Source organism: Peromyscus californicus, unplaced genomic scaffold (genome assembly GCF_007827085.1).
Source record: "Peromyscus californicus insignis strain IS unplaced genomic scaffold, ASM782708v3 Scaffold_6__1_contigs__length_162567912, whole genome shotgun sequence".
NCBI classification, from domain to species: domain Eukaryota; kingdom Metazoa; phylum Chordata; class Mammalia; order Rodentia; family Cricetidae; genus Peromyscus; species Peromyscus californicus.
This window is the reverse complement of record NW_026294584.1, coordinates 101,109,689-101,213,155: the sequence shown is the minus strand read 5'-3', so window position 1 is coordinate 101,213,155 and position 103,467 is coordinate 101,109,689. Positions and strand designations below refer to the sequence as shown.

Sequence of the window (103,467 nt, the reverse complement as noted above, 5' to 3'; positions counted from 1 at the left end):
CCCAGTGGTGGTATGCAGGAAGTATCTTAGTATCTTTACTCCTAGGATGTTCTCCCTGAAATGAAAAGTGGCGCTGGTTACTGGCGCTGGTTACCTCGTGGAAAGGTCACAGTCATGACAGAACCCAGTATCAGTTTCAGAGCTTTATTAGGAGGAAGAGGAGTCAGGGGAAACAAGAGAACCAGGCCTGGGAAGGAGCATGTGCAGAGAGAGGGAAAGATGGTGGTGGTGGTGGTGGGGAAACAGAAGACAGAGAGAGGGGGTGGGGTCTGCATCCGGCTTTTTAAGGGTTCCTGGTGAACATGCACAGGTGGGCTTACAGAGCTACACCATGCATGTGCTGATTGCGTGACCACACTGCGCACATAGTCGCCAGCGTACACTGATAACATAAGATGCAAGACCCTTTGCTTAACTCCTGAACTGCATATGTGTGGTCATGCAGCTGGAGCGCAGCAGAATCCTAACACTCCCAAAGTAGAGAAACATACACCCTATACTGTTTGGTGGGATAACTGATCACCCCTAGGATCTGCTGAAAGCTAATCGTTTTGGGGATTTTACGCTTTGCATGTTAAAATTTGAAGAATCATTCTTAGTTTATGGGCCCACATCAAACCACATTTAATTGTGTCCTAGTTTGCCAACCTTACCAGGTTGAAAAGGAGATAACATAGCCAGGGCATGTAAAGAAGTGTGAATTAACCAAAGGTGATGGAAAATGTGTTGTCCCAAACTTGAAAATCCTGACAGGCAGGAGTGGCCTGTCAGGGAGTCAGGAAGGCTGTAAGCATGGGTCAGCACACATTTGTAGTAGTGGCCTTGCAGCCAGGTACCACCTCCTGGGTGTCAGGCACAGTGGCGTCCCACACAGGTGCTGCTACTTGAATCGCACATGACAAAAGGACTGAGCATCATGGCCAGGAGATGCACCACCGCTGCCACCTGCAGATTTCCAGGGCAGGTCCATGCAAGGGCAAACAAGCACCAACTTCTTTGGTCACCTCTGTCCAGGTTTTTGCCACAGATTGCAGATTCCATTCCAGCCAGCACTTACACTGGAACATCCCTCTTCAGTCTGAAGCCATCTCCCACCCTGTACCTTCCCAGCACCAATCCAATGCAAAGAGCTCTGAACCTTTGTAGTCCACAGAACTCATGTGCAAGTGAAAAAAAACAAAAAACAAAAAAAAAAAAACCCTACCAATCCCAGAATGCATGTGTGCTCACTGAGCTTGTTCAAATTACAGCCTGGCTGCCAGCAAGAGCTTCAGAACTTGAAGGACTGAAGAAAGAAGTCTTGACTCTGAGATGCATGATGACTACACCCTGAAGCTGGAGGATTTTCATTTCCTCACATCAGAGGACTGCCACAAGCCATCCTGCAGTGATAGCCTTGCACACTGGTGACCTTCACAGTTGTGTGGCCTGGATGGAACTGGATGGGGATAGGGTCAGTGTTTATGGCTAGGGTTAGAGTTAGGGTTATGTGACAACCTTTTCTGGAGGCACCTTGTATAGGTTCATGTCCCATCCTCTTTAAGTGTTCCTCTATGTTTCCTAAAAATGCGAAACACTCAGAGGTTGGCAATATGTCTTCTATTCTCTTGAAGTACTCATGGATAGGATAATTGTCCACTCTTAAGACAAACTTGGTCCTTGGTCTTAGTTAGGGTTCTATTTCTGTGAAGAGACATCATGACCACAGCAACTGTCATAACGAAAAACATTTAATTGGGGCTGGCTTACAGTTCAGAGGTTTAGTCCATTGTCATCATGACAGGAAGCATGGTGGCATGCAGGCAGACATGGTGCTGGAGAAGGAGCCAAGAGTTCTACATCTGGATTGGTAGGCAGCAGGGAGAGAGAATGAGCCACTGGCCTGGCTTGAGCATCTGGAACTTCAAAGCCCACCCCTTCTGACACAGTTCCCTCAACAAGGCCTCACCTCCAATAATGCCACTCCCTATGAGTCCATGGGGGCCATTTTCATTCAAACCACAGTCCTTCTTACTTATACTGTTTGATTCCTATATTCACCCACTGTTGTACATTGTCCCTGGTACTTTTGGGGGTTAGCTATAAATTAGGGTACCCTCAGCTCCAGTTTACACCAAAGTTATAAGAGAACAAAAATATAATGTATTTCTCACACTGATAGTATAACAGTGAATCTGTAATCCAACATGAGGCCTCTGATCACCATGTATGGCCCTAACTCACAGGCAAACTTGGTCACCCTATCAGAGGAGCAATTGGTTGGTTCCTACCCCGGAACATCTCCTTCCTCCATAGCAGAGGGTGCACTGGTGATTATGTGAACCTTCCTGTCCTTTGAGTTCTCCGATCATTTAGTGAACTGCTGGCCAGTCATTAAAGCCTTATAAAGACTCATTAACCTGGTAAGTTTTCCCCATGAACTCCAGCTCAACACAAATCTTACTATGTTTGTTCTCAAGTAACTCAGAATTCATTGTCTGTTATCCCATTCTCTCATTTCTAACTATTGGTTTAGTCCATTAACAAGAAATCAACTTACAGACCCATTAGATAATCCAGGGCTCCCAAAGACTCCCCTGCACTGTAAAGACCACCTCCCACCAAAAACATCTATAAAGCCATTGTGGTGACTTTGTAATGAGGTCCTGGATGAATCTACTTCTCTTATAAGTGTACTATGAGGACAGTTATATACAGTCTGGAGAGCTAGGAAAATGGTTAAGAATGAGGTTTAGGTGGGAGTTTATAGGGTTTGGGGTTTAGAGTTAGAGCTAGAGGGTTGGGACAGGGATATGGCTTGCATTCGATGTAAAAGGGTTAGGGTAAAACAGGGTTAGAAGATTAAGGCCTTAAGGTTAGGGTGATGGGCTGATGTTAGGATTAGGGTTAGGATTTAGGGCTTAAGAATTAGAGTTAACCTGGACAGTGGCGATGCACACCTTTAATCCCAACACTCAGAAAGGAGAGGCAGGTGAATCTCTATGTTCAAGGCCAGCCTGGTCTACAGAGCGAATTCCAGGACAGCCAGGACTACACAGAGAAACCTTGTGTGTGTGGAGGGATGATTTAGAGTTACAGGGTTAGGGTTAGGGTTAGGATTTGGGCAGTTAGGGTTAGTTAGGGTATTAAAGAAGTAGTGTTGTGGTTTGAAAGAAAATGGCTCCCAAAAGGAGTGGCACCATTAGGAGGTGTGGCTTTGTTGGAGTAGGAGTGGCCTTGTTGGAAAAAGTGTGTCACTGGAGGTGGGCTTTGATAACTCATATTTGCTCAAGCCACACCCATGGTTCAGACCACTTCCTGTTGCCTTTGGATCAAGATGTATAATTCTCATCTCGTTCTCCAGCAATGCGGTGATATATTGTGTACCCTAATAAAATTTTTCTGAAGATCAGAGAACAGAACAAGCCACTAGATTAGGCAGTGGTGGCACACACCTTTAATCCTAGCACTTGGGAGGCAGAGATCTGTCTGGATTTCTGTGAGTTCAAAGCCACCCTGGACTACATGAGATTGACTCAGTCTAGGAGAGAAACAGAGCCAGGCAGACCTCTGCCTCCCAAGTGCTAGGATTAAAGGTGTGTGCCACCACTCCTTGGCATCTATGTTTAATCTAATGGCTTGTTCTGTCCTCTGATCATCAGGCAAATTTTATTAGAGTACACAAAAGATCACCACACCAGCACCATATCTTCCTGCATTCCACCTTACTCTCAGTGGCTATGCTCCCCACCATGATGATAATGGACTAAACCTCGGAAACTGTAAGCCACCACCTCAGTTAAATGGTTGCCTTTATAAGAGTTGCCATAGTCATGGTGTCTCTTCACAGTGATAGAAACCCTAAGACAAATAGGGTTAGAATTAGCTATACCACACATACACAAAAACAAAAACAAAAAAACAAGGAATTGGCTCTAGATGCTATTACTGTGGTATACAAAGATGAATGTGGCATGCAACCTCATATTGTAAGAATGTCCATGAAGTGGTGGGACGGACTTGTTAGCTAATACTGAGGAGTAAGGAGTATTGACTGTCAATCTAACTAACTTCCCAAGTCTTGATGGACTTGACAGTTGGATGCAGTGCAGTAGTTTTGTGGAAACTGGTTCTACAGGGAGGTGTGTGTGTGTGTGTGTGTGTGTGTGTGTGTGTGTGTGTGTGTGTATACTTATGCAACTCCAACACTAATCTTAACCCTAACCCTTCACTAACACTCTCCTGAGCCAAACTTCAGCTTCTCTGCATGACCCCCTTACTCCTGGGGTCTCCACTGCAGCTGAGGCTATACTTTCCCTGGTGGCATCATCTGGCCATTCACAGTACCAAGTCTCAGCTGCTACTATGACCCCTCCATGACTTCCAAACCAGTACTACCTGGGTAACTCTTACACATCATCAACATCAGCTAACAGCTTGAGATGCAGCCTTGGTCCCTCTGGACCATAGCTTCTGTGTGCTGACCCTGAGGAAATACTCCCAGAAGACTTCACCTCAGTGATGCTGGTCTCTTCTTATTCACTGCTAATATCTCAGCTCCAGCTAACCAGTATAGATTGTCCCAGCAAAGTAAAGGCTTCTCTTTAGTGTTGCTGTTCTCTTGCCAATCACATCTGATTTTTAGCTCCAACTGAGTGTAAACTACAGGTTCTTAATACATAATATCACATAAACTACCACGATAGTCTTTGCTTCCCTGTGAAACTTAACAAGCCAGACCTCCATCATCTGCACTGCTCTCAGAAATATCTTCCAGTTCTCACAGAACAAACCAGTATGATCTAAGCATCCAACACTTTTTCCAGTCCAAAGTTCTAAAGTCCTGCACAGTTCTCCCCCAAAATTAACATTGTTAGGCTATCACGGCAGCATCCCACAAACCTGGCACCAATTTCTGTTCTTTTGGTATGATGAAACACCATGGCCAAAATTAACTTGGGCAGGAAAGGGTTTACCTCAGCTTGCATTTGTAGTCCATACAAAGGGAAGTCAGGATAAGAACTCCAGACAGGAACATGAAGGCAGGAACTGATGCAGAGGCTATGAAAGAATGCTGCTTTCTGGCTTATTCTTCATAGCTTGCAAGCCTGCTTCTTTATACAGCCAACAACCATTGCCCATGGTGACACCACTCAAAGTGGGTGGGGCCCTCTCACATAAATCATTAATCAAAAAAAATGCCCTCACAGACTTGCCTATGAGCCAGTCTGATGGACGCATTTTCGCCATTGAAATTCCCTCTTCCTAGATGATCCTAACTTTAAGTTGACAAAAAAAATCTAACTAGGACACTAACCCTAACCCCTAATCCCTCTTTCTTACCCCTGACCCTGTCCATGATTCAGACCTTAGCCCTTAACCTTAACACTTGCCCTAACCCTAACTGGCAGTTTGGTAACCCAGACTGCACACAATGGTTAGCACTAGGTCAAAGTGGAGTTAGGAATCTTTTCTCGGCTTGTCAGTCTGTCCTTCTTGTGGACTGGCTCATTTATTAGAACAGGGTAAGAACAGGGACACAAAAAGTGAATGAGGCAGGTAGGAAAAGAACCAGACTGTAGAAGGGCTTGAATGACACAGGACTTTTGGAAACCATAGGAGGTTTTATACATGAAAATGACTTGGTTTAGGGCACTCCTATTGGGAGCAGGGACTAGAAACAGGATGGGCTGATTCATGTAGTTGTCATGGAGTATGCAGCAGTCAGACTCTTAAACAGGGAGAGGGTTGAGCTGCAAAGCTACTATAGAATGACAGACGTCCTCATGCTCTTCATTTGTCCCAAGGCTGTTTCCCCAGTGGAAGGCCTCATCAGTTGCTTTTTGTCCCAGATATGCCTCATGTATTCCATATGGCTGGTTGTTCCCTGATAGGCCGAGAGAACCATGCTATGTACAAGCAACCCACATGCGCAGCCACAGGGAAGACAGCGCTCCACGCTGCCAGGCCTTAAGTCACAGCACTGTGGACATTCTACAGTGAGCTTAAAGGGGGCAAAGTGACCACAGAAACCACTGCCTGGAGGCTTTGGGACTTGCTAGGCTGAATTACAGACCTGGGAGTAGAGGCAGTCTTGTTTGTATACTTCAATCTTGGGGTGAATAGGCACAGCACATGTGCCTCCCACATTTGGATTCCCTTCTGCTATTTCTACTCCAGGGGGATATAACCAGCCCCTAGGCTTTTCTAGGGTCAGTGGGAGAGCATTTCAATGTGCTACTCCATCTCTGCCCTGTCTACCTGGGGCCACCAGCTGTGTCAAGTGAGTCGAGTAGGGTGTGTTGGGAGAGGTACTAAGTAACTGTTTTTTGCCCTGTAAGGACAATGCGGGCAAGCTGGAACTGAAGGTGTATTAATTTTGCCAAACTGTTGAGAAGGTGATATTCCAGTTTGGAAGATAAGTAGGGCTTGCCTGCCTGCCTGGGACACACCACCCACAGCACCTACAAACCAACAGCCATGGGGTTATTTTGTGCCTAGTGTCCACCTTTGCAGCCATGTCTAGAATACAAACTTTGATCACTGTGAGCTGGGGCTGTTGGCCTATAGTACCTGCATGGGAGCCCTGCAAGTTGAGGCTTCTATAGACTTCTCCTGGGCACCTTCCTGGTAGAGGAAGGCTCCCTATAATAAAGAGGAGTCACCCCAAGGGCTGGATGCAGGGGGCTGCTCTATGGGGCTCTTGTTGCTGAAGGTGGCGTTGAGCTCGCTGAGTGTTGGCCTTGAATTATAGACAATTTCTGGGTCTTGGTCTTGCCTTGACAACTGCCACATAAAGAAGGGGAACACGAGGCAACTGACACCAGACTCCCATAAAACCAAGGGAAAGGAGCCATTGGTCCCAAGTTGCTGAAGAGCTAAGGGCGACTGAAAGAGCAAAGGAGTAGTTCTAGAAGGGCCATGGGCAGTAGCAGGTGTCCACTCTGAGCATTTGCTCCAGATCACTGTGTTGAAGTGGGTGACCAACATTCTTATCCACCTATAAGGCATGAAGACCATGCTATCACATGCCAGCTGCTCCATCCACTCTGGGCTCTGGAATCATGCTCACCAGGTGAGCTCCACATGCCCCCATATTTAAAAATAAATAAAACAAAAACAAAAACAGGCCAGACACACTGAACAGCCTGCTCTTGGAACCAGAGTGCATTTGCAACAGGGTCACGATGACTGGGCTAAGCCCCTGCATCATCCAAATGTTAATGAAGCCAGCGGCTGGGAAAGGAGGAACTCCGGTGATGTGGTCCCACTGAAGATTCACCGGAAGTAGGATCTACGTGAGACGAGGTCCCTACTATCAGTTGCTGGTCATTGAGAGACAGTAAGTCTTCATGCACAGAGAGACTGTCCTGGGAACTAGGTACATTTGTTGTGACTTGACTCTGTCTGTGCCGTTCAGGAGACTGGATGCTTGCCTTCTTTCTCCTACCTGAGAGAAGACAGGTGGGTGAGTGATGGGCCCATGAATCACCCTAACCCATTGCTTGCCTGTGTGTTCCTCACCCTGCCCAGGAAGCAATGCAGTCTCTAGCACCTACTGTGTAGCTGGGTCTTTACATATCAACCCAGAGTAGCCAGCAGGCCTCCACCTCACAGAGAAGGAAATGTCTCACAGATGTTAAACAACTTGTTCCTTGAGACAAATGAAGCTTTGTCAGGGTATTGTGTGCCTTTGGAGCCGTGCATTGTGTTCAGAGGTCATGGTCAGAGCTCTCAGTGGTCATCCTTTCTGATCTCAGCCCTGCTGTTGCTGTTGGGCAGTGTACCCAGATGGAAGACTGCTTCCAGAATCTCTTTACTTTGTACGAGCTGGACAAGCGTAAGTGAGGTGGAGGGTAGAGGGCTCAAGTCTAGGCACTGTTTGTGGAGGCTGTTTCAGACCTGCTCTCAGAGCTTGTTGCTAGGGGAACAGTTGTGCTCACAACAGCAGGGCCAAGCAGCTCAAGTTCATCTCTATAGACCAGTGCTTCTCAACCTTCCTAATGCCTCGACCTTTTCACAGTTCGTGTTGTGGTGACCAACCCCCCAATTATAAAATTATTATTATTTTTTTTTTTTTTTTTTGGTCTTTCGAGACAGGGTTTCTCTGTGTAGATTTGCGCCTTTCCTGGAACTCACTTGGTAGTCCAGGCTGGCCTCGAACTCACAGAGATCTGCCTGGCTCTGCCTCCCAAGTGCTGGGATTAAAGGCATGCGCCACCACCGCCCGGCATAAAATTATTTTGTTGCTACTTCATTAACTGTAATTTTGCTACTGTTTTGAACCGTAATGTAAATATCTGTGTTTTCCAATGGTTTGGGGGGCTGTGCCCCAAATGTTGAGAACTACTGCTATAGATGGAAGCCTCCTCTGTAGGCCCAGCTGAAGTCTACCCACGGGAAGTCATTAAGGTAGAAGATGGGCCTTTTACCATCTTCATTAACTCCTGGACTCCAGGTAATATGAACCTGCTGCTTTCTGCAGAAGGTACAGGTCTTGCCCAGGGGGAGTATGGGACTTTTGTGACCGCAGCTCTATCTGAAATGTTCTTCCTCTTCCATAGCCCCAGCTGTATTTTGTAACATGTATCCAGGGTCTGCCTGACCTAGTGGCCTGCATTGCTCAGCTCTATTGTCAGTAATAATGGGGAGGGTACCAGGCCCGACTGAGAAGAGAGACACACATGATTTACTGCCACGCTGGAATCCAGATAAGGTACAACATGGCCTGTAGGACTCTAACATGCCACAGATGATAACAAAATAGTTCTCCCTCCAGGATCCAATTACTCATTGGGGTTTTCCCCTTCTTCTTTCATAAGATCTTGGGGTTTTGAGGAGAGTTCACTTGGAGGCAGCTTCCTGGGATGAGAGTCCGGAGACTGTTGAAAACACCCTCCTTCAGTCCATGTGTATGATTACAGTACAGAAAGATCACCCCTGCTTCTTTCCTTGCAGAAAAAAAAGTGTCCTAGACAGTCCTTTAGACAGGAGAACGTGAGGAAGGATGGTGTCCCCGTACCCTGTTCCGGGGCATGGCAGCATTGGCCTCTTCACAAAACAGAGAACTCAGCCAGGCACTGGCCAATGTCTATAATCCCAGCACTTGAGATGTAGAGGCATGAGGAGCAGGTGTACAAAGTCAGCCTCAGCTGTATAGCAAGTTCAAGTCCAGTCTAGGCTACTTGAAACCCTGACTAAAAAAAGATAAAATGGAAAACTTGGAGCAGGTCAGTAGACTGTCTACAACTATCCTGCTGTCATTTCTAAGGCTCACAGGGAATTGAGGTGGGGGCAGCCATTTCTACTAGATTACAAAAATCAGAAATAACTGTGAAGCTGTGTCCATAATACTCATTGAAATAAAAAAAAAATAAATGCACTTACAACATATGTCAGAACCACTAATCAACAAAAGAATATAAAAGATCGAACTTTGTGTCCCTTTAGACTTTATGTTCTAGACCTGTAACTCCTCTGAACCAGCTTTTCATACATGACCCTGAGAACCCCTCTGTTGATCGCTTCTAGGCCCCTTTGTTCTCACTATGTGAGATGAGGTCCTAGAGTCAAGGGGTGGTACCCTCCCTACAGCCCCGATGCTCACAACAGCAGCTCTCGTCTGTGGTGCTTCCCAGTCGTGGGAAAATGGTGCCACCTTGGACTGTGGCCATGTGTACCTATTCTCACATAAGGCTTTTCATTTCTCCTCAAGGATTGGCCTCCCTGGTTGCAGAAGACAAGATGTATCTAGGTGTCACTGGCAGGATCTTCTTCAGGCTCTTCTCTACTACTATGCAGGTCACTCAGGGTCCTGGCATACTTTGTCTGCCAGATTTCAAGCTTCTGCCTGGTTTCAGGGCTCTAGGGAGTAAAGGAGATGAGACTCTATTTCTCTACTTAGCTTGGAATCTTGAAACAGACGTATCGGAGGTTGGCACTGTGAGAGTTCGGCTGGCCTGAGCATCCTGCCAGGGCTGTGACTTGGAAAATAACTTCCCAACGATCAGTTAGTTGGCTAGAAATTAATGAAGGGGGAACTTTGTACATGTGGAAAGTACATACCTTTATAGTACCAGGGATAAGAAGCTACCTGGAAAAATACTCTCCATGAGGGAAGCTTGGGAAGAGACCCCTGTGGGATATGTGGGCTTGTATGGGCTATTGCACCAGGCTGTCTACTCATCCATCTGGATTTCAGAGGCCTAGCCACTACTATGGTCCTCCTCTGTAGATTCAAGTTTTTCTTGAGCTTGATGGGAGTGCATAAGCCCTAACCTGAACCTCTTGTCTTAGAAGGCAAACAGGCCACGGAAGTTCATCTGGACAGGCCAGCAGTGGAGTCCAGGGGTGAGCCTCACATTCTGGGCTGCATAGCTCACTCCCCTGGAGCCTTGTCTACAGCACCACTGACTCTGAACCTGAGGCAACCACACACAGGTTCTCTCTAGTCTCAGAAGGACAAGGGCTTGCCTGGGCGTGCAGGAGCAGCATCTCCACTTGTGGAGAAAGCAGCAGTCGGCCAAGTTGTCAGCACTTCCTGTTTTGTGGGACTGCTCCCATGCAGCCAGCTGCCCTCAGGACAGGGGCCAAGAAACTTTTGTTTACTGAATCTAGCTTTCTGTGAATTTTTTTTCTGCCAAACCTCACTGCTAGATAAATAGTTTGTGTGCTCTTCCTAAACAAAGTTTCTGCTTCTTTTAACCAACAAACACACGTTAATCTTCATAAACAGATTGTGAAGGGAAAGAAAAGAGGACTTGGGGAGACTGGTTAAGCAAGACCTATGCCTCTGATACTACTCACCTCCCCCAGGTAATTCGAGCAGCGTCTACAGCTAAAACGGAGTTAGAAGTTCCCTATGAGGTCCCAGGTCTCTGCCCTGAGACTGCCAGTGGTCCAGAGGCCAGTCCTAGGTAACAGTATTGAAGCTCCAAAAGCCCCTAATTACCTTCCAATCACCCATTTTATAGCCAAGAAACCAGGCCCAGAGCAAAGAGACTTGTCCAAAAGCATGCAGCCAGCACCCACCCACAGAGCCAGAGCCCAGGTATCCTGAGTTCCAGCCCTACATCTAACTCTTTCTACCAGACCCATCCTGAACCCTGCTTTCCTAATCCAGAAAGTATGACTCTGAATGCAAAACCAGCAGAGGGTGCTAAAAATGCCAAGAGGGCCAGAGCTCCCTCTGCCAGCAGTACCAGGAGGTTCGACTCAGAGAGGTTCTATCTTACCAGCTGCAGGCTTTGGAGCTGAAAGAGGGGCCACCTGAAGGTAAAGTGGTGGCTTCTTATACAGATCAAAGTCCTGGTGTCGCTGGCTCCAGCTCCACCTATCCCGATCCAACACAGGCTTCAACACGTTAGCAAACAGTGCACTTTCCTGCCATTCCTAAATAATAAGGGGAGCCCGTGAGTGGGGTGGGAAGCCATCCCTAAGAACCCCACCTCTCCCCACATGAGGCCCTGCTTCTCCATGAAGACCTCATTTGTCTCTTTGATTGATGAAAGTCTCAGATCCTGCTGGCAGCTTCCAGTGGCGCTCTGAAGACCCCACACTTGGAACCCACCAGTTGTGAGCCAGGCTTGGCGGGACTTCTTCTGGGCTTTCTTCTCTTCTTCCTTTGGGTCCTGAGGATCCACCATAGCTGAGAGGTAGTTCTGTGAATATGTGAATCGCTTCATTGGCTCCTAGAAGTGAGGAGACAAACGTCTGCTAAGAGCAGTATTGGATAAGGCTGGGTAGCCATCAAGCTTCCAAGCAGGTATCAGAAACATCTGGGGACATAATGACACAGGGTCTTGACACTATAATGCACTCACATTAACTAAACTCTAAGGCAGCCCTATGAGGGTCACATCATTGTCTCTGTCCTTGGACAGAGAAATCCATTTTCTACGTGTAATGAGTGCTAAAAGCCTAAACCAAGGATTTTCTTATGGCTAACAGTTATCTCCATAGAAACACAGAAGAACAGCTTCTGCACTGTTTTCAATCATATGTATCTGAACATGTGCTGAGCACCTCTGGCTCTCTAGAGCATAGTGAACTCACACTCTTCTCCCATCACCTGATCCTTTGTCCTCTGTTCCTAGATGATTGATGTCACCCAAGGCCCCTGATTACCTTTGGTCAGAGAAAGAAAAGCTCATATGTATGGTGGTTTGAGTGGCCCCCATAGGCTCATATATTTGAATGCTTAGTCATCAGGGAGTGGAACTATTTGAGAAGAATTAGGAGGTGTGGCCTTGTTGGAGGAGGTGTGCCACTGGGAGGTGGACTTGGAGGTTTCAAAAGCCCATACCAGGCTGAATGTCTCTTTCTCTCTGCCTGTTACTGCCTGGGGGTCAGGATGTAAAGCTCTCAGTTACTGTTCCAACACCATGCCTATCTCTTCCCTCCATGATGATCATGGACTAACTCTCACCCCCAATTAAATGCTTTGTTTTATAAGAGTTGCCTTGATCATAGTATCTCTTCACAGCAATACAACAGTCACCAAGAGGACATGTTAGTCAGCTTCCTTGTGACTCACTTTGGCCATCTCTTTAAACATCTCCTTCTTAGCAAGCTCTGTGGAATTCAGGCTCTGGATACTGTAGTTGTAGATGCCTTTGTTCTCAGGAATGGCAATTCTAATTGTCTTCACCGTTGATTTCGGAGGCTTTTTGGTGAACTGGTAGGCTTCTGTGATATTTTTCTGAAGAGAGAGATGGCAACTGTTACCCATACCAGGTCCTTCCTTGTGTGCAGTAGATGTTCTCTGGTACAGAGCCATGGTGCAGAAACTGATTAAAAATTCTCGAGTACCAATGGAGTTTATAATCACACAGCCATGACAAAAGGCCATCTAATCCAACATGTCAGGACCCAAAGTGGAATTCAGAGGAGTAAAATCTTGAGACTTCCCAAGGATGCTAACTACATCACATACTGAGCTACTATTCTTCCATCCACCTAGTAGTAAAGAATAAAAATGTGTTCAAATGGTCAGAAGTGTGAGACACTTTCATGGTGTGGATAGGGGACTATGTCCTCAGGCAGCAGGGATGTACATCATTAGCCGTGGCTGACTTTCAGTGCTATGATACATTAGGTATGGCAGGGGCCAGGCGGTCCTCTAGCAGGCATGGTAAGGAAGTGAGGACTGTTCCCTCCTCAGAAAGGCTGCTGAAGAAATAAGGTGACTTTATTTGTGGGCTTCCTAGGGAATTAAAAGCAAAGTAACTTGAACATGGTGTACACACCTGTGAAGTCGGCACTTGAAAGGCCAAGGCAGGAGGATCATGAGTTTGAGACCAGCCTCAGCTACAAAAAGAGAGCCTATCTAAAACAAAAACAAAAAAAGGTCTGGGTATGTAGCTCAGTGGTAGAGTCATTGCCTAGTCTGTGCAAGGCCCTGAGTTCAATCACCAGGAACTGAAGCATGAGCCTAATTAGTCTTGTCAATAAAAACAGGAGTCAGATATCAGGGTAAAAGCAGAAAGATCAGAGAAGCAGGGCAGCAGCCACTAGAGACTTCTTACCTCTAAAAATTCTCTGACCAAAAAGGGCCAAGATCCTGTCTCTGCCCCCTTTATCACTTCCTCTCTCTGCCCAGCCTCATCACTTCCTGTCTCCTGTCTGTACAGACCTACCTCCACCTTCTGATCTCCAGGCAAGCTTTATTTGTCAGAACACAAACAAAATATCACACAAGAAACTCCAAGAGAAAAAATGAAAAAGAGACAGAAAGAAACAGATGAGATTGGCTGAGCAATGGAAATAAAAGATAAAACAGAAAATAACATGGTTGGGACCTGAGAGGGGACAATGAAGAAAAGGCACCAGTCCACATTGTCACCTTGCCCTTTATTTGCCTACCGAATTTGGAAAAACAACTATCTTCTGCTTAAAAAAAAAATTAAGGTCCAGGTGATTACCTAAATATAAACTGATGGCTTGGCTAGAATCCCGAGGAGGATCACAAAGCTATCAGAAGGTTTGCAACTGTTTTACACACACACACACACACACACACACACACACACACACACACACACACACACACACACACACACACACACGGAAAGCAACCATTTCTGTGTTCCTCAATTTCCTGTTCTTTCCGGCCCTGAGCTGGAGGGTCACGGCCCTGGCAGGCAGATCCTCCTGTACTATTTCCATTACATTAAAGTCAAAGCTTTGGCCCAAAGAGCCACTTGGTGAAAGAAAGAAAGTCGTGGTCACCAGGTGGTCTGGGTATCTGGTATTCTCTGAGGCCTGAGAAGGAATCTGACTCACAGTCAAAGTAGCCTGTGAAACACATGAGGTAAGAGAAGAGGACACACACTGAACATCTGGAGGTGAAAATTGGGAGGCAATACAAAAAAAAAATCTTAAAAGAAGCAAGTAAAGATATCAAAATATATGAAACAGAAGCAAACATAAAGAAAAGCACTGAGTATAAAAATATTTGAAATAAAAATTGAGTGCTTGAAATACATTGCAGGAGTAATAATGCTTCCAAATGGATGTACTGGGGAGTCAGCTTGTGATGCACTTTCTGCAAGCATCTCTGAATATAAGAAATACATGAAAAAATTGGAGTAGAGAGTGAGGAGACAGAAGCAGCCACACTGAAATAGCAGGGTTTCCAACTGAGGGGAGAAGTAACACATCTTGAGGAAATAATGAACATCAGAAAGACCATAGAGATCCCACACCATTCTTAGTGAAAGTAAAGAAAACAAAGACGTCTTCCAGCCACTTCCTCAGAACTGAAGCATTCCCCAGTGAAGGAGACTCAAGAAAGTTACTAGATTCAAAAGACCTGGCCCCAACTACGTAAGCAGTGATAATTGTAAAGAGAAAAGGCTGGTGTTGTGGTTTGAATAGAAATGGCCCCCATAGACTCAGGGAGTGGCACATTATGAGGTGTGGCCTTGTTGGAATAGGTGTGGTCTTGCTGGAGGAAATGTGTCTCAGTTTACTTCCTGCTGCATACAGATCAAGATATGGAACACTCAGCTCCTTTTCCATCACAATGTCTGCCTGCACACTGCTATGTTTCCCACGAAGAGGATAACGGACTGAGCCTCTGAAACTGTAAGCCAGTCCCACTTGAATGTTTTCCTTATAAGAGTTGCTGTGGTCATGGTGTCTCTTCACAGCAATAGAAGCCCTAAGAGAGCTGGTTGGCCAAGTAGCCGAAAAGCAGTGCAGGGAGCTGCAGGAAGGCAACTTTTTGTGAGTCCTCACTCATGCTTGGGTGATCTCTCATTAACGCAGCATCACCCATGCCCTGTAAGTAACTCCAGCAAACCCATTGGTCCATCACGTTATACTTATAGAATCGTTTCTTTGACCTGCCATTGGTGCCTTATCCATGTTAATAAATGTTTATGGTTTCCCTTGGAAAAGTCAAAGTAAATGTTTTAAACATTCAGAGGGAAACAGTGGGCTACCTGTAAAAGAAGTCATGTCATACTGACATCACATTCTACAACAGAAGTACTGTGAATAGAATATATTTAAACACTTCAGTCTAGCCAGGGGTGGTGGCATGTGCATTTAGATTCCAGCACTGAGGAGGCAGAGGCAGGAAGATCTCTAAGTTTGAGGCCAGCCTGGTCTACAGAGAGAGTTCCAGGGCAGCCAGGGCTACACAGAGAAACCCTGTCTCAAAGAACCGGCGTAAAAAGAAAAAAAAAACCCTCAGGCTAGAATATCAGATCCAGGTAAAGGGTGCATTCAGTTGTGAGAACACAAAAATCCAGGGAAATTATCCCCCCAAAATCTAGAGACAAAGGAATTAGTACCTTTTAATATTAAACACACACAAATAAAATAATATCAATAACAGTGGAGCAGAGCTGGCTGCCCATACCTCAATTCCCTGTGAATCTTAGAAATGACAGCATGGATCTCAGTTTCTACTCTGGTACCTTCTAAACAACTGGTGCAATAAATAACAAATCAAGAAGATAAAAATAGACCTAAATTCATATATACTAAAAAAATTTAAGTCCAAAGAGACACCTAACAAAAAATAATCTCATGATCATAAATGATTTTTGTCAGGACTTCTCTTAGTAACTAACTGAAAAATCAGATTTCAAAGATTGACTGGGAGCATGGCTTATCAGGAGAGCAATTGCCAAGCATGTATGCTGCCCTGAATTCAGTCTCTAGCACTGAAAAAAACAACAATAATGCCAGGCATGATGGTGCACGCCTTTAATCCCAGCAGTCAGGAGACGGAGTTAGGTGGATCTCTGAGTTCGAGGCCAGCCTGGTCTACAGAATGAGTTCCAGGACAGCCAAGGCCACCCAGAGAAAACCTGTCTTGAAAAACCAAAAATAAGCATAAAAAAATAATTAGGTAACTCTGTCTTGAGATGCTTTTATCTACATTTAGGTATATCTCACTCTTTTCTGGGTGCTTACTAATACCCTTACTAAATATGTGTTAAAAATCCATTTTAATAAACTATGACTCTGCTTTTGAAAAAAATCACTAGGATTAGGGAACAAATTACCAAGCTGACATATCAGATACATGCACAGCAGTTGATAAGGATGCGCGATGTTTTCATAAACACTGGAACATGTCCCAAAGCCAAGAGACTGAGCGGGGAAGCAAGTCTCAACAGTGGAAATGACACAAAATATACTCACTGATATCAATGAAATTCAGGTAGAACCCAATAGCCAGAATGTACGGAGAAATGGAAATTACAAAACTATTTTGAGAGGCTGGAGAGATGGTTCAGAGGTCAAGAGCACTTGTTGCTCCTCCAGAGGACCTGGCTTTGATTCCCAGTACCCACACAACTATCTGTACTCCAGTTCCAGGGGATCCAGTGCCCTCTTCTGGCCTCCTCAGGCACCAGGTCACAAACACACATGTAGGCAAAACACACACACACACGTGAACTAAAACTAACTTATGTTCAGGGCTGGAGAGATGGCTCATCCATCATGAGCTCTTGCTGCTCTTCCAGAGCACCTGAGTCTGGTTTTAGTATCCAACTTCCTGGAACTCCACCATCAAGAGACCCGATGCCCTCTTCTTGCCTCCACAAGCACCCATACCCACACAGGGCATTCTCTCTCCCCCCGCTCCTCTGTGTCTCTGTCTCTGTCTCTCTCTCTCTCTCTCTCACAAACACACACAAATAAATAAAATAATAACAATACATTTTGTAAACCAGTAAAGCAGAGCTGGCAAGATAGCTCAATGGATAAAGTAACTTACTGCCAAGCCTAATGCTCTGAGTTGAATCCCTGGAACCCACAAGGTGGAAGGAGAAAATCAACTTCAAAAAGCTGTCCTCTGACTTTGATACAAGTACTATGCAAAGTGCATTCCCATGCAGGCATGCACACACACACACACACACACACACACACACACACACACACACACAAATGCACGCATGCACATATGCACAATAGATAGATAGATAGATAGATAGATAGATAGATAGATAGATAGATAGATAGACAGACAGATAGATAGACAGATAGATGCAAAAAAAACTCATGAAGAGTGCTTGGTGTCCAAATTACATAAAGATGATTTCATGATATATCAATCTTCTAAACGTCTACTTAAGAAGTTAAACCCAAATATTATAAAAATACAATCAGAAATCAAAGAAATATATAATATGGAAACCCCAGAAATCAAATTGCTGGCTTTTTTGAAGAGACTAATAATGGTATAGATGCAACTTCAATGATGATCCCAACCACCATAAACAGACTGGATCCAATGGCAACTTGGTCAGACTGATTTGATAGTACAAATCACTGGGGGTAACTATAGGCTAAGAACACTCATCATCCATGGCAGGAGGGGGGGCGCAGGAATGAACTTAGATCCCACCCTCATAGAGTAATGAGCCCCAGGTGAGTGTGGTGGCTCAACCTGTAATCTCAACATTCAATAGGCAGAGGCAGGAGTATTGCCCAAAAGTTCAAGACCAGCCTGAACTTAACAGTAAGTTTCAAGTCAGTCAGGATTGTATAGCAAGACTCTGTCTCAAAGGAAAATAAGTTCTAGATCAATTTAAGTTAAAACATGGTATTTGAATCAGGATTGTGGATGCAGTTCAATGGTAGAGCACTTGCCTATCATGTACAAGACCCTAGGACACCCCAACTTCAAAATAAATAAACAAACATCTCAAAGGAAAAAATAGATTATGATCTTGGAGTAGGGAAAGATTTCTGAAATAAAGCAAAAACAATATGAAAAAATACTAAATTTAAAGTAACTTCTGCTAAAGATGCCATTGAAAGGAAGAAAAAGAGCCAAATGTGGTAGTACAGGCCTCTAATTCCAGCACTTGGGAGGCAGAGGCAGGTGACTTTTTATGAGTTAGAAGCCAGCCTGGTCTACATAGTGAGCTCTAGGCTAGCCAGGGCTACATAGTTAACCCTGTCTCAAAAAATATTAAGTTCAAATTTTAAAAAGTAATGCTACTAGCTAGGCAGTGGTGGCACATGCCTTTAATCCCATCACTCAGAAGGCAGAGGCAGTCAGATCTCTGTGAGTTTAAGGCCAGCCTGGTCTACAGAGTAAGTTACAGGACATCCAAGGTTACACTGAGAAATCCTGTCTTGAACCCCACCCCCTAGAAAAAAATTAATGCTACTGGGTTGTTTCTAAGGATTTCAAAACAAAATGTTGCTTAAATACGGGCAAAATAATCAAGAAATGTATGAAGAAATATTAGGCTTCATCAATAAATAGTGCAAATTAAAACCTCTTTGAAAAACCGCTAAACATCAGAAATTAAACATCCCAAAGTCCAACTTGTAGCACATAGCATGAATGTACAAAATGTACAAGATAAGGATGCCTATATTGACATAATCATTTGGGAAAATAATATATGATGTAGGCAATAGAACTAGCACTCAGCAATTCTAATCCTAAGTATTATATCCTAGAAAGCAATGGCATAAACTTAGCAGATCATGTATTGGCATAGAGTTATAATACCTTTAAGCTGCAGAAGATAAGAAATGATACAAATGACCACCAGTGAGTACGATGAGTACCAATACAGCACAGAAGAGGGGAACTTGGGGGCCAGAAGTGGAGCATGGAGGCAGGGGGTGGGGAGGGCTTCACCAAGAGATCATGAGCAGACAGATGCAAATCACACTTTACGTGTTTGTATTTCCAAGACTCTGGGGCTGGCTTGGAGTGAGGCACCGCCCTTGGCCATCTAGGCCACTGATCTTCCACCACCTCACCAGCTTCTCCATCTTGTACTGTCTCCTCTCCATGTTTTCCCCTACATGCCAGCTTACTTTCTATGCTGCTTAGACAACTTATGATACCCATGCCTTTTAAGCGAGATGTTACACCTGTAACAGTTCTCCTAAAACCAACACTAGGACTGTGGGAAGTGCTCTGTGCCTAAGCTCACTCCTTCTCATGTTTAAGAACAGCCAAGGTGAGTGGGACTGAACCAAATGCTCTGGCATAATTCAGCCCTGCCTCTCATACTGCTGGCCTGTCCCCCCAGTGTCTTGAACCAGAAGAGCAAGCATAGGCCAGAGGCATCTGACCTGTATCTCTTACTGGGTACCAGAAGCCCCAGGGAATCTGGGAGCCTCAGCATTGAGGGGAGAAAGAAGGTTCACCTGAACAAGGCTATCCCTATAGCCTTGGTTCTTCAGCAGCATGTTGTTCCGCCACTGCAGATACTTCTCCTGGTGGGTCTGGATGTCCCCTGGGAGGGTAGAAGCCTGACGTTGGACATTCTCTTCATTGGGAGTGGGCTGGGGTAATGCGGCCAATGGCTTTCCTTCTGTGAGTTCTTCCTGGGAAACGGGTATCCCAAACTCTTGGCTCAGGTCTTTAACCATGGAGGAGGAAGGCAGCAGGCCTCTCATAATCACTTCCTTGAGTCTGGTGCTGTTGTGGCAGATGTCATGGATCCTGAAATGAAGAACAGCCAGCCATTCAGCCTCACCTGCATAATCATCCACATTTCACAGCAGACATGGAAGTTTGGGTTGGCCAGCGGTGCGGGTCAGAGCTGGTTTAATTAGCTAAGTTGGTCTCCTGACGTGTGCACCTTTCTCCTTTCCTCCAAGCCTACTAAATTTAGGGGCTGCCCACTGTATGCACTGAGTGTTTTTCTGTGACTGTGGCTTTATCCATGGTCTTCATCAGTCCCACACCCCACTAGGGAGCCACCCCAACGTGCTAGTTAGCCCTCGGCAGGTGGATCTCAGGGTCCTCCTGCACCAGAGAGGAAGATGCCATCACAGCTCACTCCTGCACAGAGCTGAGACCTGAGTAGCAGTACTACCTCTCCAGGCCCAGGACTTCCTGTTGGTAGCAGTGGGCTGTAGCAGGAATCTTAAAATTTCTTATTAATAAAATCAAACCTGAGGCCAGTTATTGGGGTGAACGCTGGAAGATCAGAGAGACAGAACAAGCCACAGCTAACCTCACCTGGCCAACTTCTCAGCTGATCTTGTTTCCCCAGACTGGAAGCCTCTGTGTCCTCATATCCGAATGGCTCTCAGCTGAACTGTGCTGCTCAAAACCTTAAAAGCTTAACCAGCCAAATGCTTCTAGTTTCTGGCCCTCACGCCTTATATACCTTTCTGCTTTCTACCACCACTCCCTGGGATTAAAGGCTCGCTTTCTGGGATTAAAGGCGTGAGTCACCATGCTTGGCTGTATCCTTGAACAGATGGATTTCTGCCTCTGGAATGCTAGGAGTAAAGGCCTGTGCTATCGCTGCCTATCCTCTATGTTTAATATTGTGGTTGTTCTGTCTCTGACCCCAGATAAGTTTATTAGGGTGCACAATATTTTGGGGAACATAATACCACCATAGTGGGCCACACCTATGTTGCCCTGCAGTGGACCTAGGATCCACACTGACACTGTCTGGGAACTTCTGTGTGCTACTCCATGCCCCCACTGTTTCCCAAGTCTGAAAGGAGGTCTGTGCCTGAATCTGTGGACCCGTCTCTTACTTAGCCTTTCTGGATCTCTGCTTCCTCAACCATCAGAAACAGAGCAGAGACACAGTCACTGTGGTTGCAGCACCGCATTCATCACTTTTCTTGTTGCTGTTGTCAAATGCTTAATAAGAAGCAACTTAAAAGCAGAGGATTCGGTTTGGCTTTCAGTTTGAGGGGATATAGTCCCTTATAGCTGAGAAGGCATGGATAGTAGGAGTGTAAGGTAGCTGGTCACGCTGCATTCACAGGCAGGACACAGAAGGAAATGAACGTTGGCATAAGCCTTCTCTCTCTCTCTCATTTTTATCCAGTCCACAACCCCAGCCCATGGGGTGGTACCACTCACATTCAGGGCAAGCCTTCCTTGCTCAGTTAATCATTTTTGGAAAGACTATCATGAACACACTGAAAGATGTTTCCCTGAGGATTCTAAACACCACTATGATGGAGGAATGTCTTTCTGTACACTGTGAATATGTGTTGCTCTGACTGGTTGATAAATAAAGCTGTTTGGCCTATGGCAAGGCAGCTTAGAGGCAGGCAGGAAATTCAAAAGGAGGAGACTCCCTCCTGCCATCCAGGGAGCAGCATGTAATGGTGCACAGGTAAAGACATGGAACACGTGGCAACATATAGATGAACAGAAATGGGCTGAGTTTAAGTGTAAGAGCTAGTCAGTAGTAAGCCTGAGCTAATGGCCAAGCAGTTTTAATGAATATAAGCCTCTGTGTGTTTACTTAGGTCTGAGCAGTTGCAGACTGGGCGGGACACAGGAAAACTTCAGCTACACCGCTACACTGACAATCAAAAGTAACTGTCACAAGTCTAACCTTGTAAACTTGACCGCTAAACACATCACTTAGAAATTATAACATTCTACTCCTTGATCCTAAAGTCTTATTTTTTATCTCATAATCTAAAATGCATCTAGTTCACCTCTGAAAGTCTCCATAGTGTTTAACAGTCCTAGAATTATTCAAAAGTCCAAAATCCAAAGCCTTTTCTGAGACATGAGGCAATCTCTTAACTGTGAGCTCATTAAAAATAAAGAAAACAAGTCACATGAGTCAAATATACAATGACCCAGAATAACATTCCCATCCCAAAAGGATGGGACCAGACCAAAGCAAGTCCAAACCCAGTAGGACAAACATCAAATCCTGAGGCTCCATTTCTAGCATCTGAAACTTAGGACAGAATTATCTGAGCTCCAAGCCCTCCAGCTCGGCCTCCAGCAGCACATTAGAGTTCATGGACAGATTCCATCAGAGCTCCAGTCCTCCAGCTTGGCCTCCAGCAGCATTCCAGCACATTAGAATTCTTGGACAGACTCCACTGTGCACTGATAGCTCTCCTTAGCTGATATCCTGTGGTCTTGACATCTCCAACATCCCAAGATCTCCACTGAAACTCAGCCCTTACTATCACAGCTTCATGCAGTGGCCTTTTAGGATCCCCCTGCAGGAACTCCAACCCTGCCACTATTGTCTGGCCTTGCTGGCCTTCACCAATCTTAGCACAAGCCTCCATGACTCCATTACTCTTGCATCTTTAGTGCCTGCCAATCCAGTACCATGTGGACAATGCTGCCAAGTTCTACTGTCAGTTCAAGATGTAGCCAGCCTGGACCACTTGGACCACAATGGCATCGGCCTCTATTTGCTGCCTCTGGTGGGCAACACTATCCCGAATAGCCCTTCAGTGGTATTCTCAGATTAGGCCTTCTTTCGAACGGCTTTACATTTCCATAAGACGGACCTTCTGCAGGTTGAGTCCAGCCCTTTGGTGCCTTTCCTATTGAGCACAGGGTTTCTCTGTAATGGAGCTAACCTTTAACAGTTACAGATGCTTTCTCAGCCACCCTGCCTGCCACTTCCTTCCCAGCCCAAACAGCACATTTTTATCTTTCTGCTTGACTTGTTGCTCTCTCTCAGTGTTGACCCAAATCAGAACAGAAAGCAGTAACTACCGCACAGCCTGGATGCTATCCTATCCTGGGTTGTCAAACAAAGTAGCCCATCCCTTTTTTCTATTCAATCTTACCAGAATACAGCCAGATTCTTTGCCTAAGTATAATATGAATGACCTCTAGGACATTAGAGTGCTCGTTTCTGTCTGGAACCTTACCAGCCAGGCCTCGAGCATCGACATTTCTCTCAGCTTTCTGGACTTCCAAATTCCTACCAGACTGGCTCATTAATCTGCTTTTGGCATTCTATGGTTCTCTGGCCCCCAGCTCCAAGCCCTTCCACGTTCTTCTCTTGAACCAGTTACAAGGACATGTGAACCACGGGTTCGTGTTTATCACAGCAACTCACTTCTTAGTATGGATTTTCTGTGTTAGTTACTTTCCTCATTGCTGTGATCAGCTCCTGGCAAGACTTAAGGGAGGAACTGTTCGTTTGGCTTACACTTTGCAGGGATACAGTCCACCATGGTGAGGAAACTGGCCACATCATGCCCACAGTCAGGAAGCAGAGAGTAAGAAATGTTGGTACGTTTCTCCTCTCTATCCAGTCTGAGCCCCCAGCCCATGAGGTGGTACAGTCCACATTCAGGATGTGTCTCCCATAATCAGTTAACCTATCTGGAAACACCTTAATAGACACACCCAGAGGTGTGTTTCCACAGTGATTCTAAAGTCCATCAAGTTGATAATTAACATCAACCATCATATGGTAAACACCTTTAATCCAGCACTTGCAAGGCGGAGACAAGCGGATCTCTATGAGTTCAAGGCCAGCCTGTTCTACAAAGTGAGTTCCAGGATGACAGCAAGGACCACACAGAGAGACCATGTCTCAAAAAAATTAACCATCACAAGCCATCTAATACAGAAAGTATTTTGTGAACAGTGGTTCCCTCCAATATAGTCCCCAATTATATTGCATCACTTACCAAAATGGACAGTCTAGGCTTTGCAGCTAACACCCAAATACTAGAGCATCACAGACCCTTCCCTGACTGTAGGAAGAAAGTAAAAGCCTTCTCTGCCCTGAATTCTAGTTTCATTGCTCTTCCTCCTGAACTTGTGCTCCCTGAACCCCGTATTCCCCTTCTTCTGCTTCACTGATTCAGCAGCACTAGCTGAGGTCAGATCTCCCATGCTTAGGAGAGGCTGTCAGGGTAAAGGCCAGCGGCTCTTCAAGGTCACTCTGTACTACCTCCCCTGATGCTCTGCTGCTCTGCTGGGCCCCAAGGGATGCACAAGGACTGCCTGCCCAGCACCCCTGCATCGCTGGACTGCCCACCCAGCACCCCTGCATCGCTGGACTGCCTACCCAGCCAGCACCCCTGCATCACTTGTTCCACATGCCCAGTTCCTTTTGAACTGGGATCTCACCAGGTTCCAGCACCTGTCAGTCAAAGTTGGTCTGCAGAGGGATGGTGAAACCCTCAGGACACCTGGAACAAAAGCAAAGCTGACAGGCAGGGAGGGCGTAGCAAAGGGGACATTTAACGCGAGAGCTGGCTCTTTGGCAACAGGCTTTCTCAGCAATAGAGAGGGAGTGTGGGACGGGGCTCAGGGCAGAAGCAAAGGGAAGTGCTGGGTCAAAGGAAAGGCTCCAGCCGATGTTGCAGTCCATATCCCCAGTTCTCACTGGAAATTATGTTTTGACCAGCTGCTCCCTCCTCAGATTCTTCCAGAATGTTCCCAGGGGAGCAGACAGAGCAGAGTTGCTCAGTCTAGTGGTAACTCCTCTTCCCGCTAACATGCTTTGCTATATCTCAAGAGAATCTGCATCTGTTTCTCCTGGAGCCTGGAAAATTCAGGGCATTCTTGTCTGCTGTCCCTATGGCCCACCTGGCCTCCAGATAGTGGGATGCCCCTCCTGTCCCATCCACACTCACCTGACCAGTGCCTGAAAAGCCATGCGTGGCACAGCCCCACGAACATAGAGCGCTGGGTACCGCAGGAGCAGCGACACAGGCCTGAACAAATGTACATGGTACAGAATGGTCTCCAGGTCAGCATACAGGCGATTGCGGAAGAGCAACCTGGAGTCATAGAGCACCTTGCATGGTACTTGATTAGAGGTAGTAACCCTAGAAAGAAGGAGGATCAGCATTGCCCATGGGTCCTGGGAACACTTGATGCCTTTGCTCTGACTAGCAGGTGTTTTCTCTTATTCTTATTTGTTTAAAAGCAACGAATAGAATGTAATGGTAGTAAACACACTTGGTAGACCCAGCCTGGGACTGTGAGAGCGGTGGTGGCTGAGGCTGGCTGCCCACATTCCTGCTCCTGTGTCTTCTCCCTGATCTTGGTACTCCAGCCGTAGCAACCTGGCAGAGTTCCTAAATACAGACCACCCTGTGAGTGCCCTGGGTGCTGCTCCTACTCCTTAAAACCTGGTGTGATCTGTGCCCAACCTCCTGTTCCCCCAGGAACCTCTCCTTGGTCACTATAGTTCCTCCTTTGTGAAGTGTTTGGGTCATTTGCCAAGCTTTCCACATAGATGTTTTTATTGCTGTCATACTGATTCATAGGACTTCTGTTTACAGTTTCTCTTGGCAGCCCAGCATGGCTTCATCATGATCCTTTCCTGTATCCCCTTCCTGAGTGCTGGGACCACAGGCCACATGCACACTATGCTCAACATGGGACTTCTTTATGCAGTCAGGATTGCAACTTTGTTCCATACACTGTAAATATTTTCAGTTTGTTGCTTTTATTTTCAAAAATTTATAATGTTTTGTTGAACAAAAATTACTCCTTTTAGTGTAGCAAAAAAAGTATCATTCTCTCTATTCTTTGTACCTTATTGAAGAAATTTTTCTCTAGTCTGATGTCATGAGTGTGTTTTCTTAATTGTCATTTAAATTTTCAAAAATTGATTTAACAAAAATATGAGCGTGGTGGTTCACATCTGCAACCCCAGAACTCAGAAAGTGCAGACTTGAAAACAGCCTAAGCTACTGAGTTTCAGGACAGCCCAGGTTCAAAGGGAAACTTTTTCTCTCAAAAAAAAATTCTTTTTTTAAAGATCAGATCATTATAGTCTAGCTAGCTGTGCTTAATCAATCACAGAAAAAGAGAACTACAGATCCCATCCAGCACCTGGAAACAAAAGCATACAGACTGAAAAGGGGGAGAAGTCACCCCTCTTAACATGATAGCCTATGCAGAAAATACCACAGAATGTACCAGAATAAAGATGAACAACTCTTTCATTCAATAAGTTGATTTATGAGCTTATGCAAATCAGTTGTGCTTCTGTAAGTGATCAAAGAATATTTGGCACCTGAAATTTAGTGTAGAATTTTCAAAATAACAAAAGTATAGGATGAACAAATTCATGGTTGCTGGGAATTAAGGACAGTTATAGAGGGTACACTTGATTACTATAGCAACAGGAGGAAATTCTCTGAGGTGGCAAATAATTCTGTGCCTTGATTATAGGGGTTGCATAACTCATATGTGACAGACTTCATGTGCAGCATGCTCACACGGCACTGTCAGAAACCTGTGTTAGCTTTCCTATCAGAGCGAAGTTTGTAAGGGTTACAGAGGGCCTCTTGGTCATATTTTTTAGTGTCTTGTTAATATATAATTACCTCAAAATGAAAAGTTTAAAACCTACATAGAGGGGCCAGAGAGCTGACTCAGTGGTTAAGAGTGCTTATTGATCTTGCAGAGGACCTGAGTTTGGGTCTCAGCATCCACACGGTGACTCTTAACCACCTGGAACTCCAGTTCTAAGGGATCCAGCACCCTCTTCTGTCTTCCATGGGCACTGCACACACAGGGTGCACAGACATGCATGCAGGTAAAACACTCATACACATAAAATGAAATAAAATAAATTTAATCAAAATATTAAGTCATTTTTTTAAAAAAACTATATAGTTTTTTTCTTGCTTGTTTTTGTTTTTGCTTTTCAAGACAGAGTCTCTCTGTGTAGCCATGGCTGTTCTGGAACTTGATCTGTAGACCAGGCTGGCCTCAAACTCACAGAGATGCACCTGCCTCTGCCTCCCAAGTGCTGGAATTAAAGGCATGCACCACCACTGACCAGCTTAGATTTTCTTTTTAAATAGCTGAGTTTGTTTTTATGAGTGGCTTGAAAGGAACTTACTTTCCTTTTCCTATGGAGAAAAAAAATTGTCCAAACACCATTTATTGAAAAATATCCTTTTCTACTATTTTTTCTACTATAGATACCTGTTTGTGCTTATCTGCTTTTTTTTTCCTTTTTGAAATAGAGTCTTACTCTGTTTTACATTACATGTCTTACTGCAGATCATACTACAGTCCACATTTTGATGATCAGTTGAAAGACATTTGATTTCTACTTTTTGACTATTATATACTATACATTCATTTACAGACTTTGGTGTGGATATAAGTTTTTGGTTGTCTTAGGTATACATCTAAAGAGAAGCAGAGAAGCCATGTGTTTCTCTGGTGTCTCTCAGCTTGTCAGCACATCAGGACAAGCCCCACAGTGGTAAGGTCCCCTCTTGGGTAGACAGAAACAACTTCTGGCCTCTTGATGTTAGTACATGAGGTCTGGGGTCATGAAATCTGCCCTCAATAGGAATTGAGAATCCTATTCCTCAAACAAGTAAAACCCAGCACACAAGGAACCCTCTCCAAGTGCCATGTTCTAAATCACCCCAATTTTTGTTTCATTTAAAAATGTTTACGCATTGCCACACCTTTAATCCCAGCACTTGGGAGGCAGAGGCAGGCAGATCTCTGTGAATCTGAGGCCAGCCTGGTCTACAGAGTGAGTTCCAGGACAGCTAGGGCTGTTACACAAAGAAACCCTGTCTTGAAAAAGAAAAAGAAAAAAAGTTTATGTATTATTGTGTGTGCACCATGGCATGGCATGGAGGTCAGAGAACAACTTCATAGAGTTAGTTCTTTCCTTTCGCCTGCATGTGAGTTCTGTGTTTAACTCAGGGCACTAGGATTACACAGAAAATACCTATATCTACTGAGCCAGCCCTAAATTTCCTTACTAGCCCAATCCTGAATTTCCCCTTTCCACTAAGACAGCTAGGTCTGCCTGTTGTCAGTATCTAGAGGACATTGAATTTGACCTTGACTTTGAAACACCTACTCCATTTGCCCTGTATCCAGAATGCCATGGCTTTACTTTGAAGGTGACAGAGTCTGCCTACCTGCTCTGGTAACTGTCCCACAGCCGCCTCAAGCCGTGTTCTGCCAAGCCTTCTAGAATAAAAAGATGGATCTTTCCATCCAGCAGATGGAAGCCAGTGAGCACATCTAGGTTCTGTTGCTTTTGGATCCTCACACGCACCCTGAAGGCCGACAGGATCTGCTGGATGTCCTGGGCAGGATAACTGTCCAGGTCCAGGGCTTTGGCATTGATCATGGTGATGTCCTGCAGCAGGTCCTGTAGGAGGACCAGCTTCTTGGTGTTGAACACAAAAATGATGCGGCCGAACTGGTTACCCATGAGGTCAAACTCAGGAGCTGTGAACCAAGCACTCAGGGGCACTGCGATGTCCACTCGGAGCTTGAGTAGAGAGTTGGCCTCCAGGTAGTTGCCCGTGGGTATTGAGCTGTGCTGGAGGACATCTGTGGGGGCCCGGAATCCTACAGACTTTTTCTTCCTCCTATCCTGGTTCCGGCTGGCAGACTTTGGCTCACAGTTATGGATGGGGACAACCACGTTCAAGAACTTATGACCAAGGAGGAGGTCAGCAAAGCTGACCCGGGCAACCCCATAAGGGTCCCATGTCTTATTCTGGGACTCAAAAGGGTTATTCTCTGTGTCTTTGGGAGAGATGAAAGCTTGGAGATTGAAGTACGAATCCACAGGGTCCTCTCCAAACAGGGCAGGTTTCCGGGAGTACTCCTCTGACTTTTGGTCCCTGTCATGGACTTCAACCACCATAGGGGGCCCTTCCAGGTATTCCCTCAGGTCACTGGGGTGCATGGCCCCAAGGAAGATGACATTGATATCCTGGAAAAATACATGAGTCCCATGGGGCTCCCTCTTGGTCTCATGAACTGGAGTATTGTGGAACTGGTATCTGCAGTACACAGGGGTGCACAGCTTCTACAAGAAAGCAGGGGAACAACACATTACACTCCACCTGTGTGCACAGCCTCTCCAAGAGAGCAGGGGAACAACAAGTTACACTCCACCTGTGTGCACAGCCTCTCCAAGAGAGCAGAGACAGCAGGTCACACTCCACCTGTGTGCAGGTAAATTGGAATTTTCAGCTTGACCCTAGCCAAAAACATTTTATAATAAAACAATGAAAAGTATTCTCCAAGGACTCAGACAAGACACAGTATCTTATAATATGGCATTCCAAAATGTCTACGACACGATCCAGAATTACATGACACACAAAAAGCCAGGAAAGAGAATATCAGCAGATACCAACTCTAAGATGACTCAGAGGTTGGAAATGTGAGGGTTTAAAGTGTGCTATTGTGGCCATATTACAAGAAGTAACAGCGGACTCTATTCAGAGTGTCTGCCAAGGTCACAAGTCTTGGCAGAAAGGACAACGAAGAACCAGCAGACACCAAACAAGAGATTAAAATCTCACTGGATAGTCCTGAAAACAAAATGGAGACAACAAAGGAAAAAGAGGTGAACTTAAAGAGAGAGCATAGAACTATGAAAGACTAACAAGGAAAAGGAAAGAATTCTGTGAGACAATTACAGTAATGTACTATTTGTACCATCAGAGTCCCAGGAAAAGAGAGCAGAAAGGACATACAAAAGCAATCAAAAGGAGTAATACTTGGAAATTGCTTCACTTTGGAAAAGACGTAATCTCAAGGCTCAAGACACTCAGTCCATCCAATCAGGCTTAACCCCAAAAGCTCACATCCAGACACGTCCTCACTGAACTGTTCTGTTTGGTTCTATTTTCAAAAAAGCAGGGGTGGGGGTGGGGGTGGGCAAGAAAATCTTAAAAGCAACCAGGAAATGATGACCTGTCACACCAGGAGAAGAGCAGTCACAGAGGCAAGAAGAGAGGTACAATGCTAAAAGAAGACCTCATCAATTTAGAATACCAAACCAGTGAAGATGCGTGCCAGGGATGAAGTGAAACGGATACTTGTTCACTGAGAAGAAAACTCAGATCCTTTGTTTCTAGCGACCATGCTTTAAAAGACGGCTAGTGTAGCTTCCGCTTGTAAGACATTCTAGCAAACGCAAACGAAAGACGAAGGATGAGCCTGCCTTTTCTGGGAACTCAGTGGAGAGTACAAAGCAGTACCAGCAAGGGTTAGCCATGTCAGCCAGCACAGAGAGACCTGTGGTTTCAAGGCCATCCTTCCGGGAAAAGGATTTTTTAAACTTAATCCGGTAACTTCTTATATACTTACATTTCAGAAGAAATGTATAATGTATGTGAATTTATCTTTTAGAAAAATACAATGTATCTATGTGAATATACTCACACTAAGATACATCATGTGTTAGTTAATTTTCCATTGCTGTGACAAACTCATGATGCTTATTGTGAGTAAGGCAACTTCTAGAAAGGATGATTGGCGATTACAATTCCAGAGGGCAGGACAGGGGCCCAGCATTGTCATGACAGGGAAGCTTGACATCAGGCAGGCCTGGTGGTTGAAGCAGCACACTGGGAACTCACATTGAAACCACAAACAGGAAGCAAAAAGGGTGAACGGGGAATGGCATGGAGTCTTTGGACTCTCGAAGCCCACTCCCGTGATGTATTTCTTCCAACAAGCTTCCTCCACATCTCCTAAACCTCCTTGAGTAGACCCACCAGCTGAGAACCAAGCATTCAACTTCCTGAGACTGTGGGAGACATTCATTCAAATCACCACACGTCATAGCTTCAAAAGGCAGAAAAAAAAAAAAGATCCTACAGTCTTTGAGGAAATGCCTTCAAAACGCTGAAGCATTGATTTTTAACCAATGAGTCTAAACCCAACTGTGTTGGCTAGTTGCTTCTACTTTGATTAGTTTGGTTTGGTTTCTTTTGGGTTTTATCAATTTGTCACAAACTGGAGTCATCAGGGGAGCTGGAATATCATTTGAGGACATTCCTCTATCAGATTGGCCTGTAAGCAAGACTGTAGGGCATTTTCTTGATTAATGATTGATGTGGGAGGACCCAACCTACGCCTACTGTGGGTGGTCCTATGTTATACAAGAAAGCAGGCTGAGACATCCTGGTCTACATAGAGTTCCAGGACAGTCAGAGCTACACAGAGAGACCCTGTCTCAAAACATAATAAAAGAAAAGAAAAAATAAATAAAGATATCAGGCTGAGCAAGCCATGGAGAGCAAGTCAGTAAGCAGTGTTCCTCTGTGGCCTCTGCTTCAGTTCCTGCCTCCAGATTCCTGTTTGAGCTCCTTCCCAGGTTTCCCTTAATGATGGACTCTAACTTTTAAGATATAATGAACCCTTCCCTCCACAAATTGATTTACTCAGTGTTTTATCATGGCATTAGAAAGCAAACTAAGACACTAAGCCAGTTTCCCAAGTATGAGAATATGGAATATGAAGATATTTTTGAACGTGAAATAATGTGGTGGTGGGATACATACTAAAGAATGTGTTTCAGCCAAACCAAAGAGCAAATAGAAGAAGAGGAAAACAGTCCTAGAAACCATGATCTAGAGAAGAAAGAGGGAACTCCTTGGATACACAGCAGCACTGAGCCTGGAGGGTTTACAACAGCAAGTACATATCTGGGTGCTGCTGCTGTGACAGGGAAGCCCACACATTTCTGAACAGGTCAGTGATCTCCATTTGTAGCACACTTAGGGAGCAGTGAAAAGTCTCAGGTTGAGTGGTTCCAACTCTCAGGAACCTCATCTTTTTATGTCTCTCTACAGAATCCTAAATGGTAAGCTGTGGGTGATGTTTCTTGGATTGAGCACCTGAAAGATTAGATGACACACAGTAGCCACCTGAGTGGGATAAGGAGGTGTTCTTAATGAGAAAAGCAGGCATTCATTCTTACCTCCAGGTCATGAATGGATAAAGGCTGGATCGGAAGGCAAGAGGCACACCTGATCTTTATGGTCAAGGGGTTCAAGTCTTGTTTTTGCTCTTCAGTCATGATAGGAACTTCGGTTTTTAAAGTCAAAAAGCAATCTAAAATGTCGGCAGACTTCTCACTGCCACGGCTGATGACCGTTTGCCAGCCTAGAAGGAAACATACACAGCATTAGCCCCCTTAACCCACGATGGCCAGAAGCAGGTTCTCGTCAGAAGTGTGACAAGAGCTGATGATAAATTCATAACCACAAGGGGTGCTAGCATCTTTGGTATAGGAAGGTACTCTGCGGCTACCAAAAGAGAAATGCAAATACCAAGGCAGCTACAAAACCTTGGATTTACAATGGCGTCCTGCCTGCATGGTATGCTAGAGCAATGGTGGTACAAAGCTTGTGGGAGTCACCAGCAATATCTGATTTAAGGCCCACTCCATGAGATGAGACCTATACTCAATGCTACTTGGGTGGCTAAGAACCTGAGACTAGATAGCCCAGGGTCAGGATAAAACTAAATACTACTGTTCTGGCATGACTTCTAGAAGACATAACATTCCATTGGTCTGGAAGCTCAGACACCACCCTCACACCCCCCACCAAAGCCACTTTGGGCTTCTAATAGCCTGAAACCTACAGGCTAAGAAAGGAATAACAGTGTTAGGAAATGTACTGATCCAGATTACCAAGGGGAAATTGGATTGCTTCTCCACAAAGGAGGTAAGAAAGATTATGCCTGGAGTGCAGGAGATCTTTTTGGGCTACCATGTCCTGGGATTAAAGTCAATGGGTAACTACAACAACCTAATCTAGGCAGAATGAAAGGGGTACAGACCATTAGGAATGAAGGTGTGGGCCACTCATCCAAGAAAGCAATTAAGACCTGCTGAGGTGTTCGCTGAGGATGGAGGAAATATAGAATGGGTAGTAGAGGAAGGTAGTTATAAACACCAACTGGGGTCACATGACCAGTGGCAGAAAAGAGGATTATAATTGACATGAATGTTTGTTGTATTTCTATAATAATGTGTTTGTACAAATATTTGTGTTTTCTTTCCTCAAATTTTTTTTATCATGCAATGTAACATCAATTAAGGTGGTATCAGTGGTTACCATATTTAAGTTTGAGATACTAAAAGAATGTCCCTCAAGGGACATTGCCACCTTTTCTAAATCTATAATGTGTTTTCAGTTGTACATGGGATAGTTATATCCTGTTAGGCAAAATTATGACCTGGTTAAATATATAATGCATTTGTAGTTGTATATCTGATAGTTACTGTTGTGGATATCGCTCTGTATAAATAAACACTGATTGGCCGGTAGCCAGACAGGAAGTATAGGCAGGACTAACAGAGAGAATTGAAGAAACAGGAAAGCGGAGAAGGAGACGGCCTGGAGCCGCCGCCAGGACAAGCAAGATGTAAGGTACCAGTAAGCCACAAGCCACATGGCAAAGTATAGATTAATAGAAATGGGCTAAATATAAGAGTAAGAGCTAGACAATGATGGGCCTGAGCTAATGGCCAAGCAGTTTAAATAATGTAAGAGTCTGTGTGTTTATTTTATAAGTGGGCTCTGGGACTGGCGGGACTTGGTGGAACCTGGAGAGAAATTCTCCACCTACAAATGGCACCCAACGTGGAGCAAGAGTTTCCTAAACCTGAAACCTGAGTAAAAAGATTCTAAAACAGAGCTAAAAATAGTTCCTAGTTGTCTCTTTCAAGTTAGCTACAGTGTGCATGTTTGAGCTACTATCTATGGCAGGTTCCTGGCATGTGCACTCGACCTACAGTATGGCAACAATGAGGCCTCTACAAGTGACACATTAAGCTGCGTGGTAGATTTAGCCTTTGACAGTACAAAACAAAAAGAGGTTTCTGGGATACACGCTGCTTTGATAGAAACATAGACCCACTATTTCTGAGAGTTGATGGCTCCCAGAGCTGGCAGAAAACGTACCACCGCCATGTGAAAAAGCTAAAGTGGGTGGAGCCAGCAGCCACAGCACGGTTTCAGTCTTAGAATACTATAGTTTAAAGCAATAGGTTCACAATAAAACTAATTCAAATAAAATAGTTTACAATGTATATAAAAATATACATAGGCTTGGCTATCCTCTTTTTTGGTGGAATGTAGAGTTAGGGACTTTATATTAGAAAAACAGTTGAACATTTTAAGTGGTATTTAATGGGCCGTACTAGTAGGATCCTAGAAGACAGTGATTGTTGAGACTAATGTAAATTATAACAGCTCAACTCAAGTAGTTTTAGAGGGGAAGAATATTAGTAAGTGGCCTAGAGTCCATTCTTGTGATACTTTGACAAAGAATGTGGCCGCTTTTTTGCCCTTGTCCTAAAAATCTGCCTGAAGCGAAATTGAAGAGTTTGGGATTGAGGACTTTGGCAGAGGAGATTTCAAGTCAACCTAGTATTTATTGACTGTGTCATTTGCTAGTAGTCACTCCTAATGCAGATACACAATGAAAAGGAGAAAATGGGGCAAGGAGAAGTATAAAATGCACAGTTTGAGGAGAAAAAGAACACCAGAAAATGTAATGAAGCAAAGTCCAGTGCTTAAGGAGATTAAAAAGCTTAAAGAAAAGCCTAGTGCTATATGGAATAAAGGGAGTGGTGACCACAGAGCAAGACCCCACCCAGCTAAGCTTCCAACTTGTGAAAAAGAATTAAAGAAAGCTTAAGCAGTAAAGGAAACCATGAAGAAATATGATTGTGTGTCAAGTTGGCAAGGGGTGGAACAGAACACTGATATAAATGTAACTGAACAAGGGATCCAAGTTCCAGACCCAGCAAGCAGCAGAACTTAGTAGCTTCAGCCACCTGGTCCTGGCTTTAGAGTCAAGAATACCAGGAAGGGTTCATGGACTCTCCCCCGTGACTAAGGAAAAATGCTGAGGACAGGCATGTGTCAGAGGTGTTCCTTCATGGAGGCCCAAAGAGGCCATTGTGTGAAGCTGTGAGGGTGAAGCCTGGATTGTACTGAAGACACCAAGACGTTGGAGATGCCAAAGTCGTGGGATACCTGCTGAGGAGAGTTTCAGAGTGGGAGTGGAAGCAGTCCAAGGGAGAGAAGCGTGTTGCAGTCAGCAATGCTGGAAGGACTTGGAAATGTGAAGAGCACTTTGGCCTGAGTCATGGAGATGCAGAATTTCAAGGTTTCTCTGTTGGTTTTCAGTTTTACTTTGGTCCAGTATTTCCTCACTATGCTCCCTTTTCCTCCCTAGTTGAATGGCAATGTATATTCCTTGCCATTGTATGTTGGAAGTATATGATCTGCTTTTTTATTTTGATTTTACATGAAGTTACAGTTAGATTGCTATGAGTCTCAAAGATTTTGAACTTTAAATTTTAAATGGTGCTGAAACTCTGATAAACTATGTGGACTTTTGAAGTTGGACTGATTGCATTTATTTATTTATTTATTTTTTGCATTATGATATGACTACAAATCTATGGAGGCCAGGGAGTGGAATGTGGTGGTTTAATAAGAACGGCCACCATAGGTGCATATATTTGAATGCTTAGTCACCAGGGAGTGGCACTACTTAAGAAGGTCAGAGGTGTGGCCTTGTTGGAGAAAGTATGCCACTGGGGCGGGCTTTGAGGTTTCAAAAGTCCAAGCCAGGACCAGTGGCTCTCTCCTTTCCTCCTGTCTGTGGATTCAAATGTAGAACTCTCAGCTGCTTCTCCAACACCATGTCTGCTTGCATGCTGCCATGCTTCTCGCCATGATGATAATGAACTAAACCTCTGAAACTGTAAGCAAGCCCCCAGTTAAATATTTTCCTTTATATGAGTTGCCTTTATTTATTTAATTTTTAAATAAAGATTCATACTACAGGGGAAAGCCTTTAAGAAGAATCAGAATACTGGACGTGGTGGCAATCATTTGTGATCCTAGCACACAGAGAATGAGGCAGGAGATGTTCAAGTTCCAGGGCAGCCTGGGCTACACAGCAAGACTCTTGTTTCCAAAAATCAAGAGCTAGGATGTAGCTCAGTAGTAGGGGTTTTACCTAGTATATCCAAAGCTGTGGAGTCCATCCTCAGAACTGGAAAAACTGGGAAATGCCCACAGGTGGAATGTTGAATGCCAACATTCCAAACAAAAGTCTAAGCTCCCTAAGAGTACTGAATTTTTCTTATTTTATCTTGATCATCTAAAGGTAAGGTATATATTTTCTGAATCACTTTGAGTATAGTATCAAGTTCTGGTGCATGGGTGCCACCCACATAGAGATAACTGGTCCAGTGTGTGGCTCCTACACAGGTAGGTGACTGACTATGCAGCCACTGTTCTAGACCTATGTCATGACTACAGTATCCACTGTCTGTGTTCTTGCTCCATACTGGCCACATTTCAAGTGTTTAGTGGCTGTGTGGCTGGAGGCTAGCAGACGTGGAGCCTGGCCTTCACTTCAGACAGTCCCACTGGACAAGTTGCAGTAGGCAGCTAAATGAAAACAAAATGCTAATGAAGGCAGGCGACATCTGTATAGGTACCTGGAGCCGAGGGGTAGGCACCTCTTTAACTGTGGTTGTTCAACAGCTATCTGAAGAGAATGTGACGAGCACCTGTGGCATACCCCCTATTGCCCCTGCCACCCAGGGCACGTGGAGAACATGCAGCAGCACCTACAGGTGTCTGTAGCACCCTGTTCCCAGTTACGATGACCAAAAATGCTTCTGCCCTTACCAAGTCACCCTCATGAGACCCAATTTCCCAGAGGAAACACCCTGCTGCTATGTGAAGGAAGGAGAGGTGAGCTCTAAACAGACATCACTGTCACTTGATCCTTGAGACGCTCTTCTGGGGCTGCTGTCACTTTATGGAAAGGAAACTGAGCTTCAGACATGTTAAGCGATCACCCAAGGACTCTGAACTCTTACCCTGTAGAGTCACAGAACAGCACTGAGGTTGGGCTATGGGGCTAAGCTAAGTTCCAAGTCCAGGCTGCTAACTCACCCCAGCCCTCCACACATGATCCCCTCCTTTAATGTAAGAGTTCACACCCAAGCTCAGGATCTCCCAAAAATCCCGGAACCAGCTTCTATGATGATATAGAAAACCTCAGGCCTAACCTAAAATAGAAAATGTTTACCAAACAAAATTGTATGAGTTTTGGAGTGGATAATCTCAGGCTATGATTTCACGTTGAAAGCAGCTGGCCATGATGAGTCAAGGCCTTTCTAATTGACCGTCACCTGCAGTTGCTCTAAAGGGTTGGGGTTCATCTCTGCTCTCCCAATGATCTGTCACCTCCCTACCAGCCACTCAGAGTCCCTCTGTTGGCAAGATCCTGTACTGAGCAATGTACACACATTGTCTTCTGTGACGCTTTGACTGGACAGGTGTGGGGGTTGGTGCCATCTCAGAACCCAGCCTGCACCCCTCTACAATAGCCAGTGGAGGGCGCATACTCCTCCTGAGAGTGAAAAGCCAGAAAATGGTTTGGGAAAGGTTTGAAATTACTTTCTCTAAATAGAAAAGAAAAAAATTTCCCCCCACATTACTCTTTAAAAAAAAGAATTTAGGCCGGGCGGTGGTGGCCTTTAATCCCAGCACTTGGGAGGTAGAGCCAGGTGGATCTTTGTGAGTTTGAGGCCAGCCTGGGCTACCGAGCAAGTTCCAGGAAAGGCGCAAAGCTACATAGAGAGACCCCATCTCAAAAAACTAAAATAATAATAATAATAATAATAATAATAATAATAATTTAATCTAAAATGTATCCTGAGATTGCATCAAAATATATGAATATAATAAATGTCTGTTTATTGGTTGTCAGAAGGTGGAAGCATAATTTATAAAATGTGGAAAATCTTACAAGTCAAAACAATCCAATTTTTGCTCCACTACTGACCTGTATGTGCTGGGTAGGTTACTTAGCACAATTTTTTCTCACTAGAAAACCATGGTGACAATGAGAAACCCCTGCCCCCAACACCATCCTAAGCCCATCATGTGGATGGACAGAAGCTTCTCATGAGAAGTAAATGTCACAAATGGTTCATAAAAACCGCATCCTTCTGTTCCCTTTACCTCAAGGAGGACCAGTAGGAAAGCAGTCACTAAAGAGCAGCACCTTCTTTACCACACAAAACCATGACAGTCATTCTCACGGGTTTCCTTGTACTTTGGAGTCAAACACTCACATTGAACTCCTGACTCTACACTGGTAAGCTGTGTGATGTTGCAGGGTAGCTAACCTCCCCAGACCTGTGTTTCTTTCTCTGTAGAGTTGAGAGATTCCTGAGGTGACAGTGAGGAAGAAATAAGGGACAGAGCAAGATCTCAGTCACCACAAGTGTCTCACAGGTGAGCATTCTAAGTATGTGTTAGCTACCAGCAAGGAGAGGCATGACGGAGAGCTGGATGGAAAAGACACTCGGCTTCCAGGCGGTTGCTGTTGGCAGCTTCGGGTCTGCCTCCTCCTCTGTCTGATACTTCTTCACTTTCTTTGGACTTTTCTTCTTCGCCTCTGAGTCTTTCCCTTTTACTTTAGAACCAAAGGAAACAAATGTTAAGAAGGGATTTGCCATGCTTCGATATGCATATTCACATATGATATAGAGATCAGGAAGGTTCTGGAAGCTTCTAGAAATCAGGGTTATCTTTTGTACTGCTGTCTCTTCCTCACAACCAGAGGGATAGCTAAGCTTAGGTGACAAGCCATCATCAGCTATTGGCAGGTATGGAGTGAGGGTGTTCCCAACCCCTCTGAGACTAAGGTCACCATGGTGATGACACTGTACTGTGCTCCAACTGCTTAAGTCATTAAGTCCCAGAACAGCGCTGAGGTCGGGCTATGGGGCTGAGCTAAGTTCCAAGCCCAGTTCCACCTTCCCGTGGGAGCAGGGAGGGGCTTCTAACCCTAGATACCTCATCTGTCTAATGACAGCAGTGTGTTGGGAAAGAGAACAGGAGCAAAGAGGAAAATGCTCAGCTCAGCCGGGCCTGGTGGTGCATGCCTTTAACCCTGGCACCCAGGAGGCAGAGGCAGGGGGATTCACAGGGGTGAGTTTAAAACCATCCCATTGTACATACAGAGTTCCAGACCAGCCAGGGCTACATAATGAGACCTTGCCTTCACATGCACGCACGCACAAAAATAAAAATAAATAAAAAATAAAAACAGAAAAAAGGAAAAAGTGCTTAGCTCAAGTTGAACTCAGCCAACAGCACAAGCTGTTAGCTTGGGGAGCATGACAGCCAGCGGAAAAGTCTAGAGAGTCCAGGCTCAGGTATACACATGGGAGAGTTGATTGGAGCCAGAAGGGGCATTTCAAAACAGCAGGAAAGCAGGGACTTCCAGCAAGTTGCAGAGACTGGCCATTTTAAGCAGCTGAAATGGCAGGGCTATCTCATACCATCTCCGAAATGAACTCCAGAATAAACTTCAGAATCATCGAACAGCCTCTTGAGCCTACACTGGCATCATCCACGGAAGAGTTTCTCAGGTGTATAACATAGTATAAACCAGAAAGAGGCAGTGAAATACCTTTGACACAATGCAGGACACCACAAGTGAAGTCAAAGGATGTCATAAACCCTGTCTGGGAAGGTCATCTACCACTGATATCCATAACTAGCAGATGGTGTGAGGTAGGTCATGTAAAGTCAGGACTGTGCAAGCCTCTAAAATACTGCACAGCCACATTGGAAGCCAAGGGTATAGAGCCAATGTGGCTGAGCACTGGAAAGGGGGAAAGGGAAACCCTCAACATGGATCGCTGGGTTCAGTGGAGCCCCACCTAGACAAGAAACATCCAAAGCAGGCACAGACAACTGTCTTATCCCCAAGTCTCCCAAGCAATGAGAACACAGTGGTCACTGCAATGGTGTCAGGGCCAGCAAGCCACTTGGGAAATTCAAGTGTCCTTTTTTGACAGAATGGGGTGATGGACAGTGGTATATTTATCTGACAGGGTGCTCTACAAAAGTAGGAATGAAGGTAGTGTCCTTACATGTGTGGACATGAGTAAGCCTCAGAAATGAAGCTAAGCACAAAGAGCAAGCTGAAGGTATTGGAAAGCTTTGAGCAATTCCCAGTTTTCACAGGGATAAAAACACTGTTATTCGAATGTGTGAGAGTGAGTGGGTTGGAGGAAGGAAACAAGAAAAGTACGGCCCTCAAAAAGCAGGATGCCGTGAGCACTTATACTGTATCTGTGATCTTTTGTTCCTTAAAAAAAGGGAAAAGAGGGCATAGGGAGATGGCTCTATGGGTAAAGAACTTGTCCCACAAGCATGAGGACCTGAGTTCGAACCTCCAGAACTCACATAAAGTCAGACACAGTAGTACAGAGCTGTGGTTCCAGTGCTCTCAGGGAGAGATGGGAGAGACAGGAGGGTCCCCAGAAGCCAGCTATCCTGGTGGATGTAGCCACAAAGAAAAAAGAGACCCTGTCTCAAACAAAGTGGAAGGCAAGGATGGACTTCCAGGGTCAACCTTCTGACCTTGAAATGTGTACTGTGGCATTCATGGAACCACATGTGTGTGCATGAGCTTGCACACACACACACACACACACACACACACACACACACACACACACAAATATACACATGTAGAAAAAGCAAGAAATGGTGAAATATGGCAAAATATTAAATCCTAAATTGTGGCACATTTGTTATATTTTCTGTGGATTTTTTTTTCTGTCTTCATTAAAAATAAAAGGAATGGTTAGAAAACCCTCACTAAGCTGAAAACACATTTTCTAGAAAAGAGAGCCTTCTGGAGGACTTGAGAGGTATTCAAATGTGAGTGTGGGGACCACATCTCGAGACTCCAGCACCCAAACAAGATCTGGATGATTGGCAGGGGAGGAAACAGCTGTAGCAGTTACGCAGGACTAAGGTGAAGCAACCCATCCAGGAAAGCCTCAACTCCCACTGGACACCCATCTGATTACCAAAGATACAGTGAGAGAGTCCAGGCTAAGAATGAGCAGGTAGATTGAGCGGTGTCTTGGGTTTCTGTTGCTGCGATAAAATACCATGACCAAAAGCAGCTTATGGAGGAGAGGGTTTGTTTGGCTGACAGGTCACAGGCCATCATCAGGGGAAACCAAATTGAGAACTTAAACTGGCAGGAACCTGGGGGCAGGAGATGAAGCAGAGGCCATGGAAGAGTGCTGCTTACCGGCTTGTTCTCCTGGCTAGCTCTGCATGCTTTTTTTATACAATGCAGGACCACCAGCCCAGGCATGGCACTGCCGGTAGTGGGCTGGGCCCTTGCACATCAATAATAATTAATCAAGAAAATGTCATATAGGCTTGCCTACAGCAAGCTTATGAAGGCATGTTCCCAGTTGAGGTTCCTCCTCCCAGATGACTCTAACTTGTGTCAAGTTGGAAAAACAAAAACAAAAACAAAAAACCTCAACCAGGAGAAATGGCTTCTGAGGATTCTTGTTGTTCTACAGGCCAAGATTTTATGCTTTGTATGAGACAGCCCATGACATAAGATGTTGTATCCTTCATCTCTCCAAGAAGCAAACCATCCCTTGTCTATAATGAAGAGTTTTTCCGTAACCCCAACAACTCGGAACCTACCCCAAACACAGCACTACCGTGCAGTGTTCCAACTGTTCATCGGGAAGTTTGCTTTAGAGAGCAGACATTTTCATGTCTACCTTTGCATAACCATGGAATCATGGACCAGGTAGAGTGGAAAGAAACAAAATTCTGTGGGTGAGTAGATGGACAGACAGATGGGCAGATGGACAGACAGGTAGATGGATGGATGGATGGATGGATGTATAAATGGATGGATGGGTGGGTGGGTGGATAGATAGATGAATGGGTGGATGGGTGGGTGGGTGGGTGGACGGATGGACGGATGGACAGATGGACGGATGGACGGACGGACGGATGGACGGATGGATGGATGGACGGATGGATGGATGGATGGATGGATTGTTTGACTGATGGGAAAGTGAAAGTGTATATAATACAGTATAGTAGCTGAGCAATTTTATTCAAATACCTTTTCTTCACATTTTCTAGTTGTGAAGAAAAGGTATTTGAATAAAATTGCTGAGCAATTTTATTCAAATACCTTAAATTTAAATATTTCACAACTTTTCAACTCTAATTATGTTATAAAATATCAAAATCCCATCATAACTTACTTTGAGACTTTTGTTTTTCTATCATGTTTGTTAAGCTGCTCAATGAGGCTTTCTCGATAATTTCATTGATCTCCATCATGGTTGTTCCAGCCAAAGAAACAGGTGTTTTTGCCGGGGTCCGTCTAGAAAATCCTCACAGAGACAGGATAGTGAAGAGAAGGCATACAGGTGCCATGTCTTGAATATGCTCACTGGTCCTTACTTACTTCTTAAAAGTATATGTATATGAACAGTCTAGGGATTTTGTCAAATGTGGATTATGCCTCAGGAACCTGGGGCAACCTGGGACTCATTAAGTCTACTGAATTCTCTAGTAACCATGACCCAGGGGGTCATGCTTGCATGACCAAGGTTCAAACCAACTAGAAAATGTGAAGAAAAGTAATATATTCTCTATGTAGCTAAAACTATGAAATATCTAGGAACTCTCAAGAATTATCCACAACATCTACAGGAGGTAAATATTAGCTCCATGAAAGTCTATAAAGAGGGTGCATGTTAAGTAAAAGGATATGCCATGATCATGGGTGGGATAATGTCAAATAAAGATCAATTTTCTCAATTTAATATGACAATTCAATGAAAAACAATATTTAAAAGTCAAAATTGTTAGCCAGACATGATTGCATGTACCTTCAGACCTACACTCAAGAGGTTTAGGCAGGAGACTGGCTTGAGCTTGAGAACATGAGCCTAACCTGAGCAGCGGAGAGACCGTCACCAAAGAAGACCGAGCTGGGGAAGTTACCACTGCCTACTGCATGTGGTCCCGGCTCTCTTCATAGCACCCCCAGACCCACAGCTATACTTCCAGTCTCCACCCTACTTCTCCAGAACCAGCTTGGCTGTCTGAGGACCCAGGATGGTGACTTTCTGGAAGCCCTAGCTGAGGCTCCACAGACTGAGGCTGCAGGCTAGAATCCTGGCTGCCCCCAAATGCCAGCTTTCTGACTTAGTGAAACTCAGTGGAGGCCCTTGCTGCCTTTTTCAGAGATTGGGGGTCAGTCTCGGAGAAACATTCCTGCCAAGAGCACACCAGCTCCCTTTCCTTCCCTGGTCTTTCCCTTTCCCTAGGTTGCTTCAGTTCCACCTTAACCAAAACCAGCAAAAGGATGTATAACGACTCAGAGCTGGGCTGGTGAGGAGGGGCCTTACTCCAACACCAAGTAAGCAGCTCTCCTTACCGAGATCCAGAGGAGTCTTCCGTCTTGAGTGACTTCTCACATTCCTCACCGTTCTTAGAAGGACTTTCAGGCTCTGCTTGGTGAGAATCAAACATTAACAAGAGTCTCCAAGCTTCACTCAGTGCTGGTTCCCAGCAAATGATGTCCCTGCTCATGTCAGTGACACATCTGCTGGCAAAGGCCTAACGCAGCAGCCTTCAGAAGCAGGATTTCTTAACGAGTGAAGGACACACCAGATGAATTGCAATTACTGGGCAAATGAAGGTGAGTGGAACCCTACCCGCCAAGAAGGAGGAGGAAGGTCTACTCTACGTCAAAGTGTTGTTTCAGTACTGCTTATCAATATATTGTGGAATGCTGAAGGCACTCCTGAGAGTCTCAAGTTCCCAACTATAGAAAAGGGTTAGCCAAATTACAGTCTTTTTGGATAAAATACTACATAATACTACATAGCCACCACAAACGAAGTTTATAGAAAGTTCTTAAGGACATGGGAGCTGCTTGTGATGATATACAAATCCTCTCAGAAGACAGAAGCGCTGTGTGTATCTTGGATAAACCCACATGCTAAAAAAAAAACAAAATGAGTCCTAGAACAAAAACAGAGAGATTTGATGTAACAAAACAACCAAAATATCTCATCCACTGCAATTGGCAATGGGATCATAGATTATTTTCCTACTTTTTTAGACTTTTCTATAGTGACTGGATTTTCTTTTAAAATTAGCTTCCAAAGCCCAAAAATGTTTTATTGTTGTGGGGTTTTTTTGCTTTGTTTTTAAGTCATGAAACAAATATCCATTAAATCAGCAGCACACTGGCTCATAGTTGCAATTCCAATATTTAGGAGGCTAAGACTTCACACTCAAGGCCAGCCTGGCCTACTGGCCCACATAGTAAGTTCTAGGCCAAGTTAGTGAGACCCTGACTCAAAAAATCAAAAGAGGGAAAGCTAATGGGAGAGAGAAGACAGGGCAGGGAAAGGGAGAAGAATCAACCATCAAAATCAAGACTCTCAGGGGCACGGGAGCAATGACTAGATGGGCAATGGGATGCATACTGGCCTGTCTCCTGGCACAGTGCTGAGCTCAGGTGTCCACAGCCATCACTCCTCACCTTGTGGAGACTTCAAGTGTTTTTCTGCCTTTTCTTGGTCACCTGGTGGGCTCTCTTCTTTCAACTCCTCAGTGACAACGCTGGGTTTATGATTGGAAATTGTAGACAACCTTTTCTGACTTAAAACCAAAAGTTTCACTTCTTCTAGAATGAGAAAATTGGTCCATCAAAAACACCCAGTTCTCTAACACCTCCCATGGGGAAGCTGATACTTAGGTCAGTTTTCTATATCAGAATCCTTAAAACAGAGGTTCTTAACCTGTGGGTCACCACCATATCAACTATCTGGCATATCAGATAAAATTTACATTATGATTCATACCAGAAGCAGAATTACAGTTAAGAAGTAGCAACAATAATTTTATGGTGTGTGGGGGGGGTCACCATTGCTGTGGAATAATCATTCTGTGCATTGTGAATATGTATTGCTTCCATTGGTTAATAAAAAGCTGACAGGCTGGTAGCCAGGCAGAAAGTATAGGTAGGACATCGAGACACAGAGGACTCTAGGAGGAGGAAGGGCAGAGTCACGGGGAAGCCAGCCAGCTGTCGAAGAAGCAGGACATATAGAAGATGAGGTAGCAGGCCATGAGCCATGTGGCAAAGCATAGGTAAGAAATATGGGTTAATTTAGGTATAAGAGTTAGCTAGTAACAAGCCTGAGCTATTGGCTGAGCATTTATAAGTAATATTAAGCCTCTGTGTCAGTTATTCAGGAGCAGGCAGTCAGGACAGGAAAATTCCACCTACACGCCACAACATGAGGAACTATCTTAAATGGTCAAAGCATCACAAAAGTTGAGAACCACTGCCTTAGAAGAACCAGGTCCACATGCAGTCCTTGTCCTAGGCAGGGAGCTGCATCCCCAGGCCAGTCTCTCTGTCAGCATGGAGCCTCCCTCTCATGACAGTATCAAGCACTCCATGAATACATTGTGAATGTGTAAGTGAATAAGGGAGTAAGTGAAGATCATGGAAACGTCAAGAAAGAAGTAAAAAAGAAGAAGCTAAATCTGACTCATTGTTGAAAGGCAGATACAATTTTTGGAGAAAGAGATAGGAATGAGAGGTCCCCAAGATGTGGCCAGCTGCCAGAAGGAAGCCCTGCCAGGAGTTCAGTGTCCTGAGTGACGGGGTGGGTGCATCAACAACAACAACAAAAATGGAACCTGAGCCGGGTGGCGATGGCGCACGCCTTCAATCCCAGCACTCAGGAGGCAGAGCCAGGTGTATCTCTGTGAGTTCAAGGCCAGCCTGGTCTACAGAGTGAGATCCAGGACAGGAACCAAAACTACACAGAGAAAACCCTGTCTCGAAAAACAAAACAACAACAACAAAAATGGAGCCTGAGGGAGCAAGTCCTAAAAGACCTTCAATGAAACACCAGGATCAATGGAGAGATACTGGCCCTGGTAGCAGGAGAGAGGAGACAGGGTGGGGAGAAAGATGCTAAGAGAGTGAGAACTGACGCAGACAGCCATAGGGCAGAGTTCTGGAAAACCCTCGTCAAGTAGGCAGCAGATGCTGGGAGAGAAGGGTAAAGAAGAGAGTGTAGCAGAGGCTACCATACCATCTGTGGAGTTCAAGAATAACGTTTTCACCCAGCACTGAACACCCAAGGAACTGAGCGTGAGGAAGCACAAAGGCCAGCTTTACTACAGATGTCCCACTGACCTCTAGCACACGATCTGCCACACCAATGTCCTTCTGCCATATAGAACAGCCCTCTTAGGGTGTTTCTATACTCCCAAGAAATAAGGTGTCTACTAGGTATTTTTACGTGAAAAAAGACAGATCCACAGGGAGGCTATTAATAATGACCATCTCTGGACAGACACTGTGTGCCTTCAGTTTTTCTTCCTTCTTCCTAGACATTTCTAACTGGGTTTTATGTAGTGAGTATCCACTGTTCCTTTAATGGAAAAAAATGTTTTTAAAACAAGAGGCAGGGACACCAGGCTTGGGACGGAGCTCAAGGAAAAGCTCTTGCTGTGATGACTCAAAGCACCCTAGGCAGAGGCCATGGGCTCTCCCTGTAGGGTCCAGACCTCGTTCTTCTGGCCCACTGGATTGCAGGGTCCTCTCAACAGGCCAGGCAGAAGCTATTGTCCCAACACCCGCTCCAGTGGGACACAGACACAGACCAGAAATTCCACCTTAGGCCAGGCCCTGGAATCCACAAAGGACACCTACAGGTAGCCAGTAGCCCCCATCCTGAGCACAGAAATCTTTCCTTTGGTCTGAATGACAGAAGTTATATATTGGTCCCACTTTCTTCCATAGAAACTCTATGGATAGGAGTTTAGTTTTAAATCAGTGGTATTCAGTGAGTGGTGACCCAAACCCACTAAGGACACCTGTTAATACATGAAGGGATTCTTAGGCCTAGGATACTGCTAAACATTCTTTCATCCACAGGAAAGACCACATACCCCCATGGATTCTCTTTACTTTCTCTGAGCATCAGAGAGAGTCACAGGATTCTCACCTGTGTTCCCCGAAATATTGTGCACCCTAATAAACTTATCTGGGGTCAGAGACAGAACAGTCACAATATTAAACATAGAGGATAGGCAGTGGTAGCACAGGCCTTTAATCCTAGCATTCCAGAAGCAGAAATCCATCTGTTCAAGGATACAGCCAAGCATGGTGACTCACGCCTTTAATCCCAGGGAGTGACGGCAGAAAGAAAAAGATATATGAGGCGTGAAGACCAGAAACTAGCAGCATTTGGCTGGTTAAGCTTTCAGGCTTTTGAGCAGCAGTTCAGCTGAGATTCATTCTGGATGAGGTCTCAGAGGCTTCCAGTCTGAGGAAACAGGATCACCTGAGGAATTGGCCAGGTGAGGTGGCTGTGGCCTGTTCTGTCTCTCTGATCTTCCAGCATTTCACCCCAATACCTGGCTCAGGTTTGATTTTATTAAAATAAGAACTTTTAAGATTCATGCTACATCACCCAGCATCCACTCCTTTGCAGCACCTCATTCTAATTTTTAAGTTCTCCGTGGCCAACACACACTGTCCTGTTGCTTGAGTCTTAGGAGTCTACTCTCACCATCCTGCTGTAGCATGCTAGTGGCATGGCCACTATTCAATTCTCTTTTTTTACAGATGAGAGGGATGTTCAAGAACCTGCCTATAGCTGGGTGATGGTGGTGCATGCCCTTAATTTGAGCACTTGGGGCAGAGGCAAGCAGATCTCTATGAAGTCAAGGCCAGCCAGATGTACAGAATGAGTTTCAGGACAGTCATGGCTACACAGAGAAACCCTGTGTCTTTGTTAGGGTTTCTATTGCTGTGAAGAGACTCTGTGACCATGGCAACTCTTATAAAGGAAAACATTTAATTGGGACTCGCTTACAGTTTCAGAGGTTTAGTCCATTATCACCATGTTGGGACATGGCGGAACATGACGGCATACAGGCAGACATGGTGCTGGAGAAGGAGCTAAGAATGGAGAAGGAGCTACATCTTGATCCCGCAGGCAACAGGAAGTGGTCTGAGACACTGGGCATGGCTTGACCATATATGACAACTCAAAGTCTGCCTCCACAGTGACATACTTCTTCCAACAAGACCATACCTACTCCAACAAAGCCACATCTTAATAGTTCCACTCCCTATGAGCTTATGGCGGCAATTACATTCAAACTACCACATCCTATCTCAGAAAAAAAAAAAAAGAACCTGCCTATAGTCAACACTAGGATAAGAAGGAGATGGGACAGGATAGCTATGACATCCCAGCATTTGTCTCTCTCTCCATCTCTCCTTGCTGTTTTAGGGAAGTTCAGAAGAATCAGACACTGGTGTAGTCACACAAATGAAAGTCTGTGGTATGCTGCATAGCCCTGTCATCCCAGCACTAGTGAGGCTGGGGCAGAAGGATCAAAAGCTCCAGGCCACCTGGGCAACTTAGTAATAGCCTCTCAAAATAAACTTGGGAGAGGGTCACAAAAAAGGTTGGGGTGATAGCTCAGAAGTAGAGCATTTGCCTAGCATGTACAAGACCCTGGATTCCACTCCCAGCCCTACAACAACAAAACTCCTCTGAAATGAGCTACACAGATGTGAGCATGTTGTCCTGAAGAGGTAGCATTTGTGTATATGTATACTTGTTTGGAGGGGGGTAAGAATGCATGCAGAGGCCAGAGGTTGAAGTTGAGTACCTTCCTCAATCCCGCTTCACCTTAGTTTTTTGAGACAGTCTCTCACTAAACCTGAAACTAGGCTGGTGGTCACAAGTCCCAGGGACCCTCATCTCTACCTCCCCAAAACTATGGTTGCAGGTGCATGTCACCACACCCATCTTTTCCCCATGAGATTTGGAAGGTCAGATTTGCGTCCTCGGATTTGCATGGCAGACACTTTACCAACTGAGCCACCATCCCGGCTGGAGGAGGTGGAATTCTTAACAGTCTGTTTCTTTTCCTGGAACTAAAGACGGAACCTGGAGACTCATACATGCAAGACATGCCTGTTACCACTACACTGTACACACAAGCAAAACTCTTCTTTTGTTTCTTGGTATCCCTATTTAATTTTGAGTAAACATACACTATCAGTCTGGGGAGAAAGGCTAGTGATGGGAACTCATCTGAGAGCTGCCCTGGAACCAAAGGTCACCAAAGGTAAGGGAGGCACATAGACACTGCCCAAGGACACAGACACACCATGACTCCCCAGGTGTGTCCTGGGTGGATGGCACACTCCACGACAAGAAGCAGTGTCTTGTGAGGGCACAAAGGAACACTCGCTTTTACTCTGATTACAGATTTAAAATCCTCTATCTTAAATGCTTGGGACGTAGAACTCTTTTCAGATTTTGGAATATTCTCGTATACAAATGAAGTGTCTTAGGGGAAGAAGCCCAACTCGAGAACAGGAGATTCCTTCTCACTGTGTGAATACTCCTTTCATCGCCCAGAGGAGACACTACAAGGTATTTTGATGAGCCTTTGTTTTGACCACAATCTGCTGTCATGTGACTTCAGTTGTGGAATTTTCCACTTGAGCTATTGTGTCAGCTCTAAAAAAGTACTGAACTTGATATCATTTCAGACTTTAGATTTCTGGACTAGGTGTGTCCAACACAAGTTGCCAGGAATACTTAAAATACAAGCAAAACACCTGACTTACCAAAAGATTCCGGGTCTTCCGTGTAAACAGCTGTCTTCAGCCGGTGGTATCTGACTTTTTTAGAAACTTTGTCCCTGGTGTCCCAGAGATTCAAAGTGATTTTGTGAAAGTTTATTTTCTTTAGTAATTCCTTTGTCATGTTGACGTTAAAGGTTTGGCTCCATGACACCCAGATTTTGTCATCTTCTTTCCATGGCTTCACAGTCTGTGGAAATACCATTCAGAGACTGTGGGAAATGAAGGGCTAACCTACAGACCAGGCACTTCCCACAGCCCAGCCCCAGCAGCAACATAACAGGTATGACACCCTCTGCCTAGCTGGCTTCTGTGGCTGCCTCTCTCCTAGCTCCAAATCCCAGGGAAGTGGGGCCCTGTGCACTGGACCCTGTCAGGGTCACCAGTTCCTTGAAAACTACAATTTAAGCCAATGCATGCGCAGTGTCCCTGGTGATTACTTCCCATCAAGGATGCAGAGCCAAACCATTGAGGGAGTTTCCATGTGTGTGTGCATGTTGGAATAGCCCTTGCACTTGAACATTCACACACATGTGTATATATACACATACTAAGAAAGAACTTTCAGGGCCTACAGTGAATGCTCAGTACTTAAAAAACAAAATAAAACAAAAACCTTGTTTGATGAAACATCCAAGAAACTACATCCAAGAAAGGCATCTAAAGAAGAATCTGTATAATTGCATCTGCAGGTCCACTCTGCATCTCACTCAGGAGGTTACCCAGGATCCCACATATCTAGAAAGCTCCACCATTGGGTCTGCTGTGGGTCAGCGAGGCATCTTCTGCATCCTCAGTGTGACATTCCATGCAAAGACGCACACACACACACACACACACACACACACACACACACACCACCCACCTTTATTCCTGACTCCAGAAACACTTTGGCCACTCCAGGAAACACCACGATATCAACTTTTTTGGGTTCTACATCATCAGGCAGGAAAAAATACTCAATGTGGTAGAATCGACGAGCCTTTGCAGACCGGTTGTCTGGTTTAGGGGCTTTCTTTTTATCACTATAATTTGTGACTTTTCCTTTTTGAACTAGAAGACACAAGTTTAGTGAGCCTTGTTCTAACCTTTGGGAAACAAGATCAGGGCCCACAGCTCCATGAAAGCAAAAAACATTGCTGTAGTTTGGGAAGGTCTCCAACAGCCCATGTGCTCCTAGCCAGTGCTGTTACCTGGAAGTAGTAGAAATTCAGTTGGGCTTCATAGGAGAAGACCAGGTCAGTGGGAGTGCATCCCCAGAGGTGATGCTGGGATACCAGCATCTAATCCCTTTGTCTGTCTTTGCCCCCACCCCACCCCCCACCATGGCTGTTTCCTCCCCAGGCACTTCCACCATAATGTCCTGCTTCATGACAGGTCCCAAACTAATCATGATCCAAGTTGTCACGGTCTGGAACTGTGAGCCAGTAGAACCCTTCGCTTCTTACAAGTTGAGTGTCTCTGGTATTTTTCTGTGACTAACTAACTAACTAACAACTAACACAAAGAGCACGTGCTGTGGGGGCTGTGTGCTGCCATGTTGCTTCTCCATCAGACCCAGTTCGGCAGAGGACAGTGTGTAACTAAGCATCATGCACACAAAACTGAAGGGCATGCTCTGAGAGTGGGCACTCCTTAAGATTGTGTGTCAGCCACCCGGTTTGTCTCCTTCCAGACCCAGCCCTAAGAAGCAGGTCAAAATTTCAGGACAATGTGGAAGCAGCATGAGCAGGGTTCTGATGAACAACAGGATGCTGGGAGCAGCATCTACCCAGGACCCTGCCTCCTAGGTCCTCTTAGCAAAGTCTTGTAGGAGCGAAGATAGCAGACATCCAGACGGAGGAAACAGCCTAGCAAGAACTTCAGCAGTGATGCTGCCCATGTCAAGTAGACAGGCTGATCAGATACAGAAATGAGGCCAGGCTCAGCCAGAGGCCGAAACCCGAGGGGCCATCAGAGTGGGCCAGGAGCTTAAAGGAATCTTTTAGGTTGGGTCTTCCTTTTCCTACCATTAGATGGCGCTTAGGAACCCCACATAAACTTGTTCAGTTGGTTGGTTTTGAGACAAGATCTCAGCAAGTTTTCCAGGCTGGTCTCAGGTTCTTGGACCAAAGTGACCTTCCTGCCTCCCAAGGACTTTCAGTATAAACCCAGTTTTCCATACACATCAATTCAAATATCGTAATTATCTTTAGGATACCAAAGAAAAATTAATGAGAACAAAGATTTTAAATAGCCTATTTCCCTACCTCCTCTATCTCTTTAAGACAAGGTATCACTATGTTGTCTTGGCTGACCTGGAACACACTATGTAGACCAGGCTAACCTCGAACTCATAGAGATCCACTGGCCTCTGCCTCCTGAGTGCTGGGACTAAAGGAGTGTGCCATCACTTGAACCCTAAAGTATGAAAACCTTTAAAACTACCCTTTTTTCCATTTATTTTTTGTTTCTGGGTTCTGGGACTTTGTTTCTCTTTTTGCATTTTTTCAGGTTTTTGTTTGTTTGCTTTTGGTTTTTGTCTTGTTTTGCAGCACTGGGAAAGAGCCCAGGCCTTGAACATGCTAGACACACTACCACTGCTCCCTCGTCAGCCCAAAAGGCAGTTCTGTGACTTCGGGTCTTTCACTCCAGGCAGAAGTTTCTGCTTCACCCCTGTGTTGCCACAGTAGTTAGCATTAAGCAGTTTGAAATAGAGATCTACCTGTCAATTCTTATAGATATTAAGACCTCCTATAAAGGTACATGTTCTGGCTAGTTTTATAATAACTTGATACAAGCTAGAGGCATCTGAGAGGAGGGAACGTCTCCTGAGAAAAACCCATAATATTGGGCTGTAGGCAGGCAGGCCTGTAGGGCATTTTCTTAATCAGTGATTGGCATAGGCGGGCCCAGCCTATTGTGGGTGGGGCTACCCCTGGGCTGGTGGTCCTGGGCACTATAAGAAAGCAGGCTAAGCAAGCCATGAGAAGCAAGCCAGTAAGCAGCACCCCTCCATGGTCTTTGTATCAGCTCCTGCCTCCAGGATCCTGCCCTGCTTGAGTTCCTGACCTCACTTCCTTCAATGATGAACAGTGATGTGGAAGTGTAAGCCAAATAAACCCTTTCCTCCCCAATTTGCTGTTGGTCATAGCATTTCACTGCAGCAATAGAAATCCTGACTAGACAATACAACTGGCCAGAGAGCTTGTTCTGATCCAATCAGAGCAAATCTAGACAAAAATGAATGAATAGCCAAATATGGTGGTACACACCTTTAATCTCAGCATTTGGAAGGAAGAGGCAAATGGATGTATGTGAGTTTGAGGCCAAGCCTGGTCTACTTATTCAGTTCCAGGCTGGCCAGAGCTCCACAATGATACTCTGTCTCAAAGAAAGAAAGAAAAATATCAAGCAGTGGTGGCCCGTGCCTTTAATCCCAGCACTCAGGAGGCAGAGGCAGGCAGATCTCTGTGAGTTGGAGGCCAGCCTGGTCTACAGAGTGAGTTCTAGGACAGCCAGAGTTACACAGAGAAACACTATCTCAAATGGGGAGGGGGTAAATAGAACTTCCATTTTCTGTTACTGGGAGGGCAAAATATTATAACCCTTTCAAGGACAATTTGACAACACCCATTAAACAATTTTAAGTGCATACCTTCAAAACAACAATTCTGCCTCTTGGAATTAGGAATACAGAAGTGACCACACATATGCACAAAAATGTATATATAAGAATGTCTAGGCTGGGCATAGTGGCCCATGCCTTTAATCCCAGCACTCAAGAGGCAGGTGGATCTCTGTGAGTTTGAGTCTAGCCAGAGCTACATAGTGAGATCCTGTCTCAAATACACACACACACACACACACACACACACACACACACACACACACACTAACAGAGAGAGAGAATATGAATATGAATATGACCTGCTTCTTGGGGCCCGAGTTTGCTGAGTGAGTCACACAATCACTTTCATGCCTAGCCAATAGCTGGGTCCCCTGAATTGTCTGTTCTTTTTCTGACCTCTGCCTCAGTTGATACTAGCCACTCTACCATGGGAGGGGACTTGGTGGAGAGGAAGGAGGCAAGACATGAGCACTCACTAACTCCTAGAGGAAGCCAAGTAGTGTCCTGCCTTGTGCAGAAGTTGAGTAAAGCTGTGCTTCAGCACCTACCCGTGATTGCGGGGAAGGCCAGTGAGATAACGAATCTGCAGGGGACAACCTGGGGCACATCAGAGTTATAGGTGCAGGCAGGCCCTTCTGAGGAATGCAGGCTGCTGAACTGGTCCTCAGAGTCCCATTCCTGGGCTGGGGTCCTGGATTTCAGGTACTCCTCCGTCTCATACTCGCTTGCTGACTGGTAAGCACTAGCCATGGAGGAGGCAGGATCCATGCTTGCTCTCCCCTCTTCCTCCCATTCCCAGGCCCGCAGAGACATCTTGTACAACACCAGAACGGTCCTGGTGGGAGACAGCAAAGACCTCAGGAGTAAACGTGCCCAGTGCAGGAAGGCCCATCCTCCGGGTCCCATCTCTGTCTTGTTTCCAATGTCCCAGGCTTCAGTGGAGGCCTACTTATACAGTGAGTGCTTCGTAGTTAAGGAGAAGCAGTGGGTGAAGAAGCCAGAGAGAGGCAGCTGGCAGTGACGAGCAGCGATATTCCTCTGACCTGAGCCCAGCAACTCCTCGCTCAGAAATCAGGAGTTGGTCAATGGGTGCTCTTGGCATCCAGATCTAGGTGAGCTAGTTCACCGCTGACCCGGGAGGCACGGGAAGGTGGGAGACCTGACTCCTCTCAAGAGGCTGAGGCAGAGTCCTGGAGGTGGCCCCAGCACAGAACAGACAGCTGCCACTTGCAGAAAGGGGAACTGAGCCGGCACAGGACACACTGGACCCCAGCAAGATGCCCTGAGGCAAGACACAGAGAGCTCTGGCTCAGACATCACTCAGATTTCAAGCTACCGAACTCTGGCTGCCAGGAAGTCAGCGCCTGGGGGGCCTGGGGCGTCTGAGGTGAAACGGAGGCTGAACCCAAGCTCAAGGTTACCTGTGAGTAAGCACACCTGTGGGCTCCTGCACCTGCTGCACAGTGGCAGCCACTCTGATCAGGGAAGCTGGGCGCAGGCGCTATAGGTAGCTGATCCCAAAGGGACTTTGTTAGGCGGTTGCCAGGAGACCTCAGCCCACGGCTGGGGGCGGGGCTTCCTTCCCCCAGCTGAGTTCGGCTCCTGCCTGCAGGCTCTGGGAACCTTCTTCCAGGTATTCTGAGGGAGTCAGAGCTTTTCAAGGAGCTCACTACGCAAGCAGGCAGACATATAAGGAGAGATTTCTCGCGACACAGCCTCTGCGCAGCCTGGGTGCACCAGACCAGTCCAAAAGGTGAAAGGCCGATTCAGAAAGCGATTGCCTTCACCCATTCGTTTATTTACCCAATATTAAAAAAACTCTCACCAGGAGCTCCATACCTATTATGCGACTGACCCTGCTGGATCCTTTCTATGGCTCCACCCACTCTCGTCTCCCACGCTTAAATAAAGCTAAAGTGATGGTCTGTCTGTACATACTCACACCCCAAAACTCTCTCGTTAGATTTTCTGCTTCTGGGGCTGATGTCCTGAAAATACCGTGAAAATTCTGTCTTGTTCCCCACCACCACGCCCGAGATAAGGATACAGGCTTGGAAGGGTGAAGTATTCTACCCCCTGCAAGTACGTTACAGCACTGCCCTGAGATCTGTAGACTCCTGACCACCAATGCCCGCACTCCTCTGACAAAGCCCACCCACACCCTGAACACACCCTGGCCAAGCACCTCAACTGCTGGCCCTGACCCGGAAGACCACAACACACCAAGTGGCCTGAGTCAGAGAGGAACAACCCACAGTGGACTGGCTAGATTGAACAGGGATGGACTCCAAGAGGTAGCGAAAGCCAGGCGGATTGGTGAAAGCAAGAGAGCCCGTGCAGAAGAAATGGCGGATACCGGGCCTTGAGGGGTGAAGGCTCGTGACAAGTTCACAGAAACTGATGGACAGCAGGATGGCTTTTGGTGCACAGCCCCAAAGGGCAGGCAGCAACTAGCACAATGGGCAATGGAAGGTGCAGAGGGGTGGGTAAGTTTTCTAGTGAGGGAGTGTTCCCACTTACCAGCCAGTTTAGGAAAGAAAATTGGACACAAGGTTCCACCCACAGACACTGGGTTGCTGAGAAAAGTAGTTTGAAGTTGAACTATGGCCTACTTTGGGTCAAAGAGCAGAACCTCAGCTGAGCTGGAGCTGGAACCAGGTCCCAAGCCTCCCAGAGCATACTCTCCTAGGTCACCAGATGAGATGGTACATTCCAGAATACTGCATACTGCATGGAACCCTCAGGTTAAATCAAGATAAAACCTGAACCTCAGGAAAAACTGTAAGGGTCCACACTGAAGGGCAGCACGCCCCCTTTAAGAAAGCCTGTTCACCTTGCCCACACCTCCAGCATACCGGAGATTGCACTCTGTGAACCAAGACATGTAGAAAATGCACACGGAGCTGTAAGAATAAAAAGCTACTGGGATACAGCTGCTCCTAAAGACATCATGAAGCAAGACAGCTTAGCAGCACCATCCCTCAGGAGCAGACACAGGATCCTGGTTCCCGGGTTCCACCTATCACCCTGACTCTGACTTCCCACTGAAGGGTCCTTTCATATTAATTTAAACAGTTACTTTTATTAAGTGATGTCTCCTTAGAGTTCCTATTGCTGCGATGAAACATCATGACCAAAGAGCAAGTTGAGGAGGAAAAGATCTATTTGGCTTGTGCTTCAACATTGCTGTTCATCACCGAAGGAAGCCTGGAAAGGAACTCAAACAGGGCAGAATCCTAGAGACAAGAGCTGATGCAGAGGCCATGGAGAGGTGCTGCTTACTGGCTTGCTCACATGACTTGCTTAGCCTGCTTTCTTATAGAACCCAGGACCACCAGCCCAGGGATGGCACCACCGTCATGGACTGGGCCCTCCCCTATTGATCACTACTTGAGAAAATGCCTTGCAGCTGGATCATATTGAGGCATTTCCTCAACTGAGCCTCCTTCCTCTCTGATGACTCTAGCTTGTGTCAAGTTGACACACAAACCCAGCCAGTCCAGTGCAGAAACAAATATATGCTACTGGTGCAGAGGTCTGGAGGACTCAGATTTCCAAGAACCTGTAAACCCGTATAATGAAGAGCCAGTTGGGAAACTCAGCTCTGTATCAGAATTGAGCATCTTTATCCTTTCTTTTCATCTCAAGATACTTGTGAATAGCAATCCCTTAATTAAATAGTAGAGAGCCAGAAGAAAATCAGGAAGAAGTCTTACTGAGTGTCAAGATTTTATTGCCCACCACAAAACCTACTTGAAGTCTAGCTTTACTCTTTCACGTCATCAGATATCAATCAGCTCCTGACAAGTGGAGGTGCCTCAGCAGTAAGGCACAGTCAAACTGGGCAGGACCCTCCCAGGAAGTGCGTGTGTGTGTGTGTGTGTGTGTGTGTGTGTGTGTGTGTGTGTGTGTAAGATATAGATATAGATATAGAGGTGGAGAGGGGAGAGACATGATTGTGTAGTCTGGCAACAGAGTTCAAGTTGCCTTTGATTACATTACCTAGGAGAGCAGCCATACTCCACAGGCTCAGGGTGAGAGGCCAAAGGTCTAGGCCGAAGGGCCAAAGCCCATCCTAAATGCACATCAATGTTACCCAGAATGCATCAAAAATAAGATTGTGCTGGGCTGGCTGGCACAGGCCTTCATCCCATCTACTTAAGAGACTGAGGCAAGAGAATCACAAGTTCAAGGCTATCTTGGGCTACAACGTGAGTTCAAGACCAACCTGGGCAGTTTAGGGACACTCTGCTTTAAAATAAAAAGTAAAAAGGAGATATAGCTCAATGGTGAAGAGCTTGCCCAGCGTGTGTCAGGCCCTGGTTAAATTCCCAGCTTAATAGTAATGTTAGCAACAACATGTTAATAATAATAATAATATGTTAATAATATTCTCAGGGTTCACTCCAGGCCTTCAGGGATAATTCTCCAAGAGCAGGGCTTAGGGACCCGTGGCACTGTGTTTTATGAAGATATGCCACCTCTCAGACATTCTCTCACAAGCTCTTCCTCCTTTGTGTGGCCAATACTCCTCCCATCCAGTGGGTCAGACAAATGTGTGTGACCACCTCAGCCAATGAAGTTCATAGGAAGTAACACCATGTGACTTCTGAAGTCAGCTCCTACAAACCCTGCTGCTGTCTTGTTTGGGGCCTACAGACATAGCCTCCATATTGTCAACCAGTACGGACGGCCACATGAGGATCACGTGAGCTGTTCCGACAGCTCCCACCCAACTGCCATTGTCAGCCCCCAGGTCTGTAAGATACTAGCTGCCACTACACAGAGCAGAAACAGTCTTCACCAAGCCCTCCCTGCATCGCAGATTCATGAGCAAATTGATGTCCTCTTAATGTGCAAAATGTTAACTTTACCCTTTCAAAGTGTCCTGACAGATGTGTTGTGAGCCCCACCACAAAGCAGTTCTATCAACCCCCCAAAATTCTTTCATGCCACAATACAAGGAATAATCTAGAATAAATACATCACAAATACACTGTGGGTTAGCTGGTGGCAGGATCTTGGGTGACTTTTGCTTCTTAATGTATTTCTAGACTTCATAATGACACTTTGAACAGTACACTATTGGAAGCAGCTCAAACAATACTGAAGTGACTTCAAAAGTGACTTCTTTGCCAGGACTTCAACTCTCCCCCACAGATATCCCACCCCCCAGCATGTACAAAGGAACCACAAACCTTCAGAGTTTGCACGCTTTGAACCTCCAACAAAAGCCTTCTGGATCCAAGTGGGATTGTTTCAGTGGTGCCTAGTAACACAGCCCACAGAGAGAAAGGCCTAACAGCAAGCCATTATGCATCCTTCCCTCCTTAGCCTCGGGAGGCTGGGCAACAGCTTCATGGGAAGATACCAAAAAGCTTCGTTTTCAATACTGACTGGCCCAGGAAAGCTGCAGCTTGAAGGAGTCCTTCAGCAAAGCAGTTACCAGTATGTGAGTGGGAATGGTACATGTGGCATCTTAGGCTGAGCTATCAGCCTTCAACTGACATGGAATAAAACCAGGCTCATCTGCAAAGATAGACTCCATCACAGCCTAGACACTTGCTATACATACCCACATTAAGCTCCAGGGCCAGGACTTCTTGGTATTCTTCTATTGGACTTCTATTACCATATCTGGAGCCGTAGGGGCTCCAACATCACTGGGCTTGAAAATATTCAAATCCCACTGATGCCTGCTAGAGGTAGTTTTCCCTTTTGAAGCTGTGAGTTCATATTTACAACAGTATGCTCGTGCAAAGCAAAACAATCAAGTACTACTTTGTGATGAGCATTGGAAAACCAGGTCTCCAGCCCTGAGTGGCTCGGGTCATGTATGAGGTTCACAGCTGATGTGGTATAAGGGTTGCTTTAAAACTCATATGCCAATAAAAGACATAAATCATTGTGAACAACAACAACAACAAAAAGGCAGATGAAAAGCAACATGCCACAGTTCCATTTGCTGTGGCAACCATGGGGAAGCCACTGAAACAGGAGTCATAAGTTTGCGACTTCTGGTGTGTTAGCACCATTCTAGATCAGCAGAGCAGGCAGCACTCCTCCCACATAGTCTGAGGTTTCATGCAAGAGGCAACTGATCCATTGGGGAAGATGTACTCTGCTGGGGCTGATAGGATTCCAAGTAGGTAAGGGGGTGGGAGCTATGCAAGGGTAAACATATGCCAAGGCCTGAGGCAGGAGCTGCTTATAGAGCAGAAAGGTTATAAGAGAAGCACTAATGGCAGTGTTTAAAGGGGACAATAGGTTCTAATGTGCCATCCTTGGGGTCAAGATGATGATGTTGCCTTTCATCCCTCTGAGAAGGAACTAGTGAGTTTTGAGCAGAGGAGGGTCATGGTATGACTTAAGATTAATAGCATCCCTCAAGGCACTCAAGGGCTTGTGTATACATATAAAGTTAAAATCTTTGGAGTGAGTGAAGCAATCACACAGGGGAAAGATGTTAGGAGCTTGGCCTAGAGTGATCCCAGGGCACTAGGAACAAGGCAGGTTCAGGACATGTTTCAAAGGTGGAGCCACCGGACAGCCTTACAGTTGGATCTAGGGCATGTGTAAGGGAAGTCTTGTCATGGTTCAGATCTGCAGTGTCTTCCAAAGGTCTCTGTGTGAAAACCTCTGGGGCACTGCTATTTGGAGGGGGTAAAACGTTCAAGAGATGAGACCCAGCAGCATGACACTTGGGTTACGTCCTTGAGGAGGACAGTGGAACCCCAGTCCCATCCTTTCCCTCTTTTTCTTCCCACCCGTGAAGTATATGACATTTTGACTCCACCATGCATGCATGCATCTATACTACCAGAAGCCCCAAAAGCAAGCTGTGAGCCAAAGTGGACCTCTCCCCATACAAGAGAGGTACCTCTCTAATCGCCTGGGGTACCTGTTACAGTGATGGGGAGCTGACTGGCACAGGCCTGAAGAAAGAGGTTGGCACTAGGAACCGTGATGAAGAAGGTCCAGGCTGACAATCTCTGTATCACTAAACACACTGGAAATCACATGGTGTTCACTGTCAGTGTCGGTGAAAATGGGGAGGTCTCTTTGGAAAAGAGATGGGCCATTCCTCAAGAAGATCTCAAACTGCCACAGGACCCTACTATCCTAGTTTGCTGTCTAATGCTGTGATAAATAAGACCAAATGCAACTTGGGGAAGAAAGGGTTTCTTTGCCTTACAGATAACACTGTAGTACAGAGGGAGGCCAAGGCAGGAGCAGAAGCAGAGGCCATGGAGAAATGGTGCTCACTGGCTTGTTCTACATGGCTTGCTCATTCCACTTTCTTATACAACACAGGACCACCTGCCCAGGAGTGGTACCACAAACAGTGAGATGGTCCTTTCCATATCAATCATTAATCAAGAGGAATGCCCCCACAGACTTGTCCACAGTCCAATCTGATGGAGACAATTCCTCAGTCGACATTTCCTCTTCCTGGATGATCCCAGCTTTGACAAGTCAACAAAAAAGAAACCAGCACAGCAACCAACCCACCCTTCAGTATGTACCCAAAGGAGAGTAAATTACATGAACTCATACCAAAAAAAAAAATCCATAGCAGGATCACTCACGACAGTCAAACCCCAACACCTATTAGTTGATGAATGAAAAACACATGTAACATGTGGTCTATCCATGCAATAGAGTATCACTAAGAACTAAAAGAGAATTAGAGTGTTAGTACATATTACAACACAAATAAACATGTTAATATGTCTCATAAAAAAACCCAGTCCACAGAAGACCACCTTTAATTTTCCCCCCTTTTTAATCTTATGTGTATGGGCTTTTTACTTGTATGCATCTGTGTGCCATATGCATGTGGTCCTCATGGTGGCCAGAAGAGGGCACTGGTTGTGAGCCACCTTGTGGGTGCTGAGAATTGAACCCAGGGGTGGGGAGGCGAGGGGTGTGGAAATGTTGAGGTATTAGTTGCAGTTGTGGTTAGACAATTGTAACACACTGAAAACTGTTGATGTGTGTATCTTAAAATGCAATCTCCCGTTTAAGCAAAAGAGCCAGTGTGCTGAAAGCAAAAGGTTCGCCATCACTGGAAATAGCAACTAGATCTGGCTGTAGCTTCATTAATCTCCTATGCAACTCCTTACGTGCATCTTCGTGGAAAACATCTAGTAATACTGTGTGCAGTGTTGTTATTGTCACATATGTACTAACATTCGAAAAACTGCTGTAGCGTATTTTCTCATCCATCCTTGTTTGGTGATCTGTCCTGGCTGGGCTCCTGCTAACCATATCAGCGTCTGACCATTATACGCAGTAATGTGGTGAATGAACATGCTGTACACGTGGTTCTCTAAGGTAGGAGCCAAGAAGTGGAGCTGATGTCAATTATTCTGCTAAATTGCATATATATATATATTCTCCAGAATGCTTGGGATGTCTGATTCCTTTCCAGTCTGAGGTGGTTGGACAGTGTTTAAGAATGAGTAGGACAAAGGACAAAGTACTAGTCTGGGGTGCTATAGTGAAGGAAACAAAATGGTAATGCTCCTCAACTGGAATTTAACATTTAAAATCAGAGATGTACATGAGACAAGATCTGCCTATCTAATAGCCAAGGGCTGCTGAGTTTGACTTTTGCTCCAGTATGGCTGGATAACGGTTCAGGCAACAAGTGGAGCCAACAGCACAGCTCTCTGTGAAAGAGAAAGGGAAAGCCTGTTAGAACTCCAGAGGAAGCGGGTCTGTCCTCCATCTCCCAGAATCAAGTTCTAGGGTACCGGAGAAAACAGTGGCCAAACAACCCTGTTTGCCTTATCCCAGCCCGCAAGAAGGAACTCAGGTCTAGCGCCAAGTCACCTCCTGGAGCCCGAAGGTGGCGGCAGTAGACAACTTTCCTCCCATCAAAACCCTAACTACTTCCAAGTCTGTTTCCTCCTCTGTCCTAGTTAGATAGGGGGAGGGGGAGTTTAGGAAGCAGTCTGGAGCCCTCCCAGGGGGCAGAGGACGCCAGGAAGGTTGATGGGCAAGGACTGGGAAGTGCGGGAGAGCACAATGGCTAACAAGCGCTCCTGCCTCTGGCTGCAAGAGCCAAAAGGTCTGGGGAAAGCAAAAGAACTGACCCAGAGACTGCTTAGGGTGATGGGGATGTGAATGGGGAGCGCTGGTCAAGGCCATTACAGCCCCAGAGGGAGAGCACGCTGCTCCAGCGCCCCCCATCGGGACACACGCAGATGCCCTGCACAGCCCACGCAGCTGCCTGGACAGGGTCCCGCGTCTCTCCTGCTTGGCGGTGGCCGCCCAGCCCCTCCCTCCGCGGTCTCGGGCGGCTGTCTGAAGGCGCCGCTGGGCCGAGAGGAGTCGCCTGGGTCTGGGCATGGAGGGCGCGGCGGGCGACCCGTACCGGCGACCCGCGCGGCGCACGCAGTGGCTGCTAAGCGCCTTGGCTCACCATTACGGGCTAGACCGCGGCGTGGAGAACGAGATCGTGGTGCTGGCTACCGGTCTGGACCAGTATCTGCAGGAAGTCTTCCATCATCTGGACTGCCGGGGTGCGGGTCGCCTGCCGCGCGCCGACTTCCGCGCGCTCTGCGCCGTACTGGGTCTGAACGCCGACGGGGAGGCGACCACCGAGGACGCAAACCCCTCGGAGGTGGCCGCTAAGAACCCCGCTGCTGGAACAGTAGCTGGCAGGGACGCGGACGTCAGAGAAGAGGCGCGCCCTGGCTCTGCGCGCCGAGCCTCCTGAACTCACTTTCCGCCAGTTCCACGCACGCCTCTGCGGCTACTTCAGTACCCGAGCGGGGCCCCGGCTGCCCCGAGGAGCTCTCAGCGAGCATATCGAGACGCAGATCCGCCTCCGCCGTCCGCGTCGCCGCCGCCGGCGGCCTGGCTCACCGAGCCTGCAGGGCGGCACCGATGGAGAGCGTGTGACACATCTAGAGGAGGAAAACAGCAGCCTACGCGAGCTGGTGGAGGACCTCCGTGCGGCGCTGCAGAGCAGTGACGCGCGTTGCCTGGCCCTGCAGGTGCGCGGGACGCCGCGGGTGGAGACAGGGGCACCCCACCTTGACCCACCCCCCTCCTCAGCTGGCCCTCTCCGTTCCCCACTCTATCCGCTTCATTTCAACTTCCACCCAAATTTATCATTCCTTAAAACTCCAGCTTCACACTCCTGTCCCTTCTAACCCAAGAAGGAGCCTGTCTAGGCCGTCACGGGTCAGCAAGCATTCTTCTTCTGGGAGGTTTAGGGAAAACAGAGAAGAGGACCTCCCTTCCCCAAGTCAGCGAAACCTGTGGAATCCCTTAGCGCCAGGCCTCGAGCATAAGTGAGAAAGATTGAGGGCCAGGCCCACTCTGAGTTACTGAGATGGAGCCATTGAGCGAACTACAGGCTTAGCCTGGCCTTGGGGTCAACCAACCTTGAGGCAGGTGGCCGGCCAAGGGAGAAAAAGACCTTATGGGAAGAGAACCTAAAAATAACTGTCGTTACATTGGTGCCTCCTGCCCCCTGGCAGGGTGGCCTCCATGGTTCGTATGTGTGGCATGGAAGCGTTAGACTCTCGAAGTGTGCAGAGTCATGTGGAGTGCCTGAGACTGGCTAAAAGGGTCTGTCCATCTTTCACGCTCAAGTGTCATCTGAGCACACTGCGCCAGCTTCCTCTATGGAACACTGCAGTAAACAAGATAGACCACCCCCATTTCCAAGGACGCGCCTAGTGCACAGATCTCAGGAAGAGCGGAAACACCAGTCTGGTGTTTAAGCTATGCCATGAGTCCAGAAAATTAGGAGCTGTGTACATTGGATGAAGGAGTTAGGCCAAGAAGTCACGACTTTGGAGAATTACTGTCACCATACAAAAAAACAGACTGTGGATTTCCAGTCTCAGCCTTTTTTTGGGGGGTGGGGGGGTGGGGAAGGGTAAGTATTGCACACATGTGCATTACTTGCTTGTGCCCCCTGCTCAGTGATCGAGCTTTGTGGTGTAAGGGGAGGTCCCGGTAGGCTCCTCCATTGGTCACTCACTCTTGCTTCCCGCGGGCAGGTAGGCCTCTGGAAGAGCCAATCGGACATCCCGGAAGCGGCAGCGCACAAGCTGCAGCAAGCACAGGGAGCGCTGGCGGAGGCAGAGGCTCGTGCCCGGCGGCTGCAGCGCGGACAGGTGGAGGTGCGGCTGCGCACGGAGGAGGCCCGGCAGGCGGTGCGGAGCAGCCTGCACCGAGTGCGGGAGTTGGAGGCGCTGGCGGGGCGCGTTCCCCGCTTGCAGCGCCAGGTGCAGCGACTGGAGGCGGAGCTTAGACGTTACAGGTGAGCGGAGCAGCAACTGGCGCGGAACAGATGGGAGGGTCCTGTTCTCTAAACCTAGATGTGCCACCCCGCTGTGCACTCTAGTGTTCATCTCTGTCTTCAGGCTTTCATGGTAGGTTCTTCCATTCCTTAAGTCATTGTGGACTCCATTACCACCCATTGATCCATTCCTCTGTCCCTCCATCCGTTCACCCTCCTGTTCACCCATGAAATCCTTTTACTCAGTTACTCATGGATTGCAATCAGTGATACTGATTCTTAGCTCTTCAATTTGATCCTGATTGTTATTGACTGCACACTGTGTATGGGCCCTGAGCAAAGCATTTCATGGGCTTTCTTCAGTTAATCCTTCGGACAGCCCAGTTATGACCCAGTTCTTCAGATGAGGAAACAGGTTTAGAGTGACCTTTTGTGCTAGCTGGACCAGGGCAGGAAGCTAGACTCTGGACCGAGGCACTGATTCTAGCAAGGCTGCTGACAGATGTGTAACTTGGGCAAGTTACCAGCTTTCCTACAGTCTGTTGCTCTCGGGTGGAGCAGACTGGAGTCTTTGCAGAGTAGAACAGCTGTGAGACTCTGCCTGGCTGTGCTGGGTGCTTGTTTTTCTCACATGGCAAAGCAGGTCTGCCTCCCTGACCTGCACAGCTGCTGAGAACTTTTCTGGGGCCATTGTTTACCTGGTGATGGATGTGACTGTGAGCAGGACAGATGGAAATCCCTGTCCTGAGCGGCGGTCAGGGGGCATGAGACCTCCACAGGAACAGATGTGAGGCAGCAGGTGGGACAGATGCTAGAGCTGGGGGCAGGTGGGTTCCTGCTGCAGGCTTAGCCTGTCCTCTGCCCTAGAAGTGGGAGCTAAAAGCTGAGAAAATGGGAACAATATGGGCAAAGCCCTCAGGCCACCATAGCATATTCCAGAAACATAAGTCAGCATAACTGGAGAAATCCAGCTGGAGAAGCCAGGAAAAGCCAGGCATCTGGAGCCTGGAAGGCAGCATAACCTTTATCTTCTCCTTAGAGAACATGAAACCATGGAAACGTTTCAAGCCAGGATGGCCCAAGCAGATTGCATTTCAGAAAGAAAACAACAAACAAAAACAAACCAAAATAAAATAAAAGCTACCCCGTTTCAGCTGTGACAGGGCAGAGAGGAAGGACAAGGAACAGGAGACAGCCCAGAAGAGCCAGTGAGGACAGTTCTCCCCTCAAGAGAGGGTGATCTGAGCCAGGTCAGGGGAGGACAGCCCCAGGGGTGGCTTTGAACTTATGCCCTCAGAGGAGAGACCTCATCCTTGACTTCTAAGGCTCTCACAGCTGGGAGAGGCTGACCCTGACCAGCCCCTTGCAGCTCCAAATGTTTGGATAGTTGCTTCCTGTTTACATAGCTGATGGGCTACAGATCAGAGCTGGTTGACATACGGTCCATGTTTATGAGGAGAAACAAATGGTCTCCTTCATTCTGCCTTAAAGTCACAGTTGCTCATGTACACGTTCAGACAGCTACAACATTGGAGGGAGCTTTACAGTAGAGAAGGGAGATTCCTACCCATCACAGTGCTCGATCCTCGGAACTACTGTACAAGGTGGCCTGGCCATCTCAATCCTCATTTCACAGACTGTGGGAAGGAAAGGGAGGCTGTACGAAGTTAAACATATGGGGTTGGGGATTTAGCTCAGTGGTAGAGCTCTTGCCTAGCAAGCGCAAGGCCCTGGGTTCAGTCCTCAGCTCTGGAAAAAAAAGAGGTTAAACATGAGGTTATGCAGCCAGAAAGAAAGGAAGGGCCGCCTGCCCCACAGCCAGTGCTCTCCTTTCTACTCCACATGTTCGCCGTTGCTGCTGTTTCATGGATCACAAGATGGCTACCATGCCTACAGGTCCTGTATTTACCGTTTAGGCACAAGAGCAGGCAACACTGAGGAAGAAGATGCTCTCCCAGGGAGCCTGTGCCTTTGTGTTCTCCTTTGGAATGTGAACCTGGATCTCACAGGCTGTGTCAGTGGTGTCTGACGGTACTGGTGTGCCCCCAAATCCCATCAGAGTTCCTTCTTAAGGAAGAGGAAATAGTCACCTAGTGTCTAGAGGAATAAAGCTGGAGAGAACAGGAAAGGCCAGACAACCTAGAGCCTGGAAGGAAAAAACAGGAACCAGAGGGTGAAGGTCACGCGATGACTAGGTGAATGAGCGGCTAAGGAGGCAGACCTCTGCTCATCTTGTAGCCAGAGCTAGCAGGCTGTGGACTGGCCTATGCGAAGGTTTTCAGTCTCTGAAGAAAGGGAAGAGAAAGAGGCAGAATAGCCGGGCGGTGGTGGCGCACGCCTTTAATCCCAGCACTCGGGAGGCAGAGCCAGGCGGATCTCTGTGAGTTCGAGGCCAGCCTAGGCTACCAAGTGAGTTCCAGGAAAGGCGCAAAGCTACTCAGAGAAAGCCTGTCTCGAAAAACCAAAAAAAAAAAAAAAAAAAAAAAAAAAAAAAAAAAAAAAAAAAAAAAGAGGCAGAATAGCCACAGACACTAAGCATCACCAGGCACCTTTCCCACATCAGTGCATGGGTGCTCAAATCCAACCTGAAGATCATTCTTACTGTATCACAGATGAGGAAGCTAGGTCAGAGAAATATGTGCTAGCCAGACCCAGTAAGTAACAGGCAGGATTGAAATCCCACCTTCACAGCCCAGTGCTACTCAACTTGGTTGGCTCTGGTAAGATGCACAGTCCTCTTGGGTTTCTCCACGCTCTCATCCTCCACCAAACATCCCCAGGATGTTTTACAAGCTAGGAGGGTGTGGTAGTCAGGCTCTGTGTGGAAAGGTTTATCTAGGATCAGGGTTTCAGATATTTCTGTCATAGTCCTTGGGTCCACCGATTCTGGGTGACAACAAAACATAGCCAAAGCCTCTCACCTCATGATCTCCAAGAAGCAGAAAGAAAGGAGTTTAAAAGAACCAGGGTCAGCTCCAGCTCACAGGGACGTGCTCCAGTGCCCTATTTCCTCGAGTCAGACCCCATCACATCCCTTCCTTTCACCACCTCTCAATAACGCCACCTTATTATGAATCCATCAAGAGGTTGAGCGTAGTGATGATGTCAGAGCTCTCAAGATCCCATCCTCTCCCCAAGGCCCATCATCTAGCAACTGAGACCCCAACATGTGAGCCTGGGAAACACGTCTTATCCAAACCCCAATGGGAATACTGTGAGCAATCCCCCCCTTCTGTTTCTGCATTGCCAGGCGTTCAGATGTCCTTGGGGGTTAAACTGCAGCCAGGAAAGACAATGGGAGGAAGGGACCACACTCCAAGCAGAAGCCACCCCTGCCCCCCCAGGGGACACCGTACTAACGTGTTCCAAATGATCTGAAGATATGTCTTGGGGACAGCATGAAGCCATTTGGAATGACCTGACTTCCGGTTCTAGTCTTCAAAGAACCTTCCACTCTGATGCTAATTAAGGATGTCCTAGAGTTGGAACCTTGTCGACTCAGGGTCTGGTGGCTTTATTGAAATCACAGATCAAGAACCCAGTTGAAGCAGAGCCCAGATCGTTCCCAGCTGTAATTGAAACTCTGCCACTTCTCTCCAGTGACAGCCCAATTTCCTATCTCCACTACTTCCGTTTAGTGAACGTTTTCAAACCAAGCTTCCTTTTTCCATCCTGCTCTGCCCTGTGTTATAGGTTCCATGCAGTCCTCTCTAATTTTTAGACATAGTAGGTCTTCTGTTAAACAAGGCTTCTATATGCCATATTCAATCAGTGGAGGCTCAATAACAGCCAGAAAAGGCCATGTCTCTGCCGAACATAGTTCTGTAGAGTCACTGTTTCTGTACATCATAGTGTTAGAGCCGTGCACGCAGCATTAACATCATGCTAAGGGTCAAACGCTCTGGAGAGATGACTTAAAGGACGTGATGTGTGAAGGTTCTGTGAAAATACAGTGCCAAAGGTTGAGCAGCCATGGGTTTTGGTGTCCATGGAGGTCCAGGAGTCATACTTCTGCAGACTCTGAGATGACCACACTAAGTCTTTGGATTGCTGGAGTGTCCGAGTTTCCACAGGTGTTTTACATCTACGGTCTCTGTTGTGATGATGCATTCCTGGCATGCTGTGTGATTTTTTTCCTATAAGTTTATGGCAAAGGTGCAGCCCTTGAGAGTCCCAGAGAGAAGCAGAGTTTTGGAGTTCTCGCCCCTGTCTTCACCACAGCCTGAAGAACCAAGATGGAATCCTAATCACTTTAAATTAGTTTCTTAGAATTGAGTTTCCCATTTTATTCTTGGGGGAGATTAAGTCTCTTACCTCTGGATAAAACTCCTAGGCCTGGGAGTGGAAATGTTATCATCTCATGTCATTTGAACTCTGACTTCTGCAGGAGCCTCTTGTTGACTCAGCGAGCTCTCTTTTGTATCCCCACCCCCTTGAGGGCATTTTATTAGCACCACTGCCTGCCCCTCAGTTGAACTAGAGGCCTCTTCTTACTTCTGACTCTCCTTTGTTCTTTTTCATGTTAAGTTTTATCCGTGATATCTGTTTGTTTGTAGATGGAAGGGAACTTTCCAAAATGTTTCAGACCACCACCTTGCCCACCAACCAAAAAAAAAATATAACAAATACTTTACACAATTGGAGACATTCATTTATTGATTAAACCATACTTTATAAGCATGCTCCATGGACCAAGACCTGTATTGTCTTATTTAGGGTTTTATTGCTGTGAAGAGACACCATGACCACAGTAACTCTTATAAAGAAAACCATTCAATTGGGCCTTGCTTACAGTTCAGAGGTTTCATCCATTATCATCATGGTGGAAAGCATGACAGCACACAGGCAGACACAGGACTGGAGAGGTAGCTAAGAGTTCTACATCTAGATTGGCAGGCAGTAGGAAGAGAAAGTGACACTGGGCCTGGCTTGAGCTTCTGAAACCCCAAAGTTCACCTCTAGAGACACACTTACTCCAACAAGGCCATACCTCTTAACTGTGCCACTCCCTGTGAACCTATGAGGGCCATTTTCATTCTCACTACCACATGTGCCAAATCCCTCAAGGATACAGAAATGGAATATGAACACTCACCACACTTAGATGGTCTCCTAGCCCCAAGAAGCAGGTCCTGGTCACACATATTGGAATATAAGTGTCATGTGCAAAGGGCCACAAAGCTGCCACTGGTGCCTTCAGACTTATAAGATCCCAAGTCAGACAAAAGTCCCCAAGTATAAAAGGGTCTTAGGTCTCCTTGGGGTATAGAAGTGCCCAAGGACACACTTGGCCCAGTTCCCACCTGCTGAGACCAGGAGTCCTCCGAAGGGGATTGCCCGCCACATCATAGCCATATAGCTCCAGTCCCCAAGGCTGGCCCCTCTCCCACCCTGCCTCATGTGAACCGAGGTCTTAGCTTCTTTCTCCAGTCCCACAAGGCAAGCCACCTGGGCCCAGCAAAGGGTTTTGCCTCCAAGACTGTAGCGATATGATGAGGAAGAGAGAGATTCATTGCAGTAAGAAACAGTTACAGAAGGAACATTTGTACACCCATTCATAAAATATCATTCAACCCTGCCTGATCAAATGCTTCACTGACGCCTCCCCGAACTTAGACACAACTATGCCTACCCACCTCACTCCCGTTTTCTCTCTCTGTTCATTACTCTTTTTCAGAGGTTCAGTCCATTATCATCATGGCAGGGAGCATGGCAGCGTGCAGGCAGACATGGTGCTGGCTACATCTTGATCAGAAGTTAACAAAAAGTCTCTAACACTGGGAGTCGCTTGAGCAAAGCCCACCCCCCACAGTGACACACTTCCTCCAACAAGGCCACACCTACTCCAACAAGGCCACACCTCCTAATAGCGCCACTCCCTTTGGGGGCCATTTTCTTTCAAACCACCACCATCTCACAGCACAAATCCCCATTCTCATCATAGGAGCAGCCTACCTGGGACTTCTCAAGGCTCTGGATAGTGAAGCCCAGGAAGGACCTAGTCAGACATAATCCAGGCTTGTCCCATGTCAGGTTTCCTGTCTACAAATGCACTGAGGGTAGTTGCGAGGACTCTGTCCCCCAATGACCTATGTTGCTCAGACACCTCAGTGCTTGCTAGGCAGGGTCCACAGATACATCGTCATTCCCAGCGTCCCTTTCCCCCAACTGTTCCCTCCAAGGAAACAGCAGGCTCGGTGTTCTGTGTCAGGCCCAACGCGGGCCGGACACGCAGCCAGATGGCGCACACAGCTGAGTGGTGACAGGGACAGATGGATGAGTGCTAGCCTCAGAAACACCTCCGAAGCTTGAGCACAGGCTGTCCAGAGTATCCTGGAGGCCCGAAGGCTAGCACTGCCTCCAGGAAGGGTTATTGTGGCCCTGGGTGGAAAATCTCTGGTGCATTGCTAGCCTTACCATCTCGAGACCTCCCCTGCCCTGCAGCCAGCCTTCAGAACACCTGGCTAGGAACTCCTCCGAGCCAGCAAAGGCTACAGAACCGCCTTCTCCTCCTACCACTGAGTGGGGCCCGGGGGCGGGCGTGGCCTCTGGGCCTTTGTTTGTCAGGAGGATGAAAAAGTCAGGAAGGGAGGGAGACAGACGATAGCTCAGTCTGCAGACCACCGTGAAAGGCGCACAAAGATGAGGCCATTCAAGGGTTACCTCCTTTCTTCTCGCCCACTGCAGCAGCCCTGCCTGACCTGGAGGCCACAGCCAACCAGTCAGGACAGAGAAAAGGACAAAGCGGGCCGGGGCATCTGTCCTATTGTCCTTTGAGGCCATGTGGGTGGCTGCTGGTAGGAACAGGCCCTTCTTTCAGAGACAAAGGAACAAGCCCAAAGCAGAGACAAGCTGGGGAGAGGCCCAGGCTCAGATGCCTAAATACCCCAAATTCAAACCCCAGCTTTTTCTGTGTGCTGCGCAGGACCCAGAGGGGTTTTCCCCTCTGTGAGCCCAAGTTCCTCCTCCATTAAGTGAGGGAAACTTCTGTTCCTCCATTTTGGTGTACATACTGTGTGAGGAGAGGCAGGGCTGAGCTGTGGAGTGTGACCCTCAGCAAGTCTCTCTTGCCTCCAAGAGCCTCCCTTTCCTTACCTGTAAAATGAGATCATGAGAACAACACTAACAGCCACTTCTGAGTCAACAAACTGGATGCCAGACCACCCTAAAACTTCATCTTACCTATTTGCCTGTATCCAGGCCTTGTCTCCAGCAGCCACGATTTAGTGTGACTGCAAGTGGCTTTTTCTCTGAGGTAATGCTGACCTCCAGGTTGCATATCACCCAGGTCTTTCCGTCTGGACCAGGGAGACCCACGGCGGAACACAGGGCTGACTTGATATGCAGAGGGACCTGACTGACATGCACGAGGACAAGCCACGCAAGGTGGCGAGGGGAGTGGGCAGAAAGCCCCGGATGCTGCCTTGTGGCTCTCTTGGTTCTGCCTGTTTGCCTTCTGCCCATCCTAGCCCAGCACTGTCTCCAGGTGGCTGTCCCGGCTTCTACCCTGGGCCCAGCTCCCTCCCAGTCACTGATCACACACTCAGGGCCAAAGTGGCCTTCTGTGCACACAAGAGAGCTGGACAGCTTCCCTAACTACAGCCTCTGCAGCCTATTTGTCATGGCGTTCATAGCTCCAAGTGATGCGACCTCTGGCCTTAGCTCTGCCACGGCCCACTGCATCGTGTCCACCAACCCACTCATCCCTTGAGTCCACCACACCCCTCCACAGCCCTTAGGTCGGTCTCCCATGGCCATCACAGGTCTCTGCCAGATACCCCACCCCACTAAAGCAGTTCCCTGCTGTCTCTACAGTCTGTCCTTCCCATCATCCCTTTGTTCTGTGACAACTTCCTCAAGTCTGCCTCCCTGGGGCCAGCTAAGCCATGAGGTCGGGTCCATTCTTGCGAAGGACAGGGCTGCCCCACAATATGTTGTAGAAGATCAGAGGACAGTATCAGCAGTGGGCTGGCAAGCTGGGGGGCCATAGGCCCCCACAGAACCAGAGACTGGGCATCTGCCCAGCAGAGATGCCCAGAAGCCCCCAGGGCCACTCCGCATGCTGCCTTCTTCGTGGCTTCCTTCCCACTTCTCCCTGGCAGCAGCTCTGGCTCTTCTTCCTGCTGTTGTTTTCTTGCTTTCATACGCTGGTCTCTACTTCCGGGAGGCTCCTCAGCTCAGGAAACACCTCACAGCAAAGGAAGCCACTGTGTAGAACCCCCAGGACCTCCAGGGAAGGCAGTCTGGCATGGAGATGCCTGCCATCTGAGGAGCCTGCCAGCCTTCTAGCTTTATGAAATTGCCAAGGTACAGAGTGGTTTAAAAGACCAGAGGCTAAGAAACACACCTGTGTCACTGTCCATCGGTACCAGAAAAGGCCAAAACCAAAAGTGAGATGGTCTCCGTGCCTCGCCTTGGCTTTGGTACAGCACAGTAATGTGTCCCTTGATTCCGGGTAGAGGTTGCTGTGGTTGCTGTGGAGCCAGCTGCAGATGTTTCAGGACAGTCTTTACTTGCTTTCAGACAGAAGACGTGATGCTGAGCCCAGAAGACCACAGAAGCAAGGTTGAGGCTCTGGATGACAGGGGGCTCTGCCTATGGATGTGGCCACCTGTGCCTATGAACTCCAGGCTGCCTTCACCCCTCCATATCAGTAGGCCTCAGCCTTGACTGGCAGGTCCCCATACTCCCAAGACCACCTCCTGGAGAGAAAACCTTGCTGGAGCTTGCTACAGACGTGGTATACATAAATGACAGATTGCTAGTGGTGGCCTGCCCTCACAGGACAGGAGCCAGCATTTCTGAGTACCTGCTGTGCATGAGGCAATGTGCCAGAGTTCTTGTCTACACAACCTCATTTCACCCCGTCCCCCAGTAGTGCTGTAAGTGGTTTAGTAATGATAATACTTCCAACTGCAAGTCACACAAATCCAACTCACGGTGGCTTAAATAATAACATTTGTGCCCTCAGATATAAAGTCCAGGCCAAGTGGTTCTGACAACCAAGAAATGTTTTCAGAAACATGCTCCCCTGTCTTTCTTAATGCATTAACCATCCTGCCTGTGGGGTGACCACAGGGTTCCAGCAACTGGATAGTTTGTGTTAGGGCCTCAGGCAGCACTGGACAGATTTTAGCCCAGAAGAAAGGGGAGGACAAGGTTGTCGGGTGATTGAACACATCCTGCTCTGACAAGCTTGGCAGAAATCATCACTTAACTCATGAAGACAGAACCCTGCCCTATGCTAGCTTGGGACAATCTACTAAGAATTATCTTTCATTTGTAATGATTTAAAGACATCTTAAAAGGGATAGTTCATGAAAATTTCATGAAATTCTACGTGTTTGAGAAGATTGTCTAAGGTTTTCTTAGAATATAGCTGCTTTTGTGCTTCAAAGACCGTGTATGGTTAAAAGCCTGAAATACTTTCAGGAAGAGTTTGTCCGTTCCTGAATTAAATGCCAGTATCTGGCAGAGTACTTGCTCAGCGTGTGCAGGTCCTGGGATGCACACATGAGTACATACATGAGAGTACCCTCATGACTAATGTGCTGTCTTGGTGCCATCAGATCTGCTATTTGGGCACCTTGTGTGTCCTGAGGAGAAAACTTGGATGGGGTGGGAAGCAGTTTTCTGCCTCTTTTCCCAGTCCCCTTCCTCCTGTGATGTCACTGGTCACTAGTCACCCCCCTACACCCTCAGTTTCATTGTCCATGAACTCAGTCACCAGTGGCCAATCACAATCTGAAAATGGAAAACTCCAGGAATAAGTAGTGTATGAACTTCACATTGCACACTGTTCTGGGAAGTGTGGTAAAATCTCATGCCATCTTGCTGTCATCCCTTTGCATATCCATGGTGCATGGGCCACCCACCCACTAGTCACTCCACAGCCATCTTCATTGCTTTATGTTGGGTAGTTTTATGTCAACTTAACACAAGCTAGACTCATCCGGGAAGAGGAACTCTCAGCTTGAGAAAATGTGCCCAACAGATATGTATATGGCATTTTCTTGACTAATGATTGATATGGGAGGGTCCAGCTCTCTATGGGTGGTGCCACCCCTAGGCAGGTGGTCCTGGGTTGTAGAAGAAAACAGATTGAGCAAGCCAGGGAAAATAAGCCAGTAAGCAGTATTCCTCCATGGCCTCTGCTTCGGTGCCTGCCCTGATTTCCCTCAGTGATGGAGTGTGACCTGAGACTTGTAAGACAAAATAAGTCCTTTCATCCCCAGCTTGCTTTTGGTCATGCTCTTATCACAGCATAGAAAACTAAGACAGGACTTATTTAACTGATGTAGTAACTATTCCAGTGTGGTGAAATCATTGCTCTTGACCTCTTATTGTACCTGGTTTATACTATACCTTCTCACAGGTCTGCAGTGAAGGAAAATGCACAGTGAGCTCAGAGTCTCAGCAACTGCAGGCATCTATGCATCATGAGGAATCCCCCTCAAATAAAGGGTTCTGCCTTTCCATTGTGTGTGTTTCTATAAAGTATGTGTTTTCCACTTGCATGGATGGTACTGTGTACTCTATGCTTCCTCCCCTCCTCTTCCTTCTCCTCCTCTTCCTCCTCCTCCTCCTCCTCCTCCTCCTCCTCCTCCTCCTCCTCCTGTGCTCTTCAACTGCTCAGTGCTGGGTTTCAGATCATGTTGCCTGGTCCTCAGCACACAGTCCTCCACCCATCCCAGAGGTAGCCACCCTCTCCCCTTAGAAGACATTAAGTGAGCATCATCCTATATGCCCCGGGATGCCTTGTATGATGACACCCAAGAGGATCTGTTGGGTCATGGGTGGGGAGAATACCCATGCCCCTTAACCAAGAAACCCAGGGTAGTCCACAGTGTGCTGTGATGCAATCAAGTTCTTTTGCCTTGCAATTTTTGCTTTCAAAATGAGCTGTCCACCCCTGGGTCACAAACTCATTCACTGTGTGTTGTTCTGCTTGCTTTTCCTTCACACGGAGATCTTGAGTCCCCCCCTTTGAAGGGTGTGAACAGGGGTCATTCCAGTTTTCTCTACATGCCAAGGGGTGTTTGTCTTCAGTTACATTTGACTTGGAAACCCAGTCGGGCTTTTCATCAGTTCCTCCTACTGATGATGGTTTCATCATCAGTCAAATAATTTCTCCCCAAATCTGGAGCTTTCTTAGTTTGTTTTCTGTTGTCATAACAAAATACCCAAGGCTGGGTAGTTTGTAGAGAACAGAGGTTTATTTGGCTTGGGAAGCCCCAGAGTATGATGTCAGCATCTGGCCAGACCCTCACACTGTAGCAAAGGTGACGCAGTGACACTGACTATTCTAACAAAGTCAATAATACCCCCATGGGGACTCCCCCACATGATATCATCTGATCCTAACCTCTTCCCAAAGGTCCTGCCTCTGAATACCATCAGCATCTTGATTTGGGGGATTAAGTTCTCAACACACATTCAAGCCACAGTAGGGATGGTGTGGAGAATCTCAATTGTGGTATATTTTGTGTTTATATAACAACAGAGTCCAATTCTGGGCTCAGATCATTGGCAGAAAAACAGGCTTTTTACCACATTAGCACAGCAGTGAACTGAGGTAGTATTTCACAGGTGAGAATAACATTTCTGGGGAAAATGACTATAAACTAGTCACTTACCTCTTAGCCTTTGTTTAGATCCATGTCCAGGACTGGACTGTGCTGGCTTGACATGAGATAGAAGATTCCCCTCCTTCTCTCTGTGCTCTCAAAAATGGTGCCAGAGTCATGTATGGCTACTGAGCACTTGGAATGTGAGTGGTGTGGTTCGGTGGCTATAAAAAAAATGGATTTGTAGCTTTGTTTAATTTTAATTATTCTAAATTAAAATAGCAACACCTCTGACTAGTGGCTGCCATGTTGGACAGTGTAGATCAGATTTAAACTGTGGAGCCAAGAGAGGGAAACAAAATGAGAGATGGAGATGACCTGGTAAACAGGAAGGAAGCTGTGAGCAAGCATGGGAGCTGGCATCTTCTAAGTGTCAACTGTGTGTCAAGTTCATATAGCCCCTGCTCAGCCTCATCAGCTGGAGTGGCCTCCTTCCTCTGTAAAGACAACAAGCAAGCCTCAGAACTGACCCACAGTAGATCAGCTACAAGTCAAAACCACCACCATAAGGGGTCCCAGAGGGAAAGGCAGGATACTGACAGGCCATGTGCAGACAGGGACCTTTGATGGCACTCTCCTAGGGCACAGACATAGTCTTATGACTGACCAGCAACCTCCTTGTGCCTATCTACAAGATATCAACATGAAATAGGCTGGCCAGGAAGACACAAGGCCAAGATTGGGGAGCAATCAGGAACAAGGAGAGGCTGTCTCCTCAAGGACACTTTGGAATCTTGTGGGAGAATGACTAGAGACAGGGCTTCTCACATCTGGGGTCCTGCCAGGAAAATGAGCCCCTGAATCCTAATCCTACAAAGCTTCTGCATGGCCAGCTGGACATTGGTGCATGAAACACTTCCACAGCAATGATCTAAGATCAGAATTGAACTCTGCATGATGTGTGAACAATTTTCTGCACAGCTATAATATGCAAAGAATTTTCCAAGAACACAAGGCTATGTGAGTTGAGGCATTATACTTTGTTTTGTTTGGAATTCTCCAAGAGCTGTTCATTATTTCCCAACCACATCACAGATGGTGGAAGCTGTGTCCTTACTGCTGAGGGACACTGTATCTTCTGACACTTATGTCTTCATGAGTCTGTGTGTCTACTTGCCTATCTTCCTATCTGAACGCATTTTCTTAGCCTGTGTTTCAAAATGTCAGATATATAAAGGATGCCAACAACACGCAAATAAACATTACCCTGACCCTTTCCAATTCAGACTCACCCATTATGTGTAGTGTCCGAAAGTGTCTGAAAACTTCATTATAGCTGCGTATTTCATACTGAATTGTAATATAAAATTCTTTTTTCCCCATTTAAGTTACTGTTACAGTATCATGACATTAATCTTTCAAAATAAAAAGTGGACTATTTATCTGGCTTAGTTTGAGAAAGCAGAGAAATGCTCTGCAATGTCTGAATTAGTCAACTTTCTGTCATGATAACAAAGTACCTAAGAAACAGGCCACAAGTAGAGCATGGGTTCTCATACATGAGGCCCTCTATCCAATCCCAAACACAGAAAATGGGAGAGGGGGGTACTTGGCTTATGACTATGGTTATCCATGTTCATGGTTGGTCAGCTGTGCTGTTTGGGGCCTGTGGTGAGAAACTTACCTGTTAGCCTTTGTTTAGATCCACATCCATGACTGTGCTGCCCTGACATGAGCCAGAAGTTTCCTCTCTTTCTCTCTGTGCTCTCCAAAGTGGTGTCAGAGCCATATTTGGCTGCTAAGTGCTTGGAATGTGGCCAGCATGGTAGGATGGCTAAAGAAATGGATTTGTAACTTTGCTTGTGGGTGGGGGACCAGGAAGCAAAGAAAGAAAGAAGGGATTGGAACACAATAAACCACCCCCAGGAGCACACCCCAAATTACTTTATCCTTTGAGGCCCTAGCTCCTAAAAGGCTTCATCCCCTCACAGTAACAGCAAGCTGGCACCAAGTCTTCAACACACGGGCCTCTAGGGAATATTCTAGATGTACGCCTTGCAGCATCGTGGCTTCAAACTATTAGAATTGGGGTATGTTGCTGAGTCCTAACAGCTCCCTTGAGGGAGGGGGTGAGAAGGCACAGAGTCAATGGCACAGACTCTGGGAGTCAGGTAAAAGGAAACAGCAGACTCATCTATTCAGCAATGGGGAGAGCCTTATATGCCCTCCTCCCAGCACCCAGGCTATGTCCTGATCTGGTGACATTATGTGGTCGCCCCTCATTGGCTAGGCATGATTAGGACCTCTGACATGGCCTGTTGTTAGGCCTTCAAGTAGACTCTAGGTTGGCTCATCTCTTGGCCTCATAGGCCTTATATTTCTATATATCCACCCTTTTTTATTTATTTATTATGTGGGCGCTCAGCAGGACCCAGAGTTCTTTGCTCAGGCCTTGTTGACCCTGCCTCAGGAGGGCTCAGCAACTGGACTGTGCCTGTCTTAGGTTGGCTTGCCCAAAAAGGTCTTACCTGTCATTGACTACCAGCCCTGGAAGAATATCCAGTCTTGGAGAGCTGCCCAGATGGAGAGGATTAGGCAGTAGCCTTTTGAATTTCAGAGAACCAGGCATGCATAACCTGTGGAAGTCTATGAGCAGGATATCTAAGAGTCATTAACACCTGAAGAGTCACCTTGGTTGATGCCTGCTGCTGTTGAATATGCTGCAGGAGACATTTAAAGAGAATAAGGATAAACAATACCACCCTACCAATCAGGAGGGATCAAATAGCTTTTTAATATTACGCTAAACCTTTTCAAAATATGAACAGTCAAAGGCCATAACTTCTGCCCTTGTCTGATTTCAAGATAGATAGTCAGCATTGGGGAGTGTGGAAAAATGGGGAGTGTCCAATAGATTTTTGGGTTACCAGAACCTCCTCTTACTGGCAGGGCTGAGGAGCACCCTGCCTGGAGTTTAAAGGGGCTGGTGCTTCAACAGGCTGTGATCTGCAATCCTTTGCACAATGAAATCCCTTATTTCATCTAGGGCATCAGGTCCTAGGTTTTGCCCAGGGGCAGTCACATGGCAGATGGCCTGGTTTGCAGCATCTCCAGCAAGATCTGTTTACTTGGGGGCCCTTGGGTGTGTTTGTTGGCATGCTGCCTGTCCACAAGGAGGATATTCAGGGGAGTTGTGAGGGCAGCAATGGGACCATCACTGGGGTCAAGATCTCTTGTGGCCAGTACCCACTTACAAATGTCCTCATTGTGGACTTCTGTGACCACATTGCAGGTGGAGGCATTAAGCCCTTCCCAAACCAATTGTTTGATTAACATTTCCCTAGTAGGGCCAGGTCTACTCTCTGCTCCACTGCCTCATTAACACATGTGAGAAAATCAGTAAAAAGTTCCCCTGGCTGTTGAATAAGATTGCAAAAGTAAGCTGAAGAGTCCCTTGTGGTGCATGCCTTAAGAACTTTGAAGGCCAGGTCAGAAACCTGTTGGTAGAAGGCTTGATGGCCAATCTGTACCTGATGGACAGGATGGAAAAAGTTACCTCATCCAGTGAGCATGTCAAGGGTTACTAGAATGTTAATTAAGAGGTTCATTTGTGCTTGAGCTTCTGCTTGATCATTGTAAGCCAATTTCCAGCTAAGAAAGGTGGTCGGCTCCAGCACAGCTTTGAGCAGACAATACCAACCACAGTATGTCTGTAGTTGCATTACCCTTTGAATGAGGCCCTATTCAAATTAAGGTGAATCCAGGCCCAACTCATTAGACACCTTCCAGATGAGGAAGAGTTCAGCTATTGGGGTGGGAATCCAGGGCAAGTTTGGCAGCATTTTTCCCCCAGGTTGACTGGAAAGGCTTCTACCTACCTTTGAGGCTGAGGCAGGGCACTACAGCAGCTGGGGGGCATAATGCAATATGAGGGAATTTCCACTTTCTTGGGCAGGTGGATATTGAGGCACTTCACTCCAAGGGTACCTCAACAGAGGTGTAGCCTCCTGCAGTGGTAATGGGGCTGACAGGGAAGCAGCACATATGGTCTTAACTGTGGCCGTGCTCTCCTCAGCATGTTTTGTGGGGTCTGAACTGTCTGCCTCATCATCATTGGATACTGTAGAGAGATCAGACATGGGAGGGGTGGAGGTGATGGAGAGGTTTTCCATTTTGTAGAGGGAGACAGCAGGTGAGCAACAGTCAGAGAGAAGATGGCAGCCAACAGGGGTGTAAAATTGTGTTGGGCTTTTATGTTTTATACTTAGTGGGGGACTTCCATGGTTTTTTAGGCCAAAACCATATGCCCACGTGGTATCTCCAGATGAGGGACAGCATTCAGGAGCCAAGACTTGGTTCCACCTCCTGGGGGTCAGCCCTTATGTGGAGGTGCTGGGGAAAGCCGAAAAAGAAAAAACATGCCTTCCTAACCAGACAGGCAGACAAACATGACAGACAACACAAAAGAAGGAAAGAAGGGGGGTCCCAACACTTACTTGCTGAAGGTACTGAAAACACACAACATTGAGGTCTCACTGAAAGACACCATCTTGGGAGTGCTGTTCAGCACCACTAGTAAGGGGAGGGAGATGACCAGAACCTGTTTGGGTGCCAGATGTTGCTGAGTACTAACAACTCCCTCAGGAGAGGGGATGAGAAGATGTGGAGTCAACAGCACAGACTCTGGGAGTCAGGTAAAAGGAAAACAGCAGACTCGTTTATTCAGCCAGTTATATACCCTCCTCCCAGCACCCAGGCTGCATCCAGAGCTGGTGACATTGCATGGTTGCCCCTCATTGGCTAGACATGATCAGGACCTCTGACAGCACCTGTTGCTAGGCCCTCAGGCAGACTCATCTCTTGGCCTCATAGGTCTTCTCTTCCTACAGGGATACTTGGCTCTCCATGCAAAGGAAGCCTGTCTGGGAAGAGCCCTGCTATAATGATGCCCCAAAGTGCTCATTACTAGTATTTGAGCATTTGCTAACTGTTAGTAAATTACACGTTTTGCAACTCTGTGGGTTTGGTATCCCGGGTTTTGGCACCAAAATGTTAATAAATTGCACCGAAAATGTTAGTAAATTGATGGCTGAAACTGCAAGGAGACAGTTCAGCCCTCGAGGGTGAGGTATCTCAGAACAACAGCTCTACCCTGAAGGTATCCCAGACACCTGGAGCTGTGTATCACAGCTGTGATGGCTGAAACTGCAAGGAGACAGTTCAGCCCTGGAGGACAATTTTTCTGACTTCTTGGGAGAGTCAAGTGTGGAACTATTTCAGCAGGGAAGGGTATCCTGACTCTTCGGGAAAGTCACAATATACCTGGTGTGATGGGGGATGGTCTCCCCATAGAACACAGCAATCCTGCTCCTCTCCTGGAGAGCCGCAATCTCCAGCTCAGTGTTACCAGCTCTCTCATGCTCAATCCACTATGGGATGTCTTAGCAAGGTTCTTCTGTTCAGCTCCCCTCTTGCTCAGTACACTATGGGATGCCCCAGCAAGGTTCTTCTGTGTACCAGTGAATGAAGGTCTTCACCCAAAACTCTTTTGAGAAAGAGATTTATTTGGGAAGGAGGAGTCCAGGAGAGTAGTTGCCTCTACCAGGGTGGAGAGAACAGCTCACAACTGATCAGACAGGGCAGTTTATATAGGATGTCTAGGGGGCAGAGTCAACTGTGATTGGCTAGGTTTTTTTCTGTCCAGGGATTTGCTAGTTTTGTGGGCAAGGGGCAGAGATAGCCCTGATTTCAGGGTCAAACTGTGTTTCTTTCACTGGCCTTACTTAGCTTTTTGACACTACCTCTAAGGCCAGGGCACATTTCTTCCATTGACTCTGATTCTAGGGGGCCAAGAGTGTTTCTTTGGTACTGGTTTCAGAGTCAGGGCATGTTTCCTTAGTTCATTTCTCTGGCTCAAGTACCAAACATAGGCTGTGTTTCCTTCCCTGGTCCTGGGCCCTAGGGCCAGGATTCTACTGTCCTGATCTGTGATTGGTTGATTTCACAAGTCAGTTGGACAGGGGCAGAGATGGCTGTGAAGGCAGGCACTCTATTACTTCATTTCATAATCAATACAGGGTAGAGCCCCATCATTGTTCACTGGTGAACAAGTCAGGAAATGAAATGAGGCAGTTCAGAGGGGGTGAGGGAGCTATAGAGTTCACACAGCAAAGTCGTGGTCTCCTGCAGGGTAGTGGCAGCTTCTGAGGCCTCTTGGCATCACAGAACCAAGAAGGGAGTCTGTCAGGAACTGGGAGCTTCTAAGATGGAAGGGAGACAATGCAACATCTGGCTCCTGTCAGACTGTTTAAGCCTCTGGGCTGGCAGCCAGATGTGGCCATGGACTGCAACATGGAAGCTATCAGAGGCTCAGTGGTGTTCCAGGAGGGTGTGGATGTGGCCATCGGGAGGAAACACCCAGCCACATAGAAGACCTGGGTCTAAGGAAGAATGGTCATCACCAGAGTTCATTTCTCCAGGACCTTCAAGTCACCAGGGAGGCTCCAACAATGTTTTCTGAACCACTGACATCCTGACATCTCCCAGAAACACCCTTACTCTACTGAGGATACCAAAAGAGAATGGTACCCAGTAAGGTACCTAGAGAACACAGGCCAGGGAAGTATAGCATGTCTCCTGGTGACTTACCAAGGGTTTCTGCTGCTGTGTTGACCACAGAGGACTCAGTTAAATCCCAGTTAGCAGACAGGAGCCACACGGGACCCTCAGAAAATGGTTCTGCCTCTTCGGCCAACCTGGGGTTCTTGGGAAATTCAGTTTTTCCTTACCTGACTTCCTTGCCATGACCCTGCCTCGGGGGTTTCCTCTTCCCAAATCCTTGTATGTGACCTATAGTCCCCAAAGCTGACAGTGGCTATGCTGTATCACTCCAGGACTTCCTTCCCCTTTGGTCAGGCCTAGAGGGTGGTCTGGAGAAAGAAGTTTAAGGGTCCTCTATTTCTGAGGTAGGCAGATAGCTCTGGTTCTCTGTGTCTCCATTTCCTTCTCTGTGAAATGGGGACAATGGCATTATTTATTGCTATGGTTGAAAAGGGAAATGTTTGGACACTTAGTCTCAAGATGTCTGGGGAGAGTATGGAACCTTAAGGGGATGAAGCTTAATTGGAAGAAGTTGTTGGGGGAGGGGGTCACAGGTAGTTAGTTTTATGTCAACTTGACATCAGCTAGAGAGTCATTTGGAAAGAGGGAAGAGGGAACCTCAACTGAGAAAATGTTCTTACCAGATTTTCTTGTTACAAGCCTGTGCTGCATTTTATTTAGTGATTAATGTGGGAGAATCCAACCCATTGTGTGTGGTGCCACCCCTGGGCAGGTGGTCCTGGGTTCTATAAGAAAGCAGGTGGAGAAAGCCATTATGAACAAGCCAGTAAGCAGCGTTCCTCCATAGCCTCTGCATCAGCTCCTACCTTCAGGTTCCTACCCTAAGTTCTTGCCCTGGCATCCCTGGATGATGAACTACAAGTTGTAAAATGAAATAAACCTCTTCCTCCCCAAGTTGCTTTAGGTCATGATGTTTTACCACAGCATAGAAACCCATCACTAAGACAGCAAGAATTGCTGGGCAGTGGTGGCACACACCTTTAGTCTCAGCACTTGGGAGGCAGAGACAGGAGGATCTCTGTGAGTTTGAGACCAGCCTAGTCTACAGAGTAAGTCCCAGGACATTCAGGGCTACACAGAGGAAACCCTGTCTCAAAAAACCAAAACCAAACAAACAAACAAACAAAGACAGCAAGACTTCTGTGATGTAGTTCAGCCCCATTCCATTGTCAGACTTTGTTTCCTGGTCCATGAAACACAAGACACAGTGGCCTTGCACTCCCACCACCACACCCTCCCCTCCACACCCTCCCCTTCAAGCCCTCCCCTCCACACCCTCCCTTTCAGGATAGACTGTAGCTACTTGAACCCTGAGCTGGAATGCATCCTTTTAGTTGTTTCTGCTAGATACTCTGTCACAGTGATAAATGAGAAAAGAAGCTGACAGCCGCAATCTTAGACTAGGACCGAAATGTTTGAGTGCCGAAAAGGGTGGTGAGGTACAGGAGCTGCTGTAAAGCAAGAGGCACGGACACCAGCTTAACAGGTTGCCAGCTCATTAATAAATATGTTCATGCTGGGCGATGGCAGTGCATGCCTGTATTTCCAGCACTCAGCCAGCAGAGGCAGGCGGATCTCTGTGAGTTTGAGGCCAGCCTGGTCTACAGAGTGACCAGGACAGCCAGGACTACACAGAGAACCCCAGTTTTGAAAAAAAAAAAAAAAAGATAAATAATTAAGTAGGTAAATAAAAATGTTAATTTTATATCAGTTTTTTTTCTCTATTATCTGACCTTGTGAACTGCAGGGATGTAGAAAACAAATGTTCAAAACATGGGAACCTTGGAGTGTCAAGGAGACTGATGGGGAATGAAGTGAGTTTTCCAAATCCCAGAGAGTGGAGATTCCTCAGTTAAAGGCTTTCATGGCCAAGACATAGAATGTAATGAGAATTATGTGAAAATATGTTGGAAAGAAAAGAGTCTAGCCAGGCACAGTGGTATATGTCTGTAATCCCAACATGGACTACAACAGTGAGACACTGTCTCTTTAAAAATAAAAAAGTGAAAGGTGTAAACTTTAGAAAATTTCACATAGGGCTGGGGAAATGGCTGAGCCTTTAAAAGCTCTAGCTGCCCTTCCAGAGGAAACAGGCTCAATTCCCAACAGTTCTCACAGCCATCTGTAACTTCAGTCCCAAAGGATCCAACACCTCTTCTGGCCTCCGTGGGCACCAGGCACACGTGTGGTGCACAGAAACACATGCAATCAAAACAGCCATATACATGAAATAAATTAATATTAAAAATCCACCCACCCAGACTGGAGAGTTGGAGCACCAGTTAGGAACACTCACGGTTCTTGCAGAGGACCCAGGTTCAGTTCTCAGCACCCACATGGTGGCTCACAACCATTTGTAACTCTAGTTCCAGGGGCTCCTGTGCCCTCTTCTGGCTTCCATGGGCACCCGGCACACACGTAGCACCCAGTACACAGACATATGCAGGTAAAACATTCATACACATAAAATAAAAATAAATATTTTTTAAATGTCAACCATATTAAGTCCAGAGATGGCTAGTTGTAGGACTGGCTAGCTCAGCCTCTAATGATGTCAGGGCTCTTACCCAGCTACTGAGCATTTCTCTCAGATACTCGTTCAAGGTCACACTGTGACTGCTGCAACCAAGTACAGCATCACCTCCTAACTGTCCCAAAAAAGGGCAATTCCTTTCTCATGATTCTTATTATACGGCTGGAAATCTGTCTCATAGTGTCTGCAGATCTTGCCTTACATCCCATTTTCTCTTTTTTTTTTTTTTTTTTTGGTTTTTCGAGACAGGGTCTCTCTGTGTAGCTTTGTGCCTCTCCTGGAACTCACTTGGTAGTCCAGGCTGGCCTCGAACTCACAGAGATCCGCCTGGCTCTGCCTCTCGAGTGCTGGGATTAAAGGCGTGTGCCACCACCGCCCGGCACATCCCATTTTCTAAAATTGGGTTTCACATCTGTTCCCTGTTGGCAAAGAAAACTGGAGCCTATCTTAACATTCTTTCTAGCCTATGAGAGCCTGACTTTGCCAGGACAATGGTGGTAGATCACGGGTGGCTTACCTGTGCAGAATAAAAAATGTCTCAAAACATATCTCTCCCCTACCCACAGGTCAGAGGGACCTCAGCTCCTAAACACCGTACAAGCCAGTGTACAGCCAGAAAACAAGAACGTTGAACCTAAGGCTAGAGGAACCAGAGGTGTGGACACCACTTCAGAGGTAGCCCAGCAGTCGGACACCAGCTTAAGGAGCAGAGACACAGATGAAGGTCAGTCCCCACATGCCCAGCCTGCTGCTAGGCCCATGCCTCATCCCTGCTTGTGAGGGCTCAAGTATCAGACAAAACCCCACCCTGCTACTCAGGCTGGCTTGTAGCACCCTGAACGGCTTGTCTTGTGGTGTCTTCACGAGAACCCGAACCTTGGAAATCAGGGCAGCTCACCTGCACAGTGTGCCAGGGACTGGGTCTCCATCCCACACTCCAAGGCCCAGAGCCCTTCTACCTACCCCTGCCTTGGGCACCAGGACAATGCAGAGGAGGAATCAAGGGAGGGACATATACTGTCACTATTAGGAACATTGTCATGAGAAGTCCTTGCAGTGGTTCTGGGTGGCCCAACCAGACAGTGGAGCCCTGAGGAACCATGGGTGATGGCAGGAGGGGGTAATAGATGTCCAGAGCCAGGGACCCCTGATGCCTGTGTCAAGAAGCTTCCAAGGTCCCCCGTGAGGTAAAGTCTCATTTTGGTTTTAAATACTGCTTCAAGCAGGGAAGTCTGAAAGTATCATGTCAGTCGGCATGAACCGCTCAGGCTAGAAGACAAGTATGCGTTCTCAGAAGAGTCTGCAGATTTGGCGCCGCCTCTAATGCCTAGCTGCCCCCTTCCTATCCTGAGATTACTCACTCTCAGTAGGCATGTCCTCCCTGGCTCCACCCCATGTCCAGGCCTCCAAGCCCAGAACTGGAAGACCAGCCCTCATCTGAGTTCATTTTGGCCAAACACTCACTGACCCCCACATTGTTTTCTGAGGGTTGCCAGCTCTTCCAGAACCTTCACTATGCCTCTGATTGGCACAGCCTGATGGGTGCCGAAAAGGGTCAGGCTCTCTAGGAGACTTTGGTCTGCTCCAGGGGACGAGAGTTTTGGCTGGGCAATAGGCCGGGGCAGCTCTCATCACCCACTACAGTCAGGATGAAGTTCATCAAAGCTGTTGGGGACCACAGGCTACATATTGGACACCTCTTCTTCCACAACCCCCCAGAACTGAGAACTGAAAGTCTTCTGACCTGATGCTAACATCCTGCAAAGCCCTTACCCAGTGCCCCAGTCCAGGTGCTTGTCCTGAAGTGGAACTGATGCTCAACCCTGACACCAGACATGCTTCCTCACGTGTCACCTGAGGAAATGGAAGACATGAGGGCTGAAGCTCAGGGATTCCCATGCAATTCCCCAGGGCCCTGGGCCAGTAACGGGAAGGGGACAGTGTCAGCAGTGCCTCACTTCACGCATGTTCCTGAGGAGGGCTGGATGGTGCTCAGGTTGGGTCTCCAGTTCCTAGATGATATGTTTCCCCAGCAGAGGATGAGCAGCTGTTCCGCTCCGTGGAAGGCCAGGCCGCCTCTGAGGAGGAGGAAGAAAGGTTGCAGGAAAAGTCAAGGCCCCCACAGGCCCATGTTGAGGTATCTCTGCTGCAGCCCTCAGACTGTATGAGTAGGTAAGTGTCTGGAGATCCCTGGCCTGGCAGTGGAGACCAGAAACACAGAACCCCCCAGGAAGGCAGCTTTGCCTTGCAGAGCCCTTCACACATGCTTCAACATGAGAAGCTGATGGTTGTAGGATACAGCCATACTTTGGCCCCTGACAACCCCTCCCGGGAGTCATAGCTCAAACGTTGAAAAACATCCCACCAAGCACAAGGATGAAGTGAGAAGATCCTCAAGAGCATAGCCTGTGGGGGAATTCAGTCCCCACCAGCCATCACTCCCTTGGTCACTGTCCCAAGACCTGTTTGTTCCATTTCTGTCACTTTTGAGCTATCCATCACTTCCTACAACACAATTCAAAGCCCTCCCCTCTCCCCAGCCTGGCCCTGGGCTGGTTCTTTCTCAGCTACCCACCAGTGTGGCCCTTGTATCATCTTAAAGGATAATGAAAATGAGCTCGGTACCCATGGGTATCCCAAATTGCCTGGTTTTTCTGGGCTGCGGTCTCCTCGTCTTGAAGGCGGGTCTGTAACGCTGTCTTCGAGGAGGACATGAGGTCAGGATGTAAGATGCCTTCAGGGACAGTACGTTCATTACACTGGAAAGTGCTGTGGCTTTCAGGGGTGGTTGTATCACCCGTTCTTTGTGTCCATACAAAGCACTTAAGTACCTGCTTGTGTGCCAGGCAAAGTTTGAGCCACTGAGACAATCATAAAGAGAAGGCTGCCATGCTGTCCTGGTCCCTCTACTGTAGGAAGTTAGGGCAGAGAGTGTGAAGACAGGGAGGGTGGGAAGAGACCTGGAGGCAATTCTGTCAAGCAATGTAGATGGTGTGAGAAGGGTCCAGGGGGGAACAGCAGGCAGAGACTCTGGGGCAGGCTGAGTGAGGTGGTGGTGGGGGTTGGTTTTAAATGCAGCACTTTTACTCTTCGGGGAAAGGTCAGGAGGCATGACAAAATCCAGTATCAGAGCTTTATTACGGGGAAGGGGGAGTGGGAGTGGGGACAGAAGAGTGCATGGCCAGGCCTGTGGAAGAGACACGTGAGGAGGAGGGAGAGAGAGGGGAGGAGTCTGTAACTGGCTTTTTAAGGATCTCCCTGCATATGCTCATGTGGGCTTATAGAGCTACGCCACACCATGCATGCACAGATTGTGTGGCCATGATGTACAGGGATGACGTAAGACATAAGACCCCTTGCTTAGCTACTCAGCTGCACATGAGCGGTCACAAAGCTGGAGGAGTGGCAGAATCCTAACAGTGGGGGTGTTAGCCAGGTTGTAGGGGACACCTCTGGCAGTCCCTCTGAGAAGCCAAGGAGCTCCAGGAAGATGCTAAGCAGGCAGGCTCCATGACAACATCTGCTTTCAATGCTGTAGCACAGGGACAGCAGGTCCCTGAAGTTCTGGCTTCTCTCTCCTGCAGGTGTGATGGGCAGACAGCTGAGACGCTCAAGACTTCCTTTGGCCACTGTGATGGTGCTGACCACATCTGCACCTTAGAGCTGGAGAACCATGTCACCAGGCTTGGGGATCAGCTGCAGACCCTGGGCTGCAGCGGAAAGACCCTGGGGACACCGGAGAAGGAGGTCAGCAGGGCCTTAAGATCCTAGATCTTACAGCTGGAGGGACTTGCAGTCCCATAGCCACTCAGAGCTGTGAATAGAACTCAGTAGGTGTGGTTTCCTCTCATTTCACTTTATGGGAACTTTTGATAGCCAGTCACAGAATCCCATCCCAGATTAGCTTGGTTACAAAGCAGAAGTTCACAAGAACTGAGGGGGACAGCTGACGGGCTGCAGGCACAACTGTCAGAGCACAAACATGTCATCTCCTGTCTGTGTCTCTGAAACCTCAGCCTTGAGTCATGGACTGAAAAATCTAGGGATCGTCAAGAATGGCGTTTTAACAATTCAGTTTAAAGATCTCAATTGATTTGTGATTTGTGATTTGTGATTCTATTTGTGATTCTAGAATCAGGCAATACTTCAGCATATTGAGTATCTAATGCACACAGAAGGACTAGCTGCATTCCTATAAGGAAGGACAGAGAGGTGACTGATGGATAACAGGAAACACCAGGTTCCTACAGGTCATGTGTTTTGGTAAAGATTAAGGTAGACAAACTATAATTCCAGGCCCATTGGGGAAGTCACCCTTGACTTCTCCAGGGACACATGACAGCCTGGTCCCCCTGTCAAGGTAGAACTCTGTCCTAAGGATCCCCACCCTGCGCTCTGGACTCAGGGTGGAAGCTAAGCCCTGAACAGTGGAAAGTCGTGGGTCAGAGCAGGGCCCACAGTATATGCCAGAGCAGGCTGCCTGGCTTCAGTGCCAACTCTAGTACCTGTGTGATGCTGTGCTTCAGCGTCTCTGTGCCTCGGTTTCCACATTTGTCACAGGGCCACTATGCATGTGTCAAGTGAGTAGATGTGGGTAGTGAGCTCTTGACAGCTCAGCTCTGACTGTCAACGTCTGGAGAAGACCACCCAGGATTCTAGGTTGGTCTGCTGTATTTCGGGCTGTGTTTCCATTCTTACCACAGCGCTGTTCCCTGAGCCCCTGATCCTGATACCCAGGATCTCCCCAGCAGACAGCTGCTGGGAAAGGGCCACCGTCAGATGTGAAGTACGAACTGGCAGTCAGGGATCACCCAAGAAAAGGTGCAGCTGTCACTTTTCTAAGTAAACTTCAAGGTGACAGAGCAGGAAGGCTCCAGAATGGGCCAGTCTCTAGTCCTCTCTGAGGTGGGTGGACCCACAGAGTCTTTTGTACTCCTGCCCAAAGCCAGAGGGAATCATGAGCACCCTGGTAATAAGGGGTGCCTGTCACATGACATGCCTGGTTTAGGGGGTGAGCATCAGACATTTCCTCTGTCATCAACTCTGGGACCCTGGCGGCACTCCTGGCCACACGGCTGTGGAAAGGTGGACAGATGCCTGGAATGTCCTTTCAGCCAGGGCCCTAGGACAAGATGGGACGGGAACTATCCACTAGCCTACAGTATGCTCCTTCTGTGTCAGCCAGTCACATGGATTTCTCCTGGTTGCCACCAACACAGATTCATCAAACAGAAAAGAAACCAAAAAGTAGAAAAGAGAGAATGGAGTTGTTAGACTAGAGAAGTGTGTGTGTCTGCTCACCCTCCTGCTCACCATGCAGTTTGGGGCAGGCACTTAGCTTCTCTGGCCCCAGGGTGGTTTATCTGCATGGCTACCTTACATAAAGGAGGCCAGATTAGGTGATCTCTGCCAAAGTGCCAGGGAGGCCAGCAACCTTGCTAGGGAGCTATGAACAGCCATCGTGGGGAAAGAGCTGTAAGAAACGCACTGAGACCCTTTACCCCAGGCAGAACTGCAGCGGATGGTGGAGACGGAGCATCTGAGGCTGGAGCTGCAGATGGTGGAGACAGAGCGGGTACGACTGTCGCTGCTGGAAGAGAAGCTGGTGGACGTGCTGCAACTCCTGCAGAGGCTCCGGGACCTGGTGGGAACATGGGGGGTCCTGGAGGGAAGCGGGGGGCGGGCCTGGAGGTGAGCTGGGAGACCCAGAGGAAGACATTGGTGAGACGGGCCAAGGCCAGTTTATAGGGGATCCGAGCGCAACACTGGGGAGCCAGGGGAGGCCAGGAGGCTGAGGGGAGCCTGTGGCAGGCCCAGGGCTCTGGTTCCCACAGTCAGCAGGTGCTCCTCAGAATGGAGGCTCCAAGAAGCCACCTAGAGAGGAGAGGATATTCCAGATCATTTTAGGAGTCTGGTGTAACTGTAATTAAAGCCCAGAGCTGGCTATCGAGATGACTCACCAGGCAAAGCCACAGGCCGCCAAAACCTGGCGACCTGAGTTCTATCTCTAGAACCATTGAAAAGGTGAAGAAGAAAACACATAATGTTGACCTCTGACCTCCATACATGTGCCATGGCATACATGCCCACACATATGCATACACATACAATAATAATAAACAAGTAATTTTTAAAGACCAAAGGAGTTTAACCAAGAAAGAATAATGTAGCATCTCTTTTAAACATGGCTGCATGGCTGGGGAGATGGCTCAGTGGTTAAGGGCACTCACTGTGGGTTCCAGGACAGCCAGGGCTATGTAGAGAGACTTTGTCTCAAACAAGCAAAAACAATAACAAAAGAGCACCCACTGCTCTCCAGAGGACCAGGGTTCAATTCCCAGCACCCACATGGCAGCTCACAACCAACTGCAACTCTAATCCCAAGGGATCTACCACCTTGTGGCCTCTGCACTCACCCAGCACACACGGTACACAGACATACAAGTGAGCAAAACGCTATACACATAAAATTAAACAAAATAGTTAAAAAATAAACATGGCTTCAAATTATTAAAGACCAGAAGACTTGGCACAGTGGTGCCTGTAATCGCAGCACTAGAGAGGCTGAGGCAGGAGGATTGCCACAAGTGTGAGTCCAGACTGGCACATTCTACATCAAAAAAATTTTTTTGTTGTTTCTAGCTTGTTTGTTTGTTTGTTGTTTTTCAAGGCAGGGTTTCTCTGTTTAACGGCCCTGGCTGTCCTAAAGCTAGCTTTGTAGACCAGGCTGGCCTCAAACTCTCAGAGATTAGGATCCCAAGTGCTGGGATTAAAGGTGTGCCCCACCACCGCCAGAAGAAAAAAAAATTGTTTTAACTAGCCAGGAATGCTGGCACATACTCAATCCCAGCACTTGGGAGGCAGAGACAGGTGGAGCTCTGAGAGTCCACTTTTGCTGTACATCAGGCTGCCAGGGACATGGGCTGCCCAGGTCTGGCCCCACATCACGTAGCCAGGCAGACAAAGAGCTGGGAATGAGCCTGAGAGCAGCGGAGGTTCAGCCCAGTCCCAGAAGCAATGAGGTGTATAGTGTTTTCTTTGTTTTGGTTTGTTTGCTTCTGAGACAGGTTCTCACTGTATAGCCCAGGCTAGCCTGGAAATCTTGGTCCTGCTTCCACCTCCTGAGTGCTGGGATTGCAGGTGTGGCCCTGGCCCTCTTTCTCTTTGGTCCTTCCTTTCTACACAGCCTCTCATTGCTTAGAAGCCCGCACTAAACAACTTGACTTGAGGTGCAGATGAGCAAATGCTTAAGGACCTTAGTCACCGTTTCGGTCCTGGTCTGTGGTGGAATGGAGCCTGCACACTGCTCCACCCTACCCACTGAGGGTCTCGGAGAAGCCAGTGTGGCCAGCCTTGGGGGTGGAAGGCAGGGAGGGAGTCCAGGGTAAGAAGACAAGATGAGAGGACAGGAAGAGAGGATGGGGCAGGAAGGGAGGATGGGAGCAGGAAGGGAGGGTGGGGGCAGGAAGGGAGGGTGGGGGCAGAAAGGCAGAGTGGGGCAGGAAGGGAGGGTGGGGGCAGGAAGGGAGAGTGGGGCAGGAAGGCAGAGTGGGGCAGGAAGGGAGGGTGGGGCAGGAAGGGAGGATGGGGGCAGGAAGGGAGGGTGGGAGCAGGAAGGGAGGATGGGGGCAGGAAGGGGGGATGGGGGCAGGAAGGGAGGGTGGGACAGGAGGGGAGGGTGGGGGCAGGAAGGGAGGGTGGGGCAGGAGGGGAGGGTGGGGATAGGAGGGAGGATAGGGGCAAGAAGGGAGGATGGGGGCAGAAAGGGAGGGTGGGGGCAGGAAGGGAGGGTGGGGGCAGGAAGGGAGGTGGGGCAGGAAGGGAGGATGGGGGCAGAAAGGGAGGGTGGGGGCAGGAAGGGAGGATGGGGGCAGAAAGGGAGGGTGGGGGCAGGAAGGGAGGGTGGGGCCAGGAAAGGAGGTGGGGCAGGAAGGGAGGATGGGGGCAGAAAGGGAGGATGGGGGCAGAAAGGGAGGATGGGGGCAGGAAGGGAGGATGGGGGCAGGAATGGAGGGTGGGGGCAGAAAGGGAGGGTGGGGGCAGGAAGGGAGGGGGGCAGGTAGGGAGGGTGGAGCAGGAAGGGAGGGTGGGGCAGGAAGGGGTAAAGAGGAACATGGAGAGGGAATGTGGGACCAGCCCCAAGGAACTTCATGGAAGCTTCCAGGAGTCTCTACTCTCCACCTGCTGGGTGGGACATGATCTGATCCAGCCTCTCTCCATCTCTCTTGAAGAACATATCAAAAAGAGCCCTGGGGAAGATTTTGCTGAACGCCCTGGACCGGAATCCCTCACAGGGTAGGCAAGAGTGCCTTGCAGAGAATGGATGGCAGCTGTGGGGTGTCTGGACCAAAACTCCGGCACTGTCTGCAGAACATCCACTCTGATCCCACCCCAATGCCTGCAGGCCACAGTCAAGAAAGACTTCAAAAGCAGACACAACTGTCTGACCAGAACAGAGCTGCAGGGCCGCAGGCAGCTGGGACAACTGGAAGCCACCATGGGCACAGCTGGCAAGGGTGGGGTAGCCCGCTGGCAAGTCAGACTGCACTGCTCACTGAGCCCACGGTGGCCCAGGACCCAGGCAGTGCCTCTGCTTGAAATCCCCCAGCTCTGACAGCTGACCTGTCAGAAGGGAGTCACCTGGCATACAGTCAAGAACCAGCCTGCTAAGTGTCTGGGATTTGCCTAAAGCTCCAGCCCTGTGGCCTCCGCTGCCCAGGCGAAGCTGAGAGCAGCATAACTCCACCAGTGGTGCCCTGCACCTGACCCTGCCTCCCAGGGCCTCCCAGGGAGACTGATAGGTGAGCCTTCACCTGCTGGCAGGATCTTGAAACAGCCCATTGCCAGTGGAGACAAGGAGTATGTAGGACAGTGGTTCTCAACCTTCCTAATGCTGCGACCCTTTAATACAGTTCCTCATGCTGTGGTGACCCCCAACCATAAAATTACTTTGTTGCTACTTCATAACTGTAATTTTGCTACTGTTATGAACTGTAATGTAAATATCTGATATGCAGGGTATCTGATATGTGACCCCTATGAAAATGTTGTTTGACCCCAGGAGTCACGACCCACCAGTTGAGAACTACTGATCTAGGTGTTAAGAAGGAACATAGGGGGCAGGGCTGGGCAGGGCTGGGCAGTGGTATGGGGCAAGTGGTAGGCAAGCCACATGGAAGAGAGAAGTGACTCTGTGGACAAGATAAAGAAATCCACCCTTTTGTTTCTCTCCAGAGGGTACACGTGGCACCTTGGCCATCCTGGACGCCTTGCACCAAGCCTTGGTTGGCTGTGAGCTCCTGCAGAGAAATCCCTCAGCACCAGCAGCCACAGCTCCTACACACACAAACCCCTTCCTCATCTCCTGCTGAGCTCACTGACCCAGCCATGGGCCACCATGGTCTTTCTATCCATCATCAGACCAGCCTTGACCACAACCAGACTTGCCTCCTTGGTGAACCTGACCACCATGGGACTTGCATTGGCAGTCGCTGGACCAACCTTCACAGCCAAACTGACTGCCATCACAGGAGCCTTCTCAGTCATCCTGAGCACCATCAGCCCAGCCTCCCTGGTCAGCCGTCCACTGCTAGGCTGTCTTCCACCGTCTGAACACCCTCCACAAAAGGTTGGACTGTTATCACTTCCTCAGAACTCTGCAGCCAAGGCCCCTTCCAAAACTGGGTGTGTCTGGCAGCTACTCCTTCCTTGGGCCTCTCACATTCTCCCAGAACCCCCACATTGAAACCTTGCAGTTGCTAGATCAGCCTGTACCTGAGGCTGTTGCCCTTATGCTGAGCACAGTACACGGTACATTCCAGAATCTCTGCCCTGCTTGCTCCAGCTGACTGACCTGTGTTATTTGGCCTGCTCAAGAAGGACCAGTTCTGCACCCCGATCAGGCTATATGTGTGCTAGAACTTAGTGTGGACAAATGTGCAAGGAAAAACTCCAGGGGACCAGGCAAAGAGGAACCCACACTTTGGCAAGTCTAACTTTGTGAGCTCTGCTATGACCTCACAGGAAAGATAGAAGAGCTTCTGGGAGGAAGAGGCAATTGACCAGTGTGGAATATAACTAGTGCATCCCGGGTTTTATTTTGCTGTTTTTCTGCTGCCAGGGATGTCCCAGCACTGCCAGAGCTCCCCCGCCAAGCACACCCTGACCTCACTCTGCTCTTTTCAACAAGCTGCCTTTCCACTGGAGCGTGACAGGCACAGGTTTCATTAAAGCCTTGACTAACCTAGAGAAGGAACATTCCCGCAGCCGGATCCCCAGAGCTGGCCTGTCCCAGCCAAGGGAGAGGAAACCAAAGACAAGTTCAGGCCCACCGAAACAGCCGTGATCACAGGGTCTATATTCAGTTCTGTTGTCTTACAGTCTTTGAGGAGGATCTCCCTGTGTTGCTTAGGCTGGTCTCAGACTCCTGGGTTCAAGCAATCCCTCCTGCCTCCCAGGTATCTGGGACAATAGGCTATAGTAGCACACCCAGCTAGCTAATCTTGACATGACAGAACACCTACCCCCCACTGTGGGGCGTTTACCCAACCACCCCCCACAGTTCCCCAGAGTTTTCTTGAGTGCGAGCAGCAGGAAATATTAGATAGAAGGATTTATTGCGGAGAATATCGCGGAGATAAACAGATAGAAAATAAAGGATAGCCTCGAGAGGGCCTGGAACCTATTCCAACCGGCCCTGACTGTCTTTGCCCCAGGGTTTTTATAGAGACACCAAGGGGTGGAGCAAAAGACCTCCTCCCCCAGCACAGCCAAGTGCAGACCATCCCAGACACCTGCACTTAGGCCCGTGGTTTAATTATCCTCTATGCGGACCTGCTGGGTAAAGGCACGAGGAACCCGAGAACGGGCTCCCACACCCCACCACATATACACACTTTTGATTACGACGTCACTAAAGGCTCAGCTCCTGGAATTCCTCACCCAACACATGGAGTTAGCCTTTAGCAGAAGACGATCAAACTGAAGAGACAGTCATCCATGGTTGTATCAGCAAGTCAGGAAGCATCAGACCAGGAATTTGAAACAACTGGTTACCCGGCAGCTCTAATGGAGGAGGCCAGCAACATGCGAGACCAGGTGAGTAACATGCGGAGGATGCATGTTCCATGGAAGAGTCAGGAATTGCTAGGAATCCTACCAACTGAGCAGAGTGAAGAGCACTCGGTAGGCTCAGAGACAACTGCACAGGATGAGGAAAGACTCCCAGCGCCTAAGGATAAGTCCTACCAACTTCTAAAGATGAACACCAGGGATGAAAAGACTAGGAACAGGGAACAGAAAATGTGAGAACTGTTGGGCAACTACGACATGTATTTAAAAGTGGGGGGGACACAGACAACAGTCCAAACAATATTGACTTTGAATTTCCCAAAATTCCAGTCAGACGCCAAAGCACAGAGCCAGAAGACTCACAAAGCCCAAGCAGAATACATGCAAAACAAACAATAAAAACGGCATCGGAGCCAGGCATGGTGATGCACACCTGTAATCCCATCACTCCGGAGGCTGAGGCAGGAGGATCAGGAGTTTACAGCCAGCCCAAGCTGGACAGTGAGAGCCTGTCTCAAAATGACAACAGGGAGGAAAAAGAGTGAAACGCTGAGGGGGGAGGAAACTAGTATTCGTTGTGTCTTGTAAAATTACCCTTGAGATGGACGGAGTGAAGATTCTCCGGCAAAACTCATTACAGCTTTCCAGAAATAAAGGAAGTTCTTTAGAGAGAAGGGGGATTGTACAGACCAAAAATTTGGGTTTATGTAAAGAAAGAAAAAGCACAAAAGAAAGAATAAGTCAAGGTAGAAAAACAATCCTTTATTTCTCTTATTTTTTTCTTACCTACCAGACAACAGTTTGTCCAAGTTCTGGAGACAATGCATGCATTACATTCAGCTTTTGTGAGTGAAATGCCCAGCACAGACTCCAGGGCAGAGAAGGAACTAGAAATGCTTTGCTACTGTGGAGCCTGGGAAGGAAGCATTACTGCCCATCAAACAGTCTGGTTATTGAAAGTGGACTTGAATTAGTGTAGATGGGTGTTGTGAGTGTTAGGATAAACACTAGGAAAAGAAGGGGGCAGGGATACACTAGGACAAGAGAGAAAGTGACACTACATAAGATACTTAATCAAGACCACAAATGCAAACTAGGAGCCGAAGACAGAGCAAAAGTGGTTAAACGTGAGCAGTCATGGAAGACATCACCCGTGTCAGCAGCACCCCCAAATATTAGTGGTCCCATTACAACAACCAAATGTAGGGATTCTCAGACCAAACGACATGCTGTCTGCAAGAATCCACTTTAGGAGGCTGGAGAGATGGCTCAGCAGATAGGAGCACTTATTGGTCTTGAAGAAGACCCGGGTTCAATTCCCAGCACCCACATAGCCACTCTCAACCTCCTATAACTCCTGTTCCAAATGATCCGATGACCCTCTTTTGACTCTGTGGGTGCGTGTGGTACACAAACATACAGTCAGGCATGTACACATAAAAAATAAACTTAAAAGAAATCCGCTGTAGACATAGACACATGTGGGTTAAAGTGAAGGGTGAAAGAAATTACTCCTGTGCCAACCGTAATCAGAAGAAAGCCTAACTCACTATATTCATTTCAGACAGAGCAGACTTCAAGGCAAGGAAAAGCATCAGGAATGAAAGGGGGCATCACATGCTGTCCAAGGGGTCAGCTCACTAAGAAAATAATGCCTAGCAACACCCCAAACTACCCGAGACAAAAATTAATACAAAACCAGGCATAGTGATGCACACCTTTAATTACAGCACTCAGGAGGCAGAGGCAGACAGATCTCTGAGTTTTAGGCCAGCCTGGGCTACATAGACCTTGTCTCAAAATATATATATTAATAGAAGTTCAAGAAACAGACGGGTCCACTGTTGTAGCTGGTCAACGTACTTCTATAAGACATGGACACATCCAGCGGGTGTGACATTAGTAAAGCTGAACACACCAGAACCATCAACCAAATGGATCCAATGGACACAGACTACTCATCCCACAATGGCACAAATGCATTCTCTCCAAGCTCGGGCAGCGGTCTCCACATTCTGGCCACAAACACTCTCACTAATTAAATTATGGAAGCCATGCAATTCTCTCAAGAGGCAGCAAAATTAAACTTGCAACAGGAAGACAGCTTGGAAATCCATAAATTCTTAGAGATTGAATAACGTATTTCTGCCGGGTGATGGTGGCACACGCCTGTAATCCCAGCACTCGGGAGGCAGAGGCAGGTGGATCTCTGTGAATTCTATAGAGCGAGATCCAGGACAGGCTCCAAAGCTACAGAGAAACCCTGTCTTGAAAAACCAAAAAAAAAAAAAAAAAAAAAAGAATAACGTATTTCTACATTAAATACATATCAAAGAAGAATTCTCTAGAGTAATTTTAAAGCACTTTTAGTGAAATGAAGAAATAAATACCCCATCAGAATATACGGGACACAATGAAAGCAATGCTTCGAGGGAAACGCACAGCGTGGGGATGGATTTATTGCCAAAATGGAAGGTCCAAAATCAGTATTCTTCCACCTCAGGAAGCTATAAAATGAAAAGCAAATTGTAAGACCAACTTGACCAGTATATCCCAAATTGTTCTATAGAACCAATCCAAAGTATACCGATGAAAAGAATAAAAATTAGAGGAGAAATCAGACTCAAAATAGGAAATCAGAAGAGAAAAATCAACAAAGCCAAAGATGGTTGTTGGAAAGATAATGAAAGTGGTTAATAAAAACTTCTTGCAGGGGCTAGAGAGATGGCTCAGCAGTTAGGAGCACTGACTGCTCTTCCAGAGGACCCAGGTTCAATTCCAACACTTACATGGTAGCTCACAACTGTCTCTAATGCCAGTTCCAGGGGATCTGACACCAATGCACATTAAATAAATTATTATTTAAAAACCTTTAAAATATTTATTTTAAAAAAGCTTCTGGCCAGGCTAATCAAAGAATAAAACAGACACAACTTACTAATACCAGCGATGAAAGAGGAATGTCATTACAGGACAGATCTCAACAGCACGAAAGGATTTTAGATGCGACTGTGAATAAGCCTTGTGAGCTAATGAAAGGGACCGATTCCTTGAAAAACACATAAGAGCCACACATGAAGAAACAGACAATCTGATATGTATTAGCTAATATAATTAATAATTAACAAAACAGGAAAATAACAGGCCCAGGACAGGTTCTCCAGTACATTCTACTGCCGAACTGTAAGAAAAGGGCTGTACGAATCATCCAGTCTCTTCCAGGAAACAGAAGCAGGCCTTCTTTGCAGCCCCTTCTGTAAGGCCAGGGTTGCCATCATGCCAAGCAAATATCTCAAACAAAAAAGACAGAGCGAAATGCCTCATATGTACAGGTACAAAAATCTTCAGCAAAATATGAGCAAGTCATAGACAACAGTGTGAGCTATTTGCCCTGGTTCAATCTCCATCACACACACACACACACACACACACACACACACACACACACACACACACACACAAAAGAATTGCTCACCTTATCCCAGTGGAACTGACACACTGTCGTATGGGAAGGAGGCTGGAGACCGTGGCCTCTTCAGTGTCCTTACAGAGAGTGGGGCTGATACTCAGTACTTCTTGAGCCTTCAGAGCCTTGCTGGCTTACAGCCTGCCACCTTTTTCCCTCATCCAGTGTGCAGACCACCTTGAACATGGATGGGACCTGAACACATGCCTAATGCTCCTGGCCAAGTACAAAGTCCAGGGGCAAGATGACCCCAGAAGATCGTGGGATTCCAGGGATACAGACCTGGGTCAGGGCCAGCGCATCGGCTGTGAGTGGCAGCAAACAATGTGCTTTGCCTTACATCCACACCTCTATGACAAGGACTCTACCCACTTCACACAGCTCAACAGCAGAGCCCAGCACGCATGACCAAGGGCCAGACTGCACTCACTTGGGCATCCCAAGGACCTTTACAGAGCTCAGGGTCCGAGACACCCTGACAGGGAAGCATAAAGAAAGGTGCTTCATGGGGAGATACACATTGTGCCCACGGAGCTTATGGTTGAGGCCACATCTCCGGAGAACAGCTGTCATGGAAACCTCAATGTCTTCTTGAGTCAAAAACAGTATATGTGAATGATTCCACTCAAACAGAAACTCCCCAACACTTGAACCCAAAAATTGATTTAAAAAAAAAAAAAAGGTTAGTTAGTGGATATTGAGTCCCAGAACCCTGACCCAAAGTTCCCTTTACTTCCTGTGAGTCCATAGGTATCACTATGTACCCAATTAACTCCTTGGTCTGTGCTGCTCAATAAAACTGCTGTTTTCTTCTTTTTTTAATTGAAAAACATTTAACATTTAAATAGGCCATTTAATTTTTAATCCATATTAACAAGGTTTTCCATGTAGGTGTGATAATATAACTTATAGCCAAATATTAATTCATATTTTTTCAATTATTTTACAAAACCATGTATTGCTGAGAACATTCCAGGCCTGAGGCATGGTAAACAAGTAGGGTCAGAATCTCTGTGTAGTCATCAGATGATTAGTGTGGAAGCAGGTGAAATTCAATAACCATCCTCTGTTTGCACATTCATGTTTCTATATTGGTGCAATCAATAATACCAGAAAAGAATGTAGAAAGTCTAAAAAAAACACAAAATCAATACTAATAGCACCAAAATAATTACTTTTATAAATCATCTGATACAGATCAATTGCATATTTAGTAACTTAGAAAAATAAAGTCAGTGTTCCTATTTTTTCATATACAAAAGCAAAGTAATGGTTGGAGTGTATGCAATTTATACTAAATATATCTTAGAAAAGAATATAAATGAATTAATCCTTTTCACATGCAATATGTAAATACATTAACTTTTTTTTTTTTTCGAGACAGGGTTTTCTCTGTGTAGCTTTGGAGCCTGTCCTGGATCTCACTTTGTAGACCAGGCTGGACTTGAACTCACAAAGATTTGGCTGGCTCTGCCTTCCGAGTGCTGGGATTAAAGGTGTGCACCACCACCCGCCGGCTTCATTGCATCATTTTATAGTTTCCTTGTATAAACTAATTTTATCAGGTAGCTAAAGTTCTATTAAGTGTTCTAAAATTCCTTTTTAATGTGAAAATCTAGGATTTCCTTGAAAAAAAATTTAGACAATATATTCTAATCATGCTTCTCCTCCTCCCTCAACTCCTCCCAGATCCTTTCTACCTGCCCAACTCCACACCCTTTTTTTCTGTCTTTAAAAAACAATTAAATAAAAGGAAACAAAAAAATCAAGAAACATACAAATCCACAAAAATGCAAAGCAAAAGTACAATATGACAAAAAATGCCAAACAAAGCAATATGAGATTAAAAATCTGCAAAAAACACCATTGAGTTTGTTCTGACCATCTACTGCTGGGCATGGGACCTACCCCGAAATGTGGTTAACATCCCCATTGAGACTCCGTTAGAGAGAATTAAATTTTCCTTTGCAGTCAGGTGTTAATTGCAGATAGCTTCTTGGTTAGGGGTGGGAGCCCTGGTCCACTTCTTCTCTCAGTGCTGGGCCCCCATCTGAAAACTGCTAACTTCTTGATAGAGGCCTTGCAATGATTTGATTGAAGATTTCTTGATCTCAGTGATAGGTACCCTGGTTAGCATAAGTGAAGTCCTAGGTTCCATCCTAGCTTCAAGAGAGAGAGAGAGAAAAAAAAAAAAAGATTATCTTAGCATATCACAACGCCTTTGGCACACTTCCTCCAGAATGAAATCCCTAATTCCTTCCTTTGAAGGTGAGCAAGTGTGGTGGTTGGAAAGAAATGCCCTCCATAGGGAGTGGCACTGTTAGGAGGTGTGGCTTTGTGGGGGTAGGTGTCGCCGTGGAGGTGGGCTTTGTGCGCTCATATGTTCAAGCTATGGCCCAGGGTGACACCGCAGTTCCTTCTCTGCTGCCTGCGGATCAACATGTAGAACCCTCTGCTCCTTCTCCAGCCGCATGTCTACCTGCACGCCACCGTGTCCCACCATGACAATAATGGACTGAACCTCCGAAACTGTAAGCCAGCCCCAATTAAATATTTTCTTTATAGGAGTTGCCGTGGTCATGGTGTCTCTTCACAGCAATAGAAACCCTAAGTAAGACAGCAAGACTGTCAGGTATGAGCCACACCTGACAAGCAGAGTGTGGTGGGAGCGCTAGTGGGAACGCAGACTCAACCCACACGGCATGGTGATACCTTCCTTGCTGTCTCTTGGGCCGCTGTGTCCTGAGTACATCCGGGCAGCCCTGTCCAGAGGGCCATGAGTCATCCTAATCTGTCAATACCAGCAAGGAATGGAGGACGCCAGCCATCAGCTCAGGTGCACATCTCTGGAGCAATCCCACCAGCCCCATCCTTCAGTGGTGACAACCCCAGTTTCAGCCCTGCTGAGATCCTGACTGCAACGTCGAGAACTCTCCAGCTAAAACAAGCATTTCTGACCTACGAAAACCAAGAAAAACAAACAAATGTTACTGTGAAGTTGTGGGGTGGTGTACACAGCAGTAGATAACAAACACATTTCCTGTGGTAAACTCATGCTTCTTTAACTCTGGGGAGGGAGGCCTGACTGTGATCCCTAGTCATGTTAAAAGCATGAAGCCAGCTGAAGGGCATCCATAAGCAGAAAGATACTGGGAGTGGAAGAATGTATGCTGCTCAGCCATGCTTCTAGTTCCCATCAGATACAGCACACCAGGCCAAAGGCTGAGCAGGGATAGGGTTAGGATGCAGGAGACAGGCAGCAGCGAGGCCGGGAGGTAATAAGAGGGGACCACATGTGCACTGAGGCTCCAGACGCCCAGCCCATGCATACCCAGTGTCCTACCACTTAGAAAGCATAATTCAAAGATGAATTTGTTTCACATTTAAAAAACACCCAGAACTTGAGACATCCAGTGTAGGGCCCTTGACCGGAAAGGCAAGGACCATATTGGAAAGCTGGGTGAGGAACAGGGCAGGGCACACAGTGATTCCACACCAGTTCAGAAAAACACACACAAGTGTGTGAGAACAGATGTCCTGTCTTCCCCTTCTTTTCTTTTTCTAGAAGTCCTTCTTTGGAATTTTGGAATTGCCCTAAGTGTCTGTAACTCGTTAAAAATGTTTCCTGGGAAATTCTAGCCAATGTCCTTTCTTCACCTTCTGGCAAGAATACTCTGTTGACCTTAAATTGCTTCCGTCTCCTGATACCCCAGCTAAGTAACTCTGCACTGTCACCACTGGGTGGGGGAGCACACTCCTGGACTGAAGCACAGAGGGCGAGGTCT

The 103,467-nt window shown here is 47.0% G+C and overlaps 2 protein-coding genes across 7 annotated transcripts; one reads left to right on the top strand and one right to left on the bottom strand.

The window, feature by feature from the left end:
- Nucleotides 1-7,125: 7,125 nt before the first annotated feature.
- Nucleotides 7,126-62,703, bottom strand: Cfap92 (cilia and flagella associated protein 92 (putative)). 6 transcript variants are annotated; one of them, XM_052720109.1, is made up of 16 exons: nt 62,590-62,703; nt 53,708-61,834; nt 50,415-50,602; nt 49,535-49,739; nt 44,396-44,539; nt 43,280-43,352; nt 42,096-42,217; nt 38,306-38,458; nt 31,911-32,095; nt 28,096-29,000; nt 24,817-25,011; nt 19,624-19,921; nt 12,515-12,679; nt 11,463-11,669; nt 11,214-11,370; nt 7,126-7,429 (listed from the first exon to the last, which is right to left on the bottom strand). In XM_052720109.1, the coding sequence occupies exons 2-16, from the start codon at nt 54,063-54,065 to the stop codon at nt 7,200-7,202; spliced, it is 3,585 nt and encodes a 1,194-aa protein (XP_052576069.1). In that variant the 5' UTR covers nt 54,066-61,834; nt 62,590-62,703; the 3' UTR covers nt 7,126-7,199. The 6 variants fall into 6 exon arrangements, with proteins under 6 accessions (XP_052576069.1, XP_052576073.1, XP_052576072.1 ...); XM_052720113.1 differs by having other exon boundaries at nt 44,396-44,536; XM_052720112.1 differs by having other exon boundaries at nt 53,708-54,441; nt 62,590-62,702.
- On the top strand, nt 62,509-100,370 carry Efcc1 (EF-hand and coiled-coil domain containing 1). Its single transcript, XM_052720116.1, is given in 9 exon segments — nt 62,509-62,859; nt 62,861-63,166; nt 64,184-64,446; nt 85,713-85,870; nt 87,183-87,318; nt 88,731-88,893; nt 90,653-90,790; nt 93,378-93,441; nt 94,381-100,370. Coding segments are annotated over 9 exon segments (1,710 nt in total). The 5' UTR covers nt 62,509-62,514; the 3' UTR covers nt 94,518-100,370.
- The last annotated feature ends 3,097 nt before the right edge of the window (nt 100,371-103,467 follow it).

Coding starts and splice junctions, on each gene's coding strand:
- Cfap92 (XM_052720109.1), bottom strand. CDS start 54,065: ATGGGACCCGGAGGATGGGCCTTCCTGCACTGGGCACGTTTACTCCTG. Junction 11,670..12,514: donor TGTTTAAAGAGATGGCCAAA/GTGAGTCACAAG, acceptor CCTCACTTCTAG/GAGCCAATGAAGCGATTCAC. Junction 11,371..11,462: donor CAATCAAAGAGACAAATGAG/GTCTTCATGGAG, acceptor CTTATTATTTAG/GAATGGCAGGAAAGTGCACT.